Here is a 118,109-nt window from a genome sequence, read left to right on the forward strand (position 1 = left end):
GCTTTGGATGAAAATGTGATCAGTGTCGGAGTGTACTATTCAAACTTGGACAAAAATTAACCTTTCTAATTGGGGAAAAGGTCCAGTTTAAATGTTGGCGCCCCTTCTAGTTATGCTATCATTCTCGTTTGGCGATAAACGTCAAAGTACCAGTTCATCACATTTAGTTCTGTAGATTCCCATTAGTAGAAACGTAATTGCAATTCTTTTAGAAAGGATAAAATGGTAATATACAGGAAGGAATCTCAACCATTTGAGCAAACTTTGGTGTCATATTTGGTACGAAAATACATGTTACAGATTAATCCGTTTCTGTTGGCGCTATCTTGTCGAGTGGAGTTGACGGTCGGAATGTCATCATCTTGAATTGGAACTTTCTCCACGATAAAGTCATCAATGTCATAATCTAAATGACCAAAGGCTCCCTGGTCATATCGAACACCTCTCCGTCAAATTTAGCGTCACATGAAAATGTTTTGTTGCTCATATTAAAGACAAGCGAACTTTCAAAAATCCTGACATTTGTAAGCGGATGGGGCGTTGTTGCTAGGAGATCGCGTGATCAGAAAGGGGAAAACAAAAAGTTTTAGAAAGTAATAAAAGAAATCCACAGTGCATACAAGTACAATGTACAGGATGTGTGTGTGTGTGAGAGAGAGGGAGAGTTTGTGTTTGTGTGAGTGTGTGTGTGTCTCTGTGTGTGTGTGTGTGTGTGTCTCTGTTTGTGTGTGTGTGTGTGTGTGTGTGTGTGTGTGTGACGAGACATTATTTTGTTCAGTATATTCAGGTACAAACTATTTTAAACCAATAAATCAACGATCCCTCACTGCACTATCTTCCACCCAATCCCGAATATCACATGGTATACCCCGAGGCTTATCGTATATAAATGCAAAAATAGGAGGGGTGCAGTAATGGTTTTGTCTGGCTGTACTGAACGTCCGCTTGTTGAATGTTTTATACGAAGTATTATAACATTGTTTGTCATAAAGCAATCTCTAAACATGTCACTTTGGGCTGATTAAGGAATACTAGTAAAAGACAAAGGTAGCTTAATTCTCAAATTGTTTTTGGAACAGACAAGGCTAGTTGTAATGGACTGCCATTGTCATGTATCGCATGGTACCGACTTTATAGATTATGTAACAATAGCGGAATTGTGATAGCAATTCTCTCATTGCGGTTGAAATGATTGTTGACTTCCTGCTGCATTTAACTACATGTACATAAACATCAAAGGAAGCGGAAACCATTCTCATGTATTTGTACTGCCCATTCAAAGGATTAACGATTTCAAAATATAATAGGGGAGATTTGAGCGATTTAATTCCTCCTCACTGAGATATCGCATATGTTAGTGATGTTAACAACTGTAATCAATGCTTTGAATCTGGTTCATACAAACGGAAAAGTGCCCTGTGCATTCACCACATATCCTGCCCATATACTCAACTATTTGCCTTCGTTAATAATTGATTCAGCAAATCTGGTCAATAACCATTAGCTTTTATATTTTGCTTTTGTTGAGGAATAGACAAAGACTATTTTAATTTGAATCAGTGGTTGTTGATTGTATTTATCAATGTAACCGCGAGTCACATTGACGTCCCATAGCGTGACCACAAACCATCCAACAGATTAGAATCCCGTGGACATTGGTTCTGTGTCATGGGTACATTGCGACATATACATATGAATTGTCAATGCAAGAGAATAACCAGTCTAGATTACCCACCGCAAAAGACTCCATTTGGCGTAGAGGGCAAAGCAGATGTGAAAATTATATGAATGGACCATTGAAAATCAGTGGTGACACCAGGTGTTCGCAAATAAGGGAAAGAATGTCCTGCCCTACCGGTATCACTCGCCATTCACACATTTTACAGGAACAGGTGAGTATTTATTGCCGCACGCCGCACAACAGTAGTTCTACCATGCGACTGTGGCCTGTAAATAAACCAGACAATCAAGTGATCGATGAACTAGAAAATCCATTGACACGATAGTGCATTTACTGATTTTGTTGTAACTAATAAAAATACAATGTGTTAATTTTAAATTACGTCTGCCGTGCACAGGTGATATTCTGCTGCTTATCAGTCCTATCATTCAACAGATTATCAAAGGGGGGACAACAGCATGTGTGCCCATGGCAACGGAAATCGAAGAAGAGTATAGTAAGGATATCCAGGACTTTGGCAATGTTCTGTCCAAGTTGTTGAAAGCTTAAACAATCGCAAAGAAACAGCATCTGGCAAAAATGGTCAACTACTGACAGTTAACATTGCTTCAATGGAAAGATGTGATATATAAATGCGATACCGCCTCCCCACCATACCTTGCAAATGGACATGACCACTAAGTTCTGCAATATTACTACTTTTTCTTTTTGTTTGGATTTAATCATGTAGGGACACACAGCATGAGACCAATGAACTACTAACCCGTTGGTAGTAAATGATATATTTAGCAGCAAATATAATAATAATTATTGTTTCCTGTTTTGTTGTTTTATAATAGGATATCATTAATTTGATCAATAAATATTCAGTGAAAGACCTTTTGCTCTTTCATTTAAGGCTTAAAAAGATTGGGAATATAATGACTTGACATTAGGTGAAAATGTGATCAAGGTCGGTGTCGGAGTGCACTTTTCAGTTATGGTCAGCTGCCCCTTATAAATATGCTCTACTTCTCATTTGGCGATAAACGTCAAAAGACCAGTTCATCACATTTATTTGAGCCGATTCTTATTAGTAGAACAATATATACATATATTTCAGAAAGGACAAAACGTTAATACACACAAGTATGAATCCGAAGGATTGGAGCAAACGTTTGTGTCGTCTTTGATATATAAGAAAATACGTGTAGATCAATTCGGCTAGCATTGAAAAAGATGCTTGCAACTTGTAAAATGACAGTCGATGGTCAAATTGAAATTTACAGATGGTAAAAAAGACTGAATCAGATTATTTTACTTAAAACTCCATATTCTCTTATGGCAACAACAGTATGATGATAAATGCCATGTTTGGTTGAGATCTATTTTCCAAATCACAGGGTTAACGAAACATGTGTAAATGTGACTGGGCACAACCTTACTGTACTAAGGCCACACCTTTTTTATTTCTTTGTTTACAGACTTCTAAAATATATTTTTAAGATCGATCGGGGGAAAGAAGAAGAAGAAAGTTTGAATTAAAAGTGGTTTGGTAGCACATCTGACTTGTGGTTGTCTCCCTTTGACAAGCAGTAGGTGCAAAGGGGCCAGCCAATCCCATACTTTGTCTGCAGCTCCACAATATCAGGACCATGGCAGGTATCCTCATTGCTGAGGTTGCAGACTACTCCCAGTTATAGTGAAAATACAATTAATTAACATATCAGGCTTGTACTAGGCAAAATGTTATCTTCGGATTGTTGGATAGAATCCTATACATTTCACTTTTATCGGACCCAATTTAAATAACAAAATATCTGTTCAATTAAGAATTGAACGTCAGTTTGGATCGGTTCATGGAAGTGTGAACGATTTCAAAGCGCTGGTTAAACTGTGTGAACCTCCGACAAACGACAAACGAACAATCTCTGTTATTGGAAAACCTGCAATTGGACGCTTTAAGAAATAGTCTTGGTGCGGTTCGAAACACCAGTCATGATAAATTTGTTTCAAATCTCTTAAAGAAAGAAGATACCCTTTCAAATTCAAGACGTTTTATAAAACGAATACCGGTATTGCACCTGTGTATATCAATAAGTATATTCCAGCACAAGTTTCAGATAATAACAACTATAATATTAGGGATCGACCTAATTTACAAAACATCAACTGTAGGACCCAAAGGTATGCAAACTCGTTTCTTCCTAGTACGTAGAGTGTGGGACGCTCTTCCGGACTTTATTAGGGCTTGCTCATTAAGAGACTTTTACACTGTAACCAGTGTCCCTCACACTACAAATTGATTTATAAATTTAAATTGTAATAATTAATACATTCTGTCCATATATGCATAGTCGCCCCAGATTCGGATGCAGCTAATTACATGCAAATAAAATCTATCAGATCAGACTGCAAATATGGTTTTCATTTTACATGTTCTATTTACATACAAAAAAGAATGAAAACTGGTATGTCATGTACAGCCATCGATATAACCTGAAAACAGTTTTATGCGGCAGTTCTTCAGTTCGTGAATCAACCAAGTAAATTCTCCAATCAGTCTACGATATTATTGTCAAAAGCAAAAGATTCAAAGTTATATGAAATCCAATTTTTAAAACAAAATTGAAACCGTGAAACTGCATGCCTTTAGCTCGGACACTACTAAGTCTATATTAATTGTATAAATGTACATGTATATTCAACAAGAACTTGTTCACATAAATTCAACAACTGAAATCCGTCATATTCCCGGAGCGGTATCTATAAAAGCAATGTTTTGCTTGTTTACAATCCGGATTTCATATATTTAATAACGATATGTTAAAACCATATACATTGACTAAACTATATACATTCTTGAATATTCTTTGTTACCGGTCGTGTCGTCAGATTCCATTCACAATCGTTAATTATCAGTAACGTTTTACTGTCCTTACAGTCAGCGACAACAGTAATTATATAGCCAAGTTTGTCGCAGATATTTGAACATGAACAAGAATAATACTCACTGCAAAATGTCGATTGCATTGTAACCATGGTCATGTGTTTAGATTTATCATTCTTGTCAATGAAGCACATTTAAATAATTCAGTGTGAGATTAGAGGTTCTAATTATAATATCTGCTTTTATGACCCCACCTCGATCAAGCAACAATACACATCAGTCCATCAACGATAGTCACATGGAAACATCAAGATAATAATGAGAGCAGAAATTTGAAGAACAAGACTTTTGGGAAATATACCTGCAATACCAATATTAATACGAAACCATTTCCACAATTTCCCTGAAAGCAATCTGCTCTGTATTTCAAAGCTTCCCGCAGTCGTTCGTACCTATTTAACAAGCAATGTTAGGAACCAAACAAATTGTCCCGTTTGAGATGTTTTCACAACCCCACGGTCACATGGTATGCAAATCATACCTTAACAAAAGTACGTGAGTTTGGTTGAATTGCCAATTGCATATAAATTGCAACATTGCAACATTCCATTAATCACTCGTTCGAAAGTTAATTATTTCCGCAAGTGGTGAGCGCAGTCAACAGTAATTTGCGAGGATATGAATACTGCAGACCAAGTAAGCCAAACGTTATCAGTCTCGACGAAAGAATCGAATCATCGTTTTTCTGAGGTTTCTTAGGTTTCAGAATCCTTTTCCTGGATATAGTATTTGCCATGCTATCTCCTTGCCCTTATCATATCCAAAGCATGAATACCTTGTTTTCAAATATAAATGGAAGAAATTTTCGTCGTACCAATCTGCCGTGTGACATTATATTTTCCCCACGATACACGACGACAATGTCGGCCGTACCGTATAAGAACTAAAGACCTTAAGGAATGACATCCGGTGATAACATATCATATCAGCTACTGAACACTCATTAAAATTTGGTGTTAACAGCACGTGGCTTGGCGATAGACAGTTGACATGGGTATTATATGATACCAGGTTTGAACACAAACGTCATGTTTTCCAAAACAATTAGTTCGTGTTAAGGGAGACTGAACAAAACTTCTCTTGGAGCTCGCACTGACGAATGGTGTCTAGATTTTAATGGCGTTTCTATGTGACGTCACAACTTTGAGTAAAATAGCGGCCTTCAGTAACTGCGTGAGGCGTTATATTTGTTGCTAATGTTCACCATATGAGAATATATTAACAATATATGTTTGTATGTCCTGGATAATATAATATTTAATACATATTATAATAACGGTGACGGTGTGCACTTTAAGCAATATCGTATACTATGGATTCAAGTTTAATATGTTGTTCCCAAACATCGTCAAAACTCAAAGATAACACCAAAATGTCAATTGAAATTGTTTGTGAAGAAAATAAAGCCCATGACCTCTATGCCGAAACTGACCTAGTCATTATGGCTGTGATATGACAGTTTTAGTGTTAGTTAATGCTAAGTTAAGCAGTTCTTATTGTTGGCGTATTTATTTATAAGAATTGACTTCAATATGTTTTTGCGTTTATGGAGGCATTTTGTGCTTGCAGTTTTGCGACATCATTGTTTTTTCTGTTTGTCAAGATATTACTGTAACTGCCAATTACATCTGCACATGGTGATAAGACTGTTGATATCACTTGCAAGATGTCATTATGGCGCTAACAAAAACATATTTGTACCATTATGTAAAACGTTAAATACTATAAGAAACCGATTCATACCGTTATTTGGGTATGCATTAATTGTCGACTACTGTATGGGACCATATCGCAGTATCGACCTCAGGCAAACACTTAGAACACTATTAAATGTCAAAAGTCCAATAGAAATGTCCCGTACAGGCTTCCGTATTTCTAAATAATATCTGAGTTTTATTGATTTGTTCATGCGAGAGCCATGCCCACGATCCACCCTGTCATTGACCCCAGCGAATGGTGGAATGGTCTAAAGTCATTGGGCGTGGTTTTAGAAGAAGTGGGGGTTATATAAAGAGAACTGACGTTTGTTGGGGCTTATGAAGAACATGTGGCTGCTTCTGTTGTTCGGAGTTGCTGTATACAATGCAGGGGCTTTGTTTGTCCCGAACGAAGATATTTCGAGTGAGTAATACAAGTTTTATAGTATAAATTGCATTCACTTGTAATTTGATGTCATTTATTATTTGAAATCAACCTTATTTAGTAAGATGGAAGTTGGCGCGAGTGGATATCAATGGGGGCGGGAAAAGTGATAGACTTTGTTAATACATCTGTTTTGGTGATTCTATCTCAGTTATGGGCGTTTATGAACTATTTTTGCTTCTAATATTGGAACTACTGTTGTCCTTTTTCTAGAAGATATGTTAATACAATTTAGAAAAACAAATACATAGTTCTTATTTATAGTATTGATAAAGAAGAAGAAAGTTCATATAAAGTATATGGTAATTATCAACAGCGTAATAGATGTTTGCAAAATGAATAATATAAATGTGAACATAATTGACTTAGGGAGGCAGACAGCGAACGGTCGCCGGAGAAATTTTGTGTTAATTTCTGAATTTATCGTCGCTGTTCAGCCAAAATTGTTGAACGCCTGATTTACGCTTAACAATGGGGACCGATTTGATTACTTTCCGGTGGAGAATCGGGTGTTACACTATGCCACGAGGTTGCCGACAGATCGACAAGGTGGAACGGTACACCTGTGAGACAAAATGGACGACAGGCATGGGATTTTGCTACAGGCTTTACATCGTATCCCTGAGTTTTCTTGTGTTACTCCCAGGAACTCTACTTCTAATCAAACTCTGGAAGTGTGACAGCACAAGTATTTTCATAGATGCAATCTTCAAACCACCACCAACAGATAGTTTGTTTTGCTCATCTGGGAAAGTTTTCACACGCCCATGCGACAAGAGATGCACGGACAATACCAACAGATAGTTTGTTTTGCTCATCTGGGAAAGTTTTCACACGCCCATGCGACACGAGATGCACGGACATTTCTACACTGTATACATTTGATCCAACATGGCGGCTTGTAATGTCGGGCGAAGTCGAAGTTAACCCTGGACCGGCAACGCGAGCTAATACTACTCAAGAAGGAAATGTAACGCAAACAGAAGAACAAAGTGTAAGTGAATCCATGAAATTACTTTCATGCCAATTAGACATTTTGAATCGAACGATAAACACGATTTTGTGCAGCAAACAACAACAAACAATGCGATATAATATCATAATTTATTTACATTTGGCGACAAAGGGGGGCTACCTCGGTTGCTGGTGCTAGTGGGTCGTAAACCCGAGTGATAGGAATAGAGAAAGAGTACCCCGAGGATCGTGGATCCTGGGTTGATAGCTTGTTAGTGGGTCGTCAACCCGAGTATTGTTGTGGATTAATCTGGGATCTAGGATCCCAGTATTAGTGGAGAGGTACCCTTGGAGGTCGTGAAGCCCCAGGTGTTAAGTTAGGGAGAGGTATATGGTATGAGTTGGGGGCTACAGACGCCCAGTTGGGGGCTACAGACGCCCTGCCTGATGGAGCAACCAAGGCAGCCTCACAAGGTGGTATGAAGGGGATGGGTGGTGGGAGAAGCATAAACGAGATGACTTTGATAGGAACGAGAATGAGCGGATGGTAAGTGAAGGGTTAAATAGGCTTTAGTGAGTGACGTCAGAAGCATGGGTTTGCGCATGCGTTGCCGACAAAGAATTGAATTGTGGGATAGGTAAAGTGTAACCTGATCCATAGCAGAAAAATGGAGTACGATGTACAAGTGATGACAGTTCATAATAAAATATACGACGTTGTAGGATACATAAAGCGCAAGAAGCTGCGCCTAAGGTACTAGTGGTTTGTGCACAAACTAAAATAATAAATTTGACATTTTGTGCAGCAAACAACAACAAACAATGCGATATAATATCATAATTTATTTACATTTGACGACAAAGGGGGGCTACCTCGGTTGCTGGTGCTAGTGGGTCGTAAACCCGAGTGATAGGAATAGAGAAAGAGTACCCCGAGGATCGTGGATACTGGGTTGATAGCTTGTTAGTGGGTCGTCAACCCGAGTATTGTTGTGGATTAATCTGGGATCTAGGATCCCAGTATTAGTGGAGAGGTACCCTTGGAGGTCGTGAAGCCCCGGGTGTTAAGTTAGGGAGAGGTATATGGTATGAGTTGGGGGCTACATACGCCCAAAGAGAGGTTGTGTAGCAACCGAGTGCCCCCAAGGAATAATATGTAATGACTTATAACAGAGTTTAATAGCATCAGTCCTTGTACACGTGCCGTATAGTCTGTATCACAGCGAGCACTGGGAGGCAGTAGCAAGGGTATGGAATTTATGGCACAATGTCCGTATGTCCTCACTTAGCACATAGTGGATTCCATATACTGTGCTCTACACGGTTGGGTACTACAGACACTACGGAAGAATCCTGAGATGCTTTGGCACAGAGAACGATGGCACACAGAACTAACAGTCATGATAAAACATGGGATGAGAACGAATGTCTGTATGTCCTCACTTAGCACGTAGTGGATTCCATATACTGTGCTCTACACGGTTGGGTACTACAGACACTACAGAAGAATCCTGAGATGCTTTGGCACAGAGAACGATGGCACACGGGACTAACAGTCATGATAAAACATGGGTTGAGAACAATGCTTCACAACCATCTATATATATATATACACAAACTGACGTGGTAGACTATGGCGCCTCGTCAGGTCGAAGTCAAGTTTATGAATGTCACACAGTACATAGGGAGATCTGGGCTTGGCGCAAGGTAGCTTCGGGGGTTCGGATGTACCGAGTAAAGCAGTCAGAGCTCCACCGTCCTAGAGTCTTGATAAGGTGGTCCTCTAGACGAGCTTGAGCTGCCGTTGTGGCCGCGCCGATCCTGAAAGAGTGTCCTGAATACCCACTGGAACTAAAACCGGCGCGACACAAAATAATGCTAAGCCATCTCAGAAAGGTATTCCTGGTAATGGCTGTAAAGGAGCTGTCCACAAAGAGGGGATCGGTGTTACGTGCCCAACTCTGTCGTCTGATCCATACTAGTTGTGTCAGGCTGCGAAAGGGGCACACCAGGTTCTTTGTAGCGAACAATGAAATATATACGCCTTGACGAAAGGGGTCAGTCTTAGACACTTTGAGTCGCAAGATGCACCTGGCCTGATTTGAGTCGAATGTGATGTCTTCTACGCAGATGTTGGCATCGACGTCGAAACTGGATGAGCAGGTAAACTCGCCGCAGCGTAAAAATCCAAAGAAGGCAAGGGTGCACATAGTCTCCATATTCAAGTCATTGTAAGGTCCTAAGACGCCCTGTCTTAGGAGAGTGACGATCCGACAGAGAATGTCGTACGTTATGGGAAGCCTCTTACTCTTGACAGGAGATTGTAACTTCTTGTATCCTCTCATCAGAGTCTGGATACGGGCGAAGGCACCAGAGGCTGGGGAATCAAACACAGTATGTAATCCGGCTTGCAAGTAAGTATACCTAATACCCGCCAGGTATGTTTTCACTGTTGTATAGGCAAGCTTAAGGACCCCGAAACAGTGGGCCAGAAAGTACTGGAGATACGTCTCTTGCACTGGGGGCAGAGTGTCGGCTTCCATTGGGAACAGGTACACACGGATCATGAACTTGATGTAGCACTGCACCCCTGTGGCGTAAGTGTGTCTAGTGCGAGGGGTAATGGCGGCGGACCACAGGGTATTCAGATGGGTATTCAACTCCAGATGACTTGTGAACTGGGAGGGCATGGTGTGGCATCCTCTTCTGCTGATGGCGCTAGACTTCGGAATGTCTTGAGCTGCAAACGAGAGAGCGCATCAGCAATGTTGTTATGAACGCCAGGGATATGTTGTGCGATGACGACAAAGTTACCTTTAGCAGCAGTCCAGGTTAGTGTTCTCATTAAAGACATAATCTTAATACATTTGGATCTGCCTTTCCTAATGATATGAACTGTTGATATATTGTCACAGCGAAAGAGCACGCGTTTTTGTGACCATCTATGTCCCCACAAGATGGCTGCGACAACAATGGGGTATAATTCCAGGAAGGCGAGGCTGTGTTCTACACTCAATCCACTTAACAGTTTTGGAGGCCATTTATCGGCAAACCAGGATCCTTGGAAATAACCACCAAAGCCTACAGTAGCGGCCGCATCCGTGTATAGTTCCATGTCACAGTTAGAGGTGGCAGTACAGTCATGGAAGAATGACACTCCATTCCAGTCTTTCAGGAAGGTGGCCCACATGTGTAGGTCTTGGCGGCAGGCATGGGATAAGTACACATGATGGTGGAGTTTTCTCACTGTCTTAGAAAGGTCGATCAGGTAGGATAGGAAGTAACGGCCAGGGATAATGACTCTGCATGCATAATTTAGATGCCCCACTAGTGACAACAGTTCCCGTTTGGTACACTTTTTTCGTCGAGAAAACTCGTCGACCAGTGCTGAAATTCTGGACAACTTGTCTCGTGGTAGCTTAGCAGTCATTGAAAGCGAGTCAAGGACAATTCCCAGATATTCGATGACTGGAACGGGACCTGCTGACTTATGTTCAGCTAATGGTATTTGGAGTAGCCTAAAGAGTTCGCATAAAGTGTTCATGGTTTTTTGGGCATCGGCAGTTGGCGCATCGATGGTGAGGAAGTCGTCAAGGAGGTGGAGAATATGTTTGACGTCATAATTGTTATGCAGAATCCAGCATACTGCTTCAGAGAGGGAGTCGAAAAGTTTTGGGCTTGATCTGCATCCAAATGCCAAACGTGTATAAAAATAGAACTCTTCTTCCCACTTGAATCCAAAGAACGGCCAGAACTTGGGTGCAATGGGTACCTGTTTAAAGGCGTCGGAAATGTCAACCTTGCACATCAAGGCCCCGGGTCCTTCTTCCAGAATAAGCGATATAGCGTTGTCGATGGTCACGTAGGACAGGGAACACAAGTCTTTGTCAATTAGTTCATTTACACTTGGTATGTCTGGCTTGTCATGTGGGGCTGATAGGTCCAAAATTAGTCTTTTCTTGCGGCTGTACTTGCCTTCAGCTAAACCTAGGGGACTGACTCGGTAGATGGGGTAAGGTGACTTGGTGAAAGGTCCGATCACGTATCCCCTTGCCACTTCTGACTGGACCAGTTTTGGGATGGTAGAAGGCTCTCGTCGGGCACTCAGGTTGTTGGGACACTCGACGGTTGTAGTAGGCAGAGGAGCGATGAGGGGGTCGAAGCCCAGTGTAAGTCCATTGATTAGTTTGTTGGAGGAAATCTGGTCTGGATGAGATGAAAGTTCATATTTTAGATGGGTCACATTGATAGGTGTTAAGTTACCGGGTCTACGTGATAGTAGGGGAGCCGGCCTGTCTGGAGTCGGTCATGTCTTCTGCTTCCTCTCCCTACAATTCTGTTTTCCGTGACTTGTGTCTTTACAGAGCACACACACATGTTCGAAATAGCAGGTTTGTCGCTGGCAGCCCTGGTCATTGAAATTGTTGCACACTTCTCTGCCATTGATGCGTACTTTGGGTCGACCTCTTGCGTCGACTTTGCCTTGGCGGTAACTTGTGGGGGTCCTGTCAAACTGCCTGCTTGAACGTCTGATCCTTGGGTCCATAAGATTGGGGCATCCCTCGGAAGTGTGGGTTATGCTCTGGCATGATTGACAGGACCTGGCCCTCTGTCCTGTGGAACAGATAGTATAAATTCGTTTGTCCACCATGTCCCACCTAATAGGCGTTCCTTTTTCTGCATAAGCCGCTACACGTGCGGCGAACAGTTTATGGTAATCGTAATGATTTGTCTTGCCGGGAAAGAGTTTAGCCAGTCCTACTACGGTCTGTTCGTGGTCGTCCAACTGGGCACGTAGTTCGTGGTTGTTTTCGCAGTACACGTTCTTGTAAACAGTGAATGCGATGATGAAGTCGGGTAGTGGCAGAGACCTTCCTGGCTTGGTATCTTCACGTCCCTCTCCTTCACGTTCGCTGATGTCGAGATCTTGCTGTAGTAATAATGCCAAGTTGACGTATTTACCTTGTTTGATTTTGTCTTGAGGTGGGCTGGAATGGTGTTGATCGGTGGCAGGGAGTCAGAAGGAACGGCCTGTGGCATCTGGAGGGCTGGTGGCTGATGTGTTGTTGTAGAATCCCCTTTCAACGAGTAGATAAGTGCTTTCAGTTCACGCACTTCATCGCGGAGAGACTTGTCATTCGCCATGTTGTTTACATCCGGGCATCTGGCAGGCATTTAGGAAAGCATGGGGGAGATGTCGTTACTGCCGTAAATTGAATCCGTGTCAACCGGAATGTGTGTTCTAGCTGCTTGGGCTAATTCGTTGACAGAAGGTTGTGAAATGCTAGCTGCACTTGTTGATGGCTGGTGGTGAAGGTTATCGTGTTGAGCCTCGTGTGTTGTATCATGGGTGTCACTGATCACTTCGACTAATCTGCCACTTGACACGTTCTCGTTGTAAAGCTGGAGGAGGAATTTCCAAGTCCACGAGGTAGGCACTTTCATTCCCAGCTGTGATAGTCGGTTTCTCAGGTCGGCCGCAGTCAAATACGGGGGGGGGGTTGCCCGGCGAGGTCGACTGGAGCGAGGTGTGAGGTCGCCATCTTGTTTGTTGTGATCTGGGGTCAAAGTTGAGCTGCTGACACTTTTGCCTTTACGAGGTCGTCTAGACGAAAGGGGTTGTTTCCCTCTGCTTGCAGACATGTTGGCCCAGAGTAGGACAATAGGCAACACGATACGGTAATGGATGTCCAAATAACATCAAGATTAAGGCCGATGACGAGAAGCATAAACGAGATGGCTTTGATAGGAACGAGAATGAGCGGATGGTAAGTGAAGGGTTAAATAGGCTTTAGTGAGTGACGTCAGAAGCATGGGTTTGCGCATGCGTTGCCGACAAAGAATTGAATTGTGGGATAGGTAAAGTGTAACCTGATCCATAGCAGAAAAATGGAGTACGATGTACAAGTGATGACAGTTCATAATAAAATATACGACGTTGTAGGATACATAAAGCGCAAGAAGCTGCGCCTAAGGTACTAGTGGTTTGTGCACAAACTAAAATAATAAATTTGACATGAACGAAACTCTATCAACCCTCAAAACAACAGTGGACCAAAACAACACTAATCTTAATTCAAAATTAGAAGCTATCCAAAAAGAAAACAACGAGCTAAAGACGACAATTGCCCAACAATCTGTGACCATTTCATCATTTGAAGATAGACTCGATCGAAGTGAAACTTTCTCTAGGAAAAACAACCTACTTTTATTTGGAATAGATATGGAAGACAAAGAAGATAATAGTGACACTATTCATAAAGTGAAACAGTTTTTCGACGGAGAACTAGATATGGACTATAGAAACAAGTTCGATACAGTACATAGATTGGGGAAGAAAAAAAACAATTCGGCGTGTCCTCCAATCTTGGTGAGGTTTATCTCTAAAGATGACAGGGATCAGGTTCTTAAGACAGCCAGAAAAGAGCTGCGTGAAAATGAGAATCTTCGTGTTGCGGAGGACTTTTAAGAACAAGATTAAGAAGATCTTATTCCGTTTTTGAAGCGCGCTCGGGAGTTGGATCAAACATCGTTTCTTAAAGAAGATTATCTATTCATTGATAATGTAAAGTACTATATTGAAGAGTCAAAAGATACTCGAGTTACAAGCACAAGTCACTATCAAAACCGTCTGAAGAAAACGGATGGACAACAATCGCAAACCTCCATTGACAGTAATGATTTGTAGCAACAAGGCCGTGACCCAGTTTCTGATATTGACATCACCCTTCTCAGCACGTGCATCACGCCGAAGAGACTTATTTCAAGACTGTTGTGCTGGAATGTGAACTGTTTAAGCTTTTCTAATACAGACTTTATTGTTTTTCTTAGTGATGTTGATATCATCTGTTTAACAGAAACATGGGCTAAGTCAGTTGATAAATTTAAACATATAATTAATAACTTTTCTTCTTTTCAGTCTATCCGTCCACGTGAAAAGGCTGTTGGTAGATTCAGCGGAGGTGTCGCAATTTATTTGAAAATAATATTTTCTCACTATTTCAGCAAATCCATCATAATTGGACCGATGTCGTTTTTGTAATTTCTAAAGTTCCATTTAATGTTTGTATATATATATAGTATATAGTAACTGTACTCGATTCTGACGCGATCACAAGAACCGAATATCGATTCATCAACATGGGATGATTATTTCAAGGAACTTCTGTATCCATCTGTATCTGCAGATAAGGACTTCTCCAAAAACATACAATACTATTTAAGTAATCATGATGATTCTCTTTGTGATAAGTGTCTTTCTCAGGACGACTTACTATCAGATGATTTCACCGAACAGGATGTAGTGACATTTAAAAGACGATAAATCACCCGGTGATGACGGCATACCTTCAGAATTCTTTAAATTTGCAGAAGAACTTATAACGCCTTACCTAGTAAAACTGTTTAACAAAATTCTCCATTCCGGATACTATCCAGAATCATGGTGCAGTGCTGTTATATTACCTTTGTTTAAGTAAGGCCCCCAAAATTATCCGAATAATTATCAGTCATTATACGATGACCTCAGTCACGTTACATATTGTGAGCACTCGACCCTCCTTTGTCGGCTTTTAGAAAAGCTTAATCAATGGCTACTGAGGACCTATTCTGCCTTTTAATCCCCACGGAGAACGTTTTAACTCTACTGAGACCGTTCTCCCCTGTCACTCCAGATGTATCTCATATTGTACATGGGGCGGTCGGGTAGTCTAGTGGTTGAAGCGTTCGCTCGTCACGCCGAAGACCCGGGTTTGATTCCCGTCATGGATACAATGTGTGAAGGCCATTTCTGGTGTCCCCCACCGTGACATTGCTGGAATATTGCTAAAAGCGGCGTAAAACCACACTCACTCACTAAGTAATGTGCATGCATTGTAAACACATTACTGATGAAACACAAGTTTACAAATGCACACGTTAAATAGTTTGCGTCAATGTCTCATTACAAAACGTCAGAGCTACCAAGCATAGGAAATAATACAGTAGAGACGTATTTACACTATTGATCATAAAGTAAAAATTAGGACCTCAACCATCTCCTGAATCAACCAACTAAAACCCAATTAATCTGTGGAACTGTTTATATTCCGAGTTTCACAGCATACAGTCATTTCAGTATGTTTACTCGTGTAAGTATTTATCTTGAATTAATGTCCGTCATGTCCTTATTTACGACCGCATCCGTGGTGTAGTGGATAGAGCGTTTGCCCGAGGAGCAGAAGGTCGGTGGTTTGAATTCCGGTCGCGTCATACCAAAAATATATATAACGCCACAGTAGGAGGCAGTTTAAATATGTTGGCCCAAACATTTCTTTTGTTGTTGAAGCAGCATAATTGATAAAACTCGGGGACTTCGGTCCACCTTCAGAAACATCGAGAAAGTTCAAGTAAATATAAAACGTCAACGCATCAGAATAATCAGTCTCGATTAGCTGTCGAAACTGACTCCATTGGGTGTAAAACGCAAAAATAACTGTAAAAATGATATGAATGAATCACTGAAAATCGCGAAGAGGGTAAGCATGTCCTGCCCTACCGATAGTACCCGCCACCGATACAATTTGCAATAAAAGTAAGAGCTTGTTTCTTGCCTTACTCCTCATAACAGTACTCCTGCCATACGACGACAGCCAGGAAACAATCGAATCTGGACCAGACAATCCTGTTCTGGTGAACAATTCACTTGCGTGTCTTTGTGACTGGTGTCACAAGTGGGGCAGGATACGCTCACCTTTTCGCGAACACTTGGTATTATCACTGTTTGGTAGTTATTCATAAACACATGATCATGATATAGTCGGAATCGTACAATCGACTCTACATTTGGCAGATATGTTTTTTTATGAATATGTAAAGGGTTTTGTCGCTTTTATTTTGAATTACGTGCGAAGAGAAACGTTTAAGAATTGTTCGTTTTCAACACAGCTGGGGCAGTTTTGATGTCTCGGACCAAACATTTCCTTTGTGGTTGACTCAGCCACTATGTTACTGAGCGCATAATGAAACTCGGGGATTTCAGTCCACCTGCAGAAACATCGACCCAGTTCAAGTAAATAAATAAAAGTCAACGCTTCAGAATAATCAGTTTCGATTATCTGTCGAAACCAATTCCATTGGGCGTAAAATACCAAATAGCGGTGAAAATAATATGAATGGATTATGAAAATCAGTGATGACACCTGGTGTTTGCCAAAAGGGTAGGCATGTCCTGCCCTACCGGTAGCATATAATAAAAGGTTTCAGATTGCAGGATAAGTGTATAAAGATACGGGTCTTCCTGAAGTGAATGCAATGTAATGCAAAATGTATATCTATATTGCGTCATACCAACTTTCTACAAAGTTTAAATTTATTATTAAAATGAATGTATCCTTGGCACGTAAATAAAGAAAATATAATCATGTACTCATGAGTTTATTTCTACCGCCTCCGTTGTCTGAAGAATAGATTTCAGTCTTCCCGGAGAGCGGAAGGTCGTGGATTCGATCCCCGACCGCGTAATACCAAAGGGTGTGAAAGGTGGTACTTGTTGTTACCATGCCTGGCTCTCGGCGTTAAGAGGCTAAAACAAGGAATGGTCGGCTCGGAGTCACTACACTGTGTCTGAGTGGGGTGTTCGTGTTAAGCATGGTATCTCAGTTGGACATAAAACTATAAAACGGCATTAGTCCGGACTTGTTCAAACAGCTACACGAATTACGTAATAATAATTGTCAAGACACATCGCTAGTTGCTTTTCTAAGAGTGAAAAATATTTTATATCAATACAAATTTACTCATTCTAATTGATACTGCAGGGTGCTTTGGACTTAGTTGCTCAAATGGCGGGACCCCTGACCAAGCTATGTGCCATTGCATCTGTCGTCAAGGCTACACCGGGATATTGTGTGGTGTTGGTAAGCTAATTCCTACAAATCAGCGCCAGAGAATTATCAGTCTAGAAAATTTGCTGAAACAGATTTCAAAAGGTGAAAATGGCAAAAAAGTAATGAAAAGACCCGTGAAGATCCGGATAGAGAATAGGTTTTCGGCAACCCTTAATTGCCGAAAGATGCGACTAGGCTTGTCGTAAGAGGCGACTGACGAGATCAGGTGGTCATGCTTGCTCGCTTATGAGTTGACGCATGTCATCGTATACCAATTGCGTAGGTCGATGATGTCAATCACTGGAATGTCTGGTCCAGACTCGATTATTTTCAGACCGATGTCATATAGCTGGGATATTGATATGTGCGTCGTTACACAACAAACAAACAAAAGTATATGAATGGGTCACTGAAAAGCATTGATGACACCAGATGTTCTCAAAATGTGTAAGCATATCCTCCTTTAACGGTTGCCTAATGCAGCACACAGCAATACTCTAGCCATATGGCGGCGGCTTGAAAACAATCAAGTGATTGCTATTATGAGCAATGATCCATTCCGTCAGCGTACGACGCTGGGGTATCAAGCACCGAGCCTGACCACCCAATCAATTGATGTAAGTGCCGGTGAGTAAGGTGGTGTGAATATAAAACACCAATGCAAGAAAATGATCAGTCTTAAAACGACGCCATAACCTCGAGCTGATGGTATATTGCTCGACATAAAGGGGCATTCCAAAATCGAATCATCCCTCTTGCCATCATCGGGGTTTCTATGAACCGATTCACATAGGACATTGAAGTTCGATTCTCAGCTGCTGATTTGATTTCCAACACTGGTGGATACATTAGGTGAAGATACTGATTTACCTTGGCATTGTTGAAAGAAATGTGGTAATCTAATCTAATCTGAGGTTCAACGTTTTGGCAACTTATCCTTTCTTTGATTTAACACAGGAAGTACAAAACATTTGAATTCTATGCAAAGAGAAACAGATTAGCTAGGATTGGGGCACACCCTTTACCCATGGAGATACCAACTACTTGTTTAAATGTCATATCCCCAAATGTTATAATGTCAGTCGCCAAATACAGCAACTAATATGAATATGAATATTTCTGAGTTACTTTCAGTTTTAACAAATGATAACATCCATTAAACAGTGGGATACTATCATTATTGAAATCCGAACTCTCTTAGATTCTGGGAAACAAAAGCCCTGTTGATTACGGAATGTATTTTCTTTTTATAAAGCAGGTCTACCGTTAAAATGACCAGTGTCTATCAAGCTGTGTTATAGTGGCAAATGTGTGGTTACGGCTCCTCAGAAAAAATAATTCTTGTTGGCATGGTTTATTACAAGTGTACCTATATCAAAGCGATTATTTGTAAATGTTAATATCGCAAATCCTTTGTGTTTATCTTCAACACATTTTATATATCTTAGAGATGCAACGCAGCTCATGGCCAGCTGGTTCCTACAGCCTACTGTCAACGGTGTTTGGATGCCCGGAACCGGAGAGCCACGGCTGGAATCTTGGCCATATCAACCTAACTCTGAAAATGGAAACCAATTATCGACAATGGTTTCCAGAACGTTTCCGGATGTTGGGGCCTTATCACAAACAACACTTCCAGTTCAATTTCTGTTCAAGGACTGATTCAGCTGTTAACGTCTCATGGCCTGACGGGCGGTATTGCTTGTTTAAAGGAAGTGGGGGACAGTGTCCAGATGGTATTTATATAGTTTCATGAAGACGACAACACTTTCGAGCATATACTCCACATAAAACATGTTGCAACATGTTGTCCACTGTTTACTGGAACAATGTATTTTCATATATTTGTCTCAGATTGCCGAATGTTTAACAGAACATATTTTGAACATTTTACTGAACCGAATTTGCCTAATACACTGGATTCCATAACTTGCAGAGCTAAAGATAATTCAACCATTTCCACAGGATTCCAGGAGGGGCTACTCACCTTGCCCGACTATAAAGTGTGGGCGGAAGACACAGGGGGCGTGGTTCCCGACATCACAGGCTCGGAAATACAGTTGACACTGTGCTGCAGGGACGATGATGACATCGACACCATTACACTGCCTACAACATTTCCGTTCTACCTAATGAAAGTAAATGATTTTGAATATTTAAGCTCCTTACCTCAGCTTTATTCATGAGCTGATATGGTTTTGTATTCAAACAACTTCTGATTAAGAAGTTTCATTGGTCTTTTTGTCAGTGGAAGGGAATTGGCTATTATTGAACGATAGCAGATCATTGATTAACGACCGCCTCCGTGGTCTAGTGGTAGAGCGTCCGCCCTGAGAGCGGAAGGTCCGGGGTTCGATACCCGGCCGCGTGTCTGGCGCTCGGCATTAACAGGTACTGGTCGGCTCGGAGTCAGTATACTGTGTCTGAGTGGGGTATTCATGTTAAACTGCGGCATGGTATTTCATTGAGCTAGCACTATGAATCGGCATCAGTACGGACAAGTACAATCACACACACACACACACACACACACACGCGCGCGCGCGCGCACGCACGCACGCACGCACACACACACGTGCATGCACGTCGCTATAGAAATGCAGTAATCTTGGACGCGACGTTGAACCCCATCTCACCTCCTCGCCTCATTGATATACCCGAAGCTAAAATTAGACTTCTAAGACAAATTCCCATATTTTCATTTTGACAATCCGAACAGAAATACCAACATGTATTCATCAATAGACAAGGAGGCAAATACAATTGGTGCCCATGCGGATGCCTAGAAACCCTTTCCACCAAATTTCATATAAGTGTTATCTAAGAGGAAGTCCAGCATCTTGCATATTCTTTTTCAGTAAAAAGCAGTTGACATCTGGTTTTATTTTGGACAAATTGTCCTGAACCTCTGACGATAGAAATGAAGTTTTTTCGTAAGTTTGTCGTGTTTTGACGGAATTAAACCTGAATCTTATACAAAAGAGCAATGGATATGTCTTCAGATTTTAAAGTCAAACCAAGAGTTGAAAGTACTGATGCGTGGTTTTAGATTTCTTCCTCAGTTCACATACTGGCCTTAAATATGGTACATTATTTGACATGTCACTCATGTCAATGTCTTTGAACCAACAATTAGTGATGCTTACATATAATGGTTATGTTATTTGATGTCTTGTCAGTGGCATACTTTGGATAGGTTTATTATACCCCCGACCTAAAAGGGCGGGGGTATATAGTTACCAAGGACTTCCGTCCGTCCTTAGTGGACATTTCTGTGTGTGACCTATAACTTAAAAACAACTACATAGATACTTTTCAAACTTCGCGAACACTTTAAACACCTATAGACTTGCAGTGTGAAGATTGTATAATTCAGACTATATCATGAGCATGTGTTTATGAATCACTATACTAATCTATATAATCACTATCAAATAGTAATGATACCAGGTGTTCGTGAAAAGGGGAGTGTATCCTACCCCTCTGGTGGCACCCGTCACAAACACATGCAAAGGCACGTCAGTTGTTCTCCGAAGAAAACATGGGAACATATGGTACAAGTCAAAATAGGGAATTGCATGGGACATAATTTTTGTCACTGAAGCGTCAAATTTGGAAATGACCTCCACATGTCAACCTTAAAACTTTTTGAAAGCTTTACTGAGGCCTAGAATGTGTAAGCTTGATCAAACAACTTCTGAGCAAGAGTCGTATGACACTCTTTGAAATCTTGGTAGAAAGAGAATGCTCGGTTGTATCTCAAAAGTTGTGAAATGTAAACACCAAAGGCTGGAGCTGCTGGAATATTGCCTGACGTGAAGGGAAAGTTTAAGTAATCCCACTTGTCACACAGTCTTGTGGAGAGTGTTTTGTCACTCTGAATCTTTATGCACAGATCTAAATATAAAACAGATGAAGCGGTCTCACTGGTCACCTTTATTTCTAGTTCAGTTGGGTAAATCGGTGGAAGGGAATAGACTATTTGTTAAAATAATAAACTAAGCGGCAAAAGAAAGTATAGGTTGGCAATTTGTAATTTTCCTTAAAACAGTGATAATTTGTTGAAAGTTGGTATAGGAAATATGACTGCTCAGGAACAGGTACAAAAAAAACACCTCATCCGAACGCGCCACCTTTGACGGCGCTCGTGCGGTTTCCCGCCTATGGAATAAACTGCACGTGCATGTTAGCTGTATAAATGCGTTCGGCTGCAGGGTATAACCACACGTGATGAAAGCACACAAAAGAAATGCCACGACTGTCACAGGCGATGAGAGAGAGAGCAATCGGTATGGCCGAAATGGGGGCATCACAGGTCCAAATTGCCAGAAGAGTAGATGATATTGTGGAAGTATCCAGCCATTGAGCCATCCATGACGTCACAATGACGTCACAAAGGAACCTCCCACCCTCCCGTCTTTGATCTCAATTCTTTGATGTCGTTGATCAACTGGCTTTTATCATGTGGATCTTTGATGTCTTTGATCAGCTGTCTTTGTGTTTGATCATATTAATCTTTGATAAGAACAATGAACGAATCTTCACCCGCAATTGCAAATTGTCATAAGTCACGTATTTAGAGACAATAGCACTGCATATTTTTATGCATATTAAATCATTTAATCATGCATATAATGCACATCAACCATTTAATCATGCATATCAATCATCCAATCATTTAAATAAATATTAAATAGAATAAAAAAAACTATTACTAATGTACAATTGGAGATATGTGGTGTTATAGATCAGAAAGGGTAAGCACAGTAATGTCTTTCCGTATAAGGACGAGGCATCGAGTGCTGTTTACTGAAGTCGGTTTAACTTGTTTCGAAATGATGGCAGAGAACGAGTTTATCGACGCAAGGGGAACGTTTGGCTCCGGTGTGTGTTCGAGAGGTCCATCCATTCGGCGGGGGAGGTGTCATGGTGTGGGGCGGTATTTGTGGAGATCAGTAGACTGATTTGGTGATTATACAGGGAAACCTGAACGCTGTGCAGTACAGAGACCAAGTGTTGCAGCCAGTTGTGCTTGCGTTCTTACAAAACCTCCAGCAGGGGACATTGTTTTAACACGATAATGCCAGGCCCCATACTGCAAGACTGACTCGGAACTTTCTAAACCCGCAAAACGTTGACGTTTTGCCCTGGCCTGCCCACTCACCCGATATTAATCCTATTGAACATCTGTGGGACCATCTTGACAGACAGATTAGAGCACGCCATCAGCCTCCCGTCAACAGACAAGAATTGCAACAGGCCCTGAGAGACGAGTGGCAACGGATTCCAGTCCACATCATCAGAAGACTGACGTCATCGATGAGGCGGCGTATCACAGCATGCATTGAGGCAGCTGGAGGTCATACACGCTATTGAAGGCAGCTGTGTCGACAATGAACTTGTAGTGTGTCTGACAACTTTTTGGTGACATTTCAGACAACTTTTGAAAATTAAATTTCTTACCCCTCCATTGTTTACCTTGAGCTTATATTACCTGTGATTGCACAATTTCATTCAAACTGTGGATGATCAATCATTTGTTACCTCCCTAGATTATATTATAATATACAAAACCTCTTCTTGTTATTTTTTATCAATCATGGAACTCGACCTATACTTTCTTTTGCCGCCCAGTTTAATATAAAGAAAATATTCCAGCTATATGACGGCGGTCTGTAAAATAATCGAGTCTGGACCAGACAATCCAGTGATTGACATCATGAGCATCGATCAACGCAATTGGGATCGATGACATGTATCAATCAAGTCAGCGAGCTTGACCACCCGATCCTGTTAGTCGCCATTTACGACTAGCATAGTCACCTTTTACGGCAAGTATGGGTTTCAGAAGACCTATTCTAACCCGGAATCTTCACGGGTCACTGACTTAACCTTAACTTTGAATATTTTTTTTACTTTAACTTCTACTTGTGCGACCTATAACTTAAAAACTACTTCATGGGTTCTTTTCCAATTGGGGGTACAGTTTCTATACCAATAAGAGAGGTGCAGTGCAAAGTTTGATTTCAATAAGAGGATAGTCTGAGAAATGTTGCTTTTTTCGTGTTTTGAACCAAGGTTAGAACTAAACTCAAAAGCTTTACTGGCCTCGGTAAAGATAAAATACCCTTGTAATGTTAAAAAATGTGGAAATTTGTACTCGCCGGCAGGAATTTGTAGTCACTCCTGGCTAGCGTTCTAACCATGTAATTTGAACTTGGAAATATGTTGTAGTCAAAGTAGGGGGTTTTAGCGAGCCATGCTCACTTTTTGTCTTGTTCCAATTTTGTTTCCACTGTTTCAGTTTCTGCATTCTACAAATGACAAAATCGCGCACTGACTAAACCCACTCTGAAAGACATTCAACGTACCTTCGGTTGGAGTGTTTGTAATGGTGCTTCCACTTTTAAACATACCTTGTTTCAGGCACATGAAAAATCCTGTACAGTACTTGATATTCATGGAATGGAAATTATAATGGATATCTAGCTATATTCGCCGCCAACAATATATTCAGAGGTTGACCCTTTTTGCAAAAGATACAGGTTTACATCGCTTATGTACAATTTCAATTTAGTTTACACCATCAAGACTCTAAATCGCACACTGATACAGCCGTATTGGGATGGTTGTACATAGCAGGTGCTGGCTTTAATCTAGATTCTAAGATGCTTCACTAAATGATCAAAGGCGTCGACTGTCCTACGTCATAATCATCTAACGTCATGACGCTGTTCAAATTACCCCCCTCGTGATCTTGCGTGATAGTGATAGAACATTGTCCCATCATTTCTGCCAATCAAGATGGCATATCCATGTCAAATATTGATCGTTGAAATTGGTTCTTAAGACTTTAAATTGGATAGTATTCTTATTGTTGCTCGTCCGCCGCCATTTTCGTCCCACGGCGATGCCATATTACGCCCCAAGCCGTCAATTCACGTCGCAGTACTCTGCTAACGTCAGTTGTGTAACCAAACTTTCATGACAGAATATCACCCCAACTCGCAATAACCAGCGACATAGCACTTCGGTTGTGTATTCATGTGTTGGTCCCACAAGGCACCTGTGGAATGCTTGAGTCACGTGATTTAACTGAAGCAAATTCATATAAATACTTAAATTCAAATCCTATTTATTGCGACATTTGATGATGGATTATCACACACTTAACGGATAATAAAATGTAATTTTTTAACCATAAAATATACAGTTTAGTGGCGTTTTATATGTATAAAACGTTTTTTGTTACGTAACGTATAGGGTGCCGGCAGAACAGCCCGCGAGTTAGCCATAGTCGAGGATGATCAGTTTACAGCTCCGATTATGACAGATTTGATTTCTTTGAACTATTATAACGTCTATTACATATAATATCTGTGGGCAAAACTATCTTCATTACGCTACATATTAGGGATAGAGCAACTTTATTTACTTAATACATTTCAAGACATCAAGAATAATGTTTTACCCTGTGTTCCCTATTCCTTCCTCATGAAGTCATCATTGATTTTATGCATTCTCGTACGTTAACAGCCATCTCCAGATGTTGCGTGCCAGGCAGTTGTCGACATGGTGGTCACAGAGGAAGTGTTCTCCTATGTGAAGACCTCCAACAAGACCTGGATGAGCGGGGAGGGAAGCTTTGTGGCTGAGGAGTCGGAGAACTACTTTAACGTCACCTTCTGCTACTATGAAGCTTATGGTAAGTTTCGCGGTTGTGAATGTTGTCATTAACCGTGAGATCAAGCAAAAACGCCAAACTACATACGTTGTTGGCTGCCCCACTATTGTGATTATGTAATTCAGTAAGAGCCCAAGACACATTAGTATAGCATGATAAACCACGAATTCTTGAGTAAAGAACATGGATATAACAAGTTCATTCATGAAAAAAGGTATACGGTATATCTTAATATGGTGGGTTTTGCTAATAACACACCCATATATATATTCTAGAAGATATTCAATGTAATGTGGCGAGATATATTTTCTTCATACAGCGGCATATCGTTCACATATAAACAACACATGGTATTCGTATTCAATATATTTACAGTTTTTGGACAAACAGAAATCACAGAAATCTTCCAAGGTCCACATTTAAACGGAAATCATTACATCTAAACTTTGAAATATATATTGCAATGTATTGTGGAATGTCACTTGTTAAATAGCGTTGAGGGCTTCAACGTAGATTTGAACCGAACACAGTAATTACATTTCGAAGAAAATTTCATTGAAAAATACCAACTTAAATAGAGATTATTTGATAATCTTTGCTGAAATTCATTTAGGAATAAAGTTTTATCACCGATTTCTTGTTTTATCATATAATGGGTAGGTGTCTCGGCAGGATAAAGCCAACGGATAAAAAACGATATCCGTTGGGGTCATATGCGGATAGAGATGCAAATATCAAAGGTCAAGTAGGGACTACTTTCGCTGTTTATAAACAAACATGGCGTCGCCCTCGTCATTCGGCGATCGAATCAGAATTAACCATCGGGAATCTGGATAAACTACAGTGATAATTTCTATCATTATCAAACGAACAGTCTAATATACTGAAAATCAGTGTCTAACTGTGACTTAGCTAAGGCATTTTTATAAGTTTTGGCAACTTTGGAGATATAAATTTCGAAACAATTTAGCGAGGGCACGAGGCCTAGCCAAGCGGGATCAGTATCCGTATCTGTGCTTGTAGACCTCTGCGGCTTGAAACCTTCTCCACAAATTAAAATAGTTGGATTTGGCCGAAATATGTTTGAATTGTTACCTTGATTCGTTTAGTCGCTGTGTGTACATCTGACTACACTTCTTAACGTTATGACAGGACAGACCGACTATCAACAACGTCTGACCGTGGCCGTGACGTCTCATAGACTAGGGTTAGAGGAGCTTCCCTTTGACAAAGGGCAGTTACTCTAGCAGACAGACCGATGGATTGCCGCGAAAGGCAATCAAAAACAATTGTTGTTTTCCGTATATGTATATGAAACAGATTTCAGTTGTAACTATATTGGCTACTGTCACTGTCCGACTGACACATCACTTACCCTGTGACGTAATAAATATTAATGCGCGCATTCCAGGAAAACTCGCAATGTTTCGGTAATGTTTGTGAGAGAGGGAAAGCGAGTTTGTAGCAGAGTATTAAAGAATGACATTATATGATAAAGAGGTTATCACGCTTGTATTGTTGGGGATAGTAAATATCCTGTTTTAGGAATAAACACTAGTATGTATTTACCTCGCCTAGGCTCGCTAAATACAATGTTTATTCCTAATGCAGGATAGTTACTATCCCCAAACACACTCGCGTGATAACTTTTATTCATCAACTATACTGAGTCAAATTAAAAACTTCACATTTTAAAAAGTAATCCCATATATGATATACAACGGACAAATGTATCAGAGAAGGTAATTTTTAATCATTAATGTCCAAAGAAGGATTTTAATTAACGGTGGTAACCATAATTTGTTCCAAGCACCTACGGTATTCGGTAATAACATCAACAGTTTAAATCATAAGTCCCAAACACAAGAATCTGATGGCACACAAGTTCAGTAGCGTGTATGGCCACCATGTGCGTTGACAACTGCCACACAACGCCTCCGTATGGACCTTGTGATGCTTGTGAAGACATGATTGAGAAGACGACGCCATTGATGCTGCAAAATGGTGCCAAGATCTTGCAAATTCTGTGGTTGGTTCTGGAGAGTGCGCAGACTTCTGCCAAGAGCATCCCTGACGTGTTCGATGGGATTGAGGTCGGGAGACCTTGGCGGCCAGTCCATGACGTTGACCCCCGCATTCTGAAGGAAATTCCTTGTCAAAATTGCTTTATGGGGTCTGGCATTGTCGTGTTGGAAGATCAAACCGGGTCCATGTGCTGCCATAAAAGGCAGAAGTTCTGGTGCCAGTACCTGGTCGGTAAGCAGCAGCGTCGAGGTTGCCACGGATGACAAGAAGCCTGGAACGTGCATTGCCACAGAAAGCACCCCACACCATGACACTTTCGCCTCGAAATCTGTCAACTTCCTGTACACAACACTGGGCGTAACCTCTATGTATCCAGACCAGTCCACAACTTAAACTGAACAACGTATGTTTAATTGATGTAGTCCATGTCACTTTGTCTACTTCATCGCTCTGTGTTAGCATTTAAGAAGGCTTGACGACGTAATCTGTGCCATCTGTAATCTGTTTACAGAAGGATATATATATATACTGAACCGAAAAAGAAACGTCACCCCAAGTAAAGTTGTTTGAAAAGTTGTCATTTAGATATCTGGGTAATTTTCTAAAATTTAACATTACCTTGTCTGGAAAAATGAAATTTGATGAAAAAAACCCAAAGCAAATGAAAATAAAACCGATCGCCAAAACGCTTCAGGGCAACGGCCATGGTAACCCGTTGCACGTGAGTTCCGTGCAAATTGAAATGAACATGCGTTCCCCCATTTCTTGCCCTATAAAAATCCACCCAGATCGGATAACATTCATTCGTTATTGAATTGCTACCACATGCCAAGGTTGACAAGAAATAAGCAACACTATGCCCTTGGACGACTGCAAGCTGGACAAACTGCCCGGCAAGTAGCCAATGCATTTCTAGTCCACGTAAGGACCATATACAGACTCCACCAACGGTACAAGACCACCAACACTACAGATGCCCGACCACGTAGTGGAAGACCGAGGGTCACCACCCGACGCCAGGGTCGTCAGATTGTGCGAGAGCATCTTCAAGATGCTTTGTTACTGCTGCGGAAACTGCTCGACAGACCATGGGGACACACCAGCGACACATTAGTGGGGACACCGTGCGTCGACGATTGACGAGCAGACACCTCCTCTGTCACAGGCCACACCGAGGACCCATTCTGACACCACGCCATCGCCAGGACCGTCTTCAGTGGTCAACACAGCACCAGTATTGGCTCCACCAGCAGCGGAGAAGAGTCCTCTTCTCAGACGAGAGCCGTTACTGTATCTCAACAGCAGAGAGAGAGAGAGAGAGAGAGAGAGAGAGAGAGAGAGAGAGAGTCTTGCAACGCCGTGGGGAACGTTATTCGGATTCTTGTGTTGTTGGGACAAGCTCGTGGGGTGGTCCGAGCATCATGGTGTGGCGTGGAATTGGTCTTGCACAGAGGGTCGGTCCTGTGGTCTTCCAGAACATAGGTCCAGGGAGAGGCAATGGTGTCATAGCAGCTCGGTACATTGATCAAGTCTTGAGACCACACGCCATACCTCATTTGGCACGTCGCCGCAACCACGAGTTTCAGCATGATAACGCCCGTGACCACACCGAGAGAGCAACAGGAGACTTCCTCCAGCAGAATGACCGTGCAGTGGCCTGCCCTCAGTCCCGATTTAAATCCCATTGAGCACCTGTGGGACGAGATTCAAAGACGGCTGAATGACGTCCGACCAAGGCCGACAACTGCAGCTGAACTGCATCAGGCGTTCCTCAGAGTGTGGGCTCAAGTGCCTATGGCTTCCATCAACCGCCTCATCCATTCCATTTATCGACGTTGCATGGCAGTCATCAATGCACATGGCGGACACACGAGATACTGACTTGTGATGCCATTTTCTCAGAGACTAGTGTTGTGTTTCACTTTAAGAACATTTGACACTTTAATTTCAACCTTGATGATCACTTTTGCCAAGTTTCATCTTTTTATTATTTCTCATAGTATGTTTGCAGTGTTTGGACAAATAAGGTTTCTCATATATCTATCCATGGTGACGTTTCTTTTGCGGTTCAGTATACATGTGTGGACATTTTGAAATAAGTTGCACGATGTTCCCTAATCTTCAGCTCCCTAACTCAAGATCGGCACAACACTGCCAAATATTTTAAAGCCATTTTGGAATGATAGCTATCCATTTTACTTTTGATAGTAGTTGATAATTCTCATTGATTGTTTGCATGGGCTTTCAGACTAATGAATGTTTTGCTCCACGAAAACTGTTCCAAAAAATGTATAAAAATTCACAACTTAAATTCTTTCTTCTCAGAAATACCATTTTTCGCAGCTTTTCAATATTCCATTTTTTGTTTAATTTTAGTTGTCTTTAAATTTACTTCCATTCCAGTGGATACACAGAAAGATACAAGAACGACGATTTTCTTTCGTGGCACTGTCCGCAACATATGATACGCTGCCTGCGTATAATAATGCAAATAGATGTGACATTTCACTAGTATCAAATATGCCATCACTGTGAGGTAACAAAACGTTTTGGGCTCAAAACACTTCCCTAACTAGTTCAGACATTACAAGTGAAAATAATCAGAAAGACCATCATTCATTCGAACACAAGATGATTAGTTGGAGCACATGGATGCTTGCAATCAAAGAAAGTTACCATTTATTCAATACTTAGAAGATTTTAAAAATATCCAAGCTTCTGATCTAGGGTATGTGGCTTTGGATATTCTTGAGGTACATCTACATTGTCTTAAAGGTGTTTTTTAAACATCTTGGGTTTGTTCCTAGCCTTTACCAATGTATTCTTTTGTTTCTCATAAAATCAAATCTTCTCTTTTGGCAGGTGTGTGCTAATATTATCCTTCTATTTTCCACGAAAGTATTGGCCTTAACCGTCTCCTCGTGAAACGTTGTTGTTAGTCGTTGTAGTGGTTGGAATGATCTCCTTTGACATCCACTTCCGGGTCAAATAGTGACGATACCAGGTGTTCGCGAAAACGCAATAGTTATTTGACTAAGATGCAATGAAATTATCGATACCTGCAGGGATGTTGTTTCAAAACCGTCACCTTTCAGGCAAATATTTTTCGACTACGAGATCACAACGATAAGGAAGTTTGAACTATATTTTTTCTCTCTTGCCAATGTCTTTTGTGAAGATTGTATCCGGATGCGATTTATAGCCATGGCCTGAGCATGACCACTGATGACGTTACTTACCTAGGACAAATCTACAATCATTTCCGGCGGGTTATAGCTTACTGCGGAGATACCTTTTACAGGTTTTAGTAATAGTGTCACGTATAGAGACGTTCATAAACCGGTCTAGTGTGTGTAAAGTTCCGTGCAAAAGAAAGTATACATTTGAAAAATGGATTTGACCAAATAATTACAAACGTTATCAAAACGTTACTTGGTTGTAAATGGTCGCCGAAACTTTGCAAACTTAAGTTCCAAAAAACAACTATGACACCCGTGTGAAATACATCACCATCGATTAAGTATTTCTCGTTTGTTTCACGGGTGTATAATATCTTTTGCGCGACAGTCTTTGTATCTGACTTTGCATTTCAGTTAATCTGAGCTGGTATGACTGAGATTTGTTTCTAAATATGAGATCACTTAAGGCATATTTAAGTGCTCTGTTAACAATATCTTTGAATATGCGTTTGAATAATTCCGTAATTTATTTAAGTATGAGCGCAGGACAAAGTTTATTCATAAAATTATAATGACATGTTCAATGAAGCATTTCAGACTAAATTACTGCGATCTTCGATTTATTTGTGTGGTAAATGTGAAAAAATATATGAAAGTTTAAGGTGACAATGTAAAAACGAATGAGACTGACGCTCACATTTGGTATAATATGTCGTAACATTCTCTTTGTATTTACAGAACACCGCGAGTGTATGTACAGTGAGGACAGGGGTGCGTCCTACAGAGGCTGGGTCAACGTCACCGCCGGAGGTCGACCCTGTGATCCATGGCACAACAGTTCTTCCCACATAAAAGAAGTATTACATCATTATTTAGGGGTTTTCGACGAGAATTTCTGCCGGCATGCAGTGTTTACCCTAGACAGACCATACTGTGTCAAAAACGACACATGGCGTTATTGTGACATTCCAGTATGTGGTAAGTTGTCACTTTCTTATATCCCGCTGTCACATAGCTTGAATATTGAGGCGTTAAACGACAAACAAACAAACCAACAATTGTATCACCTTTTCAAAGATATGCATATATAGAGCTATTAAAGTGGCGCTGCGATTCTGATTCAGAAATCAGTATTGCGGTATATTAGACTGTCACACATTTTTTGTATGGATTGTCGCCCTGTACATTTTTACTTTGCAATTGTTAACTTAAAACGTTGAAGTAGTTTGCTTTTGAACTTGATGACGTCATATAGTGGACGACGTTATCTTGTTAAAGGGAAGTGTCCAGTAAGTTCTTCCCCATAGATGAGCTGGGCTACGCAGATATATGCAGTGGCTGAACGATCGCATCCAAAAGTGGCAGAGATATGACAATTCTTTTTAAGGAGAACATGTAGACATATTCGACGTGAGAATTGTGAAAATATGCGGAAAATACCTTAACCCACCTGTTTGTAAAATAGACTTGACATTTTCGAGGTCGGATTTTATTCAGGGACTCATTATTAAAAAGATGCTGTACATAACGTTGATATCTCATTAAAGAAATATACGACTTGCTGCGCCCCTCATGGTTTGATCCCCCGCTGTGTTTTATTTAGGGTAAACTCCCACTCGTCGTTTACCGTAATGTTTAAATTGCATTTAACAAAACAACATACAACAGATGGTAAATTCACATGAATTGCACTAATAACGGTTTCCGGCTGAAAGATGATGAACTATAGATGAATATTAACAAACTTACAAAAAGAGAATAGAGAGATTGTGGGTGGTCAAATTGTTAAAGATTGTACCGTCAAGTCGAAGTCTCTTGGTCACTCAATTTGTTTGGTTTGTTGTTTTACGCCGCACTCAGCAATATTCCAGCTATATGACGGCGGTCTGTAAATAATCCAGTCTGGACAAGACAATCCAGGGATTCATATCATGAGCATCGATCCATGCATTTGGGATCGATGACACTGGTAGATGACTTTCAAAGGATTATGTAATCTTTGTAGAAACACAATATGAAACAATTGTCCATGCAAACTGTATTACACTGTGTTCTATATGTGTCTTTATAAAAAAATGTATTATGTTAATTATGTGGAGCTGTTTGTATTCTCCATGTCGCATATCTGACATTTGGAGTTTAACAATTTGCCATGGAAGTGTCAAGGATATTCTGTAAAATATATTTTATTACATATTGTGGTTGAACACGCCATGTAGTTGACAAATGAGTAGGTCAAGGGTTTTTAATATTATGTTAATAATAAAAATGATGCAATTAATTTTTTTAACATTTACAGATTCCTCTGACGACCTACCAAACGTCATAGACAGGGGGGTGTATCGATCTCCCCCCACCCTTCCACAAAATCCAATTGCAAACATAGTTCGTCATTTGACAGGTAAAAAAAGGTCCAAGTCAAAAGTCATAGATATATATTGCATTGAAAGCATCCGGCCATTATATTTAGGAGTTACATATAAGTACATAGTTTTATGTTTTCATATATATGTTTTAAACAGTTCATTTCTGAGAGGAATAACTGATTTGTCATATAAAGCCAGTTTTGTATTGCAACATCATCTCTTGAAGCGAGAAGTAAACTTAAAGCAGGTATAGGATAACTCGACATATATTGTTCTGGTATAAACTTATTTCTTTGGTCAGAATAATAATGACGTACAAAGGTGAAGTGGTTTTATTTTCTTTAGGTGAGTAACGAACTAGGCATAACCTATTCGATTTTACAGTGGACAATTTTCTTCCTTAATTTGTCATGAGATTTTAACAATTCAAGCCTAAATTGATTAAATGGACGTCTAAATGTTTCTTATTAACGTTGATACAATAATGTGTCTTTATGGTTGATTAAGGCGATTTCAAAGGTTCTCTTCAAGTCATATCGTGAACTGTTTTCTGGAGTGGAATGCCATTTTAACACCCAAACTGTTCCATTTAACCATACAAAGCCGTTGCCGCGTGAAAACATGTTACTTTGCACACATTATCTAAATGTACAAGCATATCATAAGCAAGTTTTGGGATTCACCCTTAATGCATTCCAAGAATATTAAACCAGCATTTCAAATATCTAATTTTGGAGTTGAGATATCACCGGTATCTGCCATCGGGTGATCAGGCTCGCTGACTTGGTTCATGCATGTCAGTCATTGTTTTCCAATTGCGTGGATAGATGCTTATGATATCTATCACTCGATTGTCTACGATTATTTACAGACCGACGTCCTATAGCTGGAATATTGCTGAATGCGCCTTTAAACAACAAACAAACAAAATGTTACGAGATGTTTAAATCCTATACCTCCGGACCCCTTTCTGAAAATATCAATATTTGTCTTATTGTAGTTAATATAAAGTTTTCGCTCTTTGGTGCAACATTCTAAATTGTTAAGTTGCATTTGTAGTCCTACAATAGAATCTGATACCTAAATGACATCATCGACAAAAAGGAGCAGAAAGATTGCTATTACACCTGGGAACATTTGAACAGCATATTCACCATTAGCTATAATTTCGTAATACATTTCACCAATACAAATACGAAGATATATTTGTAGGATCCCTTCTTGTTGCACGGCCCACTGTAGAACCCTGGGTACAAGTAAACTTCAATGAAGATTACGAGATCCAGTCAATAACTATCAGAAGAAATCGCGGTAAGACCTTGTTGCCGACCTGTTTAGTTGAAACTTGGAAACTACTGTGAATATTTGAGTCCTCCGCTTGCTGCGCTAATTAATCTTCTGAGACACAAGTGTATCTCCATCATCCCTTGGATATATAGATGTAACGATTATAAATCAGTCATGTATTCTGATCTTGACACAAGTAATATCTAAATTATATAAACTTTTATGACATAAATGGGAGATAGGGTTGTTAAGAAATGTGACAAAATATGTTCATGTGTTGAGCTGTAGCGCTGATGTGTCGAGCTGATGTGTCACTTCTAAAGTGTACATAAAAATACCTTTTTGCATGTTTAAATATACTGATGATTCTATACCATCCACAAGTGGGAAATGTTTCAAAATAACTGACAATCAAATGCCACTAAGATAGCGTCCTTCTATTTATAGGTTGGCATCCATATGTCGCCCGCCGTCTCATAACGTATGTCAGCAGAAATCAATGGGATTTTCTCACATTTGGAGCCTACAGTTGTGACGGACCGTTTAACCTGGGAAGGAATACCTTATTCCGCTTTCAATGTCGCCGACCATTGATTGGTTCCTTTGTCACATTGCAAAACTATGTGCACTACGATCCTGACAACAATGAGAACGTCTTTTCAATGTTTGAAACCTCAGAAATTGTTATCAGAGGCAAAGGTATGTTTATCTGTCAGTGCGCAACGTGGTCTCTACCGAGAAGTTGGTAAATATATAGCCCCCATTGATTGCTCAAATCGCGGCATTATGTTTTTTCCAACCACACGCTTATGACAGAGTGAGTGAATATGGTTTTACGCCGCCAATATCACGGCGGGCTTCGCACATGTACCCATGTGGGGAGTCTAACACTGGCCTTCGGCGAGAAACAAGGGCGCTTTAAGCACTCGGCTATCCCAGCGCCCCCTCTTATGACAATTGATTCAGACTTCATACCTGAGAGACCTCCAATAAAACACTGAGAAATGTGTCTGACATTCAAGGTCAAGATCACTCAGTGTTAACAAGATGTAAAAAAGTTGCAGTACACGATACTTTTAGTATAATTTATGAATGTGTCAATTGTGTCAGAGTGGTATGAAGACAACGTATGTGTAATACCTTTAGTATGCAATAATGTTAAGTAATGTTCTTACATGTTATTGGATAGCTTGAGTATTCATGAATGGATTTGAAGGACCCTCGTGAAAAATGAATGATTTTTCTAACCAAACGTGTTTGGATGACATTGAAGGTGCAGGTCAGTGAGTGTAGCTTCTCTGCAAAAATATTTATTAGTAGTATTTGACGAAACTCAAAATACATTATTTCTTTGGTTTTATTCATTTTTTAGAAGATTTTTCGATGAATACGATCTAGTTTTGATCGGAACTACGTCTGCAAAATGCAAAAAATGGTTACACAATTCTAAATGTGGATATCACAACTCACAAATAATGTCTCAGACATAGGATTTACTGTAGGTGATCTGAATATGGATATGGTTTTGTCGCTGTATCTGAAATTATATCAAATCTCGATACCAGTCAAGCAGCAACCGTTTCTGATTGGTTAATATAAAAATAAAATAATGGATCATAATTTTAGTTCATGGTTAAGGGAGGGAAATTCAAGACCGTTAATGATAAATCTGCTTTGAAATGTTTTCAACTACATGCATATTTGCCACACATATCTCTCTCACCAACATGACACAAATCTCTCCATCGCAATATGCGACAGGTGGGATGTGGTGGATACAATCGAAGTATCCTATGGCTGTAGCAAGGTTGAGATAGATTTATACCAGGGATCAGGTGATATACTTATGTGATTATAAACTTGTCACTGTAAACCCTACATCCTGACAACCTTGGCTAAACCTAGATGGAAAGGAAATCAGTAACCAGCTCCTCTTCGAAGACTAGGTTTTGAAGCGGTTCACTTCTAAACTATCGTGCACGGTCTCTCACCATATTCCCCATGGCATCATTTGTATCAGAACCGATGATATGGAGGGAGGTACGTCTCGCGACACTGCGGTTTACACCCGGGGGAGGTTTGAACAGAGGGTCTGAACAGGTGGTTTGTCATTCTGAACTTTTAACTTAACGAAAGTGTCCAATAGCATGTTTACAGCCCACAAATATCATATTGGTGTTGGATATAAAAGTTCTAAATACATAGTTCCTTTTATTTTACTTTCTCAAAGAGAACGTTGATCCATGAATGAGTAAATAAGGACTATCTATGGCAAAGGTTGTTTAAACACGATCATATCCAAATCATTGTTCAAAGCAACCGGCTGTGGAAAATCCCTTGGTGTGAGGACTGGTGATGTTAAAGATTTCCAGTTCAGTTCTTCAACTAGTGCTGAGGGCTACTATGGATATCAAGCAAGACTAAACAGAGCCACGGGATGGTGTGCTCAGTCGGGAGATACAGATCCTTACATACAGGTACATCTTAGAAACCACAGTGAAGGGCATTGCTCTTACTTTCGATTTAACAAACAAAATAAAATGACATTTTTTTGTAAATATGTTGTCAAATATATTCAGAAAAAACATCAAGGCTTCTGATTTTTAAAGAAATGCGTTTTGAAGTAAATTGCTACGTGTTTGAAATTCTAAATTCGACATGGCTTTGTATTGCCACAGATTGCAACAAGACATTTGAAACAATCGATTTCAGGTAGATCTCCTGACACCGATGATTCTGGAACAAGTTGTCATACAAGGATGGTCCAAAGGGAGAAATGAGTTTCTCATCAACACTTTTACTCTGTGGACTGGAATGACAGAAGACAACATCACAACCTATTTAAATAACCATGGCCAAATTAAGGTAGTATAAATCGATATAATAGTAGATATAATGTGTGATATCAGGGATACCAAATACAAAGTTCATCTGAACCTGAACACAAGAACACGAGAACCTCTATGTCTTTAGGCATATCACATCGCAGAAACTAAAAATAGAAAATGCTATACATGCATGATCTTTAGAAATGGTCTACGTGTCTTCTTAGATTTTGTCCAACTTTAGTCTTCGACACATGAGACCACAGGTTTTATCAAAAAGCATCAGCAATATTGCGTGAGAGAGCAATTAGTCTCAATTATCCGCTGAAACAGATTCCATTGGGCTTAACAGGTAATCTCACGAAACCTGCATATGCAATGAAAGACATAATGATTGATATTATACGTTTCATATCATTATCTGTATTATCTTTCAAACATCTAGAGTTAACTTCAGAATGAACAAGCTTTTTCAAAATACCAACTGAAATTGGCTCTTTCTTACAAGCTGGTTCAGAAAGTGTACGCTTCGCTGCCTCAAAAACATTGATAACTAGAGAGTTATCTTTAGGCGTTGGCGATCGAATGATATGATGAGCCTGACGAATACTCCCAAAGGGTGTTGGTACGGGTGAAAACAGCTCACTTTGGTTCATAACAGCATCCAGATGAATAGCACAGTTAAGAGGTAGTACATGGATTTTAATGGGCACATTGCCCACCTATGCCTGCCTTTAGGGAATAACCATTTGATATTCGGGAGGAGGGGAACGATACACCATGATGTATGCTTGGCACAGATGCTTCTCTTTCTATAGGTTAATATATGAAATCTAATTCTAACATTCATGAAATTACCATTTGGACACAATAACGGACAATAAATAGCTGAATACCACACGGGAACAATGAGAGTACTCTCGGTTCTGCACAACCTCATTTGTGGAACTATCCAGTTGTTCAAAGATCACTTATGATCTGTAGAAGCATCAATGAATGCACGCCCTAGACAAAACAGGGACACTTTGCACTTTGGTATTGTAATGAAAGGTAAATATGTCCATGCCATGAAAACCAGTATTCATTAAAGTCATTTTGGTCAATAGGCATGGCATGTTATGGCCATTTGAAAGTTGTTGTTTTTTTCTAGCAATATTAATATGCACGAGTTTAGTTGAACTTTTCTCGAACACCAGTTATGAATATACAGTTGTTTATAGAATCTCACCCTTGTGTCGTTTACTTTTATAGACGAGTGTCGATGTATTTGATATCAAGAGACACGGGGGAGAGACTTTATTTTCAAATCAATATCATTCTCAATCTCTAAGGACAAACGCGTTAGATTAAAGATGATGACCATATTGACGCTTGACACCGTCTTGAATTAAAAAGGCGTATCTCATCGCCAAAAGATCAAAATGCACTTATTTGATAAGCCTAGCTAATGACAAATCCATGCCTATACATTGCCTTTACTTGTGTTTCTTAATTCAAAACGATAGCTGAAGCCTTTCTTTTGTTCATGTGGTTAATCTGTTGAGAAATACTGCCAGGATTATGACGTCAAATTACCCTAATCAAAGACTAGTGTAAGATCACTTGTGTTAGACTTGAAAATTTAAACACAAAGCTAACGTTTATGTCAATGGACAAATCTCCTCATTTCTTTTGATCTCCCATAAGCGATAATTCCTGTGGGTGCCAGTCTTGGCTGATAAAAACAGATTTAACTATTTACACAAACTCATAATGATAAATAAAAAGAAGTTATATATTGATTTATTATAAATGAACGTTTTATTCCAGGTTTTTCACCTTATTCCGACTTACGAATCACATATATCTCAGAAGTTCCATCTTTCCACACAAGTCACAAAGATTGTCCGACTACACCTGTATCGGAGCAAGCCACCTGTTTGTCTTAAGTTCGATCTCATTGGCTGTCCAAAGAGAGGTTAGCTATGTTCTTCTATTGTACTTGGAAACAAGATAAAGTCAACAATACATCGTTTATGATAATTAATGTCAACAAAACTACCAACCTTCATAACAAAAAGGTGGTTTACAACTGAATTTCCGAAACTAGCACATGTATTGTATCGTAGTTTGTTAAGAATATGATCATTTGTTCAGTCTGCAACTAAAACACGAACTGACACAATGGACGGTAACGGGAAAAACGCCAAGAAAAACTGTGTTTTCCCTTCACTTTTCTGCGTCATAAAGGAACGAGGGTCGAATCATTCTGTCATTCAAGGGCAACATATAGAGCATCAATGAAATAATGCAAATCCATATTATTTATCATCCTTTGTTTTATTTCCTATGACAAACCCCTAACCATTGCAGCATTCAAATCAAATCTACCAGATAGTATTCATACTACCATGGATTTAAAAAGTACACGGAGATACATCTGCAGCACCCGGACATAGTTTGACACATATTCTACCGCGGACCTAAATTATTATACATCCTTGCCTTTACTAATAATTGAATGAGAAATAACATGCCAAGAACTAATTATTAATATCACTTTTATAATCAACCAATCAATTACTCAATCGCAATATACTAACGATCATCATATTTTGTAAGATCTATCCATGTTAGTCTGCCCGTTATAAAATGTATCCATTATTTAGTCCTCTTCTTCATCACAGGTGTAAAATAAATTGATCCATTGTTTGCACCGTGTAGATCCTGACCCTAGTAAAATAGCAGTAAATTACAGATATTTATTCCAACAAATAAGAAATCACATTGACGTATGATATTCATATGCATGATACTTAAATATATGTACATTTGTATATGGTAATTGTAGCATTTTCTTGGTTTGGTAACATATGTTGACTAGATTTTTTTACTGTTGGTTCCCTTTAAACCAATGCAGTATCCTGCTATCATGATTTTCATTCAACAGCAATTTAAAAACAACCGTAGTTTTAGGTCTATTTATCAGTCATGATAAATTTGATTTGAAAAAGTGTAATCCAATTTGTTTTCACATGTTTAAATTCCAATTTGCTTTCAATAAATTGTTTAAAATCATATTATGTTTATCATGACATATTGCAAACTGCGACCCCAATTGCATATACATGCTATATATAATTATATTTATATGGTCGCGGTTATAAATAGAAGATTTTACGGATGATTACTGCTGAAAGGCATGCTTGTGTAATGCAATATACAATTTATACAAAGGCATGAAAATGTTAATTGTTTTTAATATGGGGACATTGTGTAATGCAAATATAGGAATGTTGTGGTTTTTAAATATGCACACTTGAAATGACTAAGGTCTAATGGGATTCAAAACATTACAAAGCGCATAAGACCTTCTTCATATTTGACGTACCATCACCTTGCCCCTGTGCTGAAATTAATGCTTATAGCTTATTCGGGGATACACGACATGCAGACGCAGACGCAGACGCAGACGCAGACGCATACAATTAAAATAGAATACATGTTCAAAAGTGTGGAATTGAAACATCAAGGATAACATTTTTAACAAAGCAACTTTGAATAAACGATCAGCTGATCCCACCACCTGGCTTCGCACAGCCATCAAGTGGTTCACAATTGCAAAAGAAGCAATATCGTGGTCATCACTGATATATGACTGAATCATGGGAAACATGTGTCAGGACATGTTATAACAGTAGATATACCATTGTTCAGGCGGAAAGATATACTGCCCATACACCATCATGAAGGTGAAGGCTATACTCTGGTAGTCTGGTTAACGGCCGTCTTTAAGTGTTACAGTATGTACCGCTCGTATGGCGTATGCCACATGCGCTGTCAGTTGGGTCTGCTGGGACAGCACATCCAGCTGTTTAGTTAAGGGAAGTTGATTTTAAAAAGATCGCCCATTACTGTCGGGGACGCTAAAATGTATACAAAGAGGCATTATGATGTATCCATGACTCGTTCACCCGTTGTGATGTTCTTAACCCAGACGATTTCAGTTAAAACACTATGTATACCGTACATATTAACGACGTTTCATTGTAGTTACCGATGTTAATGAAACCGAGTAAATGGTAATAATGGCAATATTGTTATATCATTATACAGTGAACTTGGATGTGAAATGCCGGGACCAAAATGTGAAGCTGGGACTACAAAAGATGCCCACGCACAGAATATATCCGTCAGTTGAAAATATCGACTCGTATATCATAAAGAACATGACCATAGTGGAGTGTCGCAGTTATTACTCATCCAACAGAAATCATTATCGAGCTTACCAGTATCACAACGAGGAGTGTATCATGATGATTGGATCCAGATACAGTCGCCATTATCGAAACCGTTGGGAAGTAGGATATGGACCAGGAACTGAATTTGGACAAGATGTGTGCATAAGAGGTACATGTATATGTGATTTGAACAAATTTTGAATAAGAGAGCATCTATTTGATCGTTTTTTAAAGACTATTCAAGCCCCTGTTTTACCTTTAAAGAATGTACATGCGCCTCGCATTATGTGATAACAAATAACGTGCCCTTTTCTTGCAGACTCTATCAAAGAATACAGGTCGTTACTTTTATATATCTAAAAAAAAATAATTGAGCACCTGTTAGTGTTTGAAAAATTATTGTGCTCCTAAGCATTACAAAATATAATGCTGATCCCTTGAATCAATATCGAAACGATCTACATTGTAGCAGATCATCTTCATACTTGAATACAGTTATCCCCGTGGTCATTTCGGGTTAGTCCCAAACAACTTATGCTCATCGTTAGAGGCGACCAAATAGATTGTGTGATCAGGCTCGGTGACTTGGTTAGCGTGTCATCGTACCCCGACGGCTTGCATAGTCATGTAGATGGAATACTGCGGCCTTAAACAACAAACAAACAGACATAGTGTTCAACAAGTATTTATGGTGTCCTTTTTGAATTTTAACTGTTTTCTGTTCGCCAAAGCCACAGTTTCTCTAGCTCGTATATCTGTAATAGAAATATCATTAACCAAGGATGCATGCTACATTCTCTGTTGGTTAATGGACTCATACTGTCGAGTTAGTGAATAGGAGCACATGGGTAAAGCCATGAAGCTGCCCCTGCTAATGAACTGCTACAAAGGGGATCTTTCACTCATATGATGTGCCCTGAAGTTGGTGTCTGGCAAAGACATTGTTTCAATTGAACGAGCAACAAGCAGATTTTATCTCAATAGTATAATAGTTCATGAAATATGAAATGTTCTTTCTCAATTTAGATATCTCCAATGATGTATATAAATGTGGTGGCATCATGAACCACACTGGCGAGATTATCTCCCCTGCCTACCCCTTCTACTATGGAGAGAACATTAACTGTACATGGACTGTGAGACTTGGGAAAGGATCATTTGTCAGCCTTGACCTTGTTGATATAGATCTCGCATTAAAAGAAGAGCACTATGTGAGACTCTTGTGATAATATGTTTCTCTACTTTAAGTCTTTAAGTATACATAAATGGAAGCTTTAGGGAATGTGTTATCCTTTGGATAAATAATAACTATACAACATCTTTCAACATCTTGGTTCATAGTTTGTTTACTTCATAATCATAACACCTTCAAGCTATGTCACATAAAATGATAAAAGCAAAATCGTTATGGCCTCAATAGATGTCTGAATCTATCACACGAGTGTAATGATTAATTGTGTTTACTTATACAGGAAGCATCTGCATATTTTGACTGCGAGGACACGCTGACAATTTCCGATCGGTACAGAAGCGGCGACCATGTTATTGCATCAGTGAAAGGTCATTCGTTTGAAACCCTGGAGGAACCACGCTATCTGTCCTCTTCGTACGAGGTCGAGATCAACTTGATAGCTTGTCCCAGAATAAAAGAAACAAATGCTCGAGGTTTTACTATCAAAGTGGATGCAACCGGTAAAGTATTTTACCTGTTGACATAGATCATCCAAATGTTTATCTACAAAAGCTATAAAACCTATAGTCATAATGGTAAGCTTTTCATTCATTTAGCTTGAGGCGCCATATTGACTTACGCCATAAACCTGTTTAAGCTAGTAAACGTATTACCTGTCAAGTGTCTTCCAAGTGCTTTGCAATTTAAGATGAATCTTTGGTACCTGTTTGCTGAAAGCATAAAACTTGAACTTAAATTGAGAGGCCAAATGGATATGAAAGTTGAAACATTGTGTTAATGTATGGCCATCATCTTCACAGGTTTAGTATCCACTCCGTTCTTACATCACCCGTGTGTAGTCCCTATTTGTTACCAACGAATCAAAACAGGGTCTGGGAGAGGCAAAGAGAAACCAGCGATAACTCAGACCAATGATCAATCGCACACACGGCAATATTTCCCTTGTAATATTTACCATTGTCATGTTCCTCATTTCCCCCATTCAAGTTGACTAAGAATGGATACATTTCACTACTACAATAAGAAATCGTAAGTATTCACTTGATATCGAGCAACAAAGCGTACACAAATTCCTGAAGTAATGATATTGGTCAAAAGTAGTTCGAGTTTGTCAAAGGCTTCTGCACAAAATATTGCACACATATGAACTTTTATGTGCTTTATATGTGTCAGTTTGTACACCTCACATATCATGGGACTTTTATATTATTGTTTATTTTGAATCTCATTGCTAACTGATTTCTCCTCGAAAGATTGTGGCGGTTGTGGCCAAGGTGAGTCCAGCTGCTCCAGACAGGCCGTGTGTTCTCACCAGTGTGGCTACATCTCCAGTGCTGCCTTCCCCAACTTTTACCCGGTTTCGGCCAGTTGTAATTGGAGAATACAGGGCCAGCTGGGCCAGTACGTCTCTGTGACCTTTGACATGATTGACGTCATAGCTGTTGGAGAATGTGAGGGAGATTACGTCAGTCTCTTTGACCTTGACCTTGCTAAAAAGAAAACATTGATTGGAAAGTTTTGTAAAAGTAAAAGACCGATTGGTGAAATACAGAGCAGTTGGCAGATGATGGATGTGGAGTTTTATTCTGACTTTGACACTGCTGGTAGAGGATTCCTACTCAAGTACACACTGCAGACTGTTCAGCTCAGCACTAGATTCCTGAATTTGTCAGGTATATTCCCTAATAATGAACAAACAAATACAAATTCTGAATGCACAGTCTCCCTATTTAGCACTGTCTCTATTTGCCAAACTCACTAAATAATATTTGGTCTTCATTTTTGTATAAAACCAATACATAAAATAATGTGGGCATCGTTGTTATGAATAATGTGCAGACTGACAACATGTTTGTCAGTAAAGTTTCTATTTTCGAATGCCTACTGAGATCGAGTTATGTATTTGAAGGTCATTGTAACGAGAATTGGTATGAGTATGGGCACAGCTGCTACAGCTTTATCACAAGCGATGACGGACTCACCTGGATAGATGCTGAGAAACGCTGCATTGAAGTTGGAGGCCATCTTGTCAGTATAAGCGACAAAGATGAGACGAATTTTCTCCATTCGACCATTCTTAATAACAACCTTTTCCCTGAGCAAGAAATATACATAGGTAAAAGTAACAATTAACATAGCAAACATTGCGCACATAGACTTTTACGAGCAAGGCTTTGCTCTTAAGTGTTCAATGTGACTAGACTAATGACATTATGAAATCAATGCTTTGTAATAGAAAAGTAACTCTGCAACATGCTACCATTGCGGGTTATGTACTGAAATTAGCATTGCCATCCTGCATTGAATGTGTTATGAGAAATCAAAAGAAAACTTCATTATACTACTTCCGGAATCACACTATTCGCACTATTTCTCCGATATAACTATGCAATGGGAAGATACATAATTTCGTTACAATTTTGCATAATGACCTATGACCTATAGTTGCGTCAGTTTTAAACGTTCAGAGTGGCCAGTGAAGTCCTGACTCACATGGTCTTTTTTTTTAGAAATATGTGTCCCAATGTATTTGTCTTCATTTTGTTCAGGGCTGCGAAAAACAGGTCGGGGCAGTTATATGTGGGCGGATGGAAAACCACTATCACAAATTGAATGGTAACTAACATATCTCAATACAATCATTGTATGTTTTGCGCAAATAAATAAATTAATGTTCCAACTGAGGGAAATTTCAGGTTATCAATTACCTTGCAGCTTGATAACATCTTTCCATTCTCATCTGATCATATTAATATGACAAACAAATTGTATTCACAAAAAAACATAACAAAGATAGAAGGTGCATGTACAAACCACGAGATTTGTGTTTGCTGACGTTATCGTTTTAAGGTATGCTGGGGATTCTGATGGAGCACCCCAGCCGGACGGGTTCGAGAGAGAGGCGTGCACCATGATGGTCCTTTCTAACATCAGATCCACCGCCAACTGGCACGACGTGGCCTGCGCCTTCAACAAAATCTCTCAGTACATTTGTGAGACGTCAAACAGTACAATGGCTTCACCAGGTTTAATGCATTTTGTATTAGAATAATACACTTGTAATTACACAAACGATTTAACATACATGCTGTTTTATCTTACAGCGTTACCAAATTATTTTAATCTTGGATATCGTATAGTATACGGTCGGTTTTAATCCCGAGTGCGTTTTTAAGATGTCAATTTATTATTTTAATTATTTTACATAAGACACATTTTAATTAAATCTATGAGCCTAATTGTTCATCTTATATGAAATATATTTCAACGATGTATTTTTGTGGCAGGCAGTTTCTATTTATATCCAACATCCAACAGTTTGATGCATATATATTTGTTTCAAGCATTTTCTGGGAAAATTTGTTTGTAGTAGAAAATGCGTTGTACTATTAATCAACTATGATGCGTTGTATATGCAGTTTTTAAAGCTGTAAGTTTGTTCTTATAGTACTCGTCAGATGTCACAATTTCTGGATATATTTTGTTATGTGACCATTTATAATTTTATCTATCATCTTGCTAATATAAAACAATTCAATTTTATAATTATTAACACTTACAGAGAACACCATTGCTCTTGGCGGTGATAGTGATGCAAGGACCGGCTATTATTTCACTTGTACTAACGGCGAGTTTATATCGAGACTGTACACATGTGACGGTATTATGGATTGCATCGACGGTAGCGATGAAAAAAACTGTTCGACAGGTAGGCTGATATTTATAGTGTTCATTGTAACGTAAGACTTGATGCATTGGTGAATTGATACTATAATGCATCGGTTGTATTCGTATTTCAGACCCCTGTCCACGTGGCATGTTCACCTGCACTGATGGGGGATGTGTTGACTTCGCCTTCTACTGTGACTACAAGGAACACTGCAAGGACGGATCAGATGAAACAAAGTGTGGTAAGAGACCGGCCATTTCTGCCCCCACCCAAAGAATACGAAATGGGCGTGTTCCTAAGATAAGCAAGATATGTTCTCATAATTAGGGATGTGACAAACAGGAAACAAAGAGAAAGTAATGAGTATGCACGTTATCCAAGCCTCAGTAAGACATCGCAATGTTGCTGTTGAGTACTTTCGCAACCATTGATCATGGGTTCGAATCTCAAATTACCCCTACTATCCTTGACCTATCAGTAACATACCAATGTTTGTTATTGTTGATATATTTAATTCGGCTTTTTCATAAAAGCAACAAAACCATTTCCATTATCATAAGAAATCTCTAGTCGATTGTGCGATTCTTACCATAGCAAAAGCATATGTTTGTAAATCACTTTCAAATAATGCTGATACCAGAAGTTCGAGTAATGGTGAGTGTATCATGTATCATCGGTGACACCTGTCGCAAACACATGCAAAGGCAAGTCAATAGTTCACCTAAAAAATCAAAGGATTGTATGGTACAAGTCAAAACAGGGAATTGTATCGGACATCATTTTTGTCACTGTTGCGTCAAATATGGAAATGTCCTTCATATGTCTACCATAAAACCTTTTGAAAGCTTTACTGAGGCCTTGACTGTTGTTATCTTGATAAAACACATTGAGACAATGTTTCTGAAATGAAATCAAATGTCGTCTGAAACTTACTGAGAAATCATTTTTGGTGAAATGCTGGACTTCCTCATTGATAACATGTGAATGAAATTTGGAGATAAGGCAAGAAGTTGGCATCCCATAGAGCACCCATTATGATCCCCTCCTTGCTAATAGGAATTTCGTCTCGGATTAGCAAAATCAAAACAAGAGAATTTGGCCAAGAAGTTTAACTTAAGCTTCATTTAAGCGTTTTCTCGGATACGAGAATGGATTTTCTGCTGATGGGAAAGAGAAAAAAAACAATAATAACTATCACCTTTGCTGTACATGATTTCACGTTTTACTATATAACGATGTGATATGTCATGCCAGTGCGCATAAACATAGACTTTAACTCATATGAATTATGTTGACTTGAACATATATGAATTATGTAGGTACAAATATTATATCTTCCAGTGTTTCGTGAATGTTCATCCGACCAGTGGAGATGCAGCAGTGGACAGTGTGTGTCATCTGACCAGAGGTGTGACCTCCTGCAGGACTGTGTGGACGGATCAGATGAAGAGCATTGTGGTAAGTCCGTGAGATGTCGACATTTTGGCATGTGCTGCTTTGAAAGTCAATGCTAATTTTGTAAATGCCATTAAGAATACTTAATTGCACTTTTGTGCATTAATTAGAAACACATGTAGCTTTGATATCAGACATAAATTCAATTATCTAACATACACAAATTAATATTAGTTTAAGACGTACTTGTCACATGTTCGTGTCCTCTACTCTTCAATTATTCATTCAATTATAGTAGAGTTTATATATGGAGAATGTAAAGTGCTGAAAGGAGGGTGTACATATACATTATACATTTATGTAATAATAGATTAATCGTTGACTCGTAAACACCACAATGCATAATTTTGAAAAACAAAACAATTTGATTGGTCAATTTGTAAAGATTTAAATTTTTCTTCCAGAGGCATGCCGGGAACCTTTCTTCCAGTGCTATGACGGACGGTGCTTGCCCCCAGCCAGGGTGTGTGACGGGTTTGTGGACTGTGTGGGACAGTACAGAGAAGACGAGGATTCCCAGTGTACCAGAAACAGTCAGCCGTCTTGTAGGGCGTGGTATGCCCTTGGGTCCAGGGAGAATGGCGAATATAGTATTGTGATTGAGGGCAGTAAGGGTTCTAAGCTATACCTTTAATAATCTCACACGCAAAATAAACGCAAGTAGAGTATGCAGTATACATGTTATTTATTTTCAACAGTAAAGACAAGAAATACTAATAGGGCAAGATTGACAAAAAAATGACTGAAGACAGTTTAATGGATTAAAAGGCAGGTGACATAATTGTTTTTTTCAAATGTTAAGGGCTTACACAGTTTCGGGCCAATACCCAAAATGTCAGTCAATAACCGGTGTGACCACCATTAGCATTGATCACTGCCACACATCTGTACATTGAGTGGATCAGACGATTTGTGAATTATACCCACTACAGTTCGTGATAGTTCGTGCATTTTCGATCTCGCGAGAAATGGGTGCATGATACCCACATTTTCATTGAAATGATGCGTTTTGGCGATTCGTTTTTTATGTTGCGTTTTTACCCGGGGCTTCCAAAATGCAACCAAAAATATTGATAACACCATCAGGCTTCACTACATGCTAAAACTCGTATCAATTTATGGTTCCGTGTTTGTTACCTATTTGCTTAAAACCACTTGCGTTTCTTTTGCGTGTGAGTATATAAACACATCCCGAAGTTATGCACGCCTCTTACCCCTTTGGTAAAACCAACGGTATGGTCCCGACAATGTACCCAGGACGCACGGGGATTCGAACCCACCATCACAGGTTTCTGGCATGCCTAAGTGAAGCAACATTGCACCGCGCAGTAGTACCAAGGTGTTAATTCATATATGATATAAAATACAGCCCAAACATGGAAGACATATTGATCGTTATCTTTCTTTCAGCAATAAAAAAAGTGGGTTTTTTTATGAATTTCATAAACAGACACCCCTCTTTTTGTATTAATGTAGAATATTATAATTTTGCAGATCTTTTCGCCTCATGTAAACCACTTTCTTCCAGAGACGTACTCGGTGGAGTGTAAATTCGACATGAGCGAAGGAATGATAACAACACTCATCCATCATGACTTGGAGGACTGGACAGTGACAAGGGAACCAGGGTATCTTAAGGACTTTCATTATAATGTCCCGAATAATGTCATCAAATACATCAAGTCGGCGTCCCTCGCATGTCGGCAACGCGTTCACTTTGACTGTCTACAGGCATATTACTTCTACAGGAATCGTTTATTCTGGAGGGACACAGGAGGAACTCGAAAATATTTTAAAGATGACCCAAACAGTAACTGTAGCTGCATTTTAAGGGACGCATGCAATGCCAACAATAAAAAGTAGGTTCATATTTATGTCCTTTAAGAAAGATCGAATGCATGTTTTCTTCGTGTCCCATGTTAACAGTAATTGGGCGCGATATTACGCATATATTTTGTGCTGACCAGCCTAGTTCCCTTATTATTATTTCGGGTGAACTGGTATGATTTATTGTAACGGCCTGTTCATCGTTTTATAGTCTCCCGTTGTTCATCTCATGTCTGAACGATAACCATGTCTTGTTCTTGATGGAATATTCCACATTTTGCATATGGATAATGATTCACAAAGTCAGCCAGTATGAAGAAATGCAAAAGTGTGCCTATTTATGGAACGACTGCTGGAAACGTGATAATTTCTTCCCATGTTTGATAAAATGGTAGCTATTTCATTATTCGTATATTTTTCTTTAAAATTGAATAATTAATTTTACCTAGGCCTAACACCAACAAGACCTGTAATGTGAACAATATACTGTAGGTGGCAAGTTTACATTTATGTTTTCTTCATGTCCAAAGTAATTGGGTGAAACATCCAAGAATTTGTGCAACCCTATTGCAACACTACTATTTATTATCACCCCAACTGGTATGATTATTTGTAATGGACTGGCATACTTCTTACCTCTAGATATGTCCATCCTTCCTTCATGCACATTGAACAGCATTCAAGTTAATAATACAGCCAAAACAGGAAACTTCATATTTGCATGTCAAATGTCAGTCTGTTAAAGGCCAATGTCATCGCTAATAAAAGGAACAAAAAACATGTTCGTAATCATAAGGAATTTCTACAGAGTTCAGAGTGCGATTCCGACTTTATCATAAGCATGTGTTTCTGAATCACGATCAGATGACGATGACACCAGATGTTCGCGGGAAGGTTAACGTGTCCTGCGCCACCGGTGGCATCCGTCACGAACACATGCAAAGGCAAGCCAGTTCTTCGCCTGAAAAAAAAACACAAGAAGAAATAGTACAAGTCAAGGGAATTGCATCTGACATACATGTTGTACCAGATGCGTCAAATGTGGAAATGTCTTCCACATCACTACCATAGAACCTTTTCAAAGCTCTACCGAGGCCTTGAATGTTATAATCTTCATAAAAAAACTTTGGACAGAAAGAGAGCCCTTCCTTTATTGTAATAAGGATTATCGTTAATCTCTGAGACAGGCATGTGATAGTATATTTACTGGACCCTACTATAGCATTCTGCGAAATTATGACTTGAAGATGTATATGAAGGGAAGTAATAGCATTGTTATAGTGCAAACCATTTCAAGGTGTTTCTCTAAAACCAGATGTTCACATGAGGCCATACATGTTGTAGCCATGATCGAACAGCTTGGGAACAAGAGTTGTATGACGTTCTTTAAAATCTTCGGAGAAAGAGGATGTTCGATTAAACCTCAAATGTTATCTGTCTTCACGTGTAGTCTTGTGGCGTATTTTTGTCACGCTCAGTCTATATATCTAAATATGAAACAGGTGGTCTCTTTTATTTCTAGTTCAGTTGGTAAATCAGTAAAAGAAATCAGTAGGAAGGGGTCGTGACCCGTGCAGATCCGGGTTAGAATAGGTCTTCAGCAACCGTACTTGCTTGCCGTAAAAGGCGACTGTGCTCTGATTAAGAGGCGACTAACGGGATCGGGTGGTCAGGCTCGCTGACTTGGTTGAAGCATGTCAGCGATCCCAATGGCGTTGATCGATGCTCATGATATCAATCAATGGCTTGTCTGGTCCAGACTCGATTACTTACAGACCGCTGTCATATAGCTCGAATATTGCTGAGTGCGGCGTAAAACAACAAACAAATCAAAAGAAGGTGCAGTCGTATCGCTGATTCCCTGTATGTTAATTGTTTTAGCACAGTGTCAGGTTCTAAAGATATAGGTCACGGTCACAACAAGATGGTAGGTTTTAAAATGTTCATAATGTGTATTACGTGTGTGTGTAACTGCTAATGGCCAGATTAGTTTTGCGAAATGCAGCACATGTGAAAAGTGTTTTCGTGAAACAATAGAAAAACTCAGACTTATTATAGATATCACTGTCCGCAGAAAGCATGAAAGACATGTAAGAACTGTGTTTGAAGGACATTTAACAGTGTTTTTCGAAATAATGTGATGTAAAATTGCATATAACGGTCAATGTTGCAAGATTAATATGTTGGAATTAAGTTCTTATTTTATATTGATCAAGTCTTCCACAAAGTGCTAGTTTTCGAAACTGAAAGTCACCTTTGAACATGTTTTTGTTCACATTAAGAACAGGTGACTATCGGGTTAATCTTAAGTCACTTGTCATTATTCCTTTTCATTATTTGAACATAACCAAAAAAATACAGTTACAAACGTAATAATCCGTAATACCAATCTCCTATGGAGCTGGGTAGTAAGTATCATATTTGTTTGAGCATATATGTATGTTACAATCAATGTGTAACATAACGGAAATTGATTGACTAAAAGTTACTAAGAAATTCAAAAGATGGACTAATTATGCCAGGATTAGAAGCCATCAAATGCAAAAAAATATACATTGACTTTCGCTATCTTTAATGTTATCATTTTCAGCCACTGGGTGATGAAATAGAATATACATTTATTGGTATTCGTCATCATTATATACCTAATGAAAATAAAATGACTGACATTTTTTTACTGAAATGTATTGCCGGACAAATCGGTATATTCTGGTTACAAAGAATAATAACAGTCATAGTTATGGACAATGAGTTTGGATTGGGTTAATCACCTGATGAACGCTATAATACATATTCACAGCTCAGTACAAAGGAATAAAAGATCTGGTATATAAAAGCAATCATATCACTTATCAAAAGCGCACTACCGAGCTAATTAATGTACATGTTTAACAGATGTGCATGTGACAATACGAGAGACGATTTAACCAGAGCAGATGACAACACATGGGGGTCTGACAGTGGATACATTGACGACATGGATAGCTTGCCCATAACACAGCTATGGATGAGAGCGCAGCTAAGATTAAGCCGAGTTAGACACCATGTTGGACCTCTCATTTGTGAAGAGCGTAAGTGACCAAAATGTTCAGATTGTATGATCGTTGAAGGTATAAGAGACTCACTTGACATGAAGTTAATGAATTTTTAAAGTCAAACTTCAAATAGCGTAGATACATAAGAAAATATTACTTTGATAATGCTTCGGGGGCACGGGTGGCAAAGTCGTCTAAGGCGCCGCGATTCGCTGTGCAGAGTTGCGTCCCTTGGGCACGCCAGAAACCTATAATTGTGGGTTCGAATCCCGGTTCGCCCCGATTATGTTTCTAGGTTTGTCAGCACCATACCCGTGCTCGTAGGTTTCACCGAAGTGGTAAACGTCTAAGACCTGCATCACTTCGGGCTTTCCTCCCACATTAAGCTGACACGCCGCGAAATAACTGGAATACTGTTAAAAGCGACGTTAAACACAACTCACTCACTCACTGATGATGCTTCGTGGTGTCCATTGCAATTTCAAAAGTCATGATTCTTTGATTCACTGACTATTTTTGCATCGCAGCATCAGGATCCAACAAAAGTTCCCTCATGTGTAAGAGCGGCGTCGTCGTTGACATCTCTCATAAATGCATCTTGGATTACGACATCTATCAACACTACACAGGATGCCGAGACCTCACACATATTCAGAATTGTGGTTGGGATATGCAATCAATATTCTCTATAAAACAAATCATATTCATTAGTCTTAGATCTTGACATGCATTTACGCATTTGTCGATAAGGATGAATCCGGCGAACGTATTGCGTTCATACATTGTAAAGAAACACAGGTAACATCAAACGTCAACGCCAGAAAATAACTGACTGTCTTAATTGACTGACGAAACATATTCTACTACTAAATGTAAAATTGTGGTGACCATTATATGAATAGATCACTGAAAATCAATTATGACACCAGGTGTTCGCGAAGACAGGTAAAACTATTTGCATTCATTTGTGGTCCCCTCGTCAGTTTGCATTCCTTTTGGGGAAGAATCAGCACAAATTCCCATTTAAACACAATACATTTACTATGAACTGAGCAAATCTGATATATTGTAAATGTATATTCCCATCACAACAGAGAAACACGCGTGCCCTGCAGACTACATCAAGTGTCCCTCCAGCTACTGCATACCCATCAGGTTGGTCTGTGATGGACGCCCGGACTGTGCTGACGGCATGGACGAAAGAGGATGCAGTAGGTTTAAGTTACATGATTTTTGTAAACTTTAGTCATGTTTTCCTGTCACACATCGTGTTAATAAATGTAGCATTTCTTCATAAAATCGGTTCAAGTTTGCTGTGAACGAATCACGGTGAAGCCATACTTGGAGTCATGTGCTTATTCGTCAATACAAACATTCAACATAAAATGCAGTAATGCTCCCCATACTTTATGAACCATGCATAATGCCCCAGGCACGACCTAAAGATGATGGATTATTGTTTATGGATTGTTCGTAAGACACTGCGCATATCTATCTTTCAAATGGTAATAGTAACCCACTGTGTACATTCAGACTTTAGTTTACCTTAATATAAATAATGTTTTGTCAACACTTAATGTATCGAAAAAAACATGCCTGTCTAATTATATTGCAGCTAATATCACATGCCCCAGTAGATTCCGTTGTCATGGTAACAGGGTGTGTATCCCATGGCAACAGGTGTGTGATACAATTCGACATTGTCCTGAAGGAGATGATGAATGTTTCTGTGACACCAGCTGCCCAGATGAGTGTGATTGTACAGGTGCCTATATCACATGTGCTGGGTTCTATCTGGACAAAATTCAACATCTACCCAAATATACAAGAGCACTCAAGTTAAGGGGAAGTTTTAATAAAACATTGAAGAATGATACCTTCCACCATATGGAAAACTTAGCACTCCTGGACCTTTCCTATCTGGGGGTCCATGTACTGGAAAAAAACTCTCTAAGTGGACTGAAAAACTTATTGCATTTGGACCTCAGTATGAACTCCATCAGCATGTTACCTGAAGGGTTATTTCAGAGTATGGGAAATCTTATGTCATTATTGCTCAATGGAAATGAAACGTTCAAACTGACTGCAGCCTCATTTGATGGACTAACAAGCCTTCCTTCACTCGACCTTTCTGGTATTGCTCTTAGGACATTGAAGAGGGACATGTTTCAGGGGTTATCCAGTCTTCTGAATTTGAACCTTTCTGACAGTAAGATCACAACAATAGAAGATAATAGTTTCAATGGAGTCAGTAATCTGCACACACTTGATCTAACACATAATTTTATCACAGATTTCACCGGAGATCTATTCGATGGCTTAATACAACTGAACTACCTGTACAGTGATAAGTATGTCTTCTGCTGCTTCAAACCATCGAGTGTCCCAAATGAACAATGTCTACCTGCGGCTGACGAGTTTTCTTCTTGCTCAGACCTTATGAGAAATGAAGCTCTGAGAATATGCATGTGGGTTCTGGGCTTTGTTGCTCTCATTGGCAACCTCCTTGCACTTCTTTTGCGATGCATTTACGATAGGCAGAGTTTTAAACGCAGCAATGATTTTTTCGTTGCCAACCTCGCCATCTCTGACTTAGTAATGGGTGTATATATGATCATCATAGCAAGTGCTGACGTCATCTACAGAGGAGTGTACAGCTGGAATGATGAGGCGTGGAGAAACAGCTGGGTGTGTCAGCTAGCAGGTTTCCTAGCAACCCTGTCAAGTGAGACATCAGTGATGTTCCTCTGCATTATCACCTTGGAGAGAATCCTTGTCATTAAACTCCCATTCAAAGAACTTAACGTCTTTAAGAAACGTTCGAAGTGTATCACCATTTCAATATGGTTTGTTGGCTTCCTGATGGCAGGGGTGCCCCTATTGCCCATCGACTACTTTTCCAGGTTGTTCTACTCCAGATCAGGAGTGTGTCTCGCTTTACCGCTGACCAGGAACAGACCTCCGGGATGGGAGTATTCCACCGCCATCTTTGTCATTTGGAACTTCATCTGTTTTGTCTTCATCGCTTTGGGTCAGGCTATCATCTACCAGACAGTGAGGGCCAGTCAGAAGCTGAGGAAGGGGCGGACAACCAACGACATGGCTATTGCCAGGAAGCTCTCCTTCATAGTTCTGACAGACTTTGTGTGCTGGTTCCCCATCTGTGTCATGGGTAAGTTATAACACTTCACAATAATTGAAAGCGTTGTCTGTAATATTCCCTAAAAATTCCATCATTGTTGCTGCCGCACATGACAGGAGAATTGTCATCTAGACTAAACATGTACTTCAAGGACGATAAGACGGGTTTATAAAATCAAATTATTCTCACAACAGGTCTGATGGCTCTCCAGGGTTACGTGATCAACTCTGAAGTATACGCCTGGGTTGCAGTGTTTGTTCTGCCGATCAACTCCGCTCTCAACCCCATCATCTACACCCTTTCAGCTGTTGACTCAATGAGAAAACGGAAGGTAGCAATGGTGTCTATTGTGTGTTTACCAAACATTTCTGTACCAAATACAGAATACTAAATAATACCAAAGGAATCCGAAATTATGGTAATAACATCATATGCCTTTTAACAACCCTCTTTAAAAATACCAGAAGTGAAATGCATTCCACAGACGTCTACCATGACCTTTTTCTCTGAACAAATCCGTGCCATTGGGAACAACACGGTTCCCAGTAGGAATTTCACTTTGCAACTGCTACTTTAAACATCCATCATACCTTTTATTTGTCTTTACTGTACAATATCTTTTTGCGATATTCCTAAGATTCTGTCTAAGAATCCACTATTTAACTGGACCCTTGAAATCAAATGAAGTCATGTTTTCAATTTCATAAAATGTAATGAATCGGGAGAAAATATAGAGGGGGGTATTATTGCACAAATAGGACATACAGTTTCCTTATTTAATCCATAATTTGGTGATACACATTTACAGAGGTATATATGTATGAAGATAAATTATTTACGAGCATGTTTTTTCAGCAAAACAAATCAAAAACAACTTGGACTTCTACGCGATCAACAGGTACAAGTAACATGTTGTGTGGTTGTGTTCATTAAGCTACAGTGCTAAGATGTTTGTTTGTGGTATATTTGGAAAATTCGAGCCATGAAGTAAATTAATTATCAAAATTAAAATATGTAAACGACAAGATTTTACTTTTGTTATTTTGAGTATTTTCTTCCATATTCACCTTGCAATATTTCCAGTGCACTGGGTACACGTACAACTAATTTATATATATGTGTATGCTTTTACAGTCAGCACTAAGTCCTCTGTCCCTCACCTCCTGAAGAAAGAATTCTTATTGCTGAGCCAGCCCCCGAATTCGGTCTGTCTGTCCTCTTACATGGGGTCACTGACGTCAGCCAAAGATATGCTAAATATTGCTTACCAGCTAGCCAGATCTGTGCACCTTCTTCACTCCAATGGGCTTGTCAATGGCTTGCTGGAGACAGACAGTGTATACGTTGTCATCGATGAGGGAGTATGTTTATCAATACTGATACTTAATCTTTAAAAAGGTCTGTCGGATGATAAGTTTGCTTAATTCGTTAATTTGTACTAATTCGTGTTACTAGTTTGTGCATATAAAGGATCAGCTGGGTAACCAGTGCGTCACGCCGAAGACATGTATATTGACAGTATATCGGTTTATTTATAATTTTTCATACATACATATTATTATTGTTCAGATCGTCAGAAAAGTTACTGCACCATGTGTCCCCATTGCAACGGAAATGGAGGAAGATTACAGAAAGGATATCCGAGACTTCGGTCATCTTGTGTCCAAGATGTTGAAAGCTTATACAGTCGCTAAGAAACAACATTTGAGACTTCGGTCATCTTGTGTCCATGATGTTGAAAGCTGATGCAGTAGCTAAAAAACAACGTCTGGTTTAAATGGTCAGATGTTGACAATTCAAATGGCTTCAATGAAATGACGTTATGTATGGATATTATACCCTGCCTCGCTACTGGACATGTTACCAAAGGGCATTGTGCCATAAGTTAAAATTGTTTAAATAAAATCTGCAACATAACAAATAGCGCTGATTCACCTTTTTTCAGAGAATATTTAAGGGAATTTGATCAAGGAAACATATCGTATTTTCTACATCTACACAGTGGTAATTTGGACACAAAAGGAAAACAACGAATTATCTCCCTTTGCAGTAAATTTAAAGCGACAAAACCTTTCCAAATATCCCGACCCGTGAAGATCCCGGGTAGAACAGGTCTTCATCAACCCATGCTTGCTGTAAAGGGGACTATTCTTGTCTTAAGAGGCGACAAACGGTATCGGGTGGTCAGGCTCGCTGACTTGATTGATGCATGTCATCGATCCCAATTGCGTGGATTGATGCTCATGATATAAATCACTGGATTGTCTGGTCCCGACTCGATTATATACATACCGCCGTCATGTACCTGGAATATTGCTGAGTGCGGCGTTAAACAACCAACCAACCAACCAACCAACCAAAGATACAATTCATTTGCAAGATTTGTCGTCCCTTCTTCAGGAACCATTGAGAATGCACAAAGGAAGAACAAGACTATGTATACATAGTGTCGATGAAAGAAATAAAACGCCTTAAGCAACTATTGCTAATGGATGGGTCAACAAGCACTAAGAGCCCACAATATCGACTAGAGAAAACATGCACTTCTTGATAAAACCTTGAAACGTTTGGCCAAACCAGAAAAAGAGTCCAATGAATCAGACAAAGACTACATGCTCCTGAATTTGAAATTTGCCGAAAAAGGGGAATTTATAATTTAATTTAAGTAACATTCTCTGACAAAAATCAGTTTCCCTAAATGTCCGACCATTTTTCAAATTTCAAGAACCACCAACAGTTTCATGAACCACCAACAGTTTCATTTTCCTGTAAAACATCACTTTTTCCTAGTTGTTCAATTATAGGAACGTGTTGCAGAACGTTGAATTGGCAGATCGTGATGTGATTTGTGTTTGTTTGTTTCATCAGACTTCAGTTGATCACATATGACTGCTCTATCAATGGAATGCATGATTGTCATTGGTAGAATGTAAAAACTGAAAAAGAGAAAACAGAATTGGAATGTACCTATTCAGTACAAGGTAAGTGCATCCGTCACAAACACAAGCAAAAGCAAGTCAGGACTTCACCTGAACAAAACATGGGAACATATGGTACAAGTCACAACAGGGAATCCCATCGGACATAATGTTTTGTCGCTGATGCGTCAAATTTGGAAATGTCCTCCAGATGACTACCATAAAGAATTAAAAGCTTTACCAAGGCTTTGAATTTTGTAAAATATTATTCGAGACTTGGTAATTCCCACAGGTTCTATGCTCTAAACCTCATTGGCGTCTGGTAGGAATGTGTCGATGTGTTAACGGTGGCACCACACGCGGTTGCCGAGCATGCAGTTTAGCAGAATGACGACAATTCCTTAAAGTCTTGTCGGTAACTTTAACTCTCGTGTACTGGTGTAAGTGAACAGCGATTTGATTGGCTATTTTGGCTCGATTTCGTAAATTCTGGCTTCTGATTAGTCGATCCTGGTCTTCGATCAATACCTGGGGTCGATCATCAACATTTTGTGTCTGCAGAAACATGTTCCAAAGTCTGTAAGTCACAGACTGAGACACATTGAACATATTGGCTACCTCTCTCCGAGTTCTACTGGTTTGAAGCATGCCCATTACCCGTTCATCACGTTTGCGACGTAGTCCCAGTCTGATCACTAGGGAATACTGTCAAGGAAATTTGGACATGATGTAAAATCTCGCGATCTCGACTCATTAAATCAGGCTACAAAAAAACCGGAATCGTTCGCGCATTCTCTCCGCGCGCTTGTGTAATATCCGGCATAAGGTCAGGCGCATGCGCACTTTATTACTCCTGTGGACATGCTTCTTTCATGGTCTTCATTTTCCTAATAGCATTTAGCAAAATTATGACTTAGTTTGAAGCATCATATAATCAATAATTTCCGTCATTAAGGTTTGCTATGTAAGGCATAGAAGCCTTATAGTTCGCATGAACTGTAAATAAATATCATCCACTGGTTCAATATAATTAAACAAATACATTAGTGTACATTAATGACCCTGATAATGTCCGAAATCTGGAAAAAGGATATCATCGTCAGTTGTCCAAAGTCGCGATCTCGCATTCTCGCGTTTTTCTGCAAATTGGCTATAGTTAAATGTAAATGTTTGAGACTTAACACATCTTAAAGCCGGGAGCTTTGTCGCCTATGTCGTCGCAATATGATGTGTAGAGTTGCGACCCTCAGGCGTGCAAGAAACCTATTGTGGAGGGTTTCCTCCCATATCAAGCCGTGATATAACTGAAATACTGTTCAAAGTGGTGTTGAACCAAACTCACTCACTTATTCAGAGCCATTCAGGTGCCTCAGACTGTAATTTGATTGGGCTTAACATGTGGATATTATTAAGGCCACTGTTAATAATAGTTAGTGATTCATTCATTAAATATTAGAGGGGCTGGGGGCAGTTCTTGTTTCACACCTTGTTTTTTTAAACCGAAGTGGTAAACGTCTGAGACCTGCATCACTTCGGGCTTTCCTCCCACATTAAGCTGACACGCCGTGATATAACTGGAATACTGTTAAAAGCGGCGTTAAACCCAACTCACTCACTCACTCACTCCTGTCCAAAGGAACTTGAAGGCAATGAAATAATATATGAGGCTGGATGTTTTGTAGACAGGCGGGCGGGGATGAAAATCTATGTGTATTGCCTAAAGTGGTGGCACGTGGTGGTGTGTACAACACAGGTCACAAATCAGGTGAAACAATGTTGGTCGTGAAGAGTCCTTTGATGGGTAACCAGCTTGGCTCCTGAGAGTTTCTTGGACTTCGGTCCTTCCCCACACTGTAGGGCATGTGGTGTCTCCTCATGGGTACCCGGTAGGATGAGATCGTAATGGTGATGTAACCCTTCTTAGTCCAGGCAAAAAAAAGGTTTCTCTTGGAAAAAAATGCAACAGAATTTATTTCACCGCAGTGCATGTCTACAAGGTCCCGCAAACAACATACTAAAAGTCCCAAGCAATCCCAGTTTGAGAAATATGTCTAATTTGCATAATCAAATATGGCCACCTATTATCAATACATCTTCCACATTTCAGATGAGGTTCATTGTTTTCATGAAGAAAGCATGTGTTGTATTGCGAAATAGCCGTATTGTGTTTCTAAAAAGATATTCACAACTACTGAACGTTTTCGACTTATGTCAAATCTACAAAAAATCAAGATGGCCGCCAATTTCAAGATGGCCGACAAGTTTCCTAAATGTGTGTTTATACTGTTGAATCTTTTACCTCTAAAACAGTGTGCTAGGACTTATATGCATATAACTTGGCACACTAACTCACTGAAGTATAGTGAACACTTTTAGATAGAAACTTCGTCACCAGACCCCCTGGTGGGCCAAAATTCCAAGATGGCCGGCGAGAGTTTGATGGCTTGACATAGAATATTAATACACTGTTGGTCTCTGATGACATATCTGAGTGTTTTGAACTTCTACATTGGTGTAAACAGACCCAAGCATACATGTAGAATACTCAATCAATTGCAAGAATCCAATATAACAACCAAATATCAATATTTATCTCTTAAATGACATGTTTTAGTGAGTTTAAATATCAATATTGATTGTTATTGTCTGAATCTACTTATTAACATGACAATGATAACAAGTTTCGTTTTCATGCATGTAAATACTTGTTGGAAAAAAGTATGACCTATATCAGGTCCTCTCAGAATTAGCCCAAACCAGTTGTTTCACAAGAAGTCGATGAGTTAGCTCCCTTAAAGTTCATTTGCGGAAATTCAGTATAACCATCAAAAACCAATATTTGAATATAAATCTGAAACTTTTTATCCACTGCTCCTTCCGTTACATGTTTGTATGATTCAGGAACATAATACATGATAAAAAGTGGAAACAATGTCACTGTGAATGCTGTAGCTTGACATTGCAGGGTCATTATATACATGTACCTCGAAAGTTGTCATCATCAGCTTTGTATCATGGTATTCCCCGCACACCACACTTAAATGAGGCCATATTTCCGATAAGTTCTTCTTCTTGTTTTACAGTCTCATTTGCAATTACAGCAGATGATGTGCAGGAGTGCTGAAGGTGTTGTCTGTATTGGTAAACAACGTCCATCAATCCTGTGCCATCCCCACTCTAATGGATTCATATTGAACACTTTCTACTCCATTATCTGATAGTTGACATGGGGCTGTGGTATATTGTAGCTACAGAGGTTGGCGGCAGAGTTGGTGGCTTACATGTGGAATGTTCTTCGTCACCTACTCACAAAATCACTTGTGCCTTAAGTTGTCCAGTCCTTCCTCCTTACTTCCACCATAAAGAAACAAGGTAATGTTCGCCTGTTTTGTATGTGCAGAACTGCACCCAGATCTATCCAGTTTGTCACCCAGACGGGAAATAAAGAGCTGTTTGTTTTTTGCGTTCTTCAAGAATGCTTCCTTCTTCGATCGAATGACCATTTCCCCGTGAAATAAACTGTCAAACCAGTATAGTACAAGATCTATCTACCAGCACTGTTCAAGTATGAACTCTGTAGTCACCCACCAGCATTGTTAAATTACCTTAAGGTCAGGAAGGCAACCCTTGCTATCTGGAAAATCCTCCAAGTGAAACAACAAGAACCTGGAAATGTCCAGTACATTCTTGGTGGCAGTGTTGTACTTCGCCGGCTACCCTGACCAAGAGGTTCTACCTCACGTATTGAACTATATACCATCTATAGGTTGTGCAGAAATATGCTGCTGCTAACATTTTCCTTAATGGCCGAAATGATGATTCATCAACGAAAGATGCCACACTCATGAGAAGAACAGTGGCCTGTTGAGCCAATCAGAAGGCCGAGCGTGCTTTGCGGATTTGTCAGACTTACTTCCGGGTTCAAACGATACCCGAGAAGCGGCGTGGCTACGGTTTCTGCTATTTGTCGCGAGACGGCCGTGACACACTGTAAACAAATATGACAGTGATCTGATTTCGGTTAGCGCAGAACGAAATCTACTATTATTTACATTGAAGTACAATCTGGTGGAAATTGTATTCCTCTCTATTAGATATTATTTATTTGGTTACAGATTTTTAGATATGATTTAGTTTCAAAATAACAAAACTCACAATAAGCCTATCTATTAACATTGCCAATTACTCGAGCATAATATTGCAAATTACTCTAGCAGTAATAATTCTTTAAACATAGAAATATAATTATAATCAATGGTTTCGTTCCACAAAATCGTTCAATTTAATTCATAAAAGTTCCCATTAAATCATGCGTTTGACTATTTCAGCATCTCTATGAAGAGACAGGACCCATGCAGTAATGAATTACCTGATCCTATTCTTGTGAAATGGAATCATCCCTTAAAGAGTAGAAAGAAAAGGAAAAATTCATGAGAACGAAGTGAATTACTGAAATATTTTGACAGATTGAAATATAAAAAAACACATCTTAGTAAATATAAAAAAATTTATTGGTTTACAACTGTTTGCAACATAAGTTATTCACTGGTAGTGGAAGCTTACTGATATACATTTTAGTGAAACAATATAACTGTTTAAAATGATTAAAAGTGTCAAGCCATTTTAATTAATTTACTGGAAATAATAGCAAGATTTTTTATGAACTCAGAGTAACATGGTCAAGTAATGATATAAATTACAATCTAATCAAGTAATTAATAATTATTCCAATCAGTTATTTAATTGATGCCGTGTAAAAGTCAGATTAATATGATTTAATTGCACTTATTTCTTTTTAAATAATATATTTTTCAAAAAGATAGTGTTGAAAGTGATTACCAGTATCATGACGCATGAAACTTATTTCAAGATATCTCTTGTCCAGAGTCCAGAGTGCCTGATACGGAATAAATTCTTAATACATTTCATATATAACTGTCATGAATATTGAAATGTATTTAACCCAAACTGACATTTTACAATGATTTGAGGAGATTGTCAATATTTGATAATTGACAAGAGCTAGTGTTTATTAAGGATGCTGGTTATTTACATATTGTTCAAGTTTTGGTTATGATTATGTTGAGAATGAGCTTCATATTTACTTCACAGTGATATTGCTTGCTTCAGGACATTTTCAAGTGTTTTTTTATCCCCCGCCGCGCGAAAGCGCGAAGCGGGGGATATAGTATTCACGACCGTCCGTACGTCCGTCCGTACGTCCGTCCGTCCGTCCGTCCGTCCGTCCGTCCGTCCGTCCGTACGTCCCACCTGTTTGTTGCCGCGATATCTCAAGAACTAAACACTGGATTGTCTTCATATTTGGAACTATGGTGTATATACAGACTCCGCAGACACCAGTCGGTTTTGGTGACCTTGACCCCATTTTCAAGGTCACAGCAGGCATATCTGCTTTTGGAGTTGGAAAACGGTGTTGCCGCAATATCTCAAGAACTAATCTCTGGAATGTCTTCATATTTGGAACTATGGTGTATATACAGACTCCGCAGACACCAGTCGGTTTTGGTGACCTTGACCCCATTTTCAAGGTCACAGCAGGCATATCTGCTTTTGGAGTTGGAAAACGGTGTTGCCGCAATATCTCAAGAACTAATCGCTGGATTGTCTTCATATTTGGAACTATGGTGTATATACAGACTCTGCAGACACCAGTTGGTTTTGGTGACCTTGACCCCATTTTCAAGGTCACAGCAGGCATATCTGCTTTTGGAGTTGGAAAACGGTGTTGCCGCAATATCTCAAGAACTAATCTCTGGAATGTCTTCATATTTGGAACTATGGTGTATATACAGACTCCGCAGACACCAGTCGGTTTTGGTGACCTTGACCCAATTTTCAAGGTCACAGCAGGCATATCTGCTTTTGGAGTTGGAAAACGGTGTTGCCGCAATATCTCAAGAACTAATCTCTGGATTGTCTTCATATTTGTAACTATGGTGTATATACAGACTCCGCAGACACCAGTCAGTTTTGGTGACCTTGACCCCATTTTCAAGGTCACAGCAGGCAAATCTGCTTTTGGAGTTGGAAAACAGTGTTGCCGCGATATCTCAAGAACTAATCTCTGGATTGTCTTCATATTTGGTACTATGGTGTATATACAGACTCTGCAGACACCAGTCGGTTTTCGTGACCTTAAATTAATTTTCAAGGTAACATTAACTTAATTTTCAAGGTAACAGACTCCGCAGACACCAGTTGGTTTTGGTGACCTTGACCCCATTTTCAAGGTCACAGCAGGCATATCTGCTTTTGGAGTTGGAAAACGGTGTTGCCGCAATATTGGTGACCTTGACCCCATTTTCAAGGTCACAGCAGGCATATCTGCTTTTGGAGTTGGAAAACGGTGTTGCCGCAATATCTCAAGAACTAATCTCTGGATTGTCTTCATATTTGGAACTATGGTGTATATACAGACTCCGCAGACACCAGTCAGTTTTGGTGACCTTGACCCCATTTTCAAGGTCACAGCAGGCAAATCTGTTTTTGGAGTTGGAAAACGGTGTTGCCACAATATCTCAAGAACTAATCGCTGGATTGTCTTCATATTTGGTACTATGGTGTACAGGCGGGGGATATTTCGTCACTCTGTGACAAATACTTGTTTTTTATCTTTTGATATGACTTTACCAAATTTTTGAACAACCTTAGGACATTATGGATGACAATCAGTCAGTATCCTAGAAAAGGAACTGGTCTGAATCCCTGTTTGTGTGTATTTTTATTATTTAAGGAAAAGTTATGTTCACATCAGTATTTGTGAAGCATACTTAGGATATATGTTTAAATATCTAATGAACTCCAGGCGTCCAGCTACCTGATATTTGCAACTAAATGTATGTTGTTTCATGCATAAGTAATACCCATGCATGCTTTAAGAGGCGACTATGCTTGTCGTAAGAGGCGACTATCGGGATCGGATGGTCAGGCTCGCTGAATTTTTTCGATCAATGCTCATGATGTCAATCACTGGACTGTCCCGTCCAGACTCGATATATTTATTACCACCGTCATGTACATGTAGCTGGAATATTGCTGAGTGCGGCGTTCAACAAACAAACAAACTTGTCACTGCACATGTGATTTGTAAAATTAAACATATATTTTTTAGTGTTATGTCCTTTTAGGCATGTGTTTTCTTGGGCAATAAAAGAATTATTTCTTCTTTCTAAGTAACAGTCATGATGTCAACAGGTGATTTTGTTGATTTATGCTTTGAACTTATGACATATTTAAGTCTTTGGATGGCATCCATAAATTCTCTTCCTTATGAGATATTTGTTGTACTTAATTTACATGTTTAGTTGTTAACAGTAATAATTCTTTGATTCATAACAAGTCTTTAGAATAAAAGATCATATATGAATTTGAATTTGTATTTGTATATTTTATCAATGAAAGTTAAATGATAGTCTATCTTCAGATAAGGCTTCCCTTTTCTGGAACATGGATCCGATTGATTTGCTATAACCATGGCAGTTACAGGCTCATTTTATCTTGGATCCTCTCAATGTTTTCCACTGTTCTCACATATGTACCTAAATACTGACAGTTTATTAAGTCCAATTTTCTGGAAGTGTGACCAGGGATTTTTATCAAAATTTAGAATTCTAAACTAAGTGCCCTTGGCAAACAGATTGGGGAAAATACTGATAACGTATAATTTCCTGACATTCTGCATTATTTTAGGATGGCATAGATATGTTAAAACTTATGAAGAGGGATAGTTTACTGACATCTGCTACAGATTTGGGGCTGAATATCAGCCTCTGAGCAGATCTAGATTTATCCCTGGTGACATGCCCAACCCACGTTCCAGATGCCCAAATGAAATATAGATTTTTTGTTATGATTGATTTATTATATAATAAAAACCAATGAAGCAGTGAGGGGAAATAATGTACTGCTTTGATTTTATCAACTATTCTTTTATTCTATTCTGAGCCAAATTCATCGCCCGCGCAATTAAGTTTCGCCGACTGTGACGCAATATAGCGCTTAAAACGAGGACGGCAGCTTGTGGGCGGGGCTTATCGGTCGGGACTGGATCGGTCTATTCTTGAACAAAGCAAAAAACAAACAGCACTTTATTGCCTATCTGGGTGACAAACTGGAGAGAGCTGGCAAAACAAGACGATGTCACATCTGCAAAGAAAAACCGACACTGTCCTGGTGGGAGATGGCACAGATTTGCTTAGCCTCCTTCCTCATCATGTGGGGCAGTCGGGTAGCCAAGTGGTTAAAGCGTTCTCTCGTCACGCCGAAGACCTGGGTTCGATTCCCGACATGGGTACATTTCTGGTGTCCCCCGCCGTGATGTTGCTTGAATATTGCTAAAGGCGGCGTAAAACCAGACTCACTCACTCATCATCATGTTGAAAAGGAAGCACACGACTTGTTCCTGGCACCAGAACCCAAGCAAGCTTCAAGAATGAACAGGATTTGGTGCATGAAGCAAACAATGTTGCTTATGGGCAGTGATGTATGTGAGCATGTGTTCTTTTTACATGTAATTCTTGGCTGTGGCACCACTTCTCGCCTGTTTGGCTTGGGAACGTGTTCAGCACTGAAGAAGATCATGAATGGGCCTTGTTCTGCCATCAGGCTAACCATTTCAGCCAAACAGAAGAAACTGTGGATTAAAAGTCATCACCGAAGCAGGTGAACACGTGTCTTTAAATCGCGGATGTAAGGTGGAAGGACTGCATAGCTTATGATACAAGTGATTTGGGGCAGAAGGTGACGAATAATTGATCACACGCAGAGCCATAAACTCGTCAACCAACCTCTTCAACCGCAAGATACCACAGCCCTTATGTCCACTACCAGATAATGGAGTGGAATGGGTTCAATGTGAATCCATTAGAGTGGGGATCGCACGTGATAGATGGACGTTCCCTACCAATACCGACAGATCAGACTGCAGCACCTTCAGCACTGCTGTACATCATCTGCTGTATTTGCCAAAAAAAACTGTAACACGAAGATGCAGTTGCCGGAAATAAGGTCTAACTTGAAGTTCTGTGTGCGGGGAATACCGTGGTACAAGCTGTACCAATAAACAGTTACCAGACTTCTCGGGGGATATAATGACCCTGCGACGTCAAGCTACAGCATTCACCGTGACATTTTTTCCACTTTTCATCACGTAATATTGTTCATGAATCACACAATCATGTAACGGAAGGAGCAGTGGATAAAAAGTTTCACATTTATATTCAAATATTGGTTTTTGGTGGTTATACTGAATTTCCGCAAATGAACTACAGGGGAGATAACTCTTTGACTTCTTGTGAAACAACTGGTTTGGGCTAGTTCTGAGAGGACCTGATATAGGTCATACTTTTTTGCAACAAGTATTTATATGAATGAAAACTAAACTTGCTATAGCGTTCATTGTCATGTTAATAAGTAGATTCAGACAATAACAATCAACATTGATATTTAAACTCACCAAAACATGTCATTTAAGAAATAAATATTGATATTTGGTTGTTATATTGGATTTATGCAAATGATTGAGTATTCTACATGCATGCTTGGGTCTGTTTACGCCAATGTAGAAGTTCAAAACACTCAGATGTGTCATCAGAGACCAACAGCGTATTGATATTCTATGTCAAGCCATCAAACTCTTGGCGGCCATCTTGGAATTTTGGGCCACCAGGGGGCTCTGGTGACGGAGTTTCTATCTAAAAGTGTTAACTATACTTCAGTGAGTTAGTGTGCCAAGTTATATGCATATAAGTCCTAGCACACAGTTTTAGAGTTAAAAGATTCAACAGTATAAACACACGTTTAGGCAACTTGTCGGCCATCTTGAATTTTTGTAGATTTGTCAATAGTCGAAAACGTTCAGTAGTTGTGAATATCTTTTTAGAAACCTTAATACGGCTATTTCGCAATACAATACATGCTTTTTCATCAAAACCTTGAACCTCATCTTACATGTGGAAGATATATTGATAATTGGTGGCCATATTTCATAATGCAAATTAGACATATTTCCCAAACTGGGATTGCCTGGGACTTTTAGCATCATGTTTTCGGGACCTTGTAGCAATGCCTTGTGGTGAAATATATTCTGTTGCAATTTGTTCCAAGTTGAGTGCAAAAATGGCCTAGATTGCCTGGATTAGATTACTATCTAGCACTCCCCGGGAGCTCAGTATATAAATCGAGTGCACACTGCTCCATTTTCCTTAATAATTCTCAGTGTACTTTGAGCATGATATCCAGCAATCTGCAACAATAAACATGGCTGCTATCTTGTTAAACTTCACCCCGGAATTTTGTCTTCCATCGTCCCACTTTTCTACCATCCGAAGGAAAAACTTGCGCCGCCCCTGGATCGATGTAGTAATTCCAGTAGTATATAGATGTATAACAACTACTAACAATATGGATATTCCCTAACGATTTCATGTCCGAACTGAATATTGTTTCTATGAGTAACACGGACACTTTGATGTTATTACTTTGGACTTTAATTACAATGTGTTTTGGTAAACGTGTACTCATCATTTTAAGGGGTTCAATTTAAATTACTTACGAACTGTAACAATGGGCGAGGACTGTGTATTACATAGGAATTTGTTTGTGGAAGTTGCATACATTGTGCCCACGTGCGGAATCGAACCCGGGTCTTCACCGATGACTGGCGTACGATTTAACCCCACCGCATAGTAAGGAGAGTAAGGAGATTACGTGTTACTGTAGATAATGGAAAGCAACAATACTAATGGCTCAGAGCGGTTTGACGACCTTTCATTACAGTGTCAAAATTAAGAATGACCCCCAAAGCAACCCCAAACCCCAAACCTCAAACCCCAAACCCACAACCCTCAACCCCCAGCCCACATGCACAGAGAAATTATAACGCCCACATGTATTGTTTAGGGTCTTGGTTCCGAAACCGTTCTATCTGGCAGTCATATTTCAAAGCTGATCTTTCCTCTGACGACCGCTCATAACATTTATATTTCAAGACTTGTTTTTGGAGCGTATATACTATATCCTATATGTGTATATACTACATAATAATCATTCACATTAATACTCTTTTGAAATGACATATACGTTTGGCGCAGATACTTAGTAAGAGGAAGAGGAAACATGTTCATTGCTAATGTCAAAATCGATTGTATTGAAGTCATTAGAGTGATCACTGGAGATGACACAGTCAACGAAGTACAATGTGATGCTATAATCAGTGTGAGATGAGTTTTTATTGTAATATCAGACTTTATTATCCCGGAAACTATCTATCAACAACACACGTCAATCAAATAGATATAGTCACTTTTATTAGAATTTGATAATTAATGAAAACCAGTGAGCAATGTATTCTTGTCTAAATGAAAAACTCATAGTGTTTGTGTTAAAAGGTTTTGCTATCAAAACGCAGTATGATACCTAATGTAATGACTATTTCTATTCCATTCCTCATTCAGGAAAGTGTTTAAATGATTTGTATCTAACACAATTTAGGATGAACCTTCATGAAATGTATTTGATTAAAGACAAACATGTAAATGTGTCAAGCCTGATTTCGAATGGCATAAACCTTGAGCGTCATGCCACAGATGAGATTTCTTTCAGTACATCGGGCAAATTGAATTATTTGCTATGAAAGGGTACTTTTGAAAGGTATATTGTTGCAGTGTCGACCCATGGCAAACAGTTACAAAATATTCAATGCCAACCGAAAAAGAGTATAAGGGAAAATCGACGAAATGTCCCATACAATGTTGCGTATTTCTAAATGACATTTGCGTTCATTGAACTGTCCGAGTAATGACCATGATGACACATTGTACTAAAGCCTAGCGAAAACATTGAAAGATGCAAAGTCATTGGTCGAGCTTTTAGTTCATCTGCGTATTTTGTAGAGAAATGCCGTTTGTCCTGGTACACGACCCAAAGTATGAGGCTGTTTTTCTGTGTTACTATATACTGTGCGGGGGCCTTGTTTATCCCGAACGAAGATATTTCAAGTAAGTGTTACACCTTTATCTCGTACTTTGCATTCACTTTTGATTTGGTATAAAAATATATTCTGCTTCTATTAATTAGGGTGTGGGGTAGTCTAGTGGATAATGTGTTCGCTCGTCACGCCAAGACCCGGATGCGATTCCACACATGGGTACAATGTGTGAAGCCCATTTTTGGTGTCCCTCGTCCTGATATTGCTGGAATATTGCTAAAAGCGGCGTAACACAATACTCACTCACTTACTGTCTATTGGTGATGAATTACAATAATACAACTGATCTGGCATATCATTGTAAACTTGTAGAATGAAATGAACGTTATTGCTTCTACTTGACATTGCACCAATGGATAACAAGGAGGAAGGCGACACCATGAACTGTGTAAATAGGCTCTTTCGTGGATTATTTATCAGTTACATGTGTGGACGTATGAGGAATTTACCATCAGACTCAAATGTTATTTTTCCTCAAATTTTGAAACTACTGTTGCTCTGTTTATTGAAATAAAGCATTTATTATGATAGGGTGTCCTGGACTTAGCTGTGCCAATGGCGGGAGCCCCGACCGTGATGTCTGTGGCTGCAACTGTCGTCAAGGCTATGCGGGGATATTGTGCGGTGTTGGTAAGCTTAAGTTGGCCTTTCATTAAAATGAGGACTTCCTGTCAAACTTTTAAAGTTATCAAACGTGAGCTTGCAGCTTGGAGGTGAACCTCTTACTTCTTACCATGGTTTATTACGACTGTATATATATATATATGTCATTGTAAGGGAATGTAAATTATTCTGCTTCAACGTATTACATGTGCATACCGCACATTGTTTATGTTTGCCTTCAACACATTTTTTAATATTTTAGAAATCAAACTAAGCCAATGGCCAGCTGGTTCCTACAGCCTACTGTCAACGGTGTTTGGATGCCCGGAACCGGAGAGCCATGGCTGGAATCTTGGTTATATCAACCTAACGCTGTCAATGAAAACCAATTATCGACAATGGTTTCCAGAACGTTTCCGGATGTAGGGGCCTTATCACAAACAACACTTCCAGTTCAATTTCTGTTCAAGGACTGATTCAGCTGTTAACGGCTCATGGCCTGAAGGACAGTATTGTTTCTTTAAACCAAGTGGAGGGCAGTGTCCGGCTGGTAGGTATATATTAGGTTTCATGAAGACGACAGCCCTCCATGGTTATAATGTCACCTTTATAAAATATGTCATTATTATCCCCCTCCATGGGGCACATTAGAATTTCGTTTGATAATATATTAGTGAATATTAACTATAGTAAAGATTACTATCAAGCCTACAAAGAAGATAGGCACTGGGGCCGTTTTATATATTCAGAAAAATGTTTTCTTCATGTGAAACTAGTACGCGCAAAAGGCCCCTTCTCTGGAAAAAACCTCAGTCGTGATAAGTATCCCTTAGTTAAGCTAGCTTCAGTAGTTTCTGAGAAAACCTGTCCCCCATTTCAGACACTATGCATCAAAATAAAATAACATGGATCAAGGACGGTAACTCGGTAAAGAAGTTGATTTACGGAACCATTTTCCGACCTCAAGTTTCATTCATGTAACTTAAGGTGTTTTCGAGAAAAAGCACGGAGCTAGGTCCATAACAAGTATTTGAATGGTTAAGACGATTTGTCCATTTGAACATGAAGTATTATTTTTACACAATCATAGCGGCATACATGGTACTGTTGGCGTTGATATATCTACAGTGCTAAAGTTATAAATATTGTTTTCATAATTAAGCTTTTCAAAGTAAAAGCTACAGTATGGTTTTTTTTAACATGTCGATATCGTTAAAATTGAAACCCACAATGTTGTGATTGCATATGTTATTTTTAACCATGAACGATACTTCTCTATCAGAGTTACCTTCCTAATGAAAATATGTGTACTTGTGTAGCCTGACACGTCAGTTATTCACAACTATCCAAAAGTGCTAATATCTCGCTACACGGGAACTGGGTCAACGTTTCCGCATAGCGATATGCTACATGCCTGTTCCCGACCCTCTCGACAGACAGACCCGCTTCTCGGAAGTGGGTCAACGATTCACCACAACGAAATGCTGTATAGGGAAATAGGTCAGATAGAACTTGACAGGCACAGTGCCCTTCGCCTCCAAGCGGCAAGCGCTCTTAGACATGTAAACCAGTCTAGGACAGGACGTGGCTCCCTGTATTGATTGTTGCCGAATAACAGAAAGGTTTTTAGTGTAATAATTTACATTTAGGAATGTTTTGAAAAATAAATATTTTCATGTGAGACAAAGATAAAGTTTCTTATAAAAGTTTGATTACATCTTTCTAATGACTACTCATCTTCATGGCCCATACCCCATGTAACTTTCTCAAACCCATAATAAATAAAGCACGGCGTGTGGAAGAACCAGGGAACAACCCTTTAATCCAAGGTATTTTTCAAACATGACAACATCATATACATTGCCAACCCAACCGTGAACATCCGCGGTAGAATAGGTCTTCAGCAACCCATGTTTGCCGTAAAAGGCGACTATGCTTGTCGTAAGAGGCGACTTACGGGATCGGGTGGTCAGGCTCGCTGACTTGGTTGAAGCATGTCATCGATTCCAATTGCGTGTATCGATGGTCATGATATCAGTCACTGGATTGTCTGGTCCAGACTCGATTTTTTACAGACCGCCGTCATATAGCTGGAATATTGCTGAGTACGGCGTACAAACCAACCAACCAAAAAACCATTGCCAACCCTGGTGTTAAAAGTGAACAATATCTATTTAAAAAAGTCTTTGACAAACGTCTGAATGGGGCAAGCTTATAATTGTGTCACAGTGTCAATCAAGTTTGACTGCTACTCCAAAGCCCTAATTTGTACACACAATATGCTGTCCACTGTTTACCGTACGATGGGTCGTATTATCCGCGTGACCAACCTCAGAGTTGTTCTACAGTTATTTCCCGAGAAGTTTCCATTTTCAATGTACACACAGGAACAATGAATTTTCATTATGTTTGTCACAGATTGTCTGGTATTTACCATAAACCATATATAGATATATTAAACCTTTTACTCTGCCCAATGACGTTGTACCCTTCATCATTAATTGTCCCCAAAATTTAAGCAACTATTTTCACAGGATTCCAGGAAGGGTTATTCCCCTTACCCGACTACAGAGTGTTGATGGAAACAGATGGCGTGGTTCCAGACGGGGACATCACAGGTCCGGGGATTCAGTTGACACTGTGCTGCAGGGACGACGCTGGCATCGACACAATGGCACTACCTTCAACATTTCCGTTCTACTTGATGAAGGTACTAATTGTTAATATTGATACTAACATAAAGTTACATTTCAGCAGTAAAGTAAGATATTAAATAATACCACAGATAAAGCGAACATGCCAAAACCACGCATCGATGCTAACAACTTTTCCTCTTTTGTACTTGGTTCCATAAAATACCGTACAAACTCAATTGTGTCAAAATATTTGTCACTAAACGTGGTGATCATAGATATAGTTACATGTACATCTCTGTCTTCAAAGGACATGGACAATTTTCATAAACTCTTTCCATGAACTTTAGTGTTCTCTTGTTGGCGATCATGTACTTGAAAAAGAGATTCCTAAAAGCATTGTGATTTATCAGCGCCTTTGTAGCTGTGGTTCACTCACTGGGCTAGAGATACAAAGGCTGCAAGTTAGACACAATGAATATAAAATATTTTAATTTCATTAAATTCGAGGAAGGAACATTCATATGTTACAATACCATCGGATTTAACTGGAGATTTATAAGAGTAATTATTGAGTGTTTTAGGAATTATGTCCCGGAAACGTGATGGGCGGATTAGGGGGATAAAGAACACATCATCAAATGAATAGTCCATTGGAATTGTAACACTACTGACTGCAAACAAGTAATACTCAGGACGACGACTCGGAACAAAACGTTGGTAAAACAGAGATTTGGCGATCCAGCTTAACATTGAGCCCTGATAGCATATTTCTATTGGTCAAATGTAATCACTTGTAAAGATCGATACATCCAGCAGCATTTTAGGTACTGAATTATAGAATGACAAAAGGATAGCTACAACACATTCATGAATGAATATTTCACGTTTGCAACCTGTAGTATCAATGATATTCATAAAGTAATGAAGGGCCCAACCACAACATATTTTTCCTGGACTATTTGTTTGCGACAGAATGCATATTTTCACTCGATGCACAAACCATATAATTTCTTTTTTTGAAAGGAGGGGGGTCACGGGTGGCCAACGCGCCGCGATTGGCTGTGCAGAGTTGTGTCCCTTGGGCACGCCATAAACCTATGATTGTGGGTTCGAATCCCGTTTCGCCCGGATTATGCTTCTAGGTTTGTCAACACCATCCCCGTGCTTGTGGGTTTCACAGAAGTGGTAAACATCTGAAACCTGCATCACTTCGGGCTTTCCTCTCACATTAAGCTGACACCCCGGGATAAAACTGGAATAATAATAACCCAACTCACTCACTCACTCTATTTGAAAGGAGGAAACAAACTATTTTTGAAACTCCTAATATTTTGCTTTGTAATACATCCAGCATATCATTTTGTAAAATCTGAGGACATTATTATTTGTTTCAACATTCCCTATGATGTTAAATGGTCGGCCCAAAGACTTCCCGTAATAGTCTGACTCCCGGCGTTCAGGATCAGGAGGTCATGTACTAATTTCATTTACTACACAGTTTCATTCCTCTAAAAACAGAAACTCTTCACATCATCTTGTTATGTTTATATTGGAAGGTGTTTTTTCTAATCAACCAGTACACCCATTTTGAGTTATTAATGTCGCATGTTACTTCAGGGTGTAATGCCTGTTGGTAAAACTCCTTCAGGAGATTAACTGACATAAAACATGAAGAAGATGACTTCCTTTATATTTACATCTAGGTCGGAGATATATAGGTGTCCACTCCTCACCCCTTGTTCAAGAAATCATCACTGATTTGCACTTGTATCTTCTACATGAACAGCCATCTCCAAAGGTTGCGTGCCAGGCTGTTGCCGACATGGTTGTGACAGAGGAAGTGTTCTCCTTCGTGCAGACCTCCAACAGCAGCTGGATGAGCGGGGAGGGAAGCTTCGTGGCAGAGGAGTCGGGAAACTACTTTAAGGTCACTTTCTGCTACTATGAACCATATAGTAAGTTTCCGACGATGTTCCATAAGAGGTTGGCTGCTTCACATACAGACATACAGTCACGATTCGCCCAATCATATAACACATCACCGAATGAGTACATACTGAAAATCAAATCAATAAGCAAGCAGAAAAAGGTAGCGAAATGTTTCGGTATTAAACATTTGCTAGATACGTTGATCTCCGAAGCAGTTATACTATTGTGTTTTACTCATAAGTGAAGAAAGGTTTTGTTAATTTTATCTACGTGAATACGTTTAGGATCTACTTGCATACGAAGAAAAAAGAGGTACATGTCATTACTTTGAATATACTAATTTACCTTCTTTGAGAGGCATTTAGAAGTTGGAGTACTACGTAAGGATAAGATATATGGATGAACGACTTCTTTATTACAATTAGGAGCGACGTTTCGGTGTAGGTTCTAACACTGTTACCGTTGGTGTGTTTCTTAAATGGACTTGCGTGTGTTCTTTCTGATATCGATACGATACAATACCAGACTTAAAAAATGTTGTGTACACTGTAACTGGAGTACATATATTTAGAGGTGAGATAAAATCAAATGGGGTTTAACATCACGTTAATACATTCATACATAGACTTGCATGCACGCATCTCCGTGTGCCACTTTGAGATATCATGCCACATTTTAACACGGATACCTCACTCAGACACATTCTGACACTGATCCGACCATCCTTTGTTGTATCCCCTTATTGCCGAGCGTCAGGCAGGGTAAGAACAATGTGCCATCTTTTAACGTCTTTTGTAATGACGCGGCAATGGGAATTTAGTTGTGATGAATTAACTTAAGTCATTGAATATCATTATGAGGGTGTCAATCTTCTATTCAGAAGGTGACCCTTGCATGTATCTTTACAATATTATTTACCTTGATATGTTGGATAAGTAACATTGTCACATCAGTGACAAGAATTATGTCCGATAACATTCCCTATTTTTACTTGTACCCGTGTATTTACAGGTGAAGACTTGACGTGCCTTTGCATGTGCTCGTGACCGGTGCCACCGGTGGGGCAGAATACGCCCCCCTTTATGCGAGCGCTTGGTATCGCCACTATTTTATAGTGATTCATAAACACAGGCTTCTTATGAATATGGAAAGGGTTTTCTTGCTTTTATTTCAAATTGGGTACGGAAGGTTGAAATCAAGATTACCTTTTACCAACTATACTCAACCGAAACAGAAAGGATGCACTGGTAGAATTGGAACAAGATTGTTGTGGCAACGTTGACAAGCATTTATAGACGCTATAGGCAGACACACAGCCCAGTGAACTGTATGATTTGGTCTAGTCTATGATTTCTTCACCATATATAGTGGGGTGCATGACGGCACATGGACTATTAGTGCCAAACATGAATATAATTCATTCAGCTGTAACATAGTGTATATGAATTTGATGTCATTGACCTATAATCTATTTGGAGCTAAATAAAGAACCTGCACATATTATTAACATCAGATTAAAATATAAAATGCAGCAAAGAGGGTTTGGGTGATCCTGGTACAGGCTCATGATCAGCTCAGAGCCCTTGCCCACTCTACACGTAGCCCAGACAGCGAATGGAACTTCTCCCAGGAAAATGCTGCCTAGTCAAACCCACAAGAACTTTTCGGAGTTGTATGACTCCCCAACACTGCAGGCTCTGCATTGCTCAGATTGTCAGAAGGGCTGTATTCCTGGTAGCAAACCCGGGTACTCTCCCAGTGTCAGTCAACAGATTGGGAGATACCAAACCCAAGGCGTCGAGAACAATAGGGAGTCGGGCAACTTGGTACTTAAGTGCCTACATATTTGCCATGTTGCCATTTTTCTTGAATCTTGTCAATCACATTAGTGTCAAAAGGGAGAGAAAATTCAATGATATAAATTATTTCTTTTGATTTATCAAAAAGGACAAGATCAGATTTGTTGGCCTGAATATATCTGAGGCTGTGTACGGGCCTATTCCAAAGAACTTTGTATTTATCACTTTCCATGACGCCCTCTACATATTCTGGGTCGTAAAATGGCTGTGCAAAATCACACAGTGACTTTCGAGTGGAAAGTGACTGGTCCTGAGCAGCAAACAGAAAGCCTTCTGTTTCATTTTTCATGCCAGCCGACTTCATCCAAGTGAAGGACTCTGCATGGTTGCTGATCTTCTCAACAGACTGCACATATACTCTATGCAGTCGTCGTTCAGATGGCCTCTCCTTGAAAACCTGAGTCTTAGCCGGTTTGATATGACACCTCGCTTGATTGACACACATTTCGGTACCGTCTAGCAGTACAGAACCATCAACAAAATCAACATTGACATTAAGATTATGTCCCACATCATTGGCTCGTTTAAGAAAACTGTGGAATGTCTTGTTTTCAAGACTGGAATGTCTTGAGTCTCGACATGCTTCAGACAGAGGATCATCAGACAAATAAATGTGCGCAAAAGTGCACAATACAATTCTATCTCGAAGAGACTTCATGTTAATCAAACCACGTCCTCTCATTATAATTGGTTATCATTATTATTGATGTTGATATTACTATTATGTATAATATCATGACCAATGAACTTCTAGAAAATGCAAGAAGTCAACGCCAGAGAATAACCACTCTCGAGTATCCGACGTAACAGATTCAAGCGTAAAAGCTAATTATATGAATGGATCATTGAAAATAAGTGATGATACCAGGCGTTAACGAAAAGGGAAGGGAAGGTTAACCTATCAATATAATAAGCCAATGATGCGATCATTCACACTTGATGTATTATGTTGTGATATTTTCAGAACGCCGTGAGTGTATGTACAAAGAGGACAATGGCGTGTCCTACAACGGTCGGGTCAACATAACCGCCGCAGGTCGACCTTGTCAGACATGGGACAAAAGTTCTTACCCAATGGAAGGAAGGAAAGAAGCAAATAATTTCTGTCGGCAAGCATCTGATGTGGAGTCCAGGCCATACTGTATTATCAGTGGCAGTCTGGATCATTGTGACATTCCAGTTTGTGGTAAGATGTAACTATTTTTATCCGTTCCTTGTTCTTCAAATTCCTGACCTATTAATATACAGAGAGAAAAAAATCAATCCTGTTCGATATTTCGACACATTTTGTAAGTGGATTGTCGCGGTCATCTGTTCTGTTTACTTTTGTAGTTTGTGATTGTGAACTTAATGATAAGAAAATGGGTGTGTCTCACCTGTGTTTGACATGTTACATGTAAATTGAATCAAACGAATTTTGCAATTTACAGATTCCTCTGACGACCTAGCAAACGTCATTGACAAGAAGATTTATCGTTCTCCTCCGACCCTTCCACAAAATCCAGTTGCAAACATAGTTCATCGTTGGACAGGTAAAAGAAAACTTCTCGTCGAATATGTTCTTCTTACGTTCTCTAATTTGTGCGTATATCAAATGTAAGGTTAGTAGAATTTCGACTGGCTAGTGCATTCCTTGACAGCTTTCTGTATACATATGTAATAATATTTTTTATAGGATCCTTTGTTGTTGCACGACCTTCTGTAGAACCCTGGGTACAAGTTGACTTAAATGAAGATTACGAGATAAACTCGATCACGGTCACAAGGAGTCGCGGTAAGAAGTTGTTGTACTCACATGGAAAAGTACCTGAATACAACCAGTAACCCGAAACATCATTATCATCAACATTAACATCATCGTCATCCTCTTTATCATCAACATTATCCTTACCTGAGTATGAATACATCGATGATATATCAATCTTGTCTATGTTATTTGTTGTTTGTCATTTTTTTTCATATAACCCTTATGTCCAACTAATACACAGGTAAATATTTTATATACCCGAATTACTCGTACATAACAGTTTAGGAACTACTGATTACACAGGGATGTTGAGAAATATGACAATTTTATGTTTTTACATTTTAAGCCGATCCATATGTACTACTGAGTATATTTCTATCCTTTCAAACGGGACATAAAAAGGCCAGATCATTATGTCATAGTTTTCTATACCATCCAGTGTGATCAATGTGTGAAAATAACTGACAATCAAATGCCACTTTGATATGTTCCTTCTACCTTCAGCCTGGGAACCATATCTCGCCCCTCGGCTCGTAACTTATGTCAGCAGACATCAGTGGGACTTTCTCACCTTTGGAGCCTACAATTGTGAGGGACCAGTTGACCTCGGAAGGCATTCTGTATTCCGCTTTCAGTGTCGCCGGCCATTGATTGGTTCCTTTGTCACAGTGCAAAACTACGTGCGCTATAATCCTGACTACATCCAGAATATGTTCTTACAGTTTGAAACCTCAGAAATTGTTATCAGAGGCAAAGGTACGTTTATCTGTCAGTGATCATTGTGGTTTCTGTCCAGTTATGAAGCTGCCAACTGTATTTGCGTAAATATGAGCTCTACCACAGCCGTTGCTGCATTTTAGTTTACTCAGCCCCAGGCTTATGACAGTTATAAGACTAAAACTAACAAAATACAGGCGGTATGATCGTGTCATTGAAGGTCAAGGTCACTCAATATGAACAAGGCAGATTGTGTACACGATAATTTTGGTATTTGTCATGGGAATTTGACGAGTCTATCTTTGTCAAAATATGGACAGTTTGTTTTATTCACGATGCTACAAAAGATTTTACACTGTTTCTCAATTGCCATTTGGCAAGGTCAAGTCACACGTCAAGGTCATTTTCAAGTTGAAAGACGTAGAAAGAGAACAATTCAGATTATATACACGTGTGATTTTCAGCAGACCAAGAAATGTTTATAGCCAGGGTGGCTAAAGGCATATTGCTAAGTTATGGATCAGGTGAATATAGAGAGATATTGGCCATGTCAGCTGTGACTGGTTTAGGTTACGTCAAACGTGGTCACGATACATGGTTGTATTATTTGGGGACATTCAGGAAAAGCTTGGAATGGAGGTTCTACTGTTTCTGCATCTATATTGATTTCCTTTGGGTTTAGTGTTCGTAAAAAAATTTTTTATTCGTTTTGTCCCGCAAATGTCTCCCAAGAATAATTTCAACTATGATAAAGATAATCATTGTTCACGAAATCATTGTTCAAAGCAACCGGCTGTGGAAAATCCCTTGGTGTGAGGACTGGTGATGTTAAAGATTTCCAGTTCAGTTCTTCCACTGATGCTAACGGCTACTATGGATATCATGCAAGACTAAACAGAGCCACAGGATGGTGTGCTCAGTCGGGAGATACAGATCCTTACATACAGGTACATCCTAGAAATCACATCGCAACTACGCTTCAATGATACAACTGCACGATCCAACTAACTTAATGACAACTTCTTTAAAAGCGATAGGACCTATCAAGCCAACCGTAATGCAATTGATGTAAATATGACTGAATATAAGTCATTTGACTTTTGCTGTAACAATTGTCTAATCATACAAGGATATTAATAGCATAGTTATCAAACACATAGTTATTTAAGAAAAGGAAAACTGACCTGGATCAAACACAAGGCCTCTTCGAAATGAGTGAGTGAGTTTTGTTTTACGCCGCTTTAAGCAATATTCAATCAATATCACCAGAAAATGGCTTAACACATTGTACCCATGTCGGGAATCCAATCGGGGTCTTCGGCGTGACAAACGAATGCCTTACCCGCTAGGCTGCTCCACCGCCCTTATTCAAAATGAGCGAGAGCGTTACACGGAAACAAGGTTGGTAAATGTAGTTTGAATTATCATATAATGGGTAGGTTTCTCGGCAGGATAAAGCCAACGGATAAAAACGATATCCGTTGGGGTCATATGCGGATAGAGATGCAAATATCAAAGGTCAAGTAGGACTACTTTCGCTGTTTATAAACAAACATGGCGTCGCCCTCGTCATTCGGCGATCGAGTCAGAATTAACCATCGGGAATCTGAATAAACTACAGGTATAATTGCTATCATTATAAAAAAAACCAGTCTAATATACTGAAATTCAGTGTCTATAACTGTGACGTAGCTAAGGCATTTTATAAGTTTTGGCAACTTTGGAGATTTCGAAACAATTTTGCGAGGGCACGACCCGAGGCCTAGCCAAGCGGGATCAGTAGCCATATCTGTGCTTGTAGACCTCTGCGGCTTGAAACCTTTTCCACAAATTAAAATAGTTGGATTTGGCCGAAATATGTTTGAATTGTTACCTTGTTTCGTTTTGTCGCTGTGTGTACAACTGACTACATTTCTAAACGTTATGACAGGACAGACCGACTGTCAACATCGTCTGACCGTGGCCGTGACGTCTCATAGACTAGGGTTAGAGTAGCCTCCCTTTGACAAAGGGCAGTTACTCTAGCAGACAGACCGATGAATTGCCGCGAAAGGCAATTAAAAACAACTGTTGTTTTGCGTATATGTTGCTTCGCCACTGTATAAGAAACAGATTTTAGTTGGAACTATATTGGCTACTGTCACTGTCCGACTGACACATCACTTACCCAGTGACGTAATAAATATGAATGCGCGCATTCCAGGAAAACTCGCAATGTTTCGGTAATGTTTGTGAGAGAGGGAAAGCGATTTTAAAGCACAGAATTAAAGAATGACATTATATGATAAAGAGGTTATCACGCTTGTGTGTTTGGGGACGGTAATATCCTGTATTAGGAATAAACACTATGTATTTAGCTCGCCAATATATATATTCAGGGAAATTGTCCATAAGGTATCTCGTGTTCGAAAGAGGTTTTAAGCGAACAGAAAAGAACGACCTTATTGTAATTGTATATTAGAATTGACATTGGATTGTAAAGGTTCATGACATTTCAAACAATTGGTTTTAGGTGGATCTCCTGACACCGATGATTCTGGAACAAGTTGTCATACAAGGATGGTCTGATGGGAGAAATGAGTTTCTCATAAATGCTTTTACGCTGTGGACTGGAATGAAAGATCACAACCTCAAAGCCCATTTAAATAGTATTGGCGACATCAAGGTAGTACATATCGAAATATTAACTATACTGTGTGATTTGATGTAGGCATCAGAGCCAATCAATTTTGAGACTGTAAGCTCATCTGCAGTGACTAAAGAAAACAAATAAATACACAAGATTGTCAATGACAACTGTTATGGCCAACATTACGTTATCCATTGAAATCCAATGGGATGCAAAAGCGTGCTTATAGCTTATGTTTAAGTATCACTTAGATAGCGACATTGCACTTCAGATTGGATGAATATTACTGAAGTATGCGTGTCGTCTCCTTTATCAAGAGTCACATTATTAGATCGGAAGACGGATATCTTTCTTAATAACACTACTGAAGAAATGCCACTTTAAGTTTTAAATCCTACGTCCCTGGGTACATATGCGAAAAAGTAAATGACATGTTGTCCTACGTGAATTGTATGTGTAATTCTTGTATATATATATATATATATATATATATATATATATATATACACACACACATATATATATATATATATATATATATATATATATATATATATATATATATATATATATATATATATACATACATACATACATATATATATATATATATATATATATATATATATATATATATATGTATATATATACAGGGCGTAGTAATCAAGAGTGATAACATCTCCATTTTCCCCTTGTATTTGCGACTGACAAAAAATGCGGTTTCGTCTTTGCAAAATCTTAATAATATAAACAAAAGTAATAAAACAATATTTAGGGTCACAAACATTATGTGATATATATTTAGATATGTTTATATCCAAAATCAACTTTACCCAAATTTATTTATGCGCAATACGACGAAAGAATACACGCTGGTCAAGTAACAAAAATGGCTCTCTGCAAAACGAGTTAACTGAGATGTTAACAGTTTATAACAAACGGCATGACGCGATATTCGCTCCATAAATGTACTTGAAGTCAACACTTTGTGTGCGGGCCGGACAGTTACGATAAAGGGAGACAATTTGAGGGGACGTCACTCTTGTATGACAAGAGTTCCGTCAAAGCGTTGTGTTTACTGCAATGAAATATCAAGTGTGATGTTCACTGCAATGAAAATATCACTTTTCTCAACTTTTCAATGAAGTATATAATAAAATGTTGCATTTAAGGTTTTTCATCTTAACCCGACTTATCCGTCATACGTATCTCAGAAGTTCCAACTTTCCAAACAACTCACAAAGATTGTTCGACTCCATCTGTTTCGGGACAAGCCACCTGCTTGTGTTAAGTTTGACCTAATTGGCTGTCCAAAAAGAGGTAAGCCTAGATCTTCTCCGGAAAAAAAGTTGTATATTGTGTTTATTACATAAATTGTTAAATCAATAAATCCTTGGTAACCACTTCATGCCAAATGTCAGTAAAACGGTATAGTATATTGACATTAAGTCTGTTTCTTAATCTCAAGATGACGAATGAAGTTCCAACAGCAGATACCAAGATCATGTTAGTCGGGAAATAACATCTTCCGAGCAGTTACTCCCTGGAACGGTCATGACTCGTTTATCCACTAAAGATGTTAACACGTTGGATGTCAGTGGAAATTATGGATTAACGAGGTTTCCCTTCATATTATTTCCAACAGTTATCAGTGTTACTAAAACCAGTATACGGTATTGATGGCATTAGTTACAACATGTATTTGTACACAGTGAACTTGGATCTGAAATGCCGGGAGCAGAATATCAAGCTTGGCCTACAAAGGATGCCCACGCACAGAATTTATCCGTCGGTTGAAAATATCAACCCGTATATCATAAAGAACAGGACAATGGAGACGTGTCGCCGTTATTACTCATCAAACAGAAATTATTATGTGGCTTACCAGTTTCACGAAGCGCAGTGCATCATGTTGATTGGAACCAGGTACAGCCGTCATTATCGAAACCGTTGGGAAATAGGATATGGACAAGAAACTGAATATGGACAAGATGTGTGCATGAGAGGTACATCATTACGTGAATACAACACATTTGTTTTTTATAACTTAAATAGTGTAGGTATTGTCTATTCAGTGAAGTACACTACAATAGCCCTTTAAGAATATAAAACTTCTCGATCATCGACCGAAACGAACTCCATCAGGCAAAATAGTGGGGGAAATTATATGAATGGAGCACTAAAAATCAGTGATGACACCAGGTGTTCGCGAAAGGGAAAACATGTCCAACCCTGGCGGTAGCATCCGCAACTCACACAATTTGCATAAAAAAGTAAGTGTATGTTACCTGACGCCGCACAGCAGCACTCCTGATATGCGACGGCATCCAGCAAATAAACCAGACAATCAAGTGGTCGAGACATGATAGACTATTTACTGATATTGTTGAAACCAAAAATTGCTGCTATCCCACCAGAATAATCGACTTCACAGTTGGGTCAAAGGTGATACTTCACAATTTCGGTGGAATGGCTTCCCTTTTACTTTTGGTTAACAAACGTTCAGAAAACTTACGCATGAAAATGTGTCGTGTGATGACTGGCTTTGTCGCGTTAATTCGGTGGGCAGATGCACGTCCCTTAAACGTGCCATAAACCTGTCATAATTGGTTCGAATCCACAACTCGGCTGTTTATCTTCCTCGGTGTAACAGTACCATGGTCGTGGTAAACGTCGACCTGTCGAGTATCGTTGAGGTAAAAGACCTGCATCACTTCGGGCTCTCCCTCATTAAACTGACACAAGATACAACTGAAAGACTGTTCAAAGTAGCGTTAAACTCTCTCACTCTCACTTGAATATACAGGTATGGTGTTTGAGTGCCATTTTGAGTGCAGTTTGAGTGTGATTCAAGGGGAATAAACTAGGTGTCTATTCAAGATATGTTTCTGTTCACTATGAAGAGTTGATATATACTACTCAAAAGAAGTTAAGGATCACCTGATTCTTTCATATTACTATAGTCAATCTCTCATGTCTCTCAGATTAACTTTACCATTATGAAAGATTCGGGTGATCCTTAACTTCTTTTTGAGTAGTATATATCAACTACAGAAATAGAGCAACATCTTAGTTGATACTATTTGTGTTCAACATCACCAGTGCAAACAGATGTTTAGCAACATAAAGCCGTATTTTTCTGAGATTGTATTATACATAATATTCAATCATCATTTACATTTAAATGGTATATGATTTATTCATTGTGGAAGTGAAGGGTCTAGATGCAAATTCAATAAACACATTGAGCAATGAATTATTCATCCTACTGAATTAAACTCCGAAAACATCTCCGAAAACATGACCAATAATCACTTGAATCTTTGTCGAGGTTTTCAAATCTTATTTGAATGCAAAAAACTATTTTCATGGTGCTATGTTGAATGATAAATGTTTAAAATGACGCTTTTGCTGTTCGCCAAGACAGCGTGTTTGCATTGGTTTACTTATATGATATACCCTGAAGTCTGAATCTTGTATAATACTTTTGTTAAATTTAGGAACAAGGCAAACGTTATAAGCTAATGACGTATGACATGCCCTTTCTTACTTCAGATACCTCTATAGATGTATATACATGTGGTGGCATCATCAAGCACACTGGCGAGATTACTTCCCGTTCGTACCCATTCTACTATGGAGAGAACATTAACTGTACATGGATTGTGAGACTTGAGGAAGGAACCTTTGTCAGACTTGACCTTGTAGATGTAGATCTGGCTTCAAAGGAAGAACACTATGTGAGACTGTGATAATCTGTTTTTAAGTATACATGAAGGGAAAGTCCAGGATGTGTGTCATCCTTTAAAGAAATAATAGCTATGCAACTGGTAATTAATCTTTCAGCATCTGAGTTTATTGTTTATTGTACTTTAAAATCAATAGCATCTTCAAATATCTCACATATGTATTGCTTCAATAAATATCCGAATTTGTCGCATCATTGTAATGATTAATTGTGTCTACTTATACAGGAAACATCCGCATATTTTGACTGCGAGGACACGCTGACAATTTACGATCGGCACAGAAGTGGCAACCATATCATTGCTTTAATGAAAGGTCATTTATTTGAAACCCTTGAGGAACCACGCTATCTGTCCTCTTCGAACGAGGTCGAGATCAACTTGATAGCTTGTCCCCGAATAAAAGAAACACATGCTCGAGGTTTTACCATCAAAGTGGATGCAACAGGTAAAGTTTTCTAAATGTTGAGAGAGGCCAACCCAGATGTCTATGTAGAGAAGCTGTTAACCCGTCACATAATATGTATGTATATGTTTAGTTTTTGTTGCACCGAAAACGTGCTCGTGGGTTTTACCAAAGTAGTAAGCGTCCGTGACCTGCCACAACAAGCTGAAACGTCATGATATACCTGGAATACTGCTCAAAGCAGCGTTAGACACAAATCACCCAGTATTGTCATGATTGGTGCCTGTTAAACATCTTTTATAGAACCACCTACATTTGGGATGAACATTTGATACATGTCGGTATTCTTGAGAGCTTGGGATACAAATGATGTTAAATATCTTCTCAGAAACCAGATATAAAAGGAAATGAAAGAGCTTGAAATGCAGAATACATAAAATTTTAATATTCCTCCAACACACAAGTGGTGAACAGTAGGCTTTAATGATTTTTATGCTAAATGTGGGAGGTTAACTCACCTTATTGAAAGTCAAGACCATTGATTTTCTCCAAGGTCATATCCACAGATAACATTGCACAAATGAAGTTGAATCTTTACATGGTTGTCTTAACAATATGCTCAAGAGCTTCGAATCCGATTTTCAATATGACTCCTTAAGAAGAAATATTGCAAAAGGTACATATGGCCATTACTCGGCCATTTGGTTCTGCAGCCATATTAACAAACACAAATGTGTCTGTTATACAAACCATATTTTAGACCGTGTGAGTTTGCTAGATTTTTTATTTGATGACTTCATATTTGTATTCGTCAGTCGGCAGAAACTATGTGTAACATGCGTTCGGGTCTGTGTCTGTTGTTCTCATTGTTGACTTCATATCAAGGTGAGCTACAGTTCCGTAACACTATTTTCATGTTTTAAAATTGGATTCAACAGTTCGTGAAGTTCATTTCTAGAGTAGGTCTGCAATGCCATTGACTTTTTACGTCTTCTTGAAATTTTAGACTGCGGTGGTTGTGGCCAGGGTGAGTCCAGCTGCTCCAGACAGGCCGTGTGTTCTCACCAGTGTGGCTACATCTCCAGTGCTGCCTTCCCCAATTTTTACCCGGTCTCGGCCAGTTGCCATTGGAGAATACAGGGTCAGATTGGGCAGTATGTCACTGTGAAATTTAATATGATTGATGTCATAGCTGATGGAGAATGTGAGGGAGACCATGTCAGCCTCTATGACCTTGACCTTGCAAGAAAGAAAACATTGATGGGGAAGTTTTGTAAACATAGAAGACCGATTGGAGAAATACAGAGTAGTTGGGAGATGATGGATGTGGAGTTTTATTCTGACTTTGACACTGCTGGAACAGGGTTCTTACTGAAGTATACACTGCAAACGATTGAACTCAGTGCTAGTTTCCTGAATGTGTCAGGTACATATACACGTTATCAAAAATATGTTTTCCAAATGTCTCTCTATTTCTCACTGTCTCCGGCAGACAATATAAGCATCATTTGTGAAACCATTATACAATGTTGTCACCATTGATGCACATACGGTGCTGACTAATAACACTCTTTTTTTAAAAGTTGCTTGTTTCATGTGCCTATTTAGATCCAAGCATGTATTTTACAGGTGTATGTCACGAGAACTGGAGCACTGTCTCTATTTGCCAAACTCACTAAATAATATTTGGTCTTCATTTTTTTAAACCAATATATAAAATAATGTGGGCATCGTTGTTTAGAATAACGTGCAGCCTGACAACATGTTTGTCAGTAAAGTTGCTTGTTTTGTATGCCTATTTAGATCGAGTTATGTATTTATAGGTCATTGTAACGAGAATTGGTATGAGCACAGGCACAGCTGCTACAGCTTTATCACAAGTGATGAAGGACTCACCTGGATAGATGCTGAGAAACGCTGCATTTACGCTGGGGGACATCTTGTCAGCATAAGCGACCATGATGAGACGAAGTTTCTCCATTCCACAATTCTTAATAACAACCTTTTCGCTGAGCAAGAAACATACATAGGTAAAATAATTTATTGATATAGCAAGCATTACTTACACATCGATTTAGGAGCAAAGATGGGTTCTTGAAGATTTACAGTGTGGCCGTATGTATAATAAATCATTAGTAAAAGAATAGTAGCTCACAATCTGGTTTCTGTCATGTTTTTAAATAAAATCAGCTTTTTCTTTTGAATATTTGTAACCGTGGTACCAATGACACAATGTCAATGATCGCTTAAGATCAATGGTATGGTATTGTCTATACGTTGCAAGATTGGGACCAGGCCCTATAAAATATGTTTTCGTATCACGACCATCACAACCATGGTATACAGTATATGTTTATTATTGGGTAACTCCTGGTAGTTTCAGGTTGGTCGCAATGGCATGATATGCTAATATCATCAAGTAATATGCAGTCAGTCACAACTGTTCTATACAAGTACTGCCATGCCAATATGAGGAGGGTATGATAGTAAATAAAAACAACAAAACCCTTTCCATATTCGTAAGAAATCTCTGCCAAAACCACGGACCAGTGCTATCAACTTTTGATTTGATTCTAAAACTGGAAGACATGTCCATTCCTCCTTTGATTCTAAAAACTAAAGTGACAAAACCCTTTCCATAATCATCAAAAATCCCAACCAAAAGTATAGATGATTTCAACTATATCATGAATATGTGTTTCTGAATCACAATCAAATAGCGATGATACCTGGGGTTCGTGAAAAGGTGAGCGTATCCTGCCCCATCGATGGCACAGTCACAAACACATGCAAAGGAAAGTCAATTGTTCACCTGAAGAAACGCGGGAACATATGGTACAAGTCGTATATGGGAGGTTTATCGGACATCGTTCTTGTCACTGATGCGTCAAGTATTGAAATGTCCTCCACATTTTCAAAACTTTACTGATCATTGAATGTTATAGCAATGATCAAACATCTTCCGAGCAAGAGTCATTGAAATCTTGATAGAAAGAGCATGCTCTAGTGTACCTAAAAAGTACTGAAATGTAGACACCAAGAGCTGGAGCTACAGGAATATTGCTCGATAACGCCCTTGAGTTTTTGAGAATCTACATGGTATTTATTCCACTTGTCGCAAATATTTTCTGTGAATATAAAGAATGTTCTTGACTGTATTAAGCATTGTGGTTAGTCGTTGAGACGGGGATTTGGTGGTCCATTTGTTCGACCCAGCGCTATTTCATCTTTGTACGGATCTGTATGGAGCTTTGCAATCCAGTACAAATGAGGAATGGACATGCCTTCAGGTTGTGGATTCAAACCATAAGTTGACAGTACTGATGCATACTTTTGGCATATTTCTTTCTCATTTAAAATATTGGCCTTATATGCGACATGATATGAGATGTAACTTACACTAAAGTTCTTTGATCAAATATTTAATGCAGTGATACTTACATATAATGGTTATGTTATTTGATGCCTTGTAAATGGGAACAACTACAAACTTAACATGTTGGGCAGCCAGACTTTGGATAACTGGCTGGGACAGAATTGGTTTATTCCAATTCTGTTTCCTCTTTCTAAGTTTTTGCATTCTACGAATGACAATATCAAACAATGACTTAACCCACTCTGAAAGACTTTCAATAGTTTCCTCTTCTCTTTTGGTCCATGGATTGGCATATGCTTCGACAGCATCCTAATAATTTTAAAGTTGTGATCTCAATTGGTAGGAGGCTGTTTACGATATTTTAGTCCATATTTGAATGACTGACGAAGGTTTTGGCAGCCACAGGTAGTCCACACTGCGCAACACTTTCCTAAAATTGAAGAACCTGGATGAAATGGTGTCAAAATGTTCGGGGTTCCTGAAATTTGAAATAGTGATGCCCTTTGGGGGAAAGTGATACAAGCATATTATCTGTTATATATCTGTAAGTATTTCGCTTTATTTTGTCCAGGGCTACAAAAAAAGAGTCAGGGTCCTTACATGTGGACGGATGGAAAACCATTGTCGCGGATTGAATGGTAATGCACCTCTGTAAAACAGTGTAATAACGAAATAAAAAAAAGTACAAAATCAATTTCAAAACATCGTTAAACCTAGCAACTAGACAACTAGTCTCAACTTATCAATTTCATGAACTGTATTGCATTCACAAAGGACATTTCCATAGATTTTTTGTCCCCCTTACGAACCATCTGATAAACAAATGTTGATATTAAACTATACATTTGCAGGTATGCTGGGGATTCTGATGGAGCATCCCAACCCGACGGGTTTGAGAGAGAGGCATGCACAATGATGGTCATCTCAAGCATCAGATCCACCACTAACTGGCACGATGTTGCCTGTGCTTTTGACAAAATCTCACAGTTCATCTGTGAGACGTCAAACAGAATATTGGTTGCTCCAGGTTCTATTTTTTGTCTCAGTATATAATACATGTTATCGAAGTATAATATATGTGTAAGGTAATGATTTTATTTCTTTGATATGCGACACCTCGCCTAGATACATATGTGTATTAGTCACTCGATTTAGATGGATTTTTTATGTGCAAGAAACATTTAGACAGTTTGATATAATCTTACAGTACAATGTCTTTGGTGCAGAAACATTCGATTGATGATCCCAGTATCGGTGTCTCCATGGAATTCTTATATAATTCAAATAATATTTTCAAAATGTCGTTTTCAACTAATACTTCAACGCTACTTTTATTAAGTTAAATTTGATATAGTGTAAATATCGTGTACTCACAATAAACTAACATGCGATGTACACTGACCCAAAAAGTCAGGGATCATGATTTTTTAAATAACAATCCCTAATTCTTTTGTTCAGTATGTATGCATTTTGTATCTTTACGTTTGTTCTAATAACAATATGAATTGTTATTTTGTCCATGATGATACTTTTCTTTGTGAAATTTGATAGCGTGGAAGTATGTGAATATGCCGACAATTTTTTGCATGTACATGAACGCTGTTTATTTATGATAATTCAAAAATGTATCTAGTATGTTGCAAATATAAAACAATTCACTTTCTTTGATCATGTTTCACGCATATTAATATTTGCAGAGAACAACATTCCTGTCGGCAGTGATAGTGATGCAAAGACCGGCTATTATTTTCCATGTGCCAACGGCGAGTACATATCGAGACTGTACACGTGTGACGGAAGTATGGATTGCACTGACGGGAGCGATGAAGATGACTGTTCTACAGGTAGGCTGATGTTGATAGTGTTCATTTACATATTAGACTTGAAGGGGAACAATAATGCTTTGATTGCATTTGTGTTTCTGACCCCTGTCCACGTGGCATGTTCACCTGCACTGATGGGGGATGTGTTGACTTCGCCTTCTACTGTGACTACAAGGAACATTGCAAGGACGGATCAGATGAAACAAATTGTGGTAAAAAAAGCGAAGATGGCATATAATTACGCCAGGACAGCCTTATTGAAAACAAAATGCATGCTCATTCTTCATTTAGCGATTGACTTTTGATTGTTTTCAGTTCTTTGAGGTATGAATGGAAAAACCGATGTGCAAACTGTAAGACTCTGCGTTTGCACATCGGGTTTTCGATTCATACCTCATTGAACCGAAAACAATCTACAGTCAAACCTTATAATTAAATTGGACAACGAAAACATGTACAATAGTTTAACCAAACAGAATATTACGCGATTGATAAACATTCCAGGTGTAGGAATATATAATGTGACGTGGCATGATTCAGGTGATTGTTTATTTTATGCACATAACGCCCACAAAGTCAGTAGCCAATCAACGGAGAGTAGGATCAAAACTGAGTTCAAGGACCTGTCAATCAAGGCAAGAGGCGAGACGAACTGCAACAGTCAGGCCGTAACGAACGGGAACAAATATATCCTTGAGAAGGCGCCTGTTTCAAATGACATGGTCAGTTACCGCCAGATTCAAACATTAGTTCCATGAGAGCAGGAAGACAGTTGGAAAAAATGCGGATTAGAAATGAAAACCAAAGAAATATGTGGAACACGGGCAAGCGAGCCTATACGTTTGCTGTTTCATTCCTTTTCGGCCTTTCTGTGTCAAAGGATGGTTTGGATAATTCCCTTGACGGTAGACGTAATATTGGGATTCTCCGACATTCCGCAGTATTAAGAGTAGTCCGCATCGGCGGGCGTGGCATACTTTTTTACATTCATTGGAAAATTAATGCAATGACACGTGACCAATTCAGCTAATCAGAATGCAGTAATTACAATGAAATTCAATTATTGAGTGTTGATCAAAATGTAATGACTTTGTTATATGTCCGGACTCAACATAATTTTTACAACCTTTTAAATTGTGACCTATATTTGACGTCGACTTTTGCATTTGTACCATGGTTTCAAATTCTTTCAAACTGCACATGTTGGCAGTTTTTAACTTCTCGTCCTCAGAAACCACTGAACTGAAGATGAAACTTCATTAAGAGTTTCATTATGGCAGAAGCTACTTTGTAAAACCTGTCTATGGTCATTATAAAATTACTCAGCCATTTATGCTAACAAATGTAATACATTTAGCGTATATTTAGTATGTAGTGGACTCAACACATGTTCCGTTTTTCACAATACATTATATAGCATGTTATAAATCATCCGAAAAAGCAGTTTTGTCTCTGTAAACATATTCTCCTCAGGACTTCTGTAGAAACTATATATATAAGTTTTTGTTTACCTTTAAACCATTGACTGCATATCGAGGATAACTACAGTGACAAGGCACTATTCTTACCACTTCTTGATAAAACAGGCCATGCTTTTGTGTGTATACGTTAATGCATGCAGCTTGGACTCATAAATGTATGAATTACATGTGTACAAATGTTATCTGTTATTAGTGTCCCGTGAATGTTCCTCTGACCAGTGGCGCTGCAGCAGTGGACAGTGTGTGTCAGCTGACCAGAGGTGTGACCTCCTGCAGGACTGTGTTGACGGATCAGATGAAGCGCATTGTAGTAAGAAAATCACATTTCTGAATTCAAATATGGCCATAGGATGTAGACATTTTGTCTTTTGTTCCATTGAAATAACAGTAGTATCTGAACATTCATTTTGGGTATGTGTGTTTCTAGGAATAATAGATGCTAAAATTTCATCGCAAATGGTTTACATTGATTAGCCAAACATGTAATTATGATACATTACTGACATCGACGCCACTATCAAACTTTAGACAATTGCTCCAAATGTCAGGTATAAAAACATTTATCAATTTCAAATTGTCACAAATTGACATCTGTTTTTTATGTGTGCATTTGCTTATATTCCTTTGGCTCAGTATCGTTTACAAATATCAGGTCAGAGCTACATTTCAATGAGTGTAGATGCAAATCATGCATGTAATGCAGGTATAATGCTCTTGAATTAGGACAAATTTGACCTGCAAATATATGAAGATTTATATTTGCTGTCACAGAGGCAGCATGTCGGGAGCCTTTCTTCCAGTGCTATGACGGACGGTGCTTGCCCCCAGCCAGGGTGTGTGACGGGTTTGTGGACTGTGTGGGACAGTACAGGGAAGACGAGGATACTCAGTGTACCACAAACAGTCAGCCGTCTTGTAGGGCGTGGTATGCCCTTGGGTCCAGGGAGAATGGCGAATATAGTATTGCGATTGAGGACAGTATGGGTCATTTGCATGTGTTCTTATGGAATTTTATTAAGTAGCATTATCAATTTATTAAATGAGTTACTTCATAAATGATTAAAATACCAAGACAATGTTTACTTGCTGTTGATTATAACCATCTAGATGTGTTTAATACTATCAATTGACTTTAAGATTTATGTTAAACAACATTCTTCCAGAGACGTACTCGGTGGAGTGTAAATTCGACATGAGCGAAGGAATGATAACAACACTCATCCATCATGACTTGGAGGACTGGACAGTGACAAAGGAACCAGGGTATCTTAAGGACTTTTATTATGATGTCCCGAATAATGTCATCAAATACATCAAGTCGGCGTCCCTCGCATGTCGGCAACGCGTTCACTTTGACTGTCTACAGGCGTATTACTTCTATAGGGGCCGCTCAAACTGGAAGGACATAAGTGGAAGACGAAACTACTTTTACGATGACCCAAACAGTAACTGTAGCTGCATTTTGAGGGACGCCTGCAATGTCAACAATACAAAGTAGGTTATCTTTGTAATAGTGATGACCTATAAACAAGAATGAACTTTGTTTGCATAATGTTTCTTCTTTTCCAATATCGACAGTAAATGGGTGACATTGGTTCACAACAGCCCTATTCATTTTTTATCACCTCAAACTGGTATAATTTATACCAAGAACCTGATATATTATGTACGTCTACATGTTCTACTTTCTTTGGGCTCTTCAGTGCCATAGAACCCGTCGTTCGTCACGTCTTTATTGAATGTTCCACATTTTGCGTATGGATTATGACTGACAATATCTGTAAAAACCGTCCCAAAATCTCATTACAAGGCCAAAATGAGACTGTTTTCTGGAAGAACTGCTGAAAAATGATGAGACAACTTTTCTTCCAGTCTTTCTTATATGCAGTGCTATCCAGTGTTCGAACATGTAGTTTAGTTTAAAATTCGAACAATCTGTTCCGTCAACAATTCAAACATTTTTTCAAAGCCTTATCTCAACTTTGCCTACCCTAGAATATGTTAGTGAAGTAAGTTTTCCCCTTTTGTTCTAACTTTTTGACCAGTCAGGTCAAGGATCAAGGTGATAGATAGCCAGGAGAGTATTTAAGAAGCATTTATTGTATGTCAATCAACCTTTGCATGGACACCGGTCCCGCTGCCATCTAAACAGGTATTGAGTGATTATAAGTTGACTGGCACAGAGAAAGTCATTCAAGTAAAGTTTGTGTGTCATTTTCACTGAAAAGCATTTTTCTGATATTTATTCTATGTGAAGCTACTTTTTTGGAGTTTAGTTCTTTGATGGGCTTCACAGTTATTTTTTTCAAGTGGAATAATATGAAAAATTTGGAAATTAACTAAATAAAAAAATCTTCACAGATGGCATTAATGTCAATGTAATCGTTGACATCGATTGACTGCATACCCATCAGTATGCACAAGTCACGTTTTGATTGTCGCATGAACAGTCTAGAATTGGTCTGAGACTGGTTTTGGGACAATGGCATAAATATTTGATCAATTTGGCCACTTTGTTTCATCTACCAGTCCGGTTAAACGGCAAGTGGGGTTAAATTGTCAAACACATTAATTTGAGTCTTATATTAGATAACCTTCCTTGTTATAACTGGGGGAAACATTGATGGGTGTGGACCACATTGAATTTGTCTCCAGGGGATTCTGACATCATGTGTTCATAACACATATTGCTAGTTAAGTTAAAATACTAGTTATGATTCATAAAATTATACTCGTCACTATATGGCTGAAATATTGCCGATGTGACGTTAAATTTTAACTCACTCACTCACTCATAAAATTATGCAAGACATAGACTTATATATTACCCTACAAATTACATGTTTAACAGATGCGCATGTGACAATACGAGAGACGATTTAACCAGAGCAGATGACAACACATGGGGGTCTGACAGTGGATACATTGACGACATGGATAGCTTGCCCATAACACAGCTATGGATGAGAGCGCAGCTAAGATTAAGCCGAGTTAGACACCATGTTGGGCCTCTCATTTGCGAAGAGCGTAAGTGACCAAAATGTTAAGATTGTGATACGGTCTGTTGTGGCATAAGAGATTCGATCTGCAGCACAGCAACAGAATAACATCCAAATTGCGTGGGACCAATTCTTGCCCGGAAATCCCATGGGGGTCCATAAAGATTTAATAGAGAATTATTCTGGTCACTGATTACGCCATAAACATAACAAGCAAAGTCGACAAAGCATGAATACGTGTAAATCCAAAAGCGATTTCTTTGATAATGTATTTGAAAATTCCCCTGTTTTACAGAAGTTTCGAATACATGTTTTGTATTGCAGCATCACGAACTCACACAAGTTCCCTCATGTGTAAGAGCGGCGTGGTCGTTGACGTTTCTCACAGATGCATCTTGGATTACGACATCTATCAGCAATACACAGGATGTCGTGACCTCACACATATACAGGATTGTGGTTGGCATGCGTAGTCGATAAACATTTTATTTTGGACATTTTAAGAATTTATCAATACATATTACACCATGTAATGCCTAGAAGACAAGTAAGATCATTATTATGCTAAACTGTAATGAGATGTCAAATATACATGACCTATCCTTCAAGTTAGATATCCGTTCTGCATCATTGATGTGGTATACATACTTATAATACACAGTGAGAAGATAACAACTGTGTGACAATGATAACATGTTTTTCCACATCAGGATATTTTTCAGTGCTCGTAGTATATATCCTATTTTTTCTTCTTTTCCCCAGCTGACGTGTGGAATTAATTTCCCTAGGTTATACGTTTCGTTATTCATCGCCGGTTTGCACTCCTCTTCAGAAAGACTCCTGTCAAATTAACGAATTCTAATCACATACCAGTAAATACAGTACATTTACTTCAGTATTTAACAGATTTATTAAATGTTTGTTTGTAAATGTATATTCCCATTGCACCAGAGACGCACGAGTGCCCAGTAGATCACATCAAGTGTCCGTCCAGCTATTGCATCCCCATCAGGTTGGCCTGTGATGGACACCCAGACTGTGCTGACGGCATGGACGAAAGAGGATGTAGTAGGTTTAAGTAACACGATTTTGAGAATTTTTTCCTTGTTTCCTATGATGGATAGAGTTATCAAATGTGGTACATTTTCAAATAATAATAGACATTTTCAGTTCAATTTCTCTTTGAAAGAATCACTATATAATCATAGTTGGATTCATTCGCTAATTCTCCATATAAAGGCTCATAGAGCTTAGTGCCTTGCTGTGATGATCCCCACAATTTGTGATCCGTGCATAATATATAAGGAACAATCTAAAGATGGTGGGTAATTGGTGAATACGAAGGAACAGTGCATATTATTTTACAAATTGTAATAGTATTTTTTGTAAACATCCAGAACCTTAAATTATCGTATAAAATAGAATCTTCACTTCTTGTTTACACTTTAACGCGGAGCGTCATGCCTCTTGTATTATTTTCCAGCTAATATCACCTGTCCTGGTAGATTCCGTTGTCATGGTAACATGGTGTGTATTCCATGGCAGCAGATGTGTGATACAATCCGACATTGTCCTGAAGGAGATGATGAATATTTCTGTGACACCAGCTGCCCAGATGAGTGTCTGTGTGAGGGTGCATATATCACTTGTGCTGGGTTCTACCTCGACATGATTCGACATCTACCCAAATATACAAGAGTTCTCAAGTTAAGGGGAAGTTTTAATAAAACATTGAAGAATGATACTTTCCGCCATATGGAAAACTTAGCACTCCTGGACCTTTCCAACCTTGGAGTCCATGTGATTGAAGAAAACTCTCTAAGTGGACTGAAAAACTTGTTGCATTTGGACCTCAGTATGAACTCCATCAGCATGTTACCTGAAGGGTTATTTCAGAGTATGGGAAATCTTATGTCATTATTACTCAATGGAAATGGAACGCTCAAACTGACTGTGGCATCATTTGATGGACTAACAAGCCTCCCTTCACTCGACCTTTCTGGTATTGCTCTTAGGACATTGAAGAGGGACATGTTTCAGGGGTTATCCAGTCTTCTGAATTTGAACCTTTCTGACAGTAAGATCACAACAATAGAAGATAAGAGTTTCAATGGAGTCAGTAAACTGCACACACTTGATCTGACACACAATTTTATCACAGATTTCACCGGAGATCTATTCTACGGCTTAGAAAAGCTCAGCTACCTGTACAGTGATAAGTATGTCTTCTGTTGCTTCAAACCACCGAGTGTCCCAAATGAACAATGTCTACCTGCGGCTGACGAGTTTTCTTCTTGCTCAGACCTAATGAGGAATGGAGTTCTTAGAATTTGCATGTGGGTTCTGGGCTTTTCAGCTCTACTTGGCAACTTCCTGTCACTTATTTGTCGATGCATTTACGATAGGCAGAGTTTTAAACGCAGCAATGATTTTTTTGTTGCCAACCTCGCCATCTCTGACTTAGTAATGGGTATATATATGATCATCATAGCAAGTGCTGACGTCATCTACAGAGGAGTGTACAGCTGGAATGATGAGGCGTGGAGAAACAGCTGGGTTTGTCAGCTGGCAGGTCTCCTAGCATCCCTGTCAAGTGAGACATCAGTTATGTTCCTCTGCATAATCACCTTGGAGAGAGTCCTTGTTGTCAAATTTCCATTGAGAGACCATGACGTCTTTAAGAAACGTTCGAAGTTCATCAGCATTTTAGTCTGGATTGTGAGTTTCCTGATGGCAGGGGTTCCCCTTTTGCCCATCAGTTACTTTTCCAAATCTTTCTATTCTCGATCAGGAGTCTGTCTCGCTCTACCACTCACCGGGAACAGGCCTCCGGGATGGGAGTATTCCACCGCCATCTTTGTCATTTGGAACTTCATCTGTTTTGTCTTCATCGCTATGGGTCAGGCTATCATCTACCAGGCAGTGAGGGCCAGTCAGAAGCTAAGGAAGAGGCAGACAACCAACGACATGACCATTGCTAGGAAGCTCTCCTTCATAGTTCTGACAGACTTTGTGTGCTGGTTCCCCATCTGTGTCATGGGTAAGTTATAACACTTCCCTAAAAATAATATAATATTCCCTAAAAATTCCATCATTGTTGCTGTCGCACATGACAGGAGAATTGCCATCTCGACTAAACATGTACTTCAAGGACGATAAGACGGGTTTATAAAATCAAATTATTCTTGCAACAGGTCTGATTGCTCTACAGGGTTACGTGATCAACTCTGAAGTGTACGCTTGGGTTGCAGTGTTTGTTCTACCGATCAACTCCGCCCTCAACCCTATCATCTACACCCTTTCAGCAGTTGACACAATGAGAAAACGGAAGGTAGCAATAATGTCTATTGCGTGTATGCCAAACATTTCTGTACCAAAATACTATATAATCCCACATGAATCCAAAATTATGATCATAATATTACATGCCTTTTTACAACCGTCCTTAAAAATACAATGGATTCCCATGTACCCCGTTGCCTTCTATCATGTTCTTTTTCCCTGAACAAATAAGTGCAATTGTGAATAATACAGTTGTACGATCTCAGTATGCAACCCTACCTTAAACACCCATGATATCCTTTTTGTGTCTTAAGTGCCCGTTGTCCTTTTGCAATAATCCTACTTTCTCTTGTTGTGTCCAAGAATCCATTATTTAACTGCTTCATGTAATGTGAGTTTAATTCCTTGGTATATACGGAATATTATGAGAATTGAAAAATGTCAATCGTATGTATTATGAACACACTGCTTTCATATATTTTCGATTTACGTTAAAGAAATCATGAATGACGTATTATAAAAGTCTGACAGTTTTGAGATCAACACTTCTTGATGTACGAGTGTACACGAGTGCACCTTCAATTCCATTAGGATGTAGGTAAAGTGTGGGCCGTCAAACTCTTACTGAGTTCGTTCACCCTTTTACTCCTGCTGCTTGAATAATTTGAGTGTGGTTATTTTATAGTTTAATTATTTATTGGTTCGCAGTGGTAAAACACTATACCAAAAGAACATATCTGTTATGTTAGAATATTTACGTCCATGTCTTTTCAGCTAAACAAAGCAAACACAACTTTGATTACTACCAGATCAACAGGTATGTGTTACAGGTTGTGATCAGTGAGCTCCAATGCCAAGGTGTTTTCATATTTTATCGTAGCCATGAAGTAAACTAATGATCAAAATTATAATGTGTAAACGAGGAGATTTTACTTTTGCTATTTTGAGTTCTTTCTTTCATATGTACCTTGCAACTTTTACACGGTACAATAACTTCTTTATATGTGTGTGCTTTTACAGTCACGACTAAGTCTTCTGTCCCTCATCTCCTGAAGAAAGAACTCCTATTGCAGAGCCAGCCCCCAAATTCGGTCTGTCTGTCCTCTTACATTGGTTCACTGACGTCAGCCAGAAATATGCTAATCATTGCTCAGCAGCTAGCCAGATCTGTGGACCTCCTTCACTCCAATGGACTAGTCAATGGTTTGGTAGAGACGGACAATGTATGCATTGTCTTTGATGAAGGGGTATGTTTGTCAATACTGCTATTTTATCCATAAATGTGGCTGCCGCATGATTCATTTGCGTGTTGACTAAACCATGTTACTATTTTGTTTCATGTCCCCATGTATATTACGGAGCTGTTGGGTAACAAGTGCTCCTTTATGACGCAGACAGTATATAAGTTAATTCACATTTGTTTTCATATTCATACTAATAATTTTTTCAGATTGTCAGAAAAGTGACTGCACCATGTATTCCCATTGCCACGGAAATGCAGGAAGATTACAGAAGGGATATCCCAGACTTTGGTCATCTTGTGTCCACGATGTTGAAAGCGTATACAGTTGCTAAGAAACAACATCTGAGGCTTCGCTCGTCTTGTCTCCAAGATGTTGAAAGCTTATACAATTGCTAAGAAACAATACCTGATAAAAGTGGTCAAATTCTGACAAATCACATTGTTTCAATGGAACAATGTTATATAACTCACCTTCCCACAGTTCTCCACGACTGGATCTGATGCTACAGGCTATTTGTCCATAAGGTAGAATTGCTTAAATAAAATCTGCAACATACCCAATATTGTTGAGTTTTCTTCTTTTTCTAAATAATATGATCAGAAAAACATATATAACATGATGTGGATAAGTTGTGGAAATGATACGTTATAACATAACGTTGCGTTCCATGGTGACAACGTTGCATAACAACCACTAGTATATATGATTATATTTATGTTTCTAAACAAGGGGCTATTGAAAGATCATAAATCACATTTGAAATACAATCTTAGGATTCAAATTATACTTTTTCAAACCTAACACACATCTTTAAGCGTGCTTTTTATTCATAGGTTTACGGATCTGTCGACCCTAATTTTCTTGAATGTCAAATGAAGGTTAAATTTAATGCATCTTTCACTTACCGCTGTTTTCGCGGTGCTGAATGATTAATTATAAAGGAAATGTCCCCCAAACCCCGAAAACACGATTTCTCAGTGTGGAGTAGATGATATCCACTGTTATACGACCAACTGAAATCACACTGTGAAATCGAGGTTCCATGTACGTCTATGCAAATGGCGGCAAGTTGCAATGGACGCAAACACGTCATCTCCCGAGAATGTTGGATTGTTTCGGATAGTTTGGGTACGTTACCAAGCAGTCAAAGGAATGGGAAGCTAAGGCTATTGGCGATGCAGGGTTTGAACTGGTTGGTGACGACCGTATTGTTACGAAGGCCAGGTGTAGCAGTCATGATCCACCCATCAGTAATATCGACTTGTGACTTGACTCTAAAACCTCGAGAAATGTCCTTTCCTTGCTTCCAAAGCTCCATTAAAATCCGTACAGAGAGAGATATTGCAAGATCAATTCTATCAGAACACTTTTTGTTCCAGCTTTGTGCACCATTATCCCACATGTTATATTTGGGATAACACTTTCTTATAAAGTGCAAATAAAAGTCTCGGTGTTCGAGTGTGCTGGCGATTACGTGCCTCACTCTGAGAATGTATGTTCGGATCCCCATAAAGGAATAGAATTTGTACTTTAGTCAGAAAGTTACATTTGACCACTTTGTAAAAAACATTGTGTTTTCAATATCCCACATGACAATCTTAAAGAAACAATTCATTCCTTGATGAATGGGGCATTTGCCACAAAACATGTTTATAGTTGCATCTCTATCTTCACAGATTCAGGACAAGTTGTCAAACTGAAAGTAATTGTTATCTGAGGTATATTTACCATACAATTTAATATTGTATTGTTGATACCTTGTTTTTGTACTCATACGAACGATATTAGTTACAAATACAATCTAACCCTCGTGTCTATTGCAATCAAGAGTATCATCACTCAAAAAGCCTCAGAACTTTGCTGTATTTGATATAACAACACTCGAGGGCGTGATTCTATGTATATCACGGCGTACGCGTCTCATGGGGGTGTTCTCACTTTGCCAGCAGCTATTGTTCTAGTATAAAAATCAGTAGCCCGTGATAATCCCTACAACAATGGGGATTAACACTGTAGACTGTTTCAATTTCACTGACTGACTATAGCCAGACTACAGACTACAGCCTGTGTTAGATATAACACAAAAAATGTATGTAGTAGTATAGGTTTTTATTAATTATTAATTAAAAATTCCATTTATGTTCAGATGTACCAATTGTCAAGACAATCTAATACAATATAGCTTGCAAAATTTATCCTTGAGATGATAAGGTGAGATACAGCATCACCATACTCGATGGGAGATTTAACACCAGCTGCGAGCAATCTTTTCTCTCTGTCAAGTTTGTCTTCCAGCTGGCGGTACTTCTTCTTCCTTGGTCTCAGTGTACCACCGTTATGTAACTGCATAATGGTCACTTCTGTAAAGTTTTGTTCATTCTTGAAGCGATTTTGTTCTCTTATTTTGATAACAATAAAGATAACATAGTGTACTCCACAATCCCCTTAATCCATAATCTTCAAATTGATGTACAGTTACCTGCAGACTGCATTGGAGACCAACCATTTGAAATTCGGTTGGAGGAAGGGGGTTTGTCTGGAGATTAGATATGTTTACAGCTTCAGTTGCAAAACCAGAAAACTATGAGCATAAATATAATTTTTTAACAAATTGTCTGTCCTTTATGTGAGAACGTGACGGATGCTATGATAAGTGTGTAATAGCCAGGAATGTGTGCGCATGTGGTAAAACATGACACAGGCTCGGGTGTGAGGTCTTGTTGCTGATGAAAAACGACAGCCTGTAACAATGAATACTACGCTTATGGTATAATATATGGTACAATTAAAATATTAAAATAGCATTATATCAGATTCTTCCAATAATCTTATAATCGTACATTAATGATAATACAAATACGATATATATAAAGAAAACATCACCCAAGAATACCTGTCTACCCTACATCGCAGTGGACATACCTCACAAGCATGGCCTAACAAATAGTAGAGATTTAATTATGACGCTTAGCTTAAAACTACTTTGATATCTTACGCAGCCTGAAATCAGAAATACAATTGTTGTAGATGCATCATTGAAGATTACTGCTGTTTAAATTCCCGCTTTTAGTACGATCTTTAAAAGTGCACACTTGTCATAAACTAAATCCTATTCCAAGACATGTTGTACCTTTACAACACACAAAACATTCATGAATATTTTATTAACTGGTCGTGTCTCCACCATCCATCATTCAGCAGTATATCATAAACACCAATAATAAAATTATTTACATCAATCCTCTTTTGAAATTACACATTTGTCGCAGAGTGATCACTGTGGATTAATGACATGTCAACGAATTTCATTACAATGATATTTCAGTCTGAAATGATTGTCCATTGTTATATCTGTTTTAGTACCCAGTCACCTGTGAATCAACAACACCCACCAGCCTCATACCTACTGACGCGTGGTGACATTTATCAAAATTGGATCATCAGTGAAAACCAGTCAGCCATGTATTGTTGGCTGAACCTATAGGTTATGTGTTACGAGTTTTAACTATTAAAAGGCAGTATGGTACCTAATGTAATGAGAACATGTCATTCCATTTTCTGTCCAGGAACGTGTTCCACAGTTAATTGTATCTGACGGAAATTACTGTGAATTGGAATGAATAATCCATCGTTGATCAGTGTGTGGTGATTACAAAAACGATAAAAACATTTGTGTCATAGCTTTGTGGATTATACTACCGATGAAATGTCTGTTTGTGAAATGTCGCACAAATCAATATACCGTGCACTTTCCGTAGCTGTGAATGCACGGTTGATTATTGTGAGGTATATTGTTGAGTAACAAACTACTAGTACATTAAATGTAAAAACTTATAAAAGGAGAAAATAAATAAATGCCAAAATGCCCCATACAGTGTTATTTCGAAATGACATTTCATGGCGTTTTTCAATTCTTCATGGAAGAGTCATATGCATGGTCACTATGAAAGTGGAAGGGTCCAAAGACATTGTACTGGTTTTAGTACACGTGGTGCTTTCTTGAAAAGAGCACCTGTAAAGTTCTGGCTCATGAGCCAGAGCATGTGGCTGCATCTGTTTTTCAGCGTTGCTGTATCCACCGCAGGGGCCTTGTCTTTCCCGAACGAAGATATTTCAAGTAGGTAGTACATGTTTATCTTATTCATTCACTTATTTTACATTCACTTGTAATTTGATAGCAAACATTGCCTAAATCATTATTTGTTACTTTTCGTTATTTCAATGATCAAATGATGCCGACCTACTGGTAAATAAGGTGTTTTGCGACTTCTTTCTCAGCTGTGGACGTATGAGGTATGTACCATCAGACTTCGTTAGGACTCAGAAATGATATTTTGGCTGTCTATTTTAAATGTGACGATATGCCTTTGTTCACCAAGCTTTGAATGGGTACCCGGTAGGATGAGATGGTTATGTGACTGTTATCCTTCTAGCACCTCATGGGCAGATTGGGTCGTATACTGCCTGGGGAGCTGAGAAGGAAATCAAATGCACACTGGCCTATTGAGCATGCCCCTGTGTGGTGTGGAAATATCATAAGCCTAAGATACTGTGTTTGTGTCAAAGCTGGGCATCCACTGACAGTATCATTAAATTCATTGCATAATCTACATTTCATATTTACATTATGATGCAAAATCACACATTGAAGGTGTTGAGTGGTCCTGAACAGCAACCAGAAAGCCTGCTCTTTTACTTTTCAGGCAAGCTGACTTCGCCCAAGTAATTATTATTATTATTACTATTATATTATTTAAGGATTCAAATAAAAAGTTCAGCAAAGAGCCTTTGGGTGTTCCTGGCACAGTCAGGCTGGTTACGCTCATCATCAGCTCAGGGCCCTTGCCCCCTCTGCACGCAGCCCAGACAGCGAATGGGACTTCTCCCAGGAAGCACTGCAAAGTCAAAACCAACTCCACTAATCTTTTGTTAGGTCCAATGGTTCTCAAACAAAAGTAGCAAAGTCAGAGGGGTTTGCTTTTCTCAACATGAAAACAAATCTTTCATCGTTGCTTTAGAAATTAGTTCATATATCGTTATTGTCTCTGTCGGTTTTCATAAACCAAACGTTGTTTTTTCACAGCATCAAACAAACACTTTGCATTTCCATTTATTTTTTACTTCAAATGTCACACGGTTGGCCCTGTCGTTTGAGACGGCGCAGTTCGTTGTGCGTCTCCTAGACGTACCAGAAAACTATGATCGCGTGTTCGAATCACAGCACCACGACAGAAAACATTACCATAATTATTTACAAAACCCTTTCCATATTCATAAGAAATCTCTGCTAAAAACAGGGTCGATTGGACGATTCCGACTATATCATGAGCATGTGTTTATGAATCGCTATCAAATAGTGATGATACCAGGTGTTCGCGAAAAGGTGAGCTATCCTGCCCTACGGGTGACGCCAGTCACAAACACACAGAAAGGTAAGTCATTTGTTCACCTGGATACGGTACAACTCAAAATAGGGAATTGCATCGGACATCATTTTGGTCACTGATTCGTAAAAGTTTGAAATGTCCTCCACATGTTTACTATAAAACCATAACCATTCTGAGGCCATAAATGTTGTAACCTTCGTGGTAGAAAGTGCTCGATTGTTTGGGTTTTCGGTTTCAGACACCAGACATCCATATCACACATAAGCATCTTTCATTTTCAATCATGTAAATCGGTAAAACTCCAAATTTGATCCAACTAATGCACTACACAAGGGGAATATATTTTAATCTATGATTTTATGCCAGCACGGAAAATCTTGCAGTAAAGAATTATCTTCGATCGCAGATGTGAAAGGTTTCCTTTGTACTAAAACAACACAGATGAATCTACGCGTCACGCATACAACTAACACGTCAGGCAGATTCATGAACAGCATCAATTCGATTCGTTTAAGTATCATTTTGTTTGTCTGTTAACTAAAGTTGTATATTAATCTACCAGGTACTGAATACCCTAATTATGACGTGTGCGGTAGGTATGGTCACTTTCTACAATCAGTTGAGTCGGTACTGGGATTAGTATTAGAGGTGTTTAAAGGTCTTGGTACAGGATAGCTTAGCGCATCTCATGTTACCAAGCCACGTGTCATACGTTCAATTTCTCTGAATGTCTCGAATACTTGACCAGTCCTTTGAGTAGCCAAAATGTGTCTTTCCGTGAAATACACATGCTCTTCAGTACTTAAGAAGCTGGAAATTGTAAGCTGGAGCTGATGGTATATTGCTCGACATGAAGGGGAATGCCCGATTGGAAAGATAAACATTGAAAAGTAGTCAAGTCTTTGAAGGGCATTTAGAAGTGATATACGTAAGGAAGAGAATTTATGGATATCAACTTCTTTATTATGAGCAACACAACGTTTCAGAGTATATGCTTACTCCTTCATCAGATGAATGCTATGATGCAGAGATAGCATATATATGTACATATAAGAACAACAAAAGCAATAAGATAACAATGGGTGGAAACTTAACAAGGGAAGATAATTGGCGCTGATGAGTGATCAGCAACAGACAATGGAAGCCAACACTTAACAGTAATTAGCACTCATAGCTATGGACAGCTGGAAGCCAGGACTTAAATTATCACTAATAGGTAATGCAATGTAAAAGTATTGCTTGGTTTTTTTTTATTGCTTGATAACATTTTTTTACCGACCATTAAATTCTTTTACATATAATAGGCTGTAAGGTCATCTGTTCAATTTCATACGAATGCGTTGCAGATAATATTTCACGCATAAAGATACCGTCACACGCCGTCAGGGTACGATGTCACACTAACATCCAAGTCACCAAGTCTGACCACCCACAGTCTATTTCCATGTAACATATATTTACATAAAAGTAGTATCAAGACCAGTAATAAATGTGACAGATGTGGAGAGCCGAAACAAGACAAGAATGTGTGTTTTAGTCTCCAACTGTCCTTCCATTTTTAATTGGATGAAAGTAAATATAAATGATATGACCTCCATTTCAAAGTAACAGAGATACAGTATTATTTTGAGGCAAAAAGAGTGTGTCCACCGACTAGACGATACTCAATTGTCTTATACTTACGGCAAAATATTATGTGTGTAAATGTATAATTCTTGATAAGATCTGTACATTTAATAACTCTGTTAAGGAGATAGAGTTTCATGTACAAATTATTAAAAAACATCAGTAAAATGGACCATGTAACGATAGAGCGAATATCAGAAGCTCTGTCCAAGTAATGTCTACAAAGCCTGCACATACAAGCTTTGTAGGCAAAGCCTGCACATACAACGACCCGTTAGACCAGCCACGTGGTCCTGTAGGGTCTGGTGACAAATCGTGTGGAAGTCTGACCACTGAGTCATTTAATCGGCGCTTACGACAAATTTTCTTCATGATTCTAATCGTGATCCGCCACGGAATGCTCAAATATGAAAGCAATCGTCACGTGTAGCATGATTGCGAAATACGCTGCTTCATGTATTCAAGTTTGATATATTTATGTCTCCGTACGAAAAGATCTGACAAAGAATTGTTCATTTAATATTGTTCTAACAGGATGTCCACCACGCCTGCATCTTGCATATTATGTCCTTTTGGTACCGTACTAGGCATGTGCATATAGGAATGTTTTATCGCGAGAAGAAAACAAAGTTTGGACAGGTTCTATTAAACTTGGGCGTTTTGACCATATCGCCTGATGTCATTTTACGTGCTCTTCTTTAATATTAGTTTGTTTCTTTCAGTTTACGAAAACACTGACCGGTCCCCTGACCATATACAATGGGATTATCTCCCTTAGTAAACAAGTTGGAGTCAAACGAAATTTCATTGGCTGGTGTGTTCGAGTTTCAACCAATCAGTTGACGTATTTCAATGCCCGGCTATGTTTACATCATGGCGGCATATTCTTCTTAGACTTGGTCGATAAGCACATATCCCCTTCAAAATATAGACATTTTTTGCTGTTTATGCGTTATATGGGAGATAAGGTATTTTGTTTATGTGTCTTAGATAGGTTTTGTGTTGGTTTAACTCTTTTCACAGTCGGGAGATTGGTGAAATTGAAACGTATGTACATGTTGCAAACGTACCGCATCGTGTTTAGACTTGTTCACCGTGTTTGAGTGCGAAAATATTTTGTTCATGAAAGGTATGTAGGTGAGCAACTTAACTGGACAACTTAGCTGGACTATCAAGCAATTAGGCCTTAAATTATATTGAAGTACAATACCAGTATATAGTGTTAGTGACGGTGTGGGTTGTATGTATTTGCAGTAGAGAATAATGGACCCCCAAAGCATTGAATTTTCGGAGGAGGAAATTCAAGATGAACTTGCACGACTGGGTTACAGAAATGTTCCTGAAGAAAAATTACGAGAATTCAAGAAAGGTAAGTTATACATTAACTACAAATCATCATGGTTAATGTACAATATGCACACATAATAGTGAAAAATCACCTCTTTATATCTTGTTTATCTTATATTGTGCTGTTGTAGAGAAGTGTTTATTTTAAAAATGTAATGGAAATGTGTAGCACTAGGGTAGCTGGGCTGGGATTAGCTTGAAACGAAATTTTGCTGAAAATCAATCAAATATTTTGCAAGTTCTGCCTATATGTAGGAGTAAGCTAGCCGGTACATGTATCTGTGTACCACTGTGTACAGGTCCAGTTGATAATTGTATATCCGCATGTCGAAAAATGGATGTGCATGGTTTGCCAATATGTTGCTTCAAACGTATAACTTAGTTGCTTTGAGTACAATATTCCATAGCTACTTTCAGGGTTTCAAATTGGTTCATTTTCTAGGACACTGACAGATTGTCATCCCAAATGTCCTGCAGATATTTTGAAATTTGGTGATAATATAGAGGAATGTTGTATTGAAAGTTGATAAGAATTATGAAAATGTCCTTTGCTTTTTGCCTTTTACACGATTATTGTTATACATATTTGACCATATTACTGTTTCAGACCTCCAGAGGTTAATCCAACAAGAGCGCAGCAAGAATTCGTCATTCAACAGTAGTGGATCATCACACCTGGCAGCTGATGCTGCTGACACTTCAGCCTCTTCAGGTAAGATGACAATGATTACCAAAAGAAACTTTTTGTTATGATATGATGCCTATCTCAGTTGTAAGATTGGCGATGACATGCATGATAAATAAAACCTGAAGTGAATTGTAAATATGTAAGACTGCATTGCTGTGCAATAAGGGCTCACACAATGGAACAGCAGTAATACTGTTCCAAGCCGCATTAAAGTCAAACCAAACACACACATTCATCTCTGTAACATATTACCAGGACAATCACTTCAACCACAGTTTTCCTTGTTTTCAGCACATGGAACTGTGAGGCGAGATAGAATCCCACTGGAGGAAGTTTCTGACCAGGGTCACCTTGACTACAGAACACATGCGTATTCACATGTTAGTGTTTTGCATTTGAAATATTTAAGATTTTATAAGTGAAGAGTTATTGTAATAAGCAGCCCAGGTGCTTAAAAAATTGTGGTGTTTTTTAAAACTATACACAAGTCAAATTTGTTTTCAGAGATCTAGGGGTAATGGACAAACTATGTTGAAACATCAGTGAATCAGTGATGAGTTTCTTGGCAGTATATGCCCTTTAAATTCTACCCTGCTGTTTTTCTCAAAAAATCTGATATCCAAATGAAAGTATGGACTGTGAAGAAAAATTTCAATTCTTAGTAGAGGGCGCTTATAGTTATAAAGATTACTTACAGGTTGATTTAGAAGTTGGCCAGGGGTTGCTTATTGGGTCTGGATGATTTATACATTACTGGAGATTTTAGTTCTTGTGTATAATTATGTTTGAATTTAAAGGTCATCATGGAGATTTTCAGATTACATTTGTAGGTTTCATACACCTTATGATGCTTATCTATGCCATAGCAATGATATAAAAAAATAATTGTTTCCTTTGTTAGTTTCTTTCAGTAAAATATGTCAACAAACCTCATGATTTCTATTCAGTCAAATTATTTTTTTGGTTATGTTTGTTGAATTTGTTTGCATATTCCCTATCAGAGCACCTTGTGTGACATTTGTGTTAGAATTGGTCTCCAGTACGTTATGCTTGTAGTAAGGTGTGACTAAGTAGATCAGGTGGTCAGACATAGTTACTTGGTTGATTGCATGTCATTGTAACCTGAAGGTGTTGGACATTACTTATAATATTGAATCACAGGTTTGTCTGGTCAAGGCCGCCATGATTAGATGATATGTCTGGAATATTGCTGATTGCAGCATAAAACAAGCAGTAATGTAACCGTCATCATGTATTACCATGTGTCCTATGGAATGTTAGGTATCAAGTTAATATGAGTGATTAATTCAACTGTATTCCACAGAGAGGGATTGGAAAGGAGAATAATTATGGAGTGGAGCCAATCTTGAAGAGGCCAGTAACTGGTAATCCCACAAGAGGTCGCAATGACATGTTCACCATGTTCGACAGGGATGCCATTTCTCCAGGTTTGAGAGATGATGTATCAGAGACTGACTCAGAAAGAAGGATGGTGAAGAGGAAGACATTAAGGTAGCTTTGGTCATTTTGGTTACAACATCATAGTAATCATATGTGCAACAACATATACTAAAGGTGTGGGCCAAATTTGCTTTTGCTGCATACATGGCACACTTTGAGCTTTACCATTGTCATATATTTGTTTTTGTTCAGCTGGATGTTTAAGACATGTGTACATTGTCATGATAGTGAACAATGGTGAAGGAGGTGATGGATCAATAAACAAGAGTGCCAGTAAGAGTTCAGCAATCATGTATGAAATTGTGAACCACAAAGATATCATTAATGTCTTATCCTGTATTAACGATATTAGATACTTTTCCTGCTGAGACTGTCTGCAATTTCATACTTGTTCTACTTCTTCCAAATCCCCTAACACAGTGCCAACACACTCCCCAACCGGAAGCTGCCACCACGCATGCTCCCCTCATGCCATGTAACTCCCTCTTCCTACTTGTCTCTCCACCTTGGCAGTTGGTGTTTACGGTTTGCTCTTGAATCCTTTTGTTATGTGACTTTCCATCCTTCTAGGTTTGCTCAATTGTCTTTTCTTATCATTTTAGAAGTGTGCATATGCAGTAGGGGTATTACATAGCATTTTTACATAAATAATTTTCATTTGGCTTGTGTTTTGAGGTATTCTTTTTACATTTGTTGCCTTGTGCTCTGAGTTGTTCGCTCAGATCTCTACAGTAGTCACATCCTTGGTACAGCAGTCTACTTTGCAGTAACAAGGGCAGCCACACCAACAATGGCCTCTTGATTCAACGCCGGCTTTCAGTCAGCTTGAGTTGCATCACCTAGACCTAGATGCTTGCTTAGGGGTCTTAGGAATTGGTGGGATGTTGTCCGTTGCTGGTGTGTTGCAGTCTGATAGATGGCGGCCTCACGAGTTGCAATCCACGGTCTTTCAGTCTGATGTTTCACCTGGTACGCTGCCATCTACATCACAGTTGTCGGGTTGGCAGCTATCTCCTGTGCGTCCTGGTGATCATCGGTAGTCTAATACCCCCATTCCACTAGGCGGCAATCCACAGTGATCTACGCGATCTGAAGGAGCGCCATATAATGAGGCGATATAGGTGTACTTGTGATCCAATTGCAATCTACGTGATCCGATAGCGACTTGATGGCGCTTGATCGCTCACCCAACCACCCCAAAATGTGGCGATCTTGCACGATCAGTTCCCGCTCCATTCGGATCCGATGTGATCAGGATGCGCTCCAATGGCGCTCTATTGGCGATCCCATGGCGATCATTGTGATCTATGGCGCTCTTCTCTGATCTGATAGCGATCGAGTGCGATCTATGAAGATCCGTTAGAGCTCAAGTAGCACTCTAGGCGATCCGATTGCGACCTGATCACCGCAAAGGGGCCCGATCCTATAAAAACCTGTGGCGTTCAGCCGCACTCTTCAGTTCTGTGCTTGCCAGCAGACGGGTATCACCATGAATCATAGAGATGCTGCCATATTACAAGTGATTTACAATCTCATGAACCATGCCATCGTGAACCAGCAGATTGCTATTCTGGCCCAGCAGCCTCGAAGAAGAAGGAGAAACTAATGCTTTTTGGGTGAGACCCTGGAGCGCCACAGAGCTCCACAGTGAAGCACAATCAGAGCGCCATCGGAGCGCCAATGCATCTTCATGGAGCGCCAAAGATCGGTAGGCCAGCTTTTGTGGCGATCGGCGGCGCTCTATGGTGATCCAATAGGGCTCCAATTGCGACCTTGGCGACAAAGTAGAGCTCAAAAGGCGATCTAGGCGATCTGATGGCGCTCTGGGCAGAGGGCCACGGATCTTTGTGCAGGGGAGTCAACCGGCGGCGATCATGGAGATCAGTTAGCGATCCATTAGCGCTTTTGGCGATCTTGGCGCTCTTTAAGCTTAGGGGGCAGTCTCCGTTGGAGTTGTCTCCTGATCGACACTTGGGATCTGAAGGACGCTTGTTTCCTAGAAGCTCATATCACAGATCACCGTATAGCTGATCTAGCAGGACGGTCTTGGTGACTACTATGGTTCGCCTCTCGAATAACGAAGTCACAGGTCCTCAGTGAAGGGTCAGTCCCCAGTGGGTAACAATTCTGAACTGGGTTTGATGGAAGTACGGGACTGGTGAGGCCTTAAAGGTGCACTTTTTCCAGTCACAACCTGGGCTTGGGTTTGCAGTTTTTGTCAGTTCTGACCTACTACTGTGTGATAGTTGCAGTCAGTGTTAGCAGAATGAGAAATAATTTACAGTTATCTAATATTAATAATGTTAGATACTTATCCTGCTATGGCCAGTCTCTAGGACCCACCCATCCATCCCCGCTTCTGTCGACCTGCTCTATGGTGCTTCAAGTAGGAAGAGGAAGCTACATGGCGTGAGGGGAGCATGTGTCTGGCGGCTTGCACTTGGGGAGTGTGTTGGCACTTTGTTGTGGGATTTGGGTACAAGTAGAACAAGTAGAAAATTGCAGACAGTCTTAGCAGGATAAGTATCTAATATCATTAATATTAGATTACTGTGATATTCCTTGATAAGTTGATGATTGCCTATTGTGCCTTGATAAGTAAGGAATATTGCTAGAAGCGCTGCAAAATCACTCACTATGCATGCTGAGTCAATCAACTTGTCCAATTTATTTTGCAGGAAAAATGACAAAGGCTCAAAATTTATTGATGAATCCATGACAGAAAGTGATGCAGGTATGTGTTGGTCGTAAAATTCTGTCCTTTCTGTGTACATATCCGCAGCATATCATGGTATATAGCGTACTATATAAGAGAAACATTATAAAATGTTTCAAATATTTTTAGACAATTTGATAAATCTAAAAAAAGAGACATGTACATTTCATAATAGTATTCTTGCATGATTTATTTGCTTAGGTTTGTGTGGTATCATGACTCAGATTATCTCCCTTTGGTCAGTTAGCATATTTGTTTCTCATTCTCTCTTCTGTCATTTTGTGATATCAGTTATCATTATCAGACTGAATTTATTCTTAATTTCTGTGCTTAAAGGAAGTATCATTGATGCCAATGAAAGACTACAGCGATTGGCATTACGAGATTCTGATGATATTGCCTCAACAAGACGACCACATTCCGCACCTGCAGATGTGAGTGCCCCAGAAGATGACTTTCACTATCACGGTTATATTACTTGAGAATCTGTTTCATATGAAGAATAATTGTTATTGACATATTGTGAAATATCAATAACATTTAAATGGGATAATATTTTTTATTCTAATTTGAATTCAAGGTTTTTTTTCAGATACTCTTTTTGTTATTGATTGTTATAAGTTAAAAAATCTTTTCAAAATGTATTTGATACTTATTCTTCTGTTATGTCATCTGTAGGCCCCATATAGACTATCTCCTGATGACCCCAGACCTTCCTCAGGTGAGTACCAAAGTAAATATATCTACAAGATACACACAATCGTCTAAATCATTCAACCACCTCTGTGGTCTAGTGGTAGAGCGTCCGCCCAGAGAGCGGTAGATCCGGGGTTCAATCCTGCATGCACGTCGCTATATAAGTGCAATAATCTTGGACGCGACGTTAAACCCCATTTCACCTCACCTCTAAATCATTCATGCATATTAGAACTTGCACTGCAAAGTCAGGAATTTATCTGGACCTGCTCAGAGTCCAATCTTCTGTCCCAAGTCTGCTGCAAATGTCAGTAAGAATACCCAACTGGAATAAAGATGTTCCCCAGTTTCATGGAGCATACAATCAGTGTGACATAGGCATAAATAACATGTTTTTCAACTGTTAATCACATTCTCAACAGACCTATTGACCTTGTTGACGCTTGTTGGCATATATTCATGTTTGACACTCAAAATACCTTGGTGACCTTTCAATATTGATGCTGAGCACATCCCCAAATTTGCACAAAATATGTGCGTTTTATATCCTAGGGAAATCTTTGAAACTACATATAAAACTTGAACATTGTGTGATTGACATAATGCAAACTAAAGTACATTCTTGTCGTCCTTCAATAGTACTGTTCGTTCAACCTATGCATGCTGTTGGTCTTGTCTGCTACCTATGAACATTTGAGCATCAACTGTTATGTTTACGTCAAGTGATCCTTCGGACGGCTGATCACCCACACACCCGCAATATCCGAAAGTCCGACCCAGTGGCCCGGTACCAGCAGTTCCAGCAGGCCTGGCAGGTGCAGAAGGCCCCTGGAGAGAAGGTGCACAAGGGGCTCCGGTGGAACATCCGGGAACAGATGCTGGTGCATGAAACCATCGAGAAGGTAGCTGGCGAGACAGCATTCAATATATCTATACTGCATCTTAGAGGACCCTGCATGTGCAATGCATCTCAGGCAGGAGATCCTCTGGGCATTAAGTTAAACAAGCTTTGTTAGGTTATGTTGGTTTATTGATTTTGTAGTTGACGTAAAACAGTTTTGAGTATTAGAGTTTTGAAATTGATATTTGATGTGAGGTTTATGTGTTCCATTATGTTCTTGTGATTGTAAATTTGAACTCATGGGATTAGAATTATAGAGTTATATTTTACAGAAATGTTGCCACACATGTTTTATTAGGAAATATATCTCTATGGCAGTTTAGGATGTTATTGCAACACACAACATGTGCATATGAATCATTTCAGAGCTTTAAGTCTTTGAACTTCCATAATAAAGAAGTTTACATCCATAAATTCTCTTCCTTCAGTGCTTTAGTTAATTAGTTTCTTATATATATGACCATGAAGTATTGCATTTGTGTTAGAGTGGGATATTCTATGAGACCAAGGACATAGATTGATGACACTTAGGCCATATTGAACTAATTGGTAGATTGTCATCCCCATCCGACTCACAACTAAGCCCCCGAACAAATTAATTTTATTTGCCCATGTGAAATGTTAAGAGCACTGTTTGCAACATGCCGTAAACTGGTCTACAACCGACTCTCGGTGCGTGCCTGCCCATCGTCTGTTTGCTGTCAGCTGTCAAGATGGTGCTCGCTATTTTGAAAATATGAGAGGGTTTGCAAACCATTAAACACTGGTATGCCTGTCCTTTGCCAGAGTATCTGACTCGTATGGAAATCTTTAACAAGTTTGCTTGTGCAAATTTGACAAGTTAACGTCAATTGAGGATAAATTCATAAACGCATCAGTACAAGTTGGGGCAGGGAAAACAGAAATAGGTTTGACACAGATACATCCGACTGCTACAGTTGAAATCAATGTTTATTTATTATTTTTGTTATTTCAGTCATGTATTGTTCATACCATGGTGTCCAGTTGTCAACTTTGACGACTTCAATACGAAAAAAAGCCTCGCTCCTCACTTTTGAAAAAAAGTGGGGATGATAATCAAGCAATTAATTCATTATGGCCTTAGCGGTTTGTATGCTCTCAAAGAAGTAATTGAAAATAATGGTTTCTATTGAATATGTCAATTTTGCTTTAATTTTCAGAGGCCTCAGCGAGTATTTGTAGCCAATAAGTATGTGGTACCCACAGAGAAGAAGAGACAGACCCTTCGATGGCAAATCAGGATGGATCTGGCCCATGGCAATAAGCCACCTTGTGGATTCTTTCATGAATATTAATTATGAAGTGAATTGAACCGTAAACTTGCTCTAACCTATTTGTATGAAATGTGTGAAGTCATGAATTTGTACATGTTTGACTGTTTGAGTAGAATAGATTTGTAATTTATTTATTTTTATTGTTGAATAATACTTATAATTTGTGATATATATGGCATGCATGTTCAGGAGACGAATCAACCTTAATGAGGTTTGCCATTTGCTCTCAATGGGTAGCTACGTTTGGCATCTTTACATCTGTCCAAATTATGATTGCATTTAGTGCCTTTGAATAACCCGATCATAGTCACCTCCCATGAAATTTCATGTTATGTGATATTTGTAATGCCAATTCAGTGTTTTATATATATTCATTGTTCAACTATCCTTGGTGTTTACATGCATTTGAAACACCAAGGAGGTACTGCAATTTTGTGAATACTTCACAGTTTTACATAGCAGTTAAAGGCAAGAACAATATATGTGATACATAACATTGGATGCTATTTTGAACAAATTTTTAGAAATATCAGACACGTTTTAGTTAAGATTGACATTACTCAAACCAACTGTGATCTTCTATTGGATTTCTATCATGTAAATATTTAGTGACTAGTCAATTATGATAGGAAGTTTGTGATTTGTAAACAGTCTTTAGATATACACTTTAACATTCAGAGTTCTACATCACAACCATTATGAGGATCATTCCATTCATGTGAGGCTTGATGAGCAATTTTGTAATTTGAGCATTGAAGTTAGGATGTTCTGTGTGGTGACATGCATCTTTTAATTGTATGGTGTCTGCATACTGAAAATTGTATAAAGCAGATAACTGTACACAATTATGTGTTTAATATAGAATAAATACCATGAATGCAGAAATGACTATGTTGTTGATTATTGTGGGAATAACCATTAAGCACAATTAACTTATGAAAGATTTATTTTATTGTTTTTAAGGATTCTGCAATCACATTAAAATCAGATCTTAGTGCTTGCTGCCAGTACACAAAGATGCGAGGACATCACATCAGAATGACCTTTCGTGAACTTTGACTATTGAAATGACTAATTAGAAGTTGACATTAACCAATTAGAAAGCACATGT

General features: G+C 39.0%; 3 protein-coding genes across 3 annotated transcripts; all 3 read left to right on the forward strand.

The window, feature by feature from the left end:
• Nucleotides 1–17,582: 17,582 nt before the first annotated feature.
• LOC139443712 (uncharacterized) lies at nucleotides 17,583–57,339 on the forward strand. The gene is made up of 30 exons (XM_071224646.1): nucleotides 17,583–17,602; nucleotides 19,021–19,308; nucleotides 19,538–19,710; nucleotides 25,109–25,277; nucleotides 31,199–31,438; nucleotides 32,760–32,861; nucleotides 34,039–34,137; nucleotides 34,561–34,812; nucleotides 36,430–36,590; nucleotides 36,826–36,978; nucleotides 38,748–38,895; nucleotides 41,034–41,278; nucleotides 42,631–42,850; nucleotides 43,604–44,023; nucleotides 44,260–44,466; nucleotides 44,900–44,966; nucleotides 45,201–45,376; nucleotides 45,913–46,059; nucleotides 46,151–46,261; nucleotides 47,362–47,478; nucleotides 47,880–48,083; nucleotides 49,004–49,334; nucleotides 52,198–52,373; nucleotides 52,865–52,999; nucleotides 53,432–53,548; nucleotides 53,953–55,509; nucleotides 55,674–55,810; nucleotides 56,335–56,377; nucleotides 56,614–56,840; nucleotides 57,049–57,339. Exons 2-30 carry the CDS (start codon nucleotides 19,023–19,025, stop codon nucleotides 57,223–57,225), a joined length of 6,597 nt encoding a protein of 2,198 aa, XP_071080747.1. The 5' UTR covers nucleotides 17,583–17,602; nucleotides 19,021–19,022; the 3' UTR covers nucleotides 57,226–57,339.
• Nucleotides 57,340–75,465: 18,126 nt separating this feature from the next.
• LOC139443713 (G-protein coupled receptor GRL101-like) lies at nucleotides 75,466–101,276 on the forward strand. Its single transcript, XM_071224647.1, has 23 exons — nucleotides 75,466–75,598; nucleotides 78,396–78,617; nucleotides 78,862–78,963; nucleotides 79,683–79,934; nucleotides 86,080–86,264; nucleotides 86,499–86,718; nucleotides 87,683–88,102; nucleotides 90,624–90,690; nucleotides 90,904–91,097; nucleotides 91,178–91,187; nucleotides 91,772–91,891; nucleotides 91,972–92,087; nucleotides 93,550–93,666; nucleotides 94,128–94,340; nucleotides 94,520–94,850; nucleotides 96,208–96,383; nucleotides 96,680–96,814; nucleotides 97,307–97,423; nucleotides 97,839–99,395; nucleotides 99,550–99,686; nucleotides 100,412–100,454; nucleotides 100,658–100,884; nucleotides 101,088–101,276. The coding sequence occupies exons 1-23, from the start codon at nucleotides 75,466–75,468 to the stop codon at nucleotides 101,274–101,276; spliced, it is 5,283 nt and encodes a 1,760-aa protein (XP_071080748.1).
• Nucleotides 101,277–108,764: 7,488 nt separating this feature from the next.
• Nucleotides 108,765–117,768, forward strand: LOC139443135 (centriolar and ciliogenesis-associated protein HYLS1-like). Its single transcript, XM_071224083.1, has 10 exons — nucleotides 108,765–108,862; nucleotides 109,149–109,263; nucleotides 109,849–109,953; nucleotides 110,221–110,309; nucleotides 111,254–111,441; nucleotides 114,069–114,124; nucleotides 114,443–114,540; nucleotides 114,785–114,827; nucleotides 115,526–115,704; nucleotides 116,885–117,768. Exons 2-10 carry the CDS (start codon nucleotides 109,158–109,160, stop codon nucleotides 117,017–117,019), a joined length of 999 nt encoding a protein of 332 aa, XP_071080184.1. The 5' UTR covers nucleotides 108,765–108,862; nucleotides 109,149–109,157; the 3' UTR covers nucleotides 117,020–117,768.
• The last annotated feature ends 341 nt before the right edge of the window (nucleotides 117,769–118,109 follow it).

Source organism: Haliotis cracherodii, unplaced genomic scaffold, assembly GCF_022045235.1.
Source record: "Haliotis cracherodii isolate W230 unplaced genomic scaffold, xgHalCrac1.p SCAF_5, whole genome shotgun sequence".
Lineage (NCBI taxonomy): Eukaryota > Metazoa > Mollusca > Gastropoda > Lepetellida > Haliotidae > Haliotis > Haliotis cracherodii.

Bases quoted from the DNA above. Each gene is read 5' to 3' on its own strand.
- LOC139443135 (XM_071224083.1), top strand. From the start codon at position 109,158: ATGGACCCCCAAAGCATTGAATTTTCGGAGGAGGAAATTCAAGATGAA. The intron at 110,310-111,253 runs GTTAGTGTTTTG...TGTATTCCACAG, and splicing joins GAACACATGCGTATTCACAT to AGAGGGATTGGAAAGGAGAA. The intron at 115,705-116,884 runs GTAGCTGGCGAG...TTTAATTTTCAG, and splicing joins TGCATGAAACCATCGAGAAG to AGGCCTCAGCGAGTATTTGT.
- LOC139443712 (XM_071224646.1), top strand. From the start codon at position 19,023: ATGCAACGCAGCTCATGGCCAGCTGGTTCCTACAGCCTACTGTCAACG. The intron at 44,967-45,200 runs GTAACTAACATA...TATCGTTTTAAG, and splicing joins CCACTATCACAAATTGAATG to GTATGCTGGGGATTCTGATG. The intron at 55,510-55,673 runs GTAAGTTATAAC...TTCTCACAACAG, and splicing joins GTTCCCCATCTGTGTCATGG to GTCTGATGGCTCTCCAGGGT.
- LOC139443713 (XM_071224647.1), top strand. From the start codon at position 75,466: ATGGTTGTGACAGAGGAAGTGTTCTCCTTCGTGCAGACCTCCAACAGC. The intron at 90,691-90,903 runs GTAATGCACCTC...ATACATTTGCAG, and splicing joins CCATTGTCGCGGATTGAATG to GTATGCTGGGGATTCTGATG. The intron at 91,892-91,971 runs TACAGGTAGGCT...TTGCATTTGTGT, and splicing joins AGCGATGAAGATGACTGTTC to TTCTGACCCCTGTCCACGTG.